The sequence below is a fragment of the Melospiza georgiana genome, chromosome Z (genome assembly GCF_028018845.1).
Source record: "Melospiza georgiana isolate bMelGeo1 chromosome Z, bMelGeo1.pri, whole genome shotgun sequence".
Lineage (NCBI taxonomy): Eukaryota > Metazoa > Chordata > Aves > Passeriformes > Passerellidae > Melospiza > Melospiza georgiana.
Genome location: NC_080465.1, coordinates 80,181,680 through 80,303,575, shown reverse-complemented (window position 1 = coordinate 80,303,575; position 121,896 = coordinate 80,181,680). Strand labels below are relative to the sequence as shown.

General features: G+C 45.6%; 5 protein-coding genes across 9 annotated transcripts in view; 3 read left to right on the top strand and 2 right to left on the bottom strand.

The window, feature by feature from the left end:
• Positions 1-1,641: 1,641 nt before the first annotated feature.
• Positions 1,642-10,762, bottom strand: HAUS1 (HAUS augmin like complex subunit 1). Of its 2 annotated transcripts, XM_058044421.1 has the most exons (9): positions 10,687-10,762; positions 9,459-9,633; positions 8,346-8,481; positions 6,888-7,022; positions 5,818-5,941; positions 5,192-5,257; positions 3,874-3,945; positions 2,772-2,819; positions 1,642-1,874 (listed from the first exon to the last, which is right to left on the bottom strand). In XM_058044421.1, the coding sequence occupies exons 1-9, from the start codon at positions 10,738-10,740 to the stop codon at positions 1,815-1,817; spliced, it is 870 nt and encodes a 289-aa protein (XP_057900404.1). In that variant the 5' UTR covers positions 10,741-10,762; the 3' UTR covers positions 1,642-1,814. The 2 variants fall into 2 exon arrangements, with proteins under 2 accessions (XP_057900404.1, XP_057900403.1); XM_058044420.1 differs by having other exon boundaries at positions 1,642-2,819.
• A 4,459-nt stretch (positions 10,763-15,221) lies between these two features.
• ATP5F1A (ATP synthase F1 subunit alpha) lies at positions 15,222-22,699 on the top strand. The gene is made up of 12 exons (XM_058044003.1): positions 15,222-15,332; positions 16,445-16,523; positions 17,486-17,655; positions 18,447-18,620; positions 18,698-18,864; positions 18,994-19,142; positions 20,067-20,218; positions 20,348-20,572; positions 20,680-20,787; positions 21,305-21,449; positions 21,645-21,795; positions 22,447-22,699. Exons 1-12 carry the CDS (start codon positions 15,273-15,275, stop codon positions 22,526-22,528), a joined length of 1,662 nt encoding a protein of 553 aa, XP_057899986.1. The 5' UTR covers positions 15,222-15,272; the 3' UTR covers positions 22,529-22,699.
• A 2,866-nt stretch (positions 22,700-25,565) lies between these two features.
• On the top strand, positions 25,566-52,862 carry PSTPIP2 (proline-serine-threonine phosphatase interacting protein 2). The gene is made up of 15 exons (XM_058043968.1): positions 25,566-25,605; positions 35,233-35,333; positions 36,928-37,005; positions 37,925-37,959; positions 39,426-39,532; positions 40,218-40,280; positions 41,702-41,800; positions 42,693-42,738; positions 43,132-43,211; positions 44,966-45,064; positions 45,561-45,657; positions 45,958-46,039; positions 46,736-46,770; positions 52,252-52,309; positions 52,798-52,862. The coding sequence occupies exons 1-14, from the start codon at positions 25,573-25,575 to the stop codon at positions 52,299-52,301; spliced, it is 1,005 nt and encodes a 334-aa protein (XP_057899951.1). The 5' UTR covers positions 25,566-25,572; the 3' UTR covers positions 52,302-52,309; positions 52,798-52,862.
• Positions 52,863-58,472: 5,610 nt separating this feature from the next.
• EPG5 (ectopic P-granules 5 autophagy tethering factor) lies at positions 58,473-113,792 on the top strand. Of its 4 annotated transcripts, none has more exons than XM_058043768.1 (44): positions 58,473-58,546; positions 62,103-63,008; positions 65,207-65,450; positions 66,278-66,414; positions 66,977-67,084; positions 68,060-68,133; positions 69,865-69,973; positions 70,282-70,396; positions 70,894-71,044; positions 71,938-72,093; positions 72,441-72,598; positions 76,248-76,402; positions 76,934-77,074; positions 77,268-77,432; positions 78,700-78,819; positions 80,609-80,871; positions 82,736-82,876; positions 83,276-83,420; positions 84,229-84,426; positions 85,153-85,263; positions 86,076-86,195; positions 87,588-87,754; positions 87,948-88,172; positions 90,030-90,153; positions 91,048-91,189; positions 92,239-92,410; positions 93,573-93,735; positions 94,330-94,472; positions 95,711-95,867; positions 96,879-97,073; positions 97,994-98,207; positions 99,008-99,168; positions 99,277-99,484; positions 100,243-100,318; positions 101,150-101,250; positions 101,448-101,623; positions 102,104-102,289; positions 103,767-103,976; positions 104,127-104,271; positions 105,275-105,517; positions 107,562-107,781; positions 109,358-109,573; positions 110,643-110,757; positions 111,832-113,792. In XM_058043768.1, the coding sequence occupies exons 1-44, from the start codon at positions 58,499-58,501 to the stop codon at positions 112,012-112,014; spliced, it is 7,707 nt and encodes a 2,568-aa protein (XP_057899751.1). In that variant the 5' UTR covers positions 58,473-58,498; the 3' UTR covers positions 112,015-113,792. The 4 variants fall into 4 exon arrangements, with proteins under 4 accessions (XP_057899751.1, XP_057899749.1, XP_057899750.1 ...); XM_058043766.1 differs by having other exon boundaries at positions 101,147-101,250; XM_058043767.1 differs by having other exon boundaries at positions 78,697-78,819.
• Positions 113,793-115,801: 2,009 nt separating this feature from the next.
• The window catches only part of SIGLEC15 (sialic acid binding Ig like lectin 15), a 9,554-nt gene continuing 3,459 nt past the window's right edge, over positions 115,802-121,896 (bottom strand). The window contains exons 3-5 of the mRNA XM_058044583.1: positions 118,972-119,331; positions 117,895-117,925; positions 115,802-115,874 (exon numbers count right to left, since the gene is read on the bottom strand). Coding sequence (XP_057900566.1) covers positions 115,802-115,874; positions 117,895-117,925; positions 118,972-119,331 — 464 coding nt within the window. The remainder of the gene's footprint in view (positions 115,875-117,894; positions 117,926-118,971; positions 119,332-121,896) is intronic.

The following is a 121,896-nucleotide window of genomic DNA, read 5'->3' as shown; positions in this document are numbered from 1 at the left end:
TCAGCTGTGACACACGGCTCAGATGCAGCTGCTGGGGATTTTTTGTTATTTTCCTCCTTGAGTTTCCAGTGCTAGGAAGCAACACGTGGCTGTGTTTGGGCAGCTCTCCAGACAGCCTGGCCCTGCTGCTCTCTGGATTCAGGCTCCTCATGTGCTGTGAAGCAGCAGCAGCCGGGGAGAGGTGCAGCTGCTCCTCCGTGGGCGTGGGGAGGGGACAACAGCCCCAGGCTCCACAACTTTTCACAATTTCATGATGAGGTGGAGCTATGGAAGTGCCACAGTCCCCAGGAAATCTTCCCAAGCCTGGAGTCATGGTTACGCGTGTGAGAGAAAAAGTCTTCTCCTAATCTTAGCCAAGTAAGTCTTGAGGCTCTCGTTAAAAAGTAGGGCTGGCATCACCCTCAAGCCCTCATCTATCCCATCTTTGTATCCCAAAGAGTGATTAACACTCCTTCACAATTTAAACACTCAAGCAAATAATTTCTAATTTGCTTTTAAGAGCTTCCAGTGATTAAGATTCCTTAATTGCCAGGCTATGACCTCCAGTGCCTTTCTTGTTAGATCATTCTTTGATGTCTACCCAGCCATGTTCTGATGTCTTCCAAGACTACAACTTCTTTCCCCTACCACAACAGGAAAATCAGATTATATTCTTGTTCTTTCCAGGTTCAAACACCATTCCCCTGGTTTCTTTTGTGTAGGTTTTATTCATAAGCAGTAGCTGTACCTGTAATCATCCCTGCACTATGCTGCCTGCTCCAAATTTCACATCAGTGACCCCTGAGGTAATTTCTCCTCAGCCAGTTTAGCCCACGAATTTTCCACTTGCTTTTGCACTCATTTACTACCCCAGAAGTAGTGAAGATAAATAGCCCTAAAACTAAGGCAACTCACCCTTTCCTCACAGCTTGGAGGAACTAAACAGCAACTCCTTCTGCTCTATGAAAGAGGCTGGAGATTCCCATGGGCAGTGGCTCTCTGGGCATCCCTCCCTTCTCCCCATCACAGCAAAAAAAAAAAAAAAAAAAAAAAAAAGAGAGGACAGAGGTTACACTTGAGCTGTTAATATTGACACCAGTGTAATTTTGAATCTCTTGTCCTGCAGATCAGTGGAAAATCAACTTTTGCAGTGAAGCAACGGCTCTCGTGACCATATTCTCTTGCAACTCCAACTGCAAACAGATTGTCACTGAAATCACCACTATTTGCCTGGTTGCCTCCCACAACAAATAGGCCCATGCTCAATGTCCTCAGCTGCTACCACTCTTTCTAGGTTTTGCTTTTTCCCTACCCACAGGAGATTTTCTGATTTTTGGATTTGGAATCAAACAGTTTCTAAAAGCTGGCATATGTAAAACACTTCTCAAAGTGTAGAAGGCTGGTGTGGTGATGGCATGGAAATAACAGAGCTCAGGGAACCGTCATGGAAGATGACGTTTGAGGTAGAATTGTTAAGGACAATCTGACTTCAAAATCATCATGTCCCACAGGGGTTCTGCAAAAATACTGTTTTCAGACCTAGAAAGGTCTTACTGGTGGATTTTTTTGTTTGTTTTGTTAGAAAACTATGCCTGCCTGCTCTATCTATAGAGCTGTTTTACAGGTGTGTATCAGAGGGAAAAATAACTCATAAAGACAACAGCAAGTTTGGATGCTATTTAATGAAAAATAGGTGAAGCTTATAAACACAAGGCTGACAGAGAGAAGAACACAGCAGGAAGCTGCCAGGGTACAGGTAATAGTTCTGAAGTGCATTGCTAGTGCAAGTAGGTAGGCGACAGAAGGAGGATCATGTTCCAGGCAGGCCTGCTGGGCTATTGCAGCTCGAGAGGCAGAGCTTTAATCTCATTTATGAGCTCTTCATCCAAGGCATTCTACCAGGAGAGAAAACCAAGAAGAATCAGGGACCACGAGACAGCTTCCACGTGCTGCTGACAAACAAACACATCTGCAGTGATCAAACCCTGGGAGCCTGTCAGCAGTGATGGAATAACCCTGGTGTTGAGCTGGATGGACTTGTCCTCCAAATGGAAGGCTGGACAAGCTCAGCTGCCTTCACTCTGAGCCCCAGTGTGATTCTGAACACATCCCAGCTTACTGGTCCTCCCCAGAGGCAAGCATTCTGACCTCAGAACAGCTGCAGGCTGGTAAGGGGACCCTGTACTCCCTGAAACAAAACCCCAGGTATTCTCACCTGAAAATGTGCAAAATGCTCTTACCTAGATGTGATTTTTGATCACAGGTTTAAGGCTTACCACTTGTGCTTTACGAGCAAGCAGGCAGTAGCCCAAAGGGACAAAAACATGTTTTATGGGGCTCAAACGTGGCTCAGCTCACTCAGGAAAGCTACATATGAACTTCCCAAACAGCTTTATGGTGTTTGGCTCAACAGATTACACCTGCATGGAGGACATGGGCACTGTGTTTTACAGGAGAATGTCCCCATTGCAGCATACAAGGCAGATGTTGACTAAAATAAGCCTGGAGCCCTCTGAGAGTTCAGGAGGAGCAAGGAAGATTCTGAGACCTACAGTGAGTGGATAAACATTCCAATAGGCAAAATTCATGGGGCTACAGCTACCTAATCTGCACTGATATCACTATGCCAAACTGACTTTGCAGCTCAGACATCAGTTCACCAGTTCCCCTGATCAGTATCTACAACTTCTGCCTCACCACATCCCCCCATGAGAACATTCTGTGATAAATCTGTAAATAAATCTGTAATCAATTAATACATGTAGCTCCTGGAAAGATAAGAAATCTCTTACAAGTTCTCTTCTCACTTCTTCAACCTTCACCTGCGCCAGGGGAATGCTCTAATGAGAGAAAAATGGCATAAAAATCAGCATTTCATCAAGATAAAAGTCCCTGCACCTTTACAAGAGTCTAATGATGAGCCTCAGGTAAATCAATGGACAATTAATGAAGTTTTGTGTAGGCACTTCACATGCAGAAGGTCCTGCCTTTAAAAGTCATTGCCATTGGTTTGGTTTGGGCAATCACATATTTTTCAAGTCTGGTATGGCCTAAAGTCTAAAAAAAACCCTTCATTTTAAGCAATTTCCCGAATCTACCAACCAAGGGACTTGATTTCAACAGTATTTGTGCAAGACTTTTCCAAAGCACAGTAAGTTTGCAGGGAAAAACCTCCTTCCCTTCCTCCTGCCTGCACCAGGGGCTCTCCCAGTCTCCAGGGACAGCAAGGCTGGAGGTGGGAGTTGGGGAACCTAATCCCATTTGAATGTCCTGTTCCACCTGAGAGAAGGAGAAAGCTGCCTCTTGGAGGAAGATGGATTAAACAGAGCAGCAGTCCCACATTTCTAGCCACAGCCTATTTTTTTTCCCTAGGAGCAAGACATCAGTGTTTGTATGAGGGAGAAAACTGCATTTTCATAGAGCACACTCAAGAGAAACCAAAGAAAATGATGGAGCAGCCAGTTCAGGGGACAAACCCTACATTTGGCTATTTCTTCAGGATCCTTAAAATCCTGTTCAGAGCTCCAAGCTCTGCAACACATGCTGTGTTCACCAATATGGCCTGACGAGCATTACAGCTAAAATACTGGTAAAACTCAAAAAGTTGGTTATACTAGGGGATTCCTTTTCTTCCATATTTCTTTGTCCAATTTCTAGATAATTCACCCGAATACTAATTTACCCAGCAAATCTGTCTACTTTGTTAGAACACAGTTTGGCTGACAAGAAGCTTAATTTCTTGGCTTTGATTAATAAATAGAGATCAAGTCTTTACCAGACCTGTAGGACATCTGCCTGTCCACCAAAGGCATCACAAGGATATCCCTTACATTCTGAAGGCCACTAAAATTAACCTGATGGTAAATACAACATAACAGTGGAGTAAATAGTTACAAGAGGTAAATCAAGATAGTATGCCAGTTCCATCTTCAATGGCTCTATTTCTTTACGCAGTGCAGCCAGCTCCTGCAGAAAGAGAAAGGCAGATGACATTCTAGGGAATTATTTGCAGAACTGATGGAAATGGGTGAGATGGATCCACAGTTACCTACAACATTTCAGAATCTGAGAGATTTCATCCTCTATAAAACACATGGAAAACCAAAGTTTTGCACATGCAGCAGCAAAAAGACTCTCCCATATGCTTATCAAGTGGGAGTAATTTCTTTTTGGGACTGCAAATGGAGTACCTTCCACAGTCCCGAACTCTTTTCAAATAATCAAAGTTAAATAAAAAAGATAAAGCCATTTGTGCTGCCCATTTCACTGATGTCCTGGCAAAGCAGTTCTGTAAATGTCAAGGAGTCAAACTGTACCTTATACTTGGGCTCTAGAAGATGACAAGCCCAGAAAATTTGCCTGTGGCTTTTTGGATGCAAAATTCCAACAAAAATTAGTCCTGGTCAATACCCTCGTGTAACACTGCAATGCGAGCACTGCCACCCAGTGCTGGTTGGTGAGAAGCACAACAGAGAAACCAGGAAATCTGTTTTCACTGCTCCACTCGAAAACATAAAGGAAAAGGCAGCAAAAGTAACCAGGAGAAAGACTGAGTTCCCACTACAATAACAGCAAAAAATATGAAGATGTGTTGAGCGCAGAGGACAAAGATGTAAAATCTGTAGTTACTAACTCAAGAAATGTGCTTTTTCTTTAAGATGTTCCACTAGGCTTACAATAAAGCTGAAAAATGTTATGTTTAAAGACACAGAAAAAAAAAACGAAAAAAAACCAAAACAAAACAAAAAAAACCACACCACAAAACAAAAACAAAAAAAAAACCAAAACACACAGTGATTCTGAATTTGGGTTTCTTTTGACCTTATCTCCTTTTTTTTAAGTGTTTGGAAGAGATTTGCTTCACACAAAGCAAGAATCACATGGGTCATTCTATCAAGAAACTGTAATAATTCTGTGGACATAGTCCACAGAATATCCACTCTGTTTCTAACACAGATCAGAAATAAAGGAGGCAGATCTGTTTTCAGTGCCAGGCAATTTATTCTGTGGAAATTTTCCAGAAGATGCCTCTAGGAGAGACAAAAGAGCCCAGTTCATGGGAACCACCTACAGGATTTTTATTTGTGCCTTCCTTTGGCCATTAAGATTTGTTCAGGCAGCCAAAGAGCAAACTACTATTCCTGAAAGCACCCAACAAGCAAGCCTGGCCTGTCCCACTGTAGCAACATCCCTCCTGTATCCAAAAACCTACCTCAGATAATTCCACCAGTGCCTCGTGTGTCAGGGATTGGTTCAACTCCGTGGTAACAAGCTCAGCCTGCAAACAGGAGAGAGCACAAAATGCAACAAGGAGAAAGATTTCACCACTTCTTTCTGTTTAAACAGGCAGGGAAGAACACAGGCTGTCCATGGCAGAAACATGTGCTATTATTGGAGTCACAGCGATAGCTGGTGTACAAAATGAGGTGCTGCTAAAATTTGTATTAAGAATAACAAGTTTTTCCAGAAAAGCAGTGGGAGAAGGGCACACGGCAAGGCTGAAGAAAGGCTTCTCAGGAAAATGTCAATTGCAACACAACACTTTCCATTCCCGTGCTTGTCAAGGTATCAGGTATGGCTTTACTTTAGCCATAAAGTAACCTGCCAGAGTTTCTCAGGGAATGAGGAGACAGCACTGTACTGATCACAGGATGCACTGAGGAGAGATCAGCAGGGACACCTGAACTATATTCACATGTTGTCCTGTTAGCTCAAGAGTCCCCAGTACTGGAGTTCAGGACGCTTATGGAATGTCTCTGTAACTACAAATTTGGGCTCAACCAACCACGGCTGTGTCATCCTATCACAGTGTCATGTAGGAAAACTCCTTCCACCTACCTCAGCATCACAGATCCTTATTTTCAGATCCTTAGATTTGTCTTCCAGGAACTTCAGGTTCATGGATTGAATATCTTCTTTGGCCTGTTGTATTCCCTGAGATTTCTTCAGTTTTTCAATATCCCTTAAAAAATAACACAGAAAGAAAAAGCTGTTACATTCAAAGATGTATCACTACACAAACACCTATGCTCAAGCTAAACCCTGCAATACAACAAACACATGAAAGAAGAAAACTGAGAAAACCCTGCATTTCCCTGTGAGATTTTCCAATGGAAACCTATACAGTGTTACATCCAGAACGCCACAGACCAGGGAAAATAGAGGCAAAGAAGAAAGCCATATGCCTAAAAGCAAAGGGTAATAATCTCGTGCATAACTCCCTAACTCACTTAGAGACCTGTTACACGAGCTAAACCTCAGATCAAGAGGAGGCAAACCTGCAGAAAGCACATGGGAATATCGTTTACAAGGCCAATTGCCACTTTAAAAGACAAAAAAAAACATTCTAGAAATAATTAGACTGGAAGGGAGCTGTGGAGAGCATCTGGGCCAGCTCCCACCAAGGCTGGGGTTGATTTTGCTGTGCTTTGCAGACCTCTTCAGATTACATCCTCCAGGGAATGACTTGACACTGATTCTTTTTTGAGTTATCACTATTATTATGTCTTCTACACACTGGTTAAGAGAACTTCTTACCTGAGAATGGTTTTTGTTTTGCCTTCCTTAGTCTGACTACAGAGGCTATGCTAAATGTGCTAAGAAAATCAGATTTGTCTTCAACCTCAGACAAAAGTAACTGGTGGAAGATGGAAACTTGTATCTGAAAACAGCTTGTAGATCACTTTTGCTTTAAAATAATTGGTTTGATGCTTTGCCAGATCTCTTTTGACTACTGAAAGTATCCATAACACATGGGTTTTGATAGATACTTCCAAATACTTTGAATTGGAGATGTGTCAAACCCCTAAAAATTCAGTTTTCCTTGTTAGTTACCATAACCAACATTGCCCAAGACAGAAATCACCAGTATTACTTTAATCTTGCCCTCTTCTTCGTCCATTACTCACTTCTCTAACTGCTTTTCCAACATCAGTGCTGACATTAGTTTTTTTGTGAGGGTCCTCAATTTCTGTTCCATTTCTTCGTTTTTTGATTTTGTTTTATACAGTTCCAAGGTCATGTCATGGATGGCACTGTAGAAGCTGGTGAAGAGAGAAACAGTGGGAATGCTTAGGAGTCAGCTTTTCTAAAAGTCAAAGTTGTTGTTATTCTTTTCTCCACACCTTAAATGAATGACTTAGTTTCCTCTTGATGTTATGGCAGGAGTAAATTTAAGTAAGATATACCAAGGGAATTTCCTTTCCATAACTAACACAGATTTCCACGTGGGAGGGAAAACAGCCCAGCTACCTGAGTAAGTGAGCAAGTGAACACAACTGGCACTCTGGTGAATAAAACCACCACGTGCTCCACTCCTGGCTTGCCTCACTGCCTTTGAGAGAAACTGTATTCAGTCCCTGAAAATGCATGGTCACAAGATGTGCCCGGCAGCATCTGAGTACCCTCCTCTTCCCACGTGGCCCAAAGCTCTTCCCCCTCCAGCTCAGCAAGAGAGATGCAAGTGCCAAGATCCTAAATATCGCATAAAAATTGGTTTCAAAGTAGAGTTTACCCCTTCTTTGCTGCAAGTGTTGCAGTGCCACGGGCCAAAGCCATGCTAGGGAGAGAGGCCCAACGAGACCAGACTAACAGATGCCATTTCTCCATGGCAGAGGGAATCTCCTTGCATGAACTGAGGCCAGATGAGACAGACAACGATGAGGAGCTGAGGCTGGAAGAGCAGTCACAGTTCCCCAGTCCTTGCCTAAGCAGTGTGAACGCTGCTGTAGCCTGGGATACCTGGCACAACAGTCCAACTGGCAGCAGCCTGCAGCCACTGACCACAAAAGCAGGAGAAAAAGGAGGGATTTAACTCCATCCCAGGCCCCTCTCAGGCTTCAGAGATTCCTGTGCTGGGATAACCTAGAGCTAGGAAATTCAAATGTAGTCTTCACTTCTTATCCATCCTCACATAGTACACCCAAGACCTTGGAGCACAGGGGCACCTCTGCTTGCCAAAAGAAAAATTCCTCCCTCCCTAAATGACATTATTGCCACCTCCCTCCACTGTGCTGAAAAGGACCACAAGGCTCTCTGTAAGAGGGAGAAATTAATTCCAAGAGCATAAATAAAGCCTAAACAAGACCTATGAAATATATATCTATTACAGATGGGTGGGGTTTTTTCCAAGTACAGTTTTCGATTTTCACCCCTCTCCTCCTCCTATCACGTGTTGCTTGTTTTGGTGGTTGGCAGGAGGGTGCTAGCACTTTGTGCTCAGTTCCCATGCACTCCAAAGCTGCCCAAGGGGTGAAAAATAAACCTGACAAAGAAGATTCCTAGTGCCAAGTTTGGAGCTGCCAATGTGGAAAAGCAGAGGAAAACAGCACAGACCCTCACCACGAATGCAGAGTGTGAAGAATTACCTGGTAAGAGACGTGTCCTCCATGTTGAGTTCTACTGCACTTTGTACCAGGTCAGTGAGGTCATCCTTGGCCTCCTTGGACATATCGTCTTCCAAATATCCCAGGCTTTCTTCAAGAATATTACGACAGGTGTGAGCTGGAAAATATACATGAAACAAAGCAGTGATTTTTTTAACATTACTGCTCTTTTATGGAACTCTTCAAAGCTAGAACCCAATCCCACACTGGGAAGTTAGCTACCTGCCTGTTGTTGGAGGAAAAAGACACTTTTAAAACAGGATTAAACACACAAAACTGCTGCCATATCTCCATTTGTCAAACAAATTCAGTGTATAAAGGGAGAAAGCACTGCTCCACTCCGTCCCTGATCAGTCTGTCTGACATCAGACAAACAAGAGCTCACCCTTGTGCTACAGCAATGAGCACATGCAGGTCACCTCCCCACAAAGCCCACAGCGCTGAGCCTTGTTCATGGCAAATCCAGGAAGTCTGTCTCCATCATTTTTTGTTTGGTGGCAAGGCACTTGATAGAACAAAAACATCTTCATGTGTACCATGCCAGCCTTTGCACAGAAAAGCAAAATTCCTTCCTGAGAAAAGCCTATGAAGTGACAGTCCTTTATTATGTGTTTTAAAAACACACTATGGTCCCCTGAACCACTCACTTGCTCAAAAAAACCCAAACAAATCAAGAAATAGTCACTCTAGGCAGCTTCAGCACAACGTAATCATCTCAATGTTGTTTCAGGCTCCCCCAGGGCTTTCCTTAAGTGGCTTAGCACCAGCTCAGACTCTTGAATGAGCTGCAGGGATACTTCCCTCTCTATCCAGGCAATATTTCCATGCTGTGCTATCCAGCCCAGCAGACTAGGAGGTTTTAGTAATTAACCTGCTTGTCCACATTTATGGCCTGCTCAAGATGGCTTATAAAATTGTCCTTGAGTGATCTTATGTCGCTGTAAATTGTAATAAAAACTGCATTAAAAAAAAAGCTGAGTCTGTTTCAATTACATATATTTATATATATTCCAAAGTTTCCAACAAATACAATCTTCAGGACCACTCAGAACAGCCTGACTCAGGTGGAACTGAGAAATGGAGCTTCAAACTCACCTTCTGCTTTATATTTGTTTGTCCTGTCCTTCATGTCCTCTATCAGCAACATAACATCCTTTACTCTCTCTTCATTGCTCTCCATAATTTCATGCAAAATATCCACTGTCCTTTCATTCACCTCACATTCCAGAATAGGCACATGCCCATTTAATTTCTTTAACCATGAAATAACCTGCCAGAGAAGGGAGACAAAAGAGCAAGCAATCATGTGAAATGACAGAAAATAGCTGATAGACGTGAAGAATATAAAGCACTGCAAACTCTGCATTCCTGAAGAGCAACTCCTACATCAGTCCAGAAGGCATGGGTGAGAAAAGGGGAGACAAATTCCTCTCCCTCTTCTTTAAACACCCTCTGCGGTCTAGAAGACTATATTATATCCTTTTTAATCTCCCTCATTTCTTGGAATACCTGCTTATCTCCATGTGATAAAATTTTACCTTTTTATTCACGTGACCTCTTGGCTACAGACACAGTAACAACCCAATAGACGTTAAACAGGTGTTTGGAAAAATGGTGAACACTATGTTAAAGTGTGTGGGATAAAAGTGCCTGAGCCATCACTAGGAGCAGTCTCTCTGCAGGAGAACAGGAGTCACCATAAAGTGAAGTCACAAGCCCTGCAAAGCAGTTGTACCATCAAAAACAAGGTCAGAAATAAAAGATCAACACAGTGCTCTCAGGTAGGGCTGTGATCGAGGAACCATGGAATTGTTTGGGCTGGAAAAGCCCTCCAGGATCATCCATTCCCCCAGCACTGCCCAGCCCAACAATGACCCACGTCCCCAGGTGACACATCCACACAGCTTTTAAATCCCTACAGGAATGGGGATTTCACCACTGCCCTGGGCAGCTCTGCCAGGCCTGGACAACTCTTTGAGTGAAAAAATTTTCCCTAAGATCCAACCTAATTAGATGGGAAAGCTTAGATTATGACCAGTAATAACTGAGGAACACGGAAGTTCTACAGCATGTAACGAACATAAACTCTTGCATAAGTCTGCCTAATAAACCTGACGGAGAATTGACGCAGCCGTATAATTTTAAGTGTATTTTTTCTCGTCCCCTCATCCTGCTGCTGTACGCGCACACAAGCAGCGATGGAGAAAACCACCGCAGCACAAGGCGCAAAAAGCACGAACTGTGTGTGTGTGTGTGTGTGTGTGTGTGCGCACGGGGAGAACTGTGAAGAAAAGAGAAAGCGAGCCCTGCCGGCCCCAGTTACCCGTGTGAGCTTCTCCTGGAAGGAATCGCCACCCGGCGCTCCCGCCGCCGCCATCCTGCCCGGAGCCTGTCGGGAGTGGGCGGCTGAGGGGCGGCGCCGCCGCGGCTTACCCCGGGGCGGGGGGAAATAGCGATGGAAACGTGTTTTAACCGTTAAGAGGAGCGTTAAACGCCGTCTGTCCGTTAAGGGAAGATGTTAAAAAAAAACGCCAAACGAACCCCAGCAACAGAAAAATTAAACAGAAGAGATGCAGGAGGAAGGCATCGCTAAGTATAGCAGAAAGATGTCTGGGGGTGCGGCTGGACATGAGCCCACGGTGCCCGTGTGGGTAATGGCCCCTGGGCTGTCCCAGCCAGGATGTGACACAGCCCCAGGGTTAAAAATAGGTTAGAAACTGTTGTAAAATAGTTGATAGAGTGTTAAGCATGTACTGTTAGTTTGGTTATTGTAAAAGGGGTTAAGTTATAGTATTGGAATATGAATCCCGATATTACCAGTTAGATTGTGCCTGGGCCAGTCTGACCCTTGCTGCTACAACACACTACAACATTATATGAAATACGGTACTCAGCGTACCATATTACACCTAAGCAAAGTGCACCAGCCCCCAGGCGAAACGAGCCAGCCAGGACAGAACTGTAATGGGTCAATTAAGCCCCTTAAACGTTCATGCAAGTGAAGGATCCAAACAGAAACCAATATAAAGGGGCAAAAAAAAAAAAAAAAAAAAAAAAAAAAAAAAAAAAAAAAAAGGCTAAAAAGGGGCTTCTGACCCAGTGAAACTGTGCCGCCCCATCTGGGACATCAGGGCCATCGCTGCTGACCAGCCCCAGCGTCGGCGCTGCAGCACCCCCGACGGGAACGCTCCCGCTCAGCCCGCGGGCCCCCTGCTTTAGGCCTTTCTTTTTATTATAATGCATGCTAAAATCACTCTAGTACCAGGAGCTTGCTCTCGTTTTTAACACCAGGGCAGTGCCCGTCCCTGTGCTGGCATTGCTGAGGCAGCTCCAGTGCTGGGGACAGCTCTGGGCCCTCAGCACAAGAGAGACACCGAGGGGCTGGAGCGTGTCCAGGGCAGGGAACGGAGCTGGGAAGGGGCTGGAGCCCCAGGAGAGGCTGAGGGAGCTGGGAAGGGGCTGAGCCTGGAGCAAAGGAGGCTCAGGGGGGCCCTTGTGGCTCTGCACAGCTCCTGACAAGAGGGGACAGCCGGGGGGGTCGGGCTGTGCTCCAGGGAACAGGGACAGGAGCAGAGGGAACGGCCTCAGGCCGGGCCAGGGTAGGTTTAGATGGGATAATCAGAAAATTGTCTTCTTAAAAATGGGTGTGAAGCCCTGGGGGTGTTAAGGCCAGGGTGAGTGGTGGTGTTAGTTCTTAACATCCATGTGGGTGTTTTTTGTGTGGTTTTTTTTTTTTTTTTCAGGCAGTTTTACAGAAATTTAAGTGATTTCCAAAATAATCAGCATGGAAAGAATTGGTGAAGAATCACATTTAGTACACCACATGCCAAAGTAGCTGAGGATTTTTCACTCAACTTTTTCAATTCCTAGAAGGGGAATCCACTGGAATCTGTGGCCTTACCAACCTCTCTGGATTACCAGAGGGACCGATCACACTGTGCCTGAGTTTCAGCACTTCCTCACTGCAGACCAAATCCTGTCTCACATGAGACATAAAATCATCTCCAGCTGCAGACTGAGGGGTGTGGGGGAGGATTCTGCCCCTGGGCTCAGGTGAGAGCCCACCTGCAGAGCTGCCCCAGCCCTGGCTCCAGCAGCACAAGGAGCTGGAGCTGCTGCAGCCAGTGCAGAGGAGGCCACGGAGCTGCTGCCAGGGCTGGAGCCCCTCTGCTCTGGAGCCAGCCTGGCACAGCTGGGGCTGCTCAGCTGCACCAGAGAAGCTCCAGGGACACCTCAGAGCCCCTGCCAGGGCCTCCAGGGGCTCCAGGAGAGCTGCACAGCCCCTGGGGACAAGGCAGGGATAGATGGGATATTGGGAAGGAATTCCTGACTGTGTGGGTGGGCAGGCCCTGGCCCAGGGTGCCCAGAGAAGCTGTGGATGCCCCAGCCTTGGAAGTGTTCTGGCCCAAGTTGGACTGGGCTTGGTGTGGTGTCCAACCCTTTAGGGGAATGAAGCATCCAAGATTCAAACGTGTTCATGGTCAAAAGGAACGACAAAATTCAGAGTGTTCACAAAAGTTTTCCAAGTTAAATTACACACTTGGCAAGGAAATTAATGTCGGTCTCTGACCTCTTCATGTAAGCCCAGGGCAGTGGGTTTTGGATAAAGGGGTAGGGTGAAAGGGAAGAAAGGATAAAAGAGGGGCAGAGAGGAAGAAAGAGATCACCAGGCTTGGCTCCAGTATTGATCTGGCCGGTGGAGTGTCTAGGGTCCTGGGGTGCCTGTACATAAGGTCTTGGTGGGGGCACCTTTAACAGATGACTTTCCCTGCCCTGGAGGTTACTTTCTCACTTTCTATGCAAATTTATAATCTGCAGTTCATTCTTCATTTCTTTCTGATAATGAATTGGAGGGCTTCAAGGGTCTCTGGTGGTCTTAATTCCCTGTACAGTCCTAGACTGCTTCTAGGCTTCATTGCTGGGCTGTGCTGTGTTTGTCTCCAGGAACTAGAACAAGGATGTTTGTCCCAGAAAAATGCTGCCCAATTTCTGAATGGCCCATTTTCCAGCCACATTCTGTTGTTCCTCACAGCTGTGTTTTTACCAACAAACCTTGATTCTTGTTACCAACAATCTGTGGTTGGCTCTACAATTATCCAGCTATTGGTGTTTGAGGCACACAACCTCTAATCTTCTGGGCTTCTATACTCAGGCCAACCAGATTTAATCCATGAAACAGATAGCAGCTAACAAGCAAGCTCTGAGTAATGTCCATGTGTTAGAGAAAACAAATTACTTGTTGGTGGAATTGCCTTGTCAAGCTTGATACACTTCAATGATCTCAGACCTAGAGGGAGATTAACAAGAAGAAAGGATGTAACACTGATAGCAGGCACAGAGAATGCAGAGTTTACAGGCCACAAGGACATCTGCTTGAACTTCCAAGATGAGAAAGAAACGAATAAAGTGAACCCAGCACCTGTGCTGAAACCAGCTCTGACTGGGTAAACAGTAATTCTGGCAGGGGGAATCTGTGACAACTGACCCAAGAAACCCACCGACCCAAAAGAAGAGAAAGACTGGGCATGAAAAACAGTAGAATCATTAACCAATACTAATTAATAAGAGAATTATGTAACATAGCCGGTGAACACTAGTTCCTTTGTATGCTAAAATGTATAAATTGTTAAGCATTTTGATTGTTCTAGAATACCACTAAGCACACAGTCTTGCACAACCCTGCAATAAATAATCAATGTCTCTCTGGTGTGTCTAATTACTGGCTTATTGCACAACAGGTATGGAATCAAATTTTTGCAGACAGCATTGTCACTGCCCCATCCCTTTTCCTGCCCGATACTGAGCCCCACCAGCTTTGCACCCCTCAAGATTTAATCAGTAGCTGTATCAGGACAGCTATGATTAAGCAGCTGCATATTGTGAGCTTCGCTTTTTTAAGGAAATCAAGATGATTACAAGAGGAATGGCAGTTTGGATGAGAGCCACGAGGACTGAAGTCAGCAGGACTGAGCAGTCAGTACCTGGGAGAAGAGTAATTCTGGCAGCGGGAGATTGCGGCCATCATCTCATTGACCACCAACTCAAAACAGACTAACTAAATTGAAAAGTGAGAGGTTTAACTAGGAAAGAAGGGTAAGAGTGGTAATTAATTGAAGTGGTAGTTAATAGAATGGTACTAACTAACCGAGAAGTTATGTAACTTGTAAGCAATGAATGCTGACGCCTTTGGTTGTTGAAATGTATAAACAGAGTAACTTTTTGATGATGGATAACCTCGACATCCAACTACCTGCTTTCTGCCAGCTAGAAAAAGACAGAAATACCTCGCCTCGGTGTGTGAAATGGTGCTGCACACCGGGGAACGAGCCCGGGGGGGTAACACTTCTGTCCCTGATTCTGTCACTGTCCCTGCTCCTGTCTTTATCCCCGTTCTCTTCTGTGCCCGTGTCCCTACCCTTGTCTACGTCCCTTTCCGTGCTCCTGTCCTTGTCACTACCCGTGTCCCCGCCTCTGTTCCGGTCCGTTTTCCTTCTCGTGTGCCTGCCCTTGTCCCTATTCCTTCCCGTGTCCCTGCCCTTGTCCCATCTCCGGTCGCCCCTCACTCCCCGCCCCTTCCGCCCGCTCAGGGCCATTTCAAGGACACATCCTGCAGCGGTTTTTTTTCCTAAAAGCCTCATTTGTGTTTTATTTTGTTTTTAAAAATTATTTCTATTATTTTTATTGCCCATTCTACATATTCGTGTATAAACGGACAGACAGGTAGATACACACACACGCATCCAAACCAAGGGCACGGGAAGCAGTTCCCTGGCGCTCCCCGCCCCCTGGGCGCGGCCTCGGCGCCAAAAGGGGCGTGAGGCGCCGCGGCCATTTTGTGTGCAGAGCGCGCGGCCGGCAGCCCTCAGCGTCCGCCAGCCTCAGCCTCCCCCGGGACCCGCCGCCGCCGCGATGCTCTCCGCCCGCGTGGCCGCCGCCCTCGCCCGCTCCCTGCCGCGGCAGGCCGGCCTGGTGAGCGCCATGCCCGCCCCGGAGCCGGCGGGGCCGGGGGGACGCGGCGCCGCCGCCATCTTGGGGGCCGCTGTGACATTGAGGGTGTGAGGGGGTGACTTCGGAGTTTGGGGAGGGAAGCACGGGGTCTGCTGTCAGCGCTGTGGGACAGACCCCGCTGAGGAACAGGGTGTCCCTGCACGGGCTCGGGGTAGTGGTTTAAAGCTGTCAGGGCAAGGTCAGGGTTGTGGGGGTGAGGGGTTTATCTCTCTCTCATGCTCTCAGTGTTTGTGAGGAAACGGAGGGTGGGAAGAGCCGTGGGGAGCCAGTATTTCCAATGAATATGAATGGGGAAGAGGCTTGCTCGGGGTGCAGGTTAATAAATGGCATCACCGTTGCTGCATGCTTTTGCATTGGGAGCATTGCTTAAAATGCAAAAGCATGATATAATGCATTCATTATCACAGATTTTTTTTTTACTTCTTTAGTGTTCAAAGTCGGCCATGAGAAGAGTTGCTTCTCAGGGAGGGTGATTAGGCATTGCAAGGGGCTGCCCAGAGGGTGATGGAGATGCCAGCTCAGTGGTATTTAAGGATATAATGCACTTACTGCCATGTTCTAGTTGGCAAGGTGGTGCTTGGGCATACGTTGACCTCAGAGCTCTTTTCCAAAGTAATTGTGAGGTATTTCTGTTGTAGTGCTTTGTGGGTTTTTTTTTCCATATGTGTTTTAACAAAACCGAAATCACTGCAGTCAGATTTGTGTTAGGAGATACAACCTTCTCTCTCTGCAGAGCACTGACTGCTGCAGTGATTTCTTTATGCCCCAAGGTTCTCGTGTTCAGCACAGAAATGACAAGTATGAGGAGGTTTCTCTTTGAGAGCTGCTGCAGCGATTGATGGTGACATCAGCGCACTGCAGAAAAATGCAGCGAGGGATTTGGAGCAATTTCCTTCATTATTTGTCCTTTCTTAGTGGTGCTGGAATTGGTTCCATAGCTGTGAATGGGGTGCTGTGGAGCTTAGCTCAAAGCTTTAATGCACTTAAGCAGCTCAAGATCAAAGATGTGTTAATCTCTCAGCGGTTTTTTTGCACGATTAAAGGAATCTTACTGAAACAATGGCTTATTTTAGGTTTCCAGAAACACCCTCAGCGCAGCATTTGTTGCTACAAGAAACCTCCATGCCTCCAAAACATGCTTTCAGAAAACTGGTGAGTCTGAGGAAGGTCTTGAGTATGGTTTAAGAATTTGGTCTGTCAGACAAAAAAGGAATTTGAATATGATGAGTATTAGTTGACAACACTTCGGGACATTCAAACGCTGAGCCGTTGCATCCAGCAAACTGCACTTTAATACCTTGAGAATGCCCCCAGAGCAGGGAGCGGTTGTGTGTCAGCTGGCTTACACAGAGTACCTGCTTCACCTGCAGCATTATTTGAAAAAAAAGGTAGCCCCAGATTGGAGTTGCCTGCAACAGAATGAAGGACTGGATGACTTCCCCAGGCCTGCCTGGGTTTGACCTTGTGTCCTTGAGCACAACTTTATTTTGCTGCCAGCAGTCTGGTGTTTAGAGAAGACAGCTGCACTGTGTGGCATGTGCTTGGCAGTGCTTTATGCAAATTTTTTTAAGTGGTTTAAGGTGATTAAGGACATTACTAATAAATAAATTTTACAGCGTTACTTATTGTTTCTTAGCTGAGGAAATAAGCTGTTGGAAGTCAAACTGAAGTATGGAGAATATGTTTTTATATCTTACATCAAACGACTTGCTCCTGAAACATAATGAAATTAATTTACATATGTGTGGATCTTGGATCACAAATCATTTGGCAGGCTGTTCTGATGTATCCAAGGCTAAGTAGCTGCTCTGCCAGAAGGCCTGTTCTGCCTGGGCTTAGGCTGATTAATTAATCAAATTGCTTTCTAGGGAGCAAGAGCATAGGATGTAATCAGGAAAGTGGATAACTACCAGGCCTGTTTTGGTTGAAGCTGGCTGGTGATGATGAGTTGAAGCTGCTTTTATTTGCAATACAGAGACTGGTATTTATCTTAGCCTGGGTAAAGGTGTTGCTAACTAGACGTGGGAGAAAAGGGCACCTTGTGAATTCGAAGCAAGCTTGCTGATTGCTTATTATGCCTTACAATGCTAATCTGATTTCAAACATCTCCCCAGGTACTGCCGAGGTATCCTCCATCCTGGAGGAGCGCATCCTGGGAGCTGACACCTCGGCCGAGCTGGAGGAGACGGGCCGTGTGCTCTCCATCGGTGACGGCATTGCCCGCGTCTACGGCCTGAGGAATGTGCAGGCAGAGGAGATGGTTGAGTTCTCCTCGGGGCTGAAGGTAACCTGCCACTTAGCACAGTGTCTCTTTAGCACAGAGATATTAAAAAGACAGTTTTTTAAGGAGAACCTGAGACTATGCTTGGAGGCACCACTATGAACATTGCATTAGCTTCATTGCAACTTTAATATGTAGTAACTGGTGATTTTTTTTTTTTTTATTTATAACACTGCTTTCAGTATCAGCATCTGATTCTCAGCCAGCATTTGAACATTTGAGCTGTCTTTGTCTTCATTTAGAAAGTAAAAGGACTAGATTGGCACTGGATTATTTCTTTGGTTTCAGGGTGTCTTTTCTGTTTGCTGTTCAGTGTCTTTTCTGTTTGCTGTTCAATAATGTCCTCCCTGCTTCAATACATTATGCAGCTTGCTGGTTTGTTGTAGTCCTATCATTGAGTTAGGGTTAAAACCTGTTTCAAGAGTACTGTAACAGCTCTCTGAACATTTTTAATGGCCCATTTCACCTTGAGCAGAGAAGAAGCCAGTCCTTTTCTCTTGTCTGGCTTCTAGGCAAGGGAGTAACGTACTTGAACCTTGCTTACCCAGTCTGTTCTTTTTAGAGAAACAATTGACTTGAGTGCTAGGCTGCTGCGGTATAACTACCTGGTAGGTTGAAAACTTAGGCAGGTTCTCTAGCCAATGTGGAAGGAAATAGACACTTGTACATAGAAGCAGAACATTGTCACAAGGTTGAGGTAGATCATGTAGGATTTGTGAAATGATCATGTCAATATGAAAGTTTTTATGCATGTCAGTATGGATTTTCTCAGAGTGGTGTGATCTCTGTCCCAGGGCATGTCCTTGAATTTGGAGCCTGACAACGTCGGTGTTGTCGTGTTTGGTAACGACAGACTGATCAAGGAGGGGGATGTTGTGAAGCGGACCGGTGCCATTGTGGATGTTCCCGTGGGGGAGGAGCTGCTGGGCCGTGTTGTGGATGCCCTGGGCAATCCAATTGATGGGAAGGTAAGTGTAGCTGGGTGCTAAGTACCTCTGCTGTTATCTGTGTGATACAGACCTCAGCAGTTTTTTCTCTCTTTTAGGGTGCTATTGCATCTAAGACACGTAGGAGAGTTGGCTTGAAGGCCCCTGGGATCATTCCCAGGATCTCTGTGCGTGAGCCCATGCAGACTGGGATTAAGGCTGTGGACAGCTTGGTGCCCATTGGCCGTGGCCAGCGTGAGCTGATCATTGGTGACAGACAGACTGGGTAAGTGTAGTGCTCAAGCCTAAAATGTTCCTTAAACAGAGACACAGGTACCGCGGAGCTGGACACAGGGTTGGGGAAGGGCTGGGAGAACCGTGGGCAGCTTAACTCACCAGCCTCTCTGTTACATAGGAAAACTTCAATTGCAATTGACACCATAATCAACCAGAAACGATTCAACGATGGCACGGATGAGAAGAAGAAGCTGTACTGTATCTATGTTGCAATTGGCCAGAAGAGATCCACTGTTGCTCAGCTGGTAAAGAGGCTCACTGATGCAGGTATGGATTTTGGGAGATGGTTGAGCCTGGCACCTAATGACAGACATCCTGTTCTCATTGTAATGCTGTGACCTCTCCTGGCTGCAGGTGTACACAGAATTCATATTACATGAGTGAATTACTTAATTTTATGAACAAGAAATCTCTATACCTGTCTAGGGGAAAAAAATCATTTTTGCTGTATCACAGTTAGGAGTACTATTTTGAGGTCACCAAACTGCTGAATTCCTTCAGGAAAAGTCACCCTGTAGATTCAGTTTTTTCAGCAGAGTTGAAAGCTTCATCTTGGCAGTCAGGCAGGCCTGGTGACAAACTGTGGCCTTCAAATTGTCATTGACTTGGCATTTGTCCCATGTGTTCCACGTGGCAGTCAGTGTGAGTGGCAGCTGGAAATGCAGTGAAGAGCTTTTACTGCCCAAACACAAGGCATTAAATAATAGCATCTCTTCAGAATCAGTGATTTCTGTGACCAAGGCTCCACATTTAACAGAGCTGGCAGGAGATCAGGCACTTTGACCTCATTCCTGGTGGTCCTGGCAGCTGTCATGGAAGAACCCACATGTTAAGGACAGTAATTTGTTTGAGATTGTCACAGAGGGTTGTACTGTCTTACAGCAGCCAGGAAACTATGGACTTTCAGTATGAGTTGTTTTTAAGAAGAAAAAATTGTCTTCATCTTAAGCTTTGTTTTAAATGGGAAAGAAGTCTGCAAGTGTTAAAAGTTAGCTGCCACAAAGTTGCTCTTGAGAACTCTTGAGTCAGTTTTGCTAGCAGGTGTGTTTAGCTACATCTGGTGTGCTGGGCTTTCCTGTAGCAACAGTGGCACTGCCTGGCTGTGCTTCGGCACTGGTCCTTCAGGTGCTTGTTGTGTTTGCTGATTTATGATGACGCAGGGCACTCAGAGGTGTCTCCAATCCTTTCCAGATGCCATGAAGTACACTATTGTGGTGTCTGCCACAGCATCCGATGCGGCCCCCCTGCAGTACCTGGCTCCCTATTCGGGTTGCTCCATGGGGGAGTACTTCAGAGACAACGGGAAGCACGCACTCATCATCTATGATGACTTGTCCAAACAGGTCAGAAACTTTGGTTTTGGGCCTTGTGCTGTGGCATTGGTGTTTGTAGCTGTAAGAACACGTCAGGTTTAGAGCTGTGAAATGTTGAGTGGGGTGCAGAGCTCTGAAGGCTGTCTCTGCTCCACGCAGGCCGTCGCCTACCGTCAGATGTCTCTGCTGCTGCGCCGCCCCCCTGGCCGCGAGGCCTACCCGGGCGATGTGTTCTACCTGCACTCCCGGCTGCTGGAGAGGGCAGCCAAAATGAACGACTCCTTCGGGGGCGGCTCCCTGACCGCCTTGCCTGTCATCGAGACTCAGGCTGGGGACGTGTCTGCTTACATTCCAACCAATGTCATCTCCATCACCGATGGACAGGTAGGGCTTCCTCACAGCCCAGCATCTCCGTGGAGCTTAGTGACTGGTCTCTGAGGAGGCCTTCAGGCTTCTGAACAAGATAGTGATACTGCAATTCTGTCCTGCAGATCTTCTTGGAAACTGAGTTGTTCTACAAAGGTATTCGTCCAGCCATCAACGTTGGTCTGTCTGTGTCCCGTGTGGGTTCTGCTGCTCAGACCAGAGCTATGAAGCAGGTAATTGGGAAATGGCTGTTCCTTCTCGTGCTAGAGATGAGTGGTGTGTAGGTGTGAACAGAGAAGGATTAAAGCTTTGCATCTATCAGTGTTGCACAATTATAAAAGAGCAAACTTTAGATAGCTCTTTAATGCTTCCATTGCCTGCTGAGAAATGCATGGGAGAAAGGGAAGCAATATCTGCATAAAGATGCAGGATTCAGTTTTGATGTATTGAACTGGGTATTGATCACTTACAAAACAGAGAATGCTCTCTTAACTGCAGGCTTTTAGTCCAGACTAAATTATCTAGAATTAGAGAGATGTATATCAACAGTTGCTGTTTCCACAGAGAGATGGTGTGCTTATGGTAAAGTGTGGGATTTTTGTAATGTTTATAATCATTTGTCAGTTTGTATATTGACTTTTATGGAGTGCAAGGCAGAGCTGACTTGTAACACCTGTCAGCAGCCAGCTAACGTTCAGACTCGTGGGCGCAGTTAGCGGTGGTGTCAGTGGCTGTGACTGTGCCCTGCAGGTGGCCGGCACCATGAAGCTGGAGCTGGCTCAGTACCGGGAGGTCGCCGCCTTCGCCCAGTTCGGCTCTGACCTGGACGCAGCCACGCAGCAGCTGCTGAACCGCGGTGTGCGCCTGACAGAGCTGCTCAAGCAGGGCCAGTACGGTGAGTGAGTGCCCCGGCCTTGGCAGGGCTGCCTGCACTGGCCTTGGGTAGCATTTGTGTCTGTTCTGTGCTCATGGTGCATGCAGATTTGCTTGCACTGAGCTGTCCGTGTGGACTTGGTTTTCCAAGGACTCTGTAGTCTGTTATGTCCTGGTGGAAGAGTTCCAGTGGTGTGAGTGCTGTCTTTTCCTGCAGTTCCCATGGCTATTGAGGAGCAGGTGGCAGTCATCTATGCTGGTGTAAGAGGTCATTTGGACAAGCTGGAGCCCAGCAAGATCACCAAATTTGAGAGTGCTTTCCTGGCTCATGTACTGAGCCAGCACCAGGACCTCCTCTCCACAATCAGGTATGGTGGTTTACCTTGATTTATCCCAAGGGTATTGATGTCTGTAGTGCAGATAATGGTCACTGACCTGTTAGTGTAATGTGTCCTAGAACACCGGGCATTCAGATGGCTGTATCAAAACTGGGGGTTAAATCAGCCTTCCTACCATCTGCCATCCTCAGCTTCAGCTCCTAGGAAAAGCAGCTGACGCTTAAAGTGAGCCTTCTTGCAATGTGTCTCCTCTAACCTGTTCCTGAAATCTTTATTGATTCATATTGTGGACAGCTTTGAGCTGTTGGAGTGCTGTAGGTTAAGTGCTCCTGAGTGAACTGTTGGGAATTATTTCTGTAGTCCTGTCCTGGAAACTGGTCCTGGCTTTTTTTGTCATGAAGACAATCATATGCCTTCTGTCTCTGGGGACCAGCTCTGTAGGTTGGGCCTTGTTGGAATTCATATGGCTGTTCTGAAAGAATTTGTGAATTAAACAGGACTGGCTCTTTCAGGAGAAGGGATACTCTGTCAGTGGGATGGCTTCATGTACCAAACAAGTGTGTTCATTTATCTACTGAATTTGTTAGGAATGGGAAGGTTTGTTGTAAAGCTTCTGTGTTTGTCTTGGGGTTGACCCTGTTTTGATTGCTGTGTCAGAATTTCACTGAACTCTTCCCACAGGACCGAAGGGAAGATCTCTGACCAGACAGAAGCAAAGTTGAAGGAAATAGTCACAAAATTCCTGTCTACTTTTGAGGCGTAAACTCTAAAGCTAACAGACCAGACCAGGCTGGTTCTAGCAGACCAGCCCAGGCTGTTGTGATCCAGTGTTCCAGCTCCGTCAAAGATGACAAAAGCATGTGCGACTTGAATGTACAGATCTCGGTGAGAATAAAGGTTCCCATGTAAAAAGGCTCTGTTCTGAATGTAAAAATAACTGTGTTCTGTGTGATTTCTTTTTGTCCGTACTTCTGGCTCACTCTTGCACCTGTGGAACCACAGATCTGAACTCCCCTGGACACAGCCCTGCTGGAAGAACTCTGGAAATCAGGGGTGTCCTTAATGCTTGAGTGGGCAAAATCCCCTTACAGGAGCCAGGAGAGTGACAGAGCTGAGGGACCTTCTCAGTGTTCATCATTTGTGCCAGGCAGCTTATCCTGCAGAGGGGCATTGCAGCTGGGGTCACAGGGATAACCCACTGGTCTTCACAGGATTCCCTTAACTGTGACACTGACAGAGCATTTCTTGGAATTGCTGTCTGACCCATCCTGGTGCCTGGCCTTAAGAATACTGGTCTTTTGTCTTGGCACTATTGCAGGTGTAGCTGTCAACAGCAGTAATACCTGATGACTTAAATCTGAGAATCCCAGAATGGTTTTGGAGAAGACCTTGAACATTGTCTCGCTCCACCCTTCTGCCATGGGCAGGGACACCTTCTGCTATCCCAGGTCACTCCAAGCCCTGTCCAGCCTGGCCGTGAGCACTTCCAGGGATGATGCAGCCACAGCTGATCTGAGCAGCCTGTGCCAGGGCCTCAGCAACCTCACAGACAAGAATTTCTTTCCAATATCCCATCTAACCTTGCTCTCTGGAAGGCTGCAGTTGGGTCACCCCAAAACTGCCTCTTCTCAGGCTGAACAGTCCCAATTCTCTCAGCAGAGCTGCTCCATCCCTCTGATCACGTTGGTGCCTCTGGATTCCCTGCAGCAGCTCCAGCTCCTTGTGCTGCTGGAGCCGGGGCTGGGGCAGCTCTGCAGGTGGGCTCTCACCTGAGCCCAGGGGCACAGGGGCAGGATCCCCCTGCCCTGCTGCCCACGCTGGGGATCAGCCCAGGGCAGGGGGTTCAGGCTGGGGCAGGACTGCTCTTGATGTGTGCGCTGTCCCGGGTTAACTTCCTGTACAGCAGTGTCCACCTCCCAGTCCAGGTGTGGAGTTACAGGCAGCTGGAAACATTCTCACACAGTTCGGGCTGACAAGCTTCTCTTGTTAACAGCCTGAGTGCTTTAAGAGAGTGGGATCTGCAGTACTGGGCAAAAATAAACACACACTTGAAATCCAGAGATGGCAAATACCTTTTTGGGAACAGTTAGTGCTGTGCTCCAGGAGGAGGATCTTGTGTTCCTTCATCTTGTTTCTTTAACCCTACAGCCTCAGAGGAGGTGGCTAAGGGGCCTCACAGGTGTGAGGGAATTCTGCTGTGGAACATTTTCACTCTGATCTGCCCAACATCACGTTCCTTCCAGGACAGCTGTAAAAACTTGTGACTTTCTGCCCAGTGACTAAACCCTCGTTACTGCTTGATGTTGCTGTGCCGTGCTTCACGTGCTGCTATAGTTGGAAAGTCCTGAACTCAAAAGTATCTCAGTCCTAAACAGAGATCTATTTTTTTCTAGTAACATAAGATAAATGTTCCTGAGTGGTGCCAAGGGCTGGGGCTGGAAGCTGGGAAATGGTGAGTGGATCACAAAATCACAGTGGTTTGGTTTGAAAAGGACCTTAAAGATCGTCTGTGTCTACCTGCTGCTGTGTGCGGAGCGCTTCTTCCCAGGCTGCTCCAAACCCTCTCCAACCTGGCCTTGGACGCTGCCAGGGGTGGGGAGCCACAGCTGCTCTGGGAAACCTGTGCCCTGGCCTCACCATCCTCTCTGGGTCTCTTCCCAATATCCCATCTATCCCTGCCCTCTCAGTGGAAAGACAGTTCTCCCTTGCTCTGTTACTCTGTGCCCAAAGTCCCTCTCCAGCTCTCTTAGAGCACATTGAGGTGCTCGGTGGAGTGGATTCATGGTAGCGGTTTGTGCTCTCTTTTGTCTAGAGGCTACGCACAGTCTGCATAAATTAGCCTCAGGTTACAATTGAGCAGACTTATTTCACTAAGTTGAAAATGCATTTTTTTACACTACTGGAGTGTTTTAGCTGTCCCTGTGTTCAAGCAAAAGCCTCAATTTGAGTGTGGTGGGTGTGATTGCGGCATTTCAGTACGCAGTGTCCAATCTTTACTTTCATATTTTCCAAGCGTTGCTCAGAGCTCCCTCATGGAGTGCCTTGTGTCAGGCAATGGCCCCTAATAAACTGTGTGACACGGGATGTGTGTGGTGAAGGGGAGTTGTGCGTGTTCAGGAGAGGCTGGGAAGGGGCTGAGCCTGGAGCAAAGGAGGCTCAGGGGGGCCCTTGTGGCTCTGCACAGCTCCTGACAGGAGGGGACAGCCGGGGGGGTCGGGCTGTGCTCCAGGGAACAGGGACAGGAGGAGAGGGAATGGCCTGCAGCTGTGCCAGGATAGGTTTGGATTGGATATTGGGAAAGTTTCTTGACCTGAGAGTTTTCCTGCCCTAGCACAGGCTTCCCAGGGCAGTAGTGACCTCCTCACCCTTGCATTAAAAAGTCCTGTGGATGTGGATGTGTGGGACATGGGCGGGCTTGGTAGCGGCCGGGCGAATGGTTGCACTCGACCTTGGAGGGCTTTTGCAACCTAAGCAATTCTCTGATTCCATAAAACCTTCCCGAAGCATTCCTGAAGCTCCGAGCCGGGCGGGCAGGGTGCTGCAGGTGGCGTGGGCAGGGCTGTGCAGCCACTGGCCGAGCTGCTCCGGCTCCGCTCCCTCTGTCCTTGGGGCACCGCACGGGTGGGTTCGTGCCGCGGTGCCGGGCCTGCCTGCCCCCGGTCCCGCCCGCCCGGCGCTGCACGTCCCGCTCCTCCACCCGCGGGCATCCCGGGGCGGGAGCACCGTGCGTGGGAGGAGACTCGGCGGGGCGGGCCGGGCCGGGCCGGGCAGGGAGCGGCGCAGCGCGGCGGCGGCGGCAGCAGCACGATGCGGGAGGCGCGGTTCAGGGACAACTTCTGGGTGAGTGGGAGCACGGCGGGACCGGGACAGCGGGGACACAGCCAGCCGGGGCCGGGGGGCGCACCTGGAGGTGGAGGGATCACTGCGCTCTGGTTGGAGTTGCTCCTAAGCCAACGATCGTTGTCGTGGGGTGACTTTGCTGAATGCACTCGGTCAGTAGAACACTGGCACAGGGTACCCAGAGAAGCTGTGGCTGCCGCTGGATCCCTGGAAGTGTCCAAGGCCAGGCTGGACGGGGCTTTGCTGGGATAGTGGAAGGTGTCCCTGCCTGTGGCAGGGGATGGAATGAAATGTGCTTTGAGGTCCCTTCCAACCCAAACCATTCTGGGATTCTGTGATCCCCAGCAGGCACTGCCCACCATGCATGTCTTGAGAGTTGTGGCTTTACAGCCTGCTCCATGCAGCGCCAAAAGAATCCCAGCAGTGGCTGCTGCCTTGCTGGAGGAAGTCAGTGCCAGGGTGAAGGGTTTGATACCATTAATTTGCCATTGGTGAACTACTTGAAGACAGCATGGTGAAAAATGTTCTCCTCTTGTGGAGCTAATCCTGGAGAGGAGCAAGTCACTTGGTATGATGCTGCTGCCAGCTGTTGAGCCATGGAGGAAAACACACAGTTCAGGGAAAACCACAATTTATTCTTTTCAGTCGGAATTATGCTTTTATAAAAGGAGAAGTGCAGGAAACCCACATATCTGCTGCAGAGCTAAAACTCTGTGGCTACTCGGTTCCTCTTGTGGTGGATCTTCATTCTAGGTATTGGTGACCAGGAAGCGAATTACAAAATTTGGTCTTTTGGGGCTGAAAATCTTCATCTGTGAATGGTGCTGCTTGGGGTTTCCCAGATGTTGCCTGGAAGCATCTCCCATCTTGTAGGACGTGAGAGTGAAGTACAGGCCCCAGGAAGAGCTGGCACCAGGTCTGGGGCTCCTGAGTGTTGAGGAATCAGTGCAGAGCCTTGCCCAGCATCATTAACAAGTTAACTGGCACAGCGTTGTCAAACACGTAAATCCCACACAGATGTCAAACCTGTTGTGGAGAATAAAGCCAACTCCGCACCTGGCAGCTGCTTCCCAGCTATTTGTTACGCAGAAATTTTCCACAGTGCTCCCTTGGCTTTGAAGACGTGCGGAGGGGAGGTTCTGAGGGTGCTGGAGGAACCACTGTGATGGCCGAAAGGCTGAGCAGGCAGGGTTTGCTGTGCCTCGGTGGCATGTGGGATTGAAGAAGAGCTCCTCACTGCAGGGCTGACTTCGGCCATTTCTGCCCGCTTTGTTCCTCTCCTGCACTGGTGTGGTGCTTTTTGAAGGAGGATCTTGGAGGAGGGGGCTCAGTGGGAGAAATCCTAGGACAGGAGCAGCCTCCAGCTTCCAAGATAAGGAGGATCTGTGGTGTTGTGTGGGACGCTCACTCCTGCTTGACCACTTCTGAATAATCCCTGGTTCTTGCTGAGCCCCAAACCACTGGTGCTGCCAGGGATTTTTCCAGGGGTTTGTCCTTTCTGAAGCCCGTGTGCTCCAAGCCCCCTGACTGAGGCTGGACGGGAGCGTGATGGAGGTGACTCAGTGGAGAGACTGAGGCCCTTCTGCGGTCGTTGGGCCCATGGAAAAGGCAGGTACCACCCCAAAGCAGCTGCCACACCACGTACTGGTGACTGTGCATCAGCTGTGAGGGCTGGAGGAGGGGTGGATAAGGATAGGAAGGGAAGAAAACCAAAGGAAGATTAAGTGTGCAGGGCTGCAGATCCAGCTTCCACCTGCTGCTGAGTGCTGTGAGTGGGCAAGCACTTCCTCTGCAATTTTCCTCTCAGATTGGTTTGCGTAACGCAAAAAATAGAAGGAGAAGTCTTTGCTGAAGCAAGTGATTTCTTAGAATCATAGAAGCATTGAGCAGTTTGGGTTGGGAAAGACCTTACAAACCATCTAGTCCACCACCCTGCTATGGTCAGGGACACCTTCCATGAGACCAGGTTGCTCTATGCCCTGTCCAGCCTGCCCTGGAATGCTTCCAGGGATGGTGTACCCACAGCTTGTGTAGGTAACCTCTGCCAGTGTTTTAATACTCTCACTCATAAACAATCCAAATAATTTCTTCCCTATATTTAATATGAATCTCCCATATTTTTGTTCAAAACTGTAATTCCTTGTCCTATCATTACAAAGAGCTTGGTGAGGCACAATTTTTGTCTTCTATAGGTTCTTTACTTGTCAGACAGGGTGAGACCAAGAGGGCCATTGCTGCATGATCCTGGGCAGGTGGCAGATGCTGTCACACACTGTTCTTTAGTGGTGATGATGGCTCAGCTCAGATCTGCTGGTCCAACAAATTGTACATGTCTTTTTTTTTCCTCCAAATTAACTCATCATCCCATTCTACCTGCAGAATCCCTAAATACTGGGAAAAAATGTATGTTACTCATGTGGGAGCAAATTTCTTGATGGTTAGGACAGCCTGATGAGGAGACTTTGGGAGTGCTCCAGGGGAAGTATGGTCCAACTGATGGGACAAAGTCTAAAAAATGTTCAAGCTCTCAAAACCTAGGCCAGTTTTGGTATTGGATCTCCCAGCTTTGAAATGTGACTGGTTGTGGGTGATGACCTCTAGATTTGTTTGTGGGGATAGGATGGTGAGGGTGAGGGTGGGCAGGCCCTGGCCCAGGGTGCCCAGAGCAGCTGTGGCTGCCCCTGGATCCCTGGCAGTGCCCAAGGCCAGGCTGGATGGGGCTTGGAGCAGCCTGGGACAGTGGAAGGTGTCCCTGCACATGGCAGGGAGTGGAATGGGATGCGATTTAAGGTCCCTGCCAACCCGAACCATTCTGGGATTCTGTGATTGCAGGCTAAGCTGCAGCCCACCATTTGCTCTGTTGGAATAGCAGGGCTGTGCTTCCAGCCTCACCTGGGGACTGATTTAGTTTTAAACCCCAGCAGTTGTGGTTCCTTCGGTGGGTGCTGTGTCTGTTCCTGAACTGGCTCCTGTTCCCTGCTGGAGCTGATGGTGGAATATTCCTGATGTGCTCTGGTGGGAAAACACAGGCCCATTGGCTCTGTGCACTGAAGTTTGCTTGTGCTCCCAGGTCTCAATACAAGATGATGAATTTCCTTGAATAAAGATGTTTGCTCCCTGGCACCCCACTGCAGCTCTTGCTGCTCAGGGACTGAAGTCCAGACATGCCTGAAGCTGAAAACATATTTTGCCCTGCATGCTCTGACTCCCATGTCACTCACTCCCACAGGCCTCTGAGTGAGCTGTGCAAAAACAAAAATACCCCAAAACTCATGTTTGTTTGCCCCTGTCCTGCCTGTAGTGATTGCCACAAGTTGGGCAAGCCTGACATTTTGTTTTCATTTGTTTTTGCAATCTGCTCTTCTTCTTTCACTATGAGGTCTTTTCTTTCACTTTTTTCCACTTTCTTAAGTGAAAACATGCCTTATTTTCCACAAGCCTGTTCTTACACACAGTTCGGGTAACCCCACAACCTTGGATCTCATCGTGCACTTTGGTGCTGTAAAACCATATGGTAAAAATAGAAATTACATTAATGCTAGGAACCACTCTAATTCTGATCTGTGGGCTAAACAGGTTGCAGCTTGGAGAATGAAATTTTAGTCATTTTGCCTTCAACGAGGTAGTGCTCTGCTCCCTGCTGTGTTTTTAGCAATGTTGCTAAAACAACCCATGTCTGGGGGGATGCAGCCCTGGGTTCCTGGGTTTATTCCCTGGCTGCTGTCTGATTATGGCTGTTTCACTTCCCCTTCCCCCTGCCTGTCCTTCTCTAAATGGGCACTGCCTTGGTGGAACTTGGCAGCAGCGTTGTGAAATCCCCAGGTCGTTGTTTCGAAGGAACAAGGTGGGATTTGTGGGAAGAAGAAATTGCATCAAGGCGTGACAGTCCTTTGCTTTTGGTGTCTCTGGGATGAACAGGCTGGTGTAGGGGAAGGAAACTTCAAATGGAAAATTACTAATCAAAAAGCTGCCTTTTGCAGGATGCTGGTCCCAGGTGGGCGGATTTGCAGTGAGGCTTTTTCCTCCCTGCAGTGAGTTTTGTCTGTCCTGTTGTAGCCTCCTGGCTGTGGGGTGGGGAGGAGCTGCGGCCTTGTGCAGCCTCTCCTCGCCCTGCTCCCTGCGGGCACCAGCATGAAAAAGCACTTCTCTCTGTCTCAGTAACTTCTGCAGGCACCGACTGAGCAAGGACAGCACAGCCAGCTACCCTTGCACAGTTTTTGCAACTACTAAAATAGTCACCAGCTTCTGGTGCATTTCTCTAAGCACACAAGGCTGAGGAAACATTCTGGGAGCTTGGAATAAATACAGATCCTTCAGGAGATGGTCTATGAACATGTGCAGTGCCCCAAACCTTTCAGTTTGGGAAGGTTGGGACAGACAGATGGAGGGCAGGAGGGCTCTGCAGAGGGGTCTGGGCGGGCTGGATCCATGGCCTGAGGCCAATGGTGTGAGGGGCACCGAGGAGAAGAGCTGGGTCCTGCTTTGGGTCTCACCATTCCCTGCAGCTCCAGGCTGGGCAGAGGGGCTGGAAAGGCCCTTTAGCAAAGGCCCTGGGGGTGCTGGTGCCAGGGGCTGGACACGAGCCCAGGGTGCCCAGAGGGACAGGAGGCCAATGGCCCCTGGGCTGTCCCAGCCAGGCTGTGACACAGCCCCAGGGCAGGGCCTGTCCCTGTGCCGGCCCTGCTGAGGCACCTCCAGTGCTGGGGACAGCTCTGGGCCCTCAGCACAAGAGAGACACCGAGGGGCTGGAGCGTGTCCAGGGCAGGGAACGGAGCTGGGAAGGGGCTGGAGCCCCAGGAGAGGCTGAGGGAGCTGGGAAGGGGCTGAGCCTGGAGCAAAGGAGGCTCAGGGGGGCCCTTGTGGCTCTGCACAGCTCCTGACAGGAGGGGACAGCCGGGGGGGTCGGGCTGTGCTCCAGGGAACAGGGACAGGAGCAGAGGGAACGGCCTCAGGCTGTGTAAAGTGATGTTTGGATTGGATATTAGGGAAAATTTCTTCATAGCAAGGGTTATTAGTCCTAGAAACAGGCTGCCCGGGGCAGTGGGGGACTCCCTGTCCCCAGAGGGATTTAAAAGCTGTGTGGATGTGGCACTTGGGGAGATGGTTTAATGGTGGGGTGGGCAATACTGGGGAGTGGTTAACTCCCTCTAAGACTTAACGGTCTTAGAGAACTTTTCTGACTGAAACAGCTCTCCACTGTCATTTTCTTCCCAGGGTGTGTGTCTGCAGGGGTTTTCTGGTAAATTGGGGTAGGAGATGGAAGCGTCAGGCTCAGCAGCTTGCTGTGACTCAGACAGGATCATGACGTGCTTTCCCATCCACAGCAGAGCATTTTAGCCCTTGCTTTTGGCTGAAAGTGTAACCAAACTGTTGGAGAATTTTGCTCAGACATGGCTTATACAGTTTTGTTCAGACATGCCATAATCATATACTGATTGAAAAGTAAAAGGCAGCTGTAAGCTGTAAATTCTCAAAGCCTGTTCCTGTAAACAACAAAATTCTCAGGCACATTCCTGTAAACAGCAGAAGTTCTCAGGTTGTTTTTTAATAACAAGTAAATATCTTGTCCTTGGATAAGCATGGGAAAGCAAAGTGACAAACATGGAGACCTTGAGAACCGTTCATAACAGAATAAGAAAAACAAGTCTTAGTCTCAATAACAAACCACAGGTATTGAAAACAAAAGGAGGGGTTGCTGTGTAATCTGTGACCAATGATGAGCTCGGGTTTTGCAATATGTATGAGCTTAATTAACACGGTTATAAAATGTGCATGTTGGATCAATAAATCGGAGTTCGATGCTGATCAGAGGATGGGTCGTCTCCCTTCGCTTCTACACCAAACCCCAAAACGTCACAAGCAGCACACAAATTCCTTCTCGTTATTGATTCCATTGGGTGCAAATCCAGGCAGCAGATCAGGAAGGGAGGGGGTTGCATGTCCTGTGAGCTTGGGAAACATCAGGTGCTGCTTTGTCACCTTGAAATCATCTGTTTGCAGTTTCCATGGGCTGTGCTCTGAATAGCACGTGGGCTCAGACCTGTGCCCAGCAGGGAGGGCCAGGACAGATGTGTGCAGGAGAATGGCAGGAGAGATCCTCATGCTCTGTTTGGGCAGGGCTTGGTGCAGCTCCCCATCTTTCATACTTGCCTTTGGGTTGGTTTATTATGGTTTTAAATAATCTTCTCTGTGCCCATGGCTCTGTGCATGCCATGCTGCACTTCCTCTTCCCTTGCTGTTGCCAGCCCTGCCTTTGCAGTCACAGAAACCCAGAATGGTTTGGGTTGAAAGGGACCCTCAAGACCATCCAATTCCACCCCCTGCCATGGCAGGGACACCTTCCACTATCCCAGGTTGCTCCAAGCCCTGTCCAGCCTGGCCTTGGACACTTCCAGGGATTCAGGGGGCAGCCACAGCTGCTCTGGGCACCCTGGGCCAGGACCTCACCATCTTTATAGCCAGCAATTACTTCCCAATATCCCATCTGTCCCTACCCTCTGGCAGTGGAAGCCATTCCCTGTGTCCCCCCATTCCTTGTCCCCAGTCCCTCTGCAGCTCTCCTGGAGTCTCTGTGGGCACTGGACAGGGCTCTGAGCTCTCCCTGGAGCCTTCTCCAGGCTGAGCACCCCCAGTCATGCTGGTCCTTCTGAGTCTTTCTGTGCCAAACCTGCCCAGAAGGTTTCTGCAAAGGCTGATTTGAGACCATAAAACCCTGCCCAACTCCATCTGGGCTGGGAGTTCCTCCCATGGAAAACTCACCTGGAGGAATTTAAAAGCCATATAAATGTGGCACTCAGGGACGTGGTTAGGTGAATGGTTTGGCAGTGCTGGGGAATGTTTAGACTTGATGATTTCAGAGGGTTTTTCCAACTTAAACAATTGTGTGATTCTGTGTTTCATATAACGCCTTGCACCCCGAGGTCTGGTCCTGCCTTGGGTGCTTAGGAAACACACACGTGCTAGAATTAAATCCCTCTACTGTAGGAGGAAGAGTGGTAAAACAAGGAGCTCAGTGCACATTATTTATAGGTATTCCTTGACCCTTCTGCTTGGCACAGAGAGCCCAAGAATGCCAGAGCAGGATGCAGGAGCCTCTGGGTGCTCCTGAATGTGCAGTGATGGGGCTCTGAGCCTCCCCTGGGTGTGCAGTGATGGGCTCTGAGCCTCCCCTGGGTGTGCAGTGATCACTGATGGGCTCTGAGCCTCCCCTGGGTGTGCAGTGATCACTGATGGGCTCTGAGCCTCCCCTGGATGTGCAGTGATCAGTGATGGGCTCTGAGCCTCCCCTGGATGGGCAGTGGTCACTGATGGGCTCTGAGCCTCCCCTGGACATGCAGAGATCAGTGATGGGCTCTGAGCCTCCCCTGGGTGTGCAGTGATGGGCTCTGAGCCTCCCCTGGGTGTGCAGTGATCAATGATGGGCTCTGAGCCTCCCCTGGATGGGCAGTGATCACTGATGGGCTCTGAGCCTCCCCTGGATGGGCAGTGGTCACTGATGGGCTCTGAGCCTCCCCTGGATAGGCAGTGATCACTGATGGGCTCTGAGCCTCCCCTGGATGGGCAGTGGTCACTGATGGGCTCTGAGCCTCCCCTGGATAGGCAGTGATCACTGATGGGCTCTGAGCCTCCCCTGGATGTGCAGAGATCAGTGATGGGCTCTGAGCCTCCCCTGGATGGGCAGTGGTCACTGATGGGCTCTGAGCCTCCCCTGGATGGGCAGTGATCACTGATGGGCTCTGAGCCTCCCCTGGATGTGCAGAGATCAGTGATGGGCTCTGAGCCTCCCCTGGGTGTGCAGTGATGGGCTCTGAGCCTCCCCTGGGTGTGCAGTGATCAATGATGGGCTCTGAGCCTCCCCTGGATGGGCAGTGGTCACTGATGGGCTCTGAGCCTCCCCTGGATAGGCAGTGATCACTGATGGGCTCTGAGCCTCCCCTGGATGGGCAGTGGTCACTGATGGGCTCTGAGCCTCCCCTGGATAGGCAGTGATCACTGATGGGCTCTGAGCCTCCCCTGGATAGGCAGTGATCACTGATGGGCTCTGAGCCTCCCCTGGGTGTGCAGTGATCAGTGATGGGCTCTGAGCCTCCCCTGGATGGGCAGTGATCAGTGATGAGGCTCTGAGCCTCCCCTGGATGGGCAGTGATCACTGATGGGCTCTGAGCCTCCCCTGGATGGGCAGTGGTCACTGATGGGCTCTGAGCCTCCCCTGGATAGGCAGTGATCACTGATGGGCTCTGAGCCTCCCCTGGGTGTGCAGTGATCAGTGATGGGCTCTGAGCCTCCCCTGGGTGTGCAGTGATCAGTGATGGGCTCTGAGCCTCCCCTGGGTGTGCAGTGATCACTGATGGGCTCTGAGCCTCCCCTGGGTGTGCAGTGATCAGTGATGGGCTCTGAGCCTCCCTCCTGCCTGGGTTGGCAGTGGCCAGCAGCTGTGCTCTGCATCCCTTCTGTTTCCTTTGAAAGTGGGGACAGGAATTCAAGAGGGGCTGATCCTGTGCTTTGCAAATGTGATGAAGCCTGACTCCAGTGCATGGTTTCCTTTTCGCAGACTCGGTTCGTGAAGATGTGAACCTGAGAGCTGGCTGTGGGTTTATCAGTACCAACCTCATTTTGGAGGGGCATTTGTACTTTGTAAAGGAAATTTGGTTTCTGCCTAGGTCCTGCTCCACAGTCCTGTCTTCCCATGCAAAGCTGGTCTGGGATACCTGTGGATTTTCTGCCAGTCCCACTCTGCCACATCTCCCCTTCACTTCTTGCTTTCTGGTCACTGACAGTCAAGTACTTGAAAAAGGAATTACACTTATTTAAACTGTTCCTTTATCACAGATACCAGCCCTGTTCCTTCTCCTTTATTGCACCAGGAACAAATTCTCAAGAAATCCCCTCTTCAGCTGCCCACACTCTTATGCCAGATCTCTGCATGCTCTCGTCCTGGCTTTGAACCATTTCCTGAATCTCTCCATCCTGCCACAATCCTCTTCAGGTTTCTTGATAACCTTTTGTGGCTTTTGTTTCCTGTTGCTGGGTTTCGTACCTGCTCCTACTATTGCTCCCTTTTCTGCAGCCATGCATAGGAATGGGAAAAAATGGGGTAGAGTAAGTCAGCCTACAGCATTGCTGCATCTTCTTTTTCTTTTGGTTTTTCTTTTGGTTTTTCTTTTTCTTCTTTTTTCATTTTTCTTTTCTTTTTTTTCTTTTCCCTTTTTCTTTTCTCTTTTTTCTCTTTCTTTTTCTTTTTCTTTTTCTTTTTCTTTTTCTTTTTCTTTTTCTTTTTCTTTTTCTTTTTCTTTTTCTTTTTCTTTTTCTTTTTCTTTTTCCTTTTCCTTTTTAATTTTTTTTCTACATACATCCATGCAATATATGTTTTTAAGGAATAATTTGGAAGAAAATGACCCTTCACAATCTATGGCAAGTGTGGGTGGCACAGATGTACCTTGTCTCAAATTGCCACCATTGTTCTCATTCTGGAGCCTCTCCCACCCCTAAAAATAACGTATTTTATTTCATAAAGAGGCACTTGCACGCTTTCTCCCCCTGAGCCATGGCCTGTGCAAATGCCTCAGGAGGTGGCAGTGTCCATGGATTGTGCTGGCAGGGACATGACTCCTGCTCCTGTGTTTCCAGAGCACGGACCTGACCAGCACAGTTGGCTACGACAGCATCATCCAGCACCTGAACGATGGCAGGAAGAACTGCAAGGAGTTTGAAGACTTTCTGAAGGAAAGGTAGGGAGCTGCCTCTGGTGCGGGCTGGGTGGAGCCTGGGAGTGCTGCTGTGGCGCTGCTCCTTCTCCTGCTGTTCCCAGCTTGGTTTCTGCCACGTTTAACTGATGATAAAAGGCTGTGCCACGAAGTTCACCTTGCTGTTTGCCTTGCAGAGGATCAGGTTAGAAGATCTTGGCCCAGGAGAGCCATGGCTTTGTCCTGTCTTTGTCTCTGTGCATTATGAACTCCCCACAGATTCAGTGTTAAGAAATGGTAGGGTTAGGTGCTGCCATTATTAATCAGAGGAGATGACATAAGCAGAGGTTCTGTGCCTGGTGATGATCTGACTAAAATCTGATGTATTTTACCTTTATGGCTCACCTGGTTAGCAGTGGCTAAATATGAAGAGCATTGTAGAATACTGTACATTGAATTAATGTCATTTTGGTAATGACAGTTGGAGAAAACCAACCTCTGATTGCACAACTCTGTGTAGAGCATCCTGTTTGCTACTTCTAACAAAATGGGGATGAACAGGAGGAGAACTGCACTTAAAAGTGTCTAATGCACCTACATCTGTTTGGGCTGTAATCCCACGTTCCAGGAAAATTTGACCTTCCACAGGAGGAAGTGGACCCTGAGAACCAAGTCTCACTCATCAGTGACAATGCAGAGTGCCAGAAGCCTCCTCTACACCCTGTGCCCTCTTTGGCTTTGAAGGAGGTGTGGGTTGCCACTGCAGTGTCTGGCCAGGAGGAAATCAGAGGCTGGGCCTGGATTTGCCACTCTCTGGGCTTGGCCCAGTTGTCCAGCACAGTTCCAGATATGGAAAATGTTCCTGCTGGATGTTTTGTCTCAAACAAAGTTCATGGGAATGTTGCTAGGTGTATTAAAAAAAATCAATCTATAGTACATTTTTTTTCAATTTCCCTATTAGCTTCTGGAGTTTTTAGAGTTAAGGTAGGTGAATTTCATTGCCAGACTCCAGAAATCAACCATACAAGGGTCTTCATCTGTGTTCGTAGTTAGGACATTTAAAAAAGTTGTTTATTTTATCCAGTGGATGTTCTAATGGCAGCCTCTAGGAGTACTTGTTCCTTTCTGCTGGGCACATGGAGAGAACTACATTTGATCAAGCAATTCCAGCCCTGGTTTTCTGTAGTGATTTAAAAAACAAAGACCTGGTTATTCTTACACTGCAACACAGGAACTCCCTTTTCCTCCTTCCTTTCTTCCAAGAGGGGGAGATAATATGGTCTCTCAAAGATGTTATTTATGTCACCTCATGACATGGTCTCTTTTTCAGATGCTCTCCCTAAGGATTAGTGCCAGGTGCAGAGAGTACTTATTGCCACACATAGATGGGATGTAGGGAAGGAATTGCTGGCTGTGAGGGTGGTGGGACCCTCTCTGGCCCAGGGTGCCCAGAGCAGCTGTGGCTGCCCCTGGATCCCTGGCAGTGTCCCAGGCTAGGTTGGACAGGGCTTGGAGCACCCTGGGTTAGTGGAAGGTGTCCTTGCCCATGGCAGAGGGCAGAACTGGATGAGCTTTCAGGTCCCTTCCATCCCAAACCAATCGATGATTTCTCTCTGTGGTGACTCTCTTTCCTCAACAGAGCAATTATAGAAGAAAAATACGGCAAGGAGCTCATTAACTTATCGAAGAAGAAGCCCTGTGGGCAGACAGAGCTGAAGTAAGTTCACAGTTGCTTTTATGGGTGTCCCTGAAGGAGGAAGAGAAGGAAGGAAGCTGTGAGACAAAACAGAATTGAAACGTGATTGAGACATTCGGAAGACGAGCTGAAATCGTTCTCATGAATGAGCAGTGCTCAGTTGGGTTCTAATTGGCTTTCAGCTGGAGCCCACCAAGTTCCCCTTGGCCACAGATTAACCAAGGCCCTGTAGATGCTCAGGGGGATGTGGGTTGGTGGGTCGGCGGAAGGCTGGGGATCGTGAGACCTTGGGTCACCTCCAGGCAGGGAAGTACAGGTACTTCCCTGACTCAAACCATGCACATCTTTTGAGCCCAGCATGCTGTGGCCACCACAGCTTGCTCCATTTCCCAAGTGTTCCTCACTGCCTTCTGCTTCCTCCTTTACTTCTGCACTTTATACACACCCTGGTCATTTACTTACAGTTTCATATTGAGGTGTCACTTAAAATGTTTTTACTATCTTTACTGTGCAATATTAATAGGGAGAAAATTTTTCCTGTTTAGGAATAATAGGGAATAATAATCTCCCTAATAGGGAGAAAATTTTTCCCTTATTTTCCAACCTCTGGCAATGGTTGAAACATTTTCAACAATGGTTGGGACCATTTCAAACCATGTTGAAATTGTCCCAAAATTATGGTTTCAGTAGGTTTCCAGAAGCATTTGTTGTGATACTTTGAATTTTTAATAGCATCCAGCATTCAGAAAGATGTCAAACCAAGTGAACTGTGTTGTACCTACTGAGAGGGGAAAAAGCTGGAGGTACTAAAAGGGTAAATAAATGTGCTTTAAGGTTCTTTGGGCATTGTTGAGTGAGTTGTGTTTTGGAAGAGGTGCTCTGCTGTGCCTGTGCCCGACTGCTTTTCCACCTTTTTTAATGCCTTGCCTGTGTTTTTCAGCACGCTGAAGAGATCCCTTGATGTTTTCAAGCAACGTAAGTAGTTATTTGTGTTTGCCAGGACAGTAAAGCCTGAAGGCAACTGCTTGGGAAGAAAACAGCAGAGAAATCTCTAAAGCTGTGCAGTGCTGAGGCCAGGCAAAGGCTGTACAGCTGGCCTGGCTCATCCCAGTGTGTGGGGCTTCGGACAAAGTGAGCCAGGACATGTGTGGGACAGGAGACCCTCAGGGCATCATTTTGGGATCTCTTGGGCTTTCAGGTCTGGCTGCAGCTCAGAGGTCATGTTTGTGTTGTGCATAGGAGGCTGTGCATGGGAAGCTTATCTGGAGTTTGCTGGACAGGCTTGTCCTCTTCACAAACACACTGCAACTCACACCTTGAACCTGGGGACAGCTCTGGGCCCTCAGCACAGGAGAGACACCGAGGGGCTGGAGCGTGTCCAGGGCAGGGAACGGAGCTGGGAAGGGGCTGGAGCCCCAGGAGAGGCTGAGGGAGCTGGGAAGGGGCTGAGCCTGGAGCAAAGGAGGCTCAGGGGGGCCTTTGTGGCTCTGCACAGCTCCTGCCAGGAGGGGACAGCGGGGGGGTCGGGCCTGTGCTCCAGGGAACAGGGACAGGAGCAGAGGGAGCGGCCTCAGGCTGGGCATGGGGGGGTTTGGATTGGATATTAGGGAAATTGTCTCATGGAAAAAGTTGTCCAGGCCTGGCACAGCTGCCCAGGGCAGTGGGAGAGTCCCCATCCGCAGAGGGATTTAAAAACCATATGGATGTGGCACTTGGGGACATGGGTCTGTGGCAGGCCTTGGCAGTGCTGAGGGAATGGTTGAACTTGAGGATCTTAAGAGGGTTTTTCCAGCCTAAATGATGCTGTGATTCTAACTGGAGCATCTACAAGATGGTGCTTTGGCCACTGTACATTGTCATGGTCACATCCTGCCGTGGTCCCATCAGACAGTGCCTGGAGGGTGAGCACTCCGCTGTCCTGTGCCCAGTCCATCCCCTGCCTGATCCAGGTTTCTCTGCTGCCCCTGTGGACCTGCCTAACAGGGCTCTGCCCTCATCACTGCTGACAGTTCACAGCTGCGGGTTTGGAGCAGCTTTGTGGGCTGAATCAGGAGCTGCCGTTTAGCTCTGCTCCCTTGGTGGATCCTGAGGGTGTTTCACAGTGTGGCCACCTCGCCTTCAGCCAGAGGAGCCTGAGGTTGTTTTAGCCTTCATTTTTCTGTGCTCCAAGCTGCTGCCTGCTGGCCTGGGGCAGTGCAGTGTGTTGAAACATGCCCAGATTTACCTGTGTGAGGGGGAGAGTTTTCTCAAACTGGAGAGCAGGTCCCAGCAGGACTGATCCTTACACTGGTGAGTGCTGCTTGGAGGCTGCTTCAAACAAGCTGGAGCTTTTCATATTTCTGAAAGGGGATGTGTGGTGTGCTCTAAGCTGACTTGAGAAACAGTCTCTTTAGGAATTTATATATATATATATTAATAATGAATTTGTTTTCTCTTTGCAGAGATAGACAATGTGGGACAAGGTCACATCCAGCTGGCGCAAACCCTTCGGGAGGAGGCAAAGAAGATGGAGGATTTCAGGGAAAAGCAAAAGCTGCATCGGAAAAAGGTGAGGCACGGTGGGGAGATGTGCCTTCCTGCAGGGTGCTGATCCTGCCCCAGCAAGGGGCTGATCAATGTCTCATGCCATGTCCCAGCCCCTGCCACACCCCCAGTGCCTGTGCTGCTGGGAAGTGCTGAGCTCCTTCCTATGTGTTGTAATTGTGTAGTAACCTCCAACTTCCTTCTTCTCACTTCCACATCTTCTTCGTGTGTGTTTTGGGGCCAGCCACAGCGTTGGAATGTTTTATGTTTTTAAAACATTTGTTTGTAGGGCTGTGTGATCTCCATAGGGGCTGTAAAAGTGGCCAAGCCTTTTAACTTCTTCTGGCTTAGGTTGTTTTGTCTGGAAAACCAGGGAAAACTGCTAGAACCAGGGACTGGTTTGGACCTAGCAGAGGGGAGTGTTTTGCCAGTGTTTTCTGAGTTTTGCCAGTCTGTGGAGATGGTACAGTACTATATATTGCTGGGATTTAGTTTGTAGAGTTCCTTTGCATACACAAAAGGCTACAATTGCCTACAATTCAAGGCTTAGGCAGAAGCACAAAAGATGAGTTTTGTGAAGATGATTTGGATGGATGAAGGTCTTTAAACACATCTCAGTGTGGTCTGTGGCTCTTCTTGTAAGCCACACAGTGTGTCCTGGAGCTTTGATGGTCAGTGACGTGCTGACCCCAGGTCTGTTGTCTTCACAGATAGAGCTGATAATGGAGGCCATTCACAAAAACAGGAATCTTCAGTACAAGAAGACCATGGAGGTAAAGCAAATATGCTGCTGTTTCTTGCCATGTGGGTTAATGGTCCACACACACACACAGAGCACTGGGACAGGCTTAAATGAGAGGAGTTTCCTCCTCTGCTGTGACTCTGCTGTGTCTGTGTGAGTGGTGTGCAGGGTGTGCTCAGAAAAAGTGAAGAGCACAGCAAAGACAAGGCCAGTGGTAGCCTTGCAGGGTTGGATGCAAATAGTTTAGAGTCAGAGAATTATTCAGATTGGAAAAGCCTCTAAGATGCTTGAGTCCACCATTTGCCCAGCACTGCCAAGCCTGCCACTAACCTGTCTCCCCAAGGGCCATATCCACACCTTTTATGAACCCTTCCATGGATGGTGACTACACCACTGCCCTGGGAAGCCTGTTCCAGGGCATAAAAACCCTTTCTGTGAAGAGGTTTCTCTGAATATTTACTCTAAACCTCCTCTGATGCAACTTGAGGCCACTTCCTCTCCTCTTGTCTCTTGTTCCCTGGGAGCACAGCCCGACCCCCCCGGCTGTCCCCTCCTGTCAGGAGCTGTGCAGAGCCACAAGGGCCCCCCTGAGCCTCCTTTGCTCCAGGCTCAGCCCCTTCCCAGCTCCCTCAGCTGCTTCTCATCACCCTTGTGCTCCTGCCTGTTCCCCGGCCCTTCCCTGGACATGCCCTTGATTGCCAGCAGCTTTTCACCCCAATCCTTGCCTCGCAAGGCTTCTCCCAAGCTGCAGGGCACCTTTTTGCCATTCCCTTTTCTGCAGGCAGGCTGTTCCCTTGCAGGCTGAGCTTTTCCCCCTAAGGTGTGCCTGCATCCAACATCTGGTATTGGAATTGAATAGCAATATTGCCGGATGGAACGTGCCTGGGCTTGTCTGGCCTTGCTGCTTGACCAAAGGTGGCAGCTGTGGTGGTTTCACCTTGGCTAAGCTGGATGGTGCAGCTGGGTGCTTGGGACAAGTCCAGGCATGCAGGAGCTCAGGTTTACCTCTGGTGGAAAGGTTTTAGGTGAGGTGAAGGAAAAGGAGTCAGTTCTACTGGGGGGTTTGAATGCAGAGGTTTATTCCTGGCACACAGGCCTCTGAATGCAACAACAGCTCCAAAAGAATTGAGGGAACCGTGTGGTCCTCGTGTCTTTTAAGCCCGGGGAGAGGGGGAGGGAAGTGGTAGGGATCCCACCAACCAGGTATGGGGGGAGAAGTCTCAAGGGACAAATGATACCTGGATGGCCCAATGTCCCCAGGGCTGAGAGGCATCTCTTGAACTTTGCCAATCACACAACGCCCTTGCTGGAATGCCAAGATTGACAGACAGCACTCAGCAAGAGGCAAGGGGAGGGGAAGGGAGAGGTTATTGGCACACCTGGGGAAAGAACCGGCGTGGACAGGCTATTCCATCACACCACAACAATCTGTGTGTGTGGGGTCTGTCCCAGGCCAAGCGTCTGTACGAGCAGCGCTGCCGCGACAAGGACGAGGCGGAGCAGGCCGTGCACCGCAATGCCAACCTGGTCACACAGAAGCAGCAGGAGAAGGTAAGGGCAGGCATTCAATTCAGCCCTGCAAGAGCCTGAAGGAGATATGCAGGACTCCAGGGGGCTCTCCAGAATGCAGTTTATTACATCCAAGGCATTAGAGCAGGGCAGGGTTCTGGGTGACAGAGCCTGTGCCTACAGCTGTCAGCTCCAGCTGCAGACAGGCCTGGAGACCCTTTGGTTTAGGTTACATTGCATTATATATTTTTCTTTTGGTTACAATGCATTATATACTTTTCTTTGCTGAGCATCTTAACACAGAAGAACCAATCTATACCTTAACTATTATTTTTAGCCTATCATAACTACTATAATTACCATATTCATGTTACTGTTCTCCAATCACTAAAAGTCAGTACATTACAGTTTACGCTAGAAGTTGTTTTTCAGTTTTCTTGTGGTGGAAAATTCTGAGAACTTTTTTCTACTTGCAACTTTGCTGCCTTGTTTGCTGTGCTATCTTCCTGCTTGGTAAAAACATCTTCTTGTTTGAAGTAGGTTTATTCTTTGCTGTAAGTCATAAAAACCCCTTCTAACTAACACACCCTTTGCCTCCTTGGTTATCCAGTAAGACTGGCTCAGCAATTCTTTTCTTCTTTATCAAAACTTGCTTCCATCTCTACTCCTTCTTCAGATTCTACATTTAAAAATCTTTCAGCTAAACATACATATCTGTGAGACTTTCTTGTCAAACTTTCATCCTTCCCAAGAGGCTATGGTGTGGGGGGGAAAGGGATGTCTTTTCTTGCAGCTCTCATGCCCCAGCTCTTGTTCCAGCTCTGGGTTTGGGGTGAGATGGGGAGGCTGGTGATGCTCCCCAGTGGGGATGCAGTGCCACTGGTGATGCACACAGCCTCTTCTTCAGCTTCCTTGTCTCTCCTGGTTTTGGCAGCTGTTCCTGAAGCTGGCTCAGACGAAATCAGCACTGGAGGACACTGGTGAGTGTGGAAATGCCGCGTTGAGAGGGCGAGGGGCAGGGGCTTTTGAAGCCGTGGCACAACTTGTGGATGAGCTCCTGCTCTTGGGTCAGGCATGACTCCTTGGAAACACATTCCTAAGATAGCAACAGTGGGCAATGTCCCTGGAGAAACTTGCATGATCCCACTACAACTATGTCCTTCTGTTTTATCCCTTGATCTCCCACCCTTTTCAGCCTTTTTTCCAGCCCTAGAATTACCTTCTAGTGAAGGGATTTTTTAAAATGAATGTTAATCATGGAATCACAGAATCATAAAATGATTTGGGTTGTAAGGGACCTTAAAGGTCATCTCATTCCAGCCCCATTGCCATGGGCAGAGGCACCTTCAGCCAAAATGTGATTTGTCTCACAGACAGGAGTTACCAGCAGAGTGTGACCACAATGGAGAAGATCCGGGAGGAATGGCAGAACGAGCACATCAAAGCTTGTGAGGTAAATGCCCCTAAACACCTCCACATGCCAGCCTGTTCCTCTGGGTTTGCAGTCCTGGCTGCAGGGCTCAGGGACAGTGAGATTTGCTGGTTTTGTATTCCCCTGGCAGTGAAGCACCAGGATGTCTTGCAGCTAACCCTGGTGTGTGTGTCTTAAGCATGGCTTCTGGATTCAAGGCCCCATTGCTTCAAGGTTTCTGCTCTCATTTTATTATTTTCTCCACCAGCTTCTAAAATTGACAGAGTCAAGGTGGTGACATTTTTGCCCACTACCTGCTTGCAAGTGAAGCATGGCTGTCATCTTGGACAGCTGTGGTCACCTCTGCACACTCAGTAACCCCAGGCCAGTATGTCCTGGAGCCTCAACAACATCTTTTTTGCTCAGAAGATTGTCTGAAACTCTGGAAGACTTTGCATGACTTTCCAGCAGGGGCTGGTGGTGGCTGAGGATGCAGGTGAAGCCACCTCCACATGCACGCTGTGCCAAGAGCTCTTCACCTGGTGTCTCACAAACCATGCAGTAGTGTGGGAACCCCTCTGAGAGGGTGTATCAGCCTGAAGCAGACAGCCACACAGGGAAGTGGCCCAGCAGGGATTTCCAGCACATGCCCTGGGGAATTCCAGACTGGTAGCAAGAGGGCTGAGCAGCTGCTCTGCTGCTGGCCTGTGATCTGTGACCGAGGGGTGGACAGAGACTGCAAAGATGGATTTTATCCCAGATCTGCTTCAGGCTTGCAGCCAGCTTTCCCATTCCCAGCAGTGCTGATCCCTTCCAAGTTACCTCTCTTGTTGCCTTTTCCACACCTCTCTTCAGGCTGCTATCCCAATTTTCCCTTTTGAACTGAATTTTCTGTCTGTTTTGTGTGGTGTGCGTGGGTGTCTCTGTGCTGGTGTGCTTTTGGTGTCTTCTCTGGAAGCCTCTAGGATGGGGACACAGTTTAGTGGTGGCTTGGCAGTGCTGGGTTAGTGGCTGGACTCAATGCTCTTAGACAGTGTTTCCAACCCTAATGGTTCTGTGGTGGGGAGTGGAAAGCAGCAGATTCACTTTTGCAGATGGATGATGTGGCAGTTTTCCTCTCCATGTGTTGCAAAGGTCATAAGTGGTAGCAAGTGTGGATGTTCGTGGGAATGTGTAAAAACATGTGAAATTGAAGTGTACCAGACAGCAGATTTCAAAAGGCTTTAAACCTGCTTGGAAAAGGGCTAGGCAGGAAGGAAACAGAAACACCTCTGTTTTCATACATCCCCCTTTGTTTTTATTGCTCCATATCTGGAACATGAAAATGTTACAAAAAACCCATGTGCATGTGGCACCTGGGGAAATGTGTTAGTGGTGGCCTTGGCAGTGCAGGTGGGATTTGATGGTCTTAGAGGGCTTTTCCAACCTAAATGATTCTGGGATTTAAGGGTACCTTGGTAAGGGAAAATGGCTGGGGCCACAGGAGCACAAGATACTTTGGGAACCTGTACTGCCTTTAGGAAGCTGGCTTGGTCTCCCCAGAGGTAGAAATGTGCTGGGTGGTCCCCTCCACATTAGTCTTGCAGATTTTCCAAGCCTGGTACATCACCTGGATGCATAGAGGGATTATTCTCCTCTGCACAAGCTGGAGGACTCAGCTTCCTGCAGAAGATCGACACCAACTGCTCCTGGCAGTTAGCTTTGTTGTGGCACGTGGGGGTGGGAAGCAATCAGGACAAAAGAGATTTGCCCTCATTTTGAAGATGTTATGGACAGTTTTGTCTGTGTTGTTTCAGTTCTTTGAGACTCAGGAGTGCGAGCGGATCAACTATTTCCGTAATGCCCTCTGGCTCCACGTCAACCAGCTCTCCCTGGGCTGTGTTCAGAATGATGAGGTACCTCAACTCAAAACCTTCATTTTTCTGTGTAGAAAGCAAAGCCCAGTCTGTTTCCCTGTGCACTAAGCTTGGCCTTTGATTGACCAAAGACACCAGTATGAGTGGGCGAGCAGAAGGATTGGCCAAAACTCCTGCAAATGAGGTTTCCTCTGGGAATTCCACATTTTTGAGGGTGGTGAGGCCCTGGAACAGGTTGCCCAGAGAAACTGTGCTTGCCTCTGGATCCCTGGAAATGTCCAAGGCCAGGTTGGACAGGGCTTGGAGCAATCTTATCTAGTGGAAGGTGTCCCTGCCTATGGCAGGGAGTGGAATGGGATGGGCTTCTAATTTCCTTTCCAATCCAAACCATTCTGGGATTCTGTGATTCCCCTGATGCTGGAGCTCATGTGAGCACTGGGCTTTCACCCTATCTGTGGTAAGCAAAGGGGAAAAGCCTTGTTTTTTTTGATCTGATGCCTGATGTATACAAATGCATTTTATTTCCCTTTTGCAGAAATACGAGGAAATCCGCAAGAGTTTAGAAATGTGCAGCATTGAGAAGGATGTTGATTTTTTCGTAAATTTACGCAAAACTGGAAGTTTGGCTCCAGGTAAGAGCTTAGTAGAATCTCAGAAAGTAGTGCTGATTGCTCTGTACTCCTCATGGAGCTGGCTGCTCTGGTCAGCATCATTTTGTGTGCAGGAAACACTCATTTTGCATTTCATTCACTGCCTTGCAACACTAGTCTGTGCCACTTTTGACAGCCCCTGGAGATCATAGTCTCAAATTTTTTTAGTTTCCTATCAGACATTTTCTCAGAGAAGGGAAAGACTTGGCAGCTGAATGCTGGTATAGGAAGTATTTTATGTCTGTAAGAGGCTTGTATTTTACTACTGTCAACTTTTCCTAGCTCCTGTTGTTTATGAAAACTACTATAATGCCCAGAGAAATGTGACTCCTGCGAGAAGTCCAGCTCCTGTGCCTATATCAAGGTAAGGTACACCTGCAATTGTTATTGCAGATCATTCTCACTCCCCCAAAACAGGCATAATTTTTTCCTTTCAGTCTATTGGAAACTGGACTTAAAGGTATTACAGGACAATATTTGCTTGCATGGCTCATGATGTGGTATGTCACCATGACAGATCACAGGAGGAGATCTGAGGAGAGTTAAAAGCATTTGTGGGTGGAGGGAGGAACTGGAGAGCTGGATTCACTCTCGTGGGACAGAAGCTAGGCAGGGAGGACACAGTGAAGGGTTTTTCTGTCGGGAGCAAGATGATGGCTGGGGCCAAGACTCATGCTAAGGATGAATTGCCACTTTGGCTGCCACACTGAGAGAGGAGTCATGTTCAATTACAGCTTCCTGATGTCTCACTCTGGACAAAGGCATGTTGGAAGACATGCCCTGAGGCTCACTTGTCAGTTTTTCCCTGAGTCAGTGCTGTCTGGTTATTTTTTCCTCTTCCCCACTCACTGTGTCAGGTTCAATTCCCGTGTTTTCCAAGTGGGCTGTGGGTGGTGAGCCCACCGTGACTTGCCTTGTCAGGTCTCCATAAAGCCCAGGATGGCCAAACCTCCTTCCCTCCCACTAGCTCTGGGGGGGAGCTGGGGGGTGCAGAACCAGGGCAAAGGGAGTCCCTGAGCCATGCAGATCCTCAACTCTGTGTTTGTTTCCTTCTGTGCAGGAGGGGACCTCTGCCCACCCCGACCAGTGCACCAGGTGAGTTACTGCTTCATGGGCTTTCTTGCCATGCATGCTATCACTTCAGCCCTTGCCCAAAGTCCCTTTCCGGATCCCTAAAAAGCCCTTTAGGCACTGGAAGGAACTCTAAGGTCTCCTTGGGGCCTTCTCTTCTCCAAGTGAACACCCCCAGCTCTCCCAGCCTTGCTTGAACCTCATTCACTCACTCACTTTAACATGGACGGCCAGTGTGTGGTGCTTCTGCTCTGTTTGAAGTCACATAATGAGCACTTCTCATGGGAAACCTTGTTGAAGTGAGGGGAGAACGACCATCCTGTGATGCATCGAACTCGATTTATTGATCGATCAGTCAGCTTAAATAATAGTGTTAACGAACTTCATGCATATTCCAAAATACAGGTTTATGATAGGCTAACAGAGAAAACTCTAACCACACCTTTTGTTTTACTACACCGTTGATTGTTTACACAAAACAAAACCAGTGTTCTCACTGTGATATGAACGGTTCCCAAAACTTCCACATCTGTTCTCAGGGTGCCATCTTTTCCCAGAGAGAGTGTTACACTTGTTATGAGAAGACTGCCTGAGAACTTTATTGTTTATACAGTGATGCCCGAAAGAGTCTAATTGTTTATAGAAGTCAGGCTGGGAACTGCTTCACAGCTACCTGTTACTTTTCTCTCAATTGTATGGCTTCATGGCCTTTTTCTTTTAAGCCATGTTCATGGCCTTTTTCTTTAAGCCATGCTTGAACTAAACTCCCGACATTTCCCCCGCTTTTTTCTTTTTGAGAAAGGAGGTTAGCCTGCCAGGTTTTCTCTATCATCCTATTAACCATCTTTTGGATACAGCTACAGAAACATGGTAATATAAGTAAAAGCAATAAGAGTACTCCTAATATCCCTATAGCATATGTTATAAGGTTTCTTAGCCAGGGTCCCAATCTGAAACTTTTCAGTTACTCATCAATACTTAATCTTTCTTCTTCTTTAAGTTTGTTAAATCTTAGTCGTAGCTCTTTTAACTTAGCATGAATAGATACAGAATGATCAGATAAGTTCATGCAACACATCTTTTCAAACTCTTCACACTCATGGCCTTGTGCTAATAGTAAGAAATCTATAGCAGCTCTATTTTGTAGAACAGCGTGATTAACACTCTGTACATCTGAAGTTAACATATCTAATATTTGTGAAGTTTTATTCAGTTCACCCTTAGCCCAACACCCTATTTGTTTTGCTAGAGTCAATGCTTTGCTGGCAGCACCCCATGGTAGGAAAGCTGAAACCATCACTTGCTTAAATTTACTCCAGAACCACGGATCTCCTATTTGACTACAGTCTAAATTATGTAAGCTACGCTTTTGCCTGCTTATCTTATGGCTTAATTGCATTAGCACAGATATATTAGGGTGGAATAGAGATAACTTGCCTAAATAACAAGGTCCACACTGAGGCTGGGCAGGTATACCATTCCAGGCTCTATCTCCGCAAATTAGAAATATACCCATAGGTAATTTCTTAGGTGTTATGATGCTAGAGCCTTTACAATGGTTGTAGAGTTGTTTGACACTATGTTTGGCTTTAGAGCTGAATCCAGAGTAGCCCATGTTTGTTTATGTTGATTCATCTTTTGAGGATTAGAGTAATCAAAGCTGAACCACTCACCGTTGGAAGTGCTGGTCATGCTAGCATTTGCACTTCCAAAAAGAACTAACTCCTCAGGTGGAGAATGCAAAGGAGTATTAAGTGATTGCATTAACAGGCATTGGCGGTAGCCGTCACTCTGACTGGCAGTATACCCTTTTTGTGCAGGCAATTTGATATTTACCATACTGCGCATACATAAGGCACGGTTGTTAATAAAACTGCAGAATTCTTGAGGAGACCACACTGGAAGTCCTACCAAACATGTTCGAAAAGGGTTAGTAACTCCTCCAATGCTGAGACAAAGCGATGTCTGATTAATCTGCCTAGCAAGTGTTAGCCATACATTATCTCTAGGTTGACTAAAATGTGTTACCTTTAATTCTTCAGCTACCACTACACCAAGTAATATAATAAAAGGAAACCTCATTTTTCTGGTTTTACTTTGACCTTCTTCTTCTTATCAGTTTTTAACCTTACTGTTCCCGAGACCTGAAGACCACACCTTTGTAACCTTCTAATGCAATTGTCTAATGCCTGATTGGGATCTCCTTTTATAGGCCCTACAACGGAATGTTGTGTTAAAGGCACCAGTTTTTTACACCTTACAGAGGTAATATATGATGCACTTTGAGCTTTAATCCTTTTCAAAATACACTGTACCTCCCACCAATAATAAGCTAAGATTTTCTGCTCATGCGATTCATAAAGATCTAAAGCTGAGGCAGTGTTTAGTCCTGTTTCATTCCGTAGTGCCCACTCCCAATTATGTTCCCAGTTATGTTCATAATTACAGGTATTACACCATAAATGAAAAAGTGACAACTGATCCATCCAAAAGGTCCTGTCACAACCCCCACAACACAGTGCAACCCAAGCGGCACAATTTGGGCTGTGACATTCAAGACAATTCTCTCTTGCCGGTCCTTTTATATGGAAAGATGATAATGATTCAATAATGTCAATCAGTTCTCTGGTCCTCCGACAACGGCGTTTTATCCCAAAGGGTTAAAACCACCCCCAGCTGAGCCACAATGTCCGGCCTTATCAGGCATTGCAAGATAGGTGGTAATTGGACTAAGAAAAGACAGCTGTTAGCTGTTTTCATTCATGCGAACCTGGAGAGGAGGTGAACGGCAAGTCTGAAAACAATCCTTTTTGTCCTTGAGATTTTCACATCCACCCCTTCCCTGGGCCTCTCAGAAAAGTTCAAAATCAGTTTTACAGTCTGTAATCCTTTAGTCATTTGGCTGAAATGGCATCAGCTGGGCGATTCTCAGTCCTTTGTTGATTTGGAGTGGTGAGAAAATAGTATACACTTAAAGCACTTAAAATATTTAACTTAGCAGACTTATTTGTAAATTAACAGAACTTAACTGGCTTCAAAATTCTATGGGCTAGCTGTATTACACTCTTTGCAACATAAGAATAGGCAATTCTAATAGTTAAATAGTATTTTCAGCTAGCAAGGTTTCTCTGAAGTTCACAACAACACTTTGCACACAAGCCATAAAATAAACGCCTATCGTAAAAGCATAAATCTATCTAACATCACTTAAACTTAATAGCACTTATACTTAAAATACTTAAACTTAAAATATTTAAACTTAATAGATCTTAACATTACTTAAACTTATCTTTACTTAAACTTAACAGATTTTTAAATCAACAGAACTTACATGTAAAATCTCTTAATTCTAATAAAACTTAACTATAACAAAACTTAACTGACTTTAAATAACAGACTTATTTGTAAATAATGTAAGATCAAACTTAACAGAATCTAACTTAACCTAAACCTAATATAATTTAAACAGAATCTAGCTTTATTTAAACTTAATAACACTTAAACTTAACAGGAGATCAACTTAACAAAACTAAACCTTAACAGTATTTAACATTTAACGGCACTTAATAGATAATTCAACTTAAACTACTTAGCAACGGATAAAACTTACTATAGAAATAAAATATAGCATTTACTATAACTTACTTACAGGCCTGATTCTAAAATATTAAGCTAAAATAACTTTTTTCATGTGTTTGCTATAGCATTTCTATACCAAAAAGCACACTCACAACATCTCACTCATACAATCAATCCAACACATCTTAACATTTTTAAACTTTTCAAAATATAATTTTAGAGTCTGATGTTCCACTGACTGAACCATCCGGGCTTCTGATGTTAAAGTCTACGTTAATGCAGGTGATTTCAAAACAGCATAACCAATGCCGAGCCAAATCGGCCGAAATTTGACCCATGCATACAGTACGCTGATTCCTGTTTCATAGTCTCTGCCAGGAAGAACAAAAGTGCCTTTAACTTTCCTTGTTTACCATCACTTGTTTTTTAATTTCAACAGGGATCTTTTCCTTTTGTTGACAAAAGTTACATCCATTAGGCTGTTAGGTCCTAGACCGAGGCATCCATTAGGCTGTTAGGTCTTAAACTGAAGTTTTTGCCGGCTGTGGGGGGAGGGAGAAACGCTCCCGCTGCAAAAAGCGCTCCAGTCCCGCGGCACGTGTGTCGGAGCGGGCGAAACCCCCCCGCTGCGCTGGGCTCTTTGCTTACTCACCGGCAGGCTGACTCTGCTGCAGCCACCGCTGCACCCGTGGCTCCCCCCGCGGCGGCTTCGCTCTCTCCCGGGGCGGCGCACCTCGGCTCCCGCGGCGGCGGCTCCGCTCTCCCCGCCGCTGCCTCCGCTCCCGCGTCGCTCGCCGCGGCTGCTCGCCATGGCGGAGCGCCCGTGCCGAGTTCGGAGTAGCACAGACTCGCAAGCTCCACGGGCTGCGGCCGCTGTCTTGCACTCAGAGAGATAGTAAAACAGTGCACCATATATCACTCGCCATGGCTTGCCTAGCTTCTTGGCAGTTTTACCACTCTCTAAAGCAGCCTCTGACAATAAATCACCGAATTCACGCAATTCCGTTAACTCGTAAACTGTGTGGGGATTCACGAAGACTCCCCATTCCAGACCATAAGCCAAAAGACCTTGCAATTCCTTCCGTAAGTCCATTCCCTTAATTTGCCTTTTTTGCAAAAACATAATAAAAAGTTCATATGTGGCTTGCCTTTCCATACCTCTTTTAAGTGCGCACTTTTACCTAGCAGCGATTTCCAGGCATCGGCCACACGTATCAGCTGGACCCATCTAATATGGTCGCCAGGGCACGGCGCGTATCGGCGGCTTTTTTTTTCTCCGCTTTGGTTTCGCGCTTATTTGCCGCTCCCGCTGCTTCGGAGCCTGAACCAGTCCTCACTTCTCGTGGTGTTCGCAATCCCCGTGGTGGTCGCGATCGTCGTGTCCGCTATCACGTCCGGGTGGTCACCATTTGTTGAAGTGAGGGGAGAACGACCATCCTGTGATGCATCGAACTCGATTTATTGATCGATCAGTCAGCTTAAATAATAGTGTTAACGAACTTCATGCATATTCCAAAATACAGGTTTATGATAGGCTAACAGAGAAAACTCTAACCACACCTTTTGTTTTACTACACCGTTGATTGTTTACACAAAACAAAACCAGTGTTCTCACTGTGATATGAACGGTTCCCAAAACTTCCACATCTGTTCTCAGGGTGCCATCTTTTCCCAGAGAGAGTGTTACACTTGTTATGAGAAGACTGCCTGAGAACTTTATTGTTTATACAGTGATGCCCGAAAGAGTCTAATTGTTTATAGAAGTCAGGCTGGGAACTGCTTCACAGCTACCTGTTACTTTTCTCTCAATTGTATGGCTTCATGGCCTTTTTCTTTTAAGCCATGTTCATGGCCTTTTTCTTTAAGCCATGCTTGAACTAAACTCCCGACAAAACCTGAGGGGATTTTTTGTGCTCTGTGTTTCAGGGGAGCCTGATTATGCCACAGTTGATGGCTACAGCTTGGTACATTTCTAACAGTGACAGTGAGTACCCACTTTTGATTAAATGAGGCTTTAAAGAAAGGGAGGAATTTTTTACCTGGGCATATAGTAATATGATAAAGAGGAATGATTTATACTAAAAGAGGGTAGATTTAGATCAGCCAGAGGGGAGAAATTCTTCCCTGAGAGGGTGGTGAGGCCCTGGCACAGGGTGCCCAGAGCAGCTGTGGCTGCCCCTGTATCCCTGGAAGTGTTCCAGGCCAGTTTGGATGGGGCTTGGAGCAATCTGGGATAGTAGAAGGAATTAGATGGTCCTGATGGTCCATTCCAACCCAAACCATTCTGGCATTCTGTAAGAAAGGATTTAGTATGAGATGAAGCTACACAGAGGAGGGACAGTGGGGAAAAAAGGCCATTGGTTAAGGAATGACATTTTGAGGTGACTAATTGGAAGTGATGCTTCTGTCACCCCTCCCATTATTTGTCTGAGCTGTAGCTGTGGTTTAGACACTGCTGATCCTGTTCTCTAGGTTTTCCAGAAGGCAGAAGACACTGTTGGTCTGACCAGCATGGCAGAGATGGTGTTTTCAGTTATTCCCAGACACCCAGAGCTGAAGTGATTCTGCTTTTCAAGAGAATATTTGAGGACTATGATAATTATTTGTACATTCAGAAAGCGCTTACTAAAAACCTGTGCCTTTGATCAGCAAACTCCTTGGATGGATCTTCACACTCAGAGGAGGAAAAGGACCAGACACAGGGGTGATCTGTGTCAGAAGAAGGTTTTGATTTGAAATTATTCTGAAGTGTAGCCATCTAGAAAGTCTGGGGCCTCCCACTCTCTGTACAACTAAGAAGTTGTATGTGCAGGGAGGAGTGCTGCACGATGCTTTGGGCACTCTGGCTTGTGTCCAGGGTATGTGCATCCCTCCCAGATCTCAGGTTTTGCCTGTTCCTAAAGGCTCTTGCCTCTACCTAAAGTCTTTCATAAGTGGGGATTAAACTTTAGGTGAAATTTTAGGTCATTTAGATGAAATTTTACTCATATCTCTCAGAAATCTTACTTAGAGGGGCACCAGCATTTGCACCACGTGTCTGTCTTAGCTGTAGCTGTGCTCCAGGGTTAAGTGGAAGCTGCTTTGCATCTACCCAGGGAGGGGCTGTGTCACATCCAACCTGCTGGGAGGTCCCAGGAAGGTCCTAAGGAATTTATTCAACTCTTCCAGCCACCTCTCTGATGAGGGTCTTGTGGGCTCTTAGGTTTATCAGGTTGCCCCTGGTAAGCTCTGGAGACCAGGCTGGATGGGGCTTGGAGCCACCTAATCTAGTGGAAGGTGTCCCTGCCCGTAGCAGGGAGTTGGAACTGATGCCTTTTTGGGACTACCTAAAAACAGAGTCCAGACGAAACTAAAGGAATAAAAAGTTATATTTATTGAAGGGCCTTCAGGTACATTTTGGGCAGACAAAGCCCCCCAATGTATGGACTATGGGTCATGGGTTTTCACATTTTTGTAAGTTCGGTCCATTTGCATCTTGGGGGTTAATCTTCCAATTGCAGCTTCAGGTAATGAAGTCATTTATCCCAAGTTTGCTGCCCTTCAACTCACTTTTGTTTATGTTTCTCAGGGCCTGAGACAGTAAGGAGTCCTTGATTCCCAGGCCTAGAGAGGAATTGTTTTGTCTGACCAAAATAGGAAAGCAGTAGCTAACACTCCATATGGAGTTTAGGGTTATACACTAAAGAATTGCAGGATTACAAATATTTGAAAAATATAAAAGGTAGAATCCTAAGGGATCAGAACTAGGTGGTCTTTAAGGTCCCTTCCAACCCAAACCATCCTGGGATTCTCTGACTGTATGATTTAATTAACTTCTGTGATTCTCTAACCTCGTGTTCTGACTATGCACCACTGGAAACAAACCTATCTATTGCTGGAGCCATGAAACCTGTTTTTCTGACCACTTCTCCTGAAAGTTCCTGCCCTTGTTGTTGCCACAGATACAGATATGATTATGGCTTTGATCCAGAAGCTTTCGTGCCTTGGGGCTGCTGGTCTCTCTGATGTCCCTGTGTGCAGTGCTGCTCCACTGCTCCTTGCTGCCTTATTTCACTGGACACAGGGACACAGGACATGGGGATAAACACACAGTTTACCTATCTAAACCTGGTGCCAGGCCACTAACCTGGAGCAACGTGATTTGCTGTTTTTATGATGTTTTTCAAGTTTAATCTGCATGGCTTCAGCATGTGCCTCAGCCCACCAGTCCTTGGGGTTTTCACTGGATTTATTTGTGTGGGGAAGATGACAGTGAGCTCCAACATCTGCCCTGCTGCCTCACTGTGAGCTGTGGAGAGTGCACATGGCAAGGAATCAGCTATCCTATTTATTTCTGAAAGACCAAGGATACAAATACTCTTCTGAAGGAGCCTGCTGTAGTCTTAGTTCTATAAATACATATTTTAAAAAATAAGTTCTGAGTCTCGTGTTCTGGATATGTGTTCTTTTTTAAAGTTGTCGTGTTCACTTTCTGTTGGGGACGGGTTTGGGATCCATGCAAAGCATCCTAGTCTATCCTGTATGGAAACCTGCAAGATCCTTTATTTCAGTTCTTGCTCAATAGCAACACAGCAATGGGAGAAAAAACCCCAAAAGAGAATGGCATGAGAAGTGCATATCATTAGCCATGAGCTGCAGACCATGCAGGGCTGCTTGCCCTGGAGGAGTGTCTGCTCTGCAAAAACTTGCATGATTTCTCTTCTGGGATTTTTCCACTGATTGAACACAACAGATGCTGTTTGGGTTTTCTGGGTGTAGAGGTGCCCAGTGGGGCTAAAACTTGGCTCGCACGTTTACTGAAAACACAGAAGTAATCCCAGAATTGGGGCGCTGGAGAAGGTTTCCCCCTACAGCCACGTCCAGTTTACCTTTCCCATAGATAACTACAAATTCCAGGTTACACTAGTAACACAAAGACTTCTCAAGCTCTAAGTACAAGGTTCCAGGGAGAGAACAGTGCCTGCTCAAGGCCAGTAACGGGACTGTGATGTGCCCCTGAGCTCTGGGGGGGCTCATCCTCCTGGGCACTGAGGGAAGTCCCTCCTGCTCCGGCTGTGGCTCCCTGGGGATGGCTGGGTGCCAGGACAGGGCTCTGGGGACAGCGGCTGCTGCTCTGGGGCTGGGCCAGCATTCCTGCTGTGCTGGATGGAGGGTGTCTCACGCCCTGGGGCACACAGAAGTGAGCTCACACTCCCCATCCTGCTGCTGGGGGCTTGGCTTCTCATTCCACATTCCCTGTGGCAGAAGCTTGGGCTGGCTCTATAGATGTCTTTGAGTCCCTATAGCAATCTCTGGGTCACTGTGGACTCTCTGTGAGTCCCTCTGGGCAGTGTGTATGTCCCTGTTTGTCCCTATGGATGCACTGGATGTCAACATGCACACTTAGTGTCACCCCATGGGCGCTCTGTGTGTCCCCATGGATGGCCTGTGTGACCCCATGGACATTCCCAATGTCCCCATGGATGGCCTGTGTGTTCCCATGGACACGCTGTGTGTCCCCATGGATGGCCTGTGTGACCCCATGGGCAGTCTAAATGTCCCCATGGATGATCTAAGTGTCCCCATGAGTGTCTGTGTGTCCCCAAGGAGTGTCTGTCCATCCCCACAGAGTGTCTTTGTGTCCCTGTGAGTGCCTGTCTGCCCCCATAGAGTATCTGTCTGTCCCCCCGAGTGTCTGTGTGTCCCCACGGAGCATCTGTCTGTCCCCATGAAGTGTCTGTATGTCCCTATGAAGTATCTTTGTGTCCCTATGAGTGTCTGTCTGCCCCCACAGAGTGTGTGTCTGTCCCGATGAGGGTCTGTGTGTCCCCACGCAGTGCCTGTGTGTCCCTAGAGTGTCTGTGTGTGCCCACGGAGTGCTGTGTGTGCCCACGGAGTGTCTGTGTGTCCCTAGAGTGTCTGTGTGTCCCCACGCAGTGCCTGTGTGTCCCCACGGAGTGTCTGTGTGTCCCCACGGAGTGCCTGTGTGTCCCCACGGAGTGCCTGTGTGTGCCCACGGAGTGTCTGTGTGTCCCCACGCAGTGCCTGTGTGTCCCCACGGAGTGTCTGTATGTCCCCACGGAGTGTCTGTGTGTCCCCACGGAGTGCCTGTGTGCCCCCACGGAGTGCCTGTGTGTCCCCACGGAGTGTCTGTGTGCGCCCACGGAGTGTCTGTGTGTCCCCACGCAGTGTCTGTGTGCCCCCACGGAGTGTCTGTGTGTTCCCACGGAGTGTCTGTGTGTCCCCACGGAGTGCCGATGTGTCCCCACAGAGTGCCTGTGTGTCCCCACGGAGTGTCTGTGTGCACCCACGGAGTGTCTGTGTGTACCCACAGAGTGTCTGTGTGTCCCCACGCAGTGCCTGTGTGTCCCCACGGAGTGTCTGTGTGTCCCCACGGAGTGCCTGTGTGTGCCCACGGAGTGTCTGTGTGTGCCCACGGAGTGCCTGTGTGTGCCCACGGAGTGTCTGTGTGTCCCCACGGAGTGCCTGTGTGTGCCCACGGAGTGTCTGTGTGTCCCCACGGAGTGTCTGTGTGTCCCCACGGAGTGCCTGTGTGTCCCCACGGAGTGTCTGTGTGTCCCCACGGAGTGTCTGTGTGCGCCCACGGAGTGTCTGTGTGCGCCCACGGAGTGTCTGTGTGTCCCCACGCAGTGTCTGTGTGCACCCACGGAGTGCCTGTGTGTCCCCACGCAGTGTCTGTGTGTCCCCACGGAGTGCCGATGTGTCCCCACGGAGTGCCTGTGTGTCCCCACGGAGTGCCTGTGTGTTCCCACGGAGTGTCTGTGTGTCCCCACGCAGTGCCTGTGTGTCCCCACGCAGTGTCTGTGTGTCCCCACGCAGTGTCTGTGTGTGCCCACGGAGTGTCTGTGTGTCCCCACGCAGTGTCTGTATGTCCCCACGGAGTGCCGATGTGTCCCCACGGAGTGCCTGTGTGTCCCCACGGAGTGCCTGTGTGTTCCCACGGAGTGTCTGTGTGTCCCCACGCAGTGCCTGTGTGTCCCCACGCAGTGTCTGTGTGTCCCCACGCAGTGTCTGTATGTCCCCAAGGAGTGTCTGTGTGTCCCCACGGAGTGTCTGTGTGTGCCCACGGAGTGTCTGTGTGTCCCCACGGAGTGTCTGTGTGTCCCCATGGAGTGTCTGTGTGTCCCTAGAGTGTCTGTGTGTCCCCACGGAGTGTCTGTGTGTCCCTAGAGTGTCTGTGTGTCCCCACGGAGTGCCTGTGTGTGCCCCTAGAGTGTCTGTGTGCACCCACGGAGTGTCTGTGTGTCTCCACAGAGTGTCTGTGTGTCCCCATGGAGTGTCTGTGTGTCCCTAGAGTGTCTGTGTGTGCCCACGGAGTGTCTGTGTGTCCCCACGGAGTGTCTGTGTGTCCCTAGAGTGTCTGTGTGTCCCCACGGAGTGTCTGTGTGCGCCCACGGAGTGTCTGTGTGTCCCCATGCAGTGTCTGTGTGTCCCCACGGAGTGCCTGTGTGTCCCCACGGAGTGTCTGTGTGTCCCCATGCAGTGTCTGTGTGTCCCCACGCAGTGCCTGTGTGTCCCCACGGAGTGCCTGTGTGTCCCCACGGAGTGTCTGTGCGTCCCCACGCAGTGTCTGTGTGTCCCCACGGAGTGTCTGTATGTCCCCACGGAGTGCCGATGTGTCCCCACAGAGTGCCTGTGTGTCCCCACGGAGTGTCTGTGTGTTCCCACGGAGTGTCTGTGTGTCCCCACGGAGTGCCTGTGTGTCCCCACGGAGTGTCTGTGTGCGCCCACGGAGTGTCTGTGTGTCCCCACGGAGTGTCTGTGTGTCCTCACGGAGTGTCTGTGTGTCCCCACGGAGTGTCTGTGCGCACCCACGGAGTGTCTGTGTGTCCCCACGGAGTGCCTGTGTGTCCCTAGAGTGTCTGTGTGTCCCCACGCAGTGCCTGTGTGTGCCCACGGAGTGTCTGTGTGTCCCCACAGACTGTCTGTCTCCCCTCACCGACGCTCTCTGGGCCCGGACCCCCCCGCTCCCTCAGCCCCTGGCCCCGCCCCGCCCCGTCCCTCCCTCACGGCCGCGGCCCCGCCCCACCCCAGCCGCGCCCTGTGATTGGCCGGCGCGGCGGGGGCGTGTCCCGCCGCCCATGGCTGTGTGTGATTGGGCGGCGCGGCGGGGGCGTGTCCCGCCGCCCGTCCCTGCGCGGCCCGGTGCCGCCTGAGCGCGGGGAGCGGGGCCATGGCCGAGGCCGTGCGACCCCCGCGCCGCGCCCGCTCCCGCCCCAAGGTAACGGCACCGGCACCGGCACCGGCACCGGGGGGGAGGGGGCTCGGGGCGTGCTCCGCCGCCGCTAGGCCGAGGGAGCGACCCGCGTGTGGGGGTGGCCGCGCCAGGCCGTGTTTACATCCGTGTTTGTGCGGCCTCTAATGGTGGAGGGTGGAGAGTGGGGGAGCCTGTCTGGGTGATGTTGTTGTGTTTTTTTGGGTTTTTTTTTTTTTGTTCCGTAAAAAGATTCCTGCTGTTCTGCACTCCGTATCCGTGGGTTTCGTAGTGTTTGCCAGGCGTGTGAGGGTGGTGACGGGCCTTGTGCTGTAGCAGGATGTAAACAAGGTTTTTATTACCTTGTCCTGCGGCCTCCTCCGGGGTCCCGTGTCCTGTGGGAGAGCTGAGGGAATGTGCAGCGCTGGAGCTCCCCCGCATTTACAGTGTTTCACTCTGCAGACAGAGCTGGGGAGTGTTCAGCTGCACCAGAGAAGGCTCCAGGGACACCTCAGAGCCCCTGCCAGGGCCTCCAGGGGCTCCAGGAGAGCTGCACAGCCCCTGGGGACAAGGCAGGCAGGGACAGCACCCAGGCAATGGCTCCCACTGCCAGAGGGCAGGCACAGATTCTGGCACATTGGGAATTAGGAATTGCTGGCTGGGAGGGTGGGCAGGCCCTGGCCCAGGGTGCCCAGAGCAGCTGTGGCTGCCCCTGGATCCCTGGGAATATTCAAGATCAGGCGGGACAGGGCTTGGAGAAATCTGGGATAGTGGAAGGTGTCCCTGCCCATGGCAGGGGATGGAATGAGATGATCTTTAAATTCCCTTCCAACCCAAATAGTTCAGTGATTCTGTGATACTCCATCTTGTCAACATTTGGCTTTGAAATGCTGAGAACATGATGCTGTGTGTAACACATGATAGTGCTGCTTCTTCATAAGTTGGTGCTGCAGTTTTTAAGTATCACTCTTCCTAGGTTTTTATTCTGTTTTGAGTGAGTTCCTTGTTCATGGTATTAGTACTGACAGCTTTCTGAAGGCTTTATTTTCTTTATCCAGAATGTTTGTGGGAATGATTTGAACTACCTGACAAAGTGGAAATGTTTTCCTTGGTTCCTTGACCTCTTTCTTTTTGTCCCTATGGACAACCATATAGAGCAAGGACATTGAAGTCATGACTGTCAAGGCACTTTGAAAACACTGAATTAATCAACCAGTGTTCTGTGAAACCAGTTAAATCTAAGTGTCGAGTGTGGGTGTGCTTCCTGAAGGGAAGGCAAGTAAAGATTGCAGGGAAAAGCAATCCCAGAAGAATTACTGTGCTGTTGTTTTGGTTTTGGTTCAGCCCCCTGTCGAGTGCAAGGCAGTCAGAGCTTCAGACTGCTGCCTAAGAGAATGGGTTCCCTGCAGGAAGGTGGTGAGTCATGGATGACACTGCTGTTTCATTAAGGACGTGTGTGTGTGTGGTGACTGCAGTCTTCAGCCATCCCTTGCAGGTGAAATTCACTGAGAAACAATTCACTGGAGGTGTCACATGTGAGAACCCTGAATTCTCCAGTGCTGCGCACGACCCATTTCTGGTATTTCTGTTGCTATTACTGTGCTCACCTCTCTTAATAGCCGGGTGTGCCTGAGGATGCAGTTTGCAGGTCAGTCACATTGAGGACTTTTCCATTTCCATGCCACGGGAAAAGCTGTAATGCAATCCCTTTGAAAAGCTGGAGTTCTTGTGAGCTGAGAGAAAGGCTGGCTCAGCTGCAGGGCTGCCAAGTGGTGGAGTGGAGCCCAGGGCCTTCTGACAACGGTAGCCCCAAAGTTAAACTTGTGCAGCATCAGGCACGGGGCAAGGCTGAGGAGCAGCTGCCATTTTCCCATCCCTGGGAGTGTTCCAGGCCAGGTTGGACAGGGCTTGGAGTGACCTGGTCCAGTGGAAGCGTCCCTGCCTATGGGAAGGTTGGAATGAGATGGTGTTTAAGGTCCCTTAAAGCCAAACCATTCTGGGGTTCTTTCATATGTGGCTTAAGCAGAATTTTCCTCTCTGTTAGTTCAGAACTTGATTTCTGTCATTCTTTGTCAGATGAAATCTCTTTCAACAATTGTGCCATTTATTTTGCCTAGGAGAGTGAGAACTGAAAGGCACATCATAGATTTTAAAAAAGAGCTGTGTCTGGCAGGGATGCAGGGCGATACTGAGAGATAAAGGGAGTTTATTCTGTATGAGGAGTGCAAGAGGAAACGTTGAGATTGTAGAGGGGAGAGGACCAGCATGTGTTTGTGTGAAATATGTGGATCAATACTCTGAGCAAGTATGATTTAGTGATACAGTATCCTGTGGACATTATTGACTTTGAGGTAATTGTCAGGAGATGCTTATTATGACAAGTCCTGGCTTACAGAATTGCACTGATGTATTTTTAGCCTCTCACCTGCAGTGAGTCAGAGCTGTTTTATGATCAGGTGTTTACAGCTTTTAATACACCAGAAAACAGTGTGAAGCCCAGGCCAGAGTAATTCCTTTTTTTTTTTTTAAAGGACCTATGACCATATGTTCAGAGTAAAATTAGCCTTGAGATCAAGGTGTTCTTGATCAATAGTGCCTTGGTTTGGGCTGTTTTCATTTATGCTTTCTCTTAAGGCAAAAACATACAGATGTTTAGTAAAATTATATGTGATACTGCAAGCAAGTTTCCAGAACTGTAGACTTTTTCCTATTATTATTTCCCCAAAATTAAAAGCTTGTACTCATTTCACCTGTGTTCTTTGTCACATTATCTGGGTCATCCAAAACTGGAGCACTGTGACCTAACTCCTCAGTTTTGCTCCTAATAAAGTGCTAGATCTACACAATTTACAGATTGGCTAATCACTGTGCCAGTGAATTGGCAAGTGATTTACAGATTATCAAAATCTTAGTTAATTTCCTGTGCTGTGTTTTTGGAAAGGAAGCTAATCTACAGTTTATATTAGATTTGTGGGAATTATTGAGCCTCAAACTAATTGTGATTTTAAATTGATTAACAGTTTTAATGACACTGTTAAGTTTTTCTGTGTATTGCTTGCTGAAAGTAGGTATTTCAGTAATTACCATGGTTTTAGAATGTAGCTAAGGGTTACATTCCAGACTTGCTTTGTTCTGAAATTACTATTTTGAAAATATTTTTCGTCACTAAAATATTCTGTAACCGTAAGATGGATCTGGATCACAGAGTAACTTTGTTGTTTTGGGTTTTTTTTCCTGTCAATAGGTGAGATTGAGTAACTCTTCTTAGGTGTGTTGTGTTGATTGTTTTCTGTGTTGATTGAACAGTCTGTCCTGTGATATTTATAGATTTTTGCTTAGAAATGTTGAAGCCTTGTGCAAGAGCACAAAACCACAGTGGTAGACAGTCTTCATAGGGCAGCTAAAGAACAGGGATTTGTTTGGTATATTTATTTTTATCTTTAATATTATGAAAATTAATATATTTAAAAGGGCTTTTGGAGTCATAATGCTGACAAATACTACTTTTGGCGTTGGTGGGATTTGGGATGCAAGATGAAGGGATTCACTTGGTAGTGACACTGTTAATTTTTTGTTTTCTTAGGAAAAAAAGAAAAGAAGTAATGAGGAGCCCCAGGTACAAGAGCCTGATGATGTTTTCCTGCCTCCTGTGGCAGAAGGGTCTTCTCAAGCCGTGAGAGTGCAAGTGGAACATACTGCAGAATTCACAGAAATTCAGCTCAGAGATGAAGTAGAAAATAGAAGAACTGTAACTGATGTGTCTGACACCCCCCAAAATCATTTATCCTCAGCAAATGAAGGGGCTCTGGCAGTGGCTCTGGAGCCTCCCAAAGATGCAGAAGAGGTCAAAGCTGATCCTTCCCAGGAGGAATGTGTGGGGGGCGTTGAGAAGAGCGAGTTGGACAAACCCCAGAGCCCTGTGGAGGCAGGTGCTAGTGGATCTAGAAATCCTGACTTACTGAGCAGTACCTTTCAGTCCAGTACTGCTCCCCCTCTGTCAGTGATGGGCTTTGTGCAGGGCAGAAGAGCTGAAAACCGACCAGACTTCAGAGATCCTCTCTCCTGCTCTTCAGAGAAGCTTCCCCCCAGCGCCGAGAAGTGCAAGGCGCGCGTTCCGCGGCCCGTGTACCCAGACCTGTCCCTGGAGCTGTCCTACGAGAGGCCCACCATCGTGGCAGTGAAGCCCCTGCTGCACCACGAGAGGCTGTACCCAGAGCTGCCCTCCGAGCCAGAGCTGGTGCCTTTCACCAGGGAGCAGCTGAAGATCTTTGAGCCCTGCTCCTGGCTGGAGAACGTCGACTCCTACGCCGAGGAGTTCGAGAGCGTGGCTCACCAGGACAGGCACGAGTTCTACGAGCTGCTCCTGAACTACATGCGCTGCAGGAAGCAGCTGCTCTTGGCCGAGGCAGAGCTGCAGGCCATGGCAACGGACTGCCAAAATGTGAAGGGGAGATTATGGACTTTCAAGGAGCAGCAGAAAACTGTGCAGGTGCTGTTGCTGAAGCTGCTTTTGAGCCCAGACTATTTGGAAGTTAACTTTACTTGCCAGGTTTATCATAGTTGAGGTGTTTTGTTGTAAAAGAATCACAGAATGTTAAGAGTTGGCGGGGGGGGGGACTTAAAAATCATCTAATCCCAACCCTGCTTTCTATGGGCAGGAACACCTCACACTAGAGCAGGTTGTTCAAGGCCTTACCCAACCTGGCTTTGAGCACTGCCAGGACTGGGGCAGCCTTCCTGGGCTGCCTGTGCCAGTGTCTCACCACACTCACAGTAAAGGGTTCTTTTTCTTAACAACTAGCCTAAATTACCCCTTGTTTCAGTGTAATCCCTTTAGTCCTTGGTTCCTTGACCTCTTTCTTGTTGTCCTGTTCTGTAGTAGCAGAACTACAGTTACTGTTGCTACAGTTCCTGGTGAAGAATCCTTGTCCAGCTTCCATTTAAGCCCCTTCCAGATACTGGAAGGTGCTGTGAGGTCTCTACACTCCTCTTTTCCAGGCTAAGCAGCTCCAGCTTTCTCAGCCTGTCTTTATAGGGAAGGTGCTCCAGTCCTCTTACCAACTTCTTTGCTTCCTCTGGACTTCCTCTGGCTCTAAAGTTCCATGTCCAGAGATTATTGCCTTTGCTTTCTGTCTCTCCTCTGAGCCCCAGTACTTCAGAATATCATCCTCTTGAGACTTAAGACATTTTTTTTTGTTTGATTTTTAACCTCTGATGTGTGCAGGGCAGTGGGATGTATGTTGGTGATTTCTTTTTGGGTCAGAAAGGATGAGCTGTGTACACCCAGTTCTGTCCGTGGTGTCAGGTGAAGTTTCCCAGCACTCCAGGCAGACCTGGGGGGCAGTGCTGGAGTGGCTGTAGCACTGATGTCCCATCTGGCCTGCTGCCAAGCGTAGGGACAGTTTCCATTGATGTCATTCCTGCTGCAGGGAGCTCGAGTTGTGCTCAGGAGCAGCCCCAACTCAGAGGGAGCATTAGGGCTCCCTAATCCACTTGCAGTAACTCGTTCCATAAGTGTAGCTGTGGGTTTCTTACCTCCAGAATGGGCTTGGTACTCTGTAACATTTTTGCCTGCAAACCAGAGAGGTTTATGGAGCTCTTTGGGGCACACATCAGAAAAGTTTTCCTCCAGACTCCTTCTGTGGCACTTGCCTTTGGAGCTCAGCATTAATATGGGAGTGAATGAAATTGTTCTGATGATGTTTAAAGCCCACACACAATCAAAATTGTCCCGAGGTGCTCTACACCAATGCATAGGGTAGATTTTACTCTTTCTGTGAGTGCAGTTCACCAGAGTTGAGGAACTGAACATATCTGGATACTTTCCTTTTTCTTGGGGAATAACACTGAACCTCACTGGATTCTAAGGTTTGCAGTGATCGTTTTCTGTTACCAAAAGTAATTTTGGCTTCACTCTTGCATCTTCTAATGCCACAACAGAGTTATGTAAGATTGCTACTTGCTTTATTTCATCTCAATTCACTATATATTTATTGTTTGTACAGAATAATTGTTGTCTTTATACCAATTTAAAATTCTTACTCTACTAATTTGGGAAACCCAGGGATGCTTTCAAGGTAAGCTTTCACAGTGCTGGCTCTTAGGAATGTTTCCTTATTGCATAAAAGATTAACAGGAATGTTATTTATTGTAGGAATAGCAAGAATGTGATTTATTGTATTTTCCTTGTGCTGAAGGAGTAGAGATGAGGCAGAGGAAAGTATTTTAAACATGCAGTAGTGAATTGCTGCAAATTATTTGTCCTGGGTGTTTGGGAAATATTTATCTCATTCCGGTGAATGTTTTAGTTTTAAAATAGCAGGTCCAGATATTATGGAAATCTGTAAACTGAGAAGCAGGTGCACTCACTGGGTGTGAGACACCTGGTTTTGTTCACATCTCTCAGTGCTGCAGGCAAGTAAATTCTGGCTGTTTCCAAACCGAAGTTACCGAGGGTTCATGAAATATTTTTTCTTCAGAAATCAAGGATATGAATCTTCAGTGGTTGGCACCTCTCAAAAGCACATAGGATATTGCCAAATATTTGTCTTTTCCATTTATGAAATGTCCCCTTTTATGAAAGCCTTGAAATCTGTTTAAGAGAGGGTTATATCGTGATTGATTTCAGTTGTGCTGACCCAACAAAATGTCAGAGCTACTGACATAAAATATTTGCTCTCTTTTCAGGGAGTGTGTGCAGATCAGTGCAAGGTGACAGGCCACCACCGCTTCCAGACAGTGGAGCTGAACGAGGGCGTGCTGGGGGAGCTGAAGAAGCTCTTTGAGGCCAAAGCAGAGCACGTGCACCAGACGCTGGCGCTGCACTCGTACACCTCGGTGCTGTCCCGCTTGCAGGTGGAGTCCTATGTTTACAGGCTGCTCAGCAGCTCGTCCCTGCTCAGATCCGTGGCCCTGCAGCAGCAGGAGCAAGGTGTGTTTGCTGTGTTCCCAGTCCTGCTCAGGGTGCCAGCACCTTGTGTGTGGCTGGAGTTTTGGGCTCTTGTCATGGAATTTGTGTGCTGTAGTTGCTCCCCTGTTACGAAAAACTGCTGGTCTTCTGTAGGGATCACTGAAACTTTTTTCTCACAGGAAAATGTCCAATTGTCTTGACTTTAACACCTGGGCAGTGAAAGCTGAATGCAGAAGTTCTGCTGTCTGAGCTGCAGACTGACACTGGTTACTGTACTGAAACACTGTGTGGATGGGACACCTAAATTCTCAATATTTTTTTGTCCAAGGCAATATCTGATACAGTTCTTTTTCCTAATTCTAAAATGAGTTGGATATTTTCCCTACTTTACTTTCTCTTGGAAGGCCATTTGAAATCTTAAGCTCTTAATATTTAGAACTACCCTTTTGGTTTTCATCCCGAGTGTTTTGTTTGAGTTTGTGCCAATATAATCTTTTAGCTAAAGTATTTCTCCTCCTCCTGGCCCAGATATTTTTCTTTCTTATTGCTCCTCCCTTTGCACTCCACCTCTCAGATAGTTTATGTGGATGGTAAATGGTTCTTAAAAAGCTGATGTTGAGGGAAGGCCTTTTGTGAGAATAACCAGAGTATATTCTTATAATTAGTGTCCAGACCTTAATTACAAGATTAAACAAAATGCTCTTAAGTATTCTCTTCTGACAAATTTAGTGTTGAAATGTCTTGCTGTCTGCTCTCATACAGAGAGCAGTCTTATGTCCAGCCCCAAACCCATTTTTCATGCTGCTACTTCTTCTCAAAGCTTCATTAATTCTGTTTTTAATTTGCAGTTTCAAAGCAGTCAGAAAATCTCTCTTCAGACCTGAGCCATCTGAAGGAATGTATCAGTGTCCTTTTCAGCTTCACTCGCAGGGTTATTGAAGATCCTCAGTTTCACAGTGACCTTCTCATGTGGCTGCAGAGACTGGTGAGGGAGTAGACATGGATATATCTGATCCAACATGCAGGATGAATTCAGGAATAATTTCTGGAAGTGTCACTGTTTCGCTTCCTGTCTTGTGGGCAATGTTTTTTTTGATGGGGTTTGTTCTATTTGAGGAACAGAATCTCTTAGCAGATCTTTAGAATTGATTCCCTTGTCTGAAAAAATCAAGTAGCATTAGTGGGGTTTGGCACTTGAGCAGCCAACATTACTCACAGTGAAGTTAATAATACTCATTGTGCTTTTACTTATTTTGAAATTAGAGCTGTTCAGACTTGCCATGTTGGAGAAACCTTTGTTCCTGCCAATTTCTAAATGAAATAGATTTCAATGCAGTTGTAGAAAAAATAGTTACTTAACGCCAAAAAATTGGTTTGTGGCTCATAAGGCAAGCAAACAGATTTTAAATATTGTTCTCCTGTAACATGCTCTGAAAATGCAGGTTTGTTAGAAAGGGTGAGAAATGAACAATATTACTCTAGTTAGCAAGACTGTTAGGAAATGAACTCAAGGGTTATTTAGCTGATTTCAGTACACTTCCCTGTAGGTGTCTGTGCTGCAGAGAATTGGCTGTCCAGGTGACCACCTCTTCCTCTTCAACCACATCCTTCGGTGTCCAGCTGGCATCAGCGAGTGGGCTTGTCCATTCATCCAGGTGTGAATGTTTAATTCTTTACTGCCAGCAGGTTGGAGTGGCACTGGCCTGCGTAGGGGAGGAGAGTGTCTTGTGCCTGCTTAGTCCCTCATGACTGCCTTTCCAGATGTGTGGAATCATGGTGGCAGTGAGGGGTTTGTCAGGGAATACGTTTTTCCATGTTAGGACAGCCATGTGCAGGTTGACGTGGGAACACACTTCACTCTTGACTGGAGAGATTCCATGAAAGGGAGCCTTATGCACCAGGATTTGGGAGTGTTCTCCAAAAAGTGGAAGGCATACTTAGACTTCAGCTGTATATAAAAAGTGAGATTGCAGTCAGCTCTGTGCTGTGTAAGGGATCGGGAGGAACAGATTTTTTTGTATGCTATGCGTTGAAGTGGGACTGGTTTCCCTGGAAAGTTCAGGGACAAAGGAAAGAGTTCACTTTGTCTAGGTCAGATGGATTGTGGATATCCAAAGGCACCAGGGTGTTTTTCAAAGAATATATTTGCCCTTCTATGAGGAGAAAACATTGGAATCTAGTTACAGGAAAATTTAGCTAAAAGGAAAGGCAAACAATGCAGTAGAATTATAGAGTAGAATAAATTAGCTTGGGAAAGACCCTTAATACCATTGAGTCCAATTAACCTAAAGTGGTAGGATTTTATCTTCCCCTGTGCTCAGTGTCTGAATTACCCCTGGTGCCCAGACCTACATGTGGCACAAAGAGAGAGGTTGTCTTTTATTTTGTGCAGCTTTTGATCTGGGTTTTTCCCCTCCCACCCCTCCTTTAATTTTTCTCAGTAATTCTTTTGGACAAGTCACAAGATTTTGCCATGGCAATACTTTGTCCAGGGTGTGGATGCTGTCATTTATGGATTCTTCTAAGTCTTAACAAAAAGCTATGAGAAATGAGAAATGTGAATTTCTCTGCTGAGCATAATTTGCCTTTTGCTTATTTACATTTACTTAGATTTTTGCATTTAATTTCAGATCAAAGTCTTGGGTAACCCATCGGGTGTCTTTCATTTCATGCAATCTCTTGCCTTGCTTATGTCTCCTGTCAAGTAAGTATGAACATGATTTTATAGATATGTTCTGATTATTTTAGAATAGAAAACACAACATACAATCTACCTGTAAAAGTCTGAAAGTTCATTGCAGGCAAAGTCATAAAAGTGGGCATGAATAGATTCACAGTTTAAATCAAGGTCTTTTTACTCATTCATCTTAAAATTCAGCCTTGGCAGTACCTCCTTTTGCTGTACACAGTATGATGCATCTTTCTTTCAGCTGTGAAATAGCTGTGAAGACTGACAAACCCACACATTTTGTTACTGTGGCTTCTGAAATATCTCTTGCTTTGCTGAGAACTGAAAAAACTGTGGCCTGTTTTTTATACTATCTCCTCTTTTTATACTCTCTGCTGCAATAGAATCCCCCGAGTAAAGGTGTTGAGATGTTGTACACACTGATTGGGCATCTTGATATATTTTTCATCCTTTTAAAAAAAATTCTAAAAAATCTAGTAGGAATGTGGTGCTTAGAGAAGGTAGTTAATCAAATCACTCACAAGTGAAAGCGATTATGTTCTCCAGATAAAATACATAACTTGCCTCTCCCTCTGCCCAAATTTTGAGGTCAAAGAATCAAACTGGGTATTTAGGATTGTCACTGTGATCTTGATAGCTTGGGTTTGAGTTAAGTGGGAGTCTTGTTATTGAAAGCTGTTAATTTAAAGGGTTTTATTTTTACATTTGATTTCTAGAACTGCCTGGGAAAACCAGTGTATCCTGAGGGAATGTGTGTTGCCAGTGCCTTTTGATACTTGTGTTTGTAACAAAGGCCAACTTAATGTGCCTGGGGTGCTGCTCTAAATGCTGATACCAGAACTCAGAGCCTCCACAGGGTCTGCTCTTACTGATAAAAGAGCTGAGGCTTATCTGTTACAGCTCCTGCATGTCAGGAACCAGGTTATCCTAGAGTCATTTACAATCACAGCATTGTTTAGGCTCGAAAACACCTTTAAGGTTGTTGAGTCCAGCCCTTAACCCAGAACCACTGTGTCCACTGCTGAGCCATGTGTCCTCTGGTGCCACATCCACAAGCCTTCTGAACACTTACAGAGATGTCGACTCCTCCACTGCCCCAAACAATCTCTTGCAGTGCCTGAACAAGTTTCCATGAAAAATTTTCCCTAATATCTAATCCAAACCTCCTCTAGTGCAACTTGAGGCTGTTTATGGTCCTGTCATTTGTAACTTGGGAGCAGAGTTTGACTCCTCCACAGCTGTCCCCAGGGGAGCCCTGCACTCCTGTCAGGAGCTGTGCAGAGCCACAAGGGCCCCCCTGAGCCTCCTTTGCTCCAGGCTCAGCCCCTTCCCAGCTCCCTCAGCCTCTCCTGGGGCTCCAGCCCCTTCCCAGCTCCGTTCCCTGCCCTGGACACGCTCCAGCCCCTCGGTGTCTCTCTTGTGCTGAGGGCCCAGAGCTGTCCCCAGCACTGGAGCTGCCTCAGCAGGGCCGGCACAGGGACAGGCCCTGCCCTGGGGCTGTGTCACAGCCTGGCTGGGACAGCCCAGGGGCCATTGGCCTCCTGCCCCCCTGGGCACCTTGGGCTCGTGTCCAGCCCCTGGCCCCAGCACCCCCAGGGCCTTCTCTGCCAGGCATTTTTCTGCTTTACTTGCTAAATTCTTCCTCTTGCATCTGGATTTTTAATATCTTCCGTTAACTGAAAGGTTATTAAATTCAGAATTTTTAGTTTTCTAATTTTTTACCCTTGATTTTTCACTTTAAACCAGAAATCGTGTGGACTTCATGTGCCATATGAAACCAAGTGAAAGGAAAAGTTCCTCTTCTTCTGGGAAGGAATCTGGGAACTGGACTCTGGTAGATGAAGGAGGAGAGGAGGTACAGAAGATGACTTCTTTTGTTTCTCTTTGTTTTGTCCTTTATGCTTTTGTTCAAGCTTTATCTTTGTAAAATGAGTGAAGAAAATCTGACTTGTTAAGTTAAAAATCATTATTTGAATTTGCTTCTATTTTAGTCTCATTTATCTCTGTGGTATAACTAAAGTGGAGCTTCCAGTAATGAGTATTAGCAGAGAGAATTCAAATATTTCAGTTGCTCCTATCAAAACTATAAATTAGTACAATACTGAAGCCCTTTACTACTGGTTTTACTGTAGAGATACTGAAAATACCTGTATTTATCTATAGGATGAGGATCCTGAAACAAGCTGGATTCTGCTCTTGGAAGATGACTTGATTGCTCTGTTGTCACAGTTCCCATTTCACGAGCTCTTTCAGCAGTTCCTCGGGTTTACATCTGAAGGTAAATCAGTTGCTAGACAGTCATTCTTCATTTTGTTTATGCTAATTATATTAATGACTGCCACTGCCAAAAGTGCTACTGTACTATGAAGCTCTCTGAAAAAAATAATAATGAACCTGTGCAGCAGCTTGCAGGCTATAGAGATGAGCTGGAAGTATATGCCCTGTGTATGGGATAAATAAAAACCTCATTGCAATATGCAAACCATTAGAGTCTTTTCCCTTAGTTTGGGTTTGGTTGTCAGTTAACTCCCAAAAGTGCTTTCAGAGCTATTTTTCCCCCTCACCTCTTAGTTGTAATTGCTTGCCAGAGGTCTTATTACCTGCATAGTTTATTTGCACTTTCATACTTAGCAGGTATTTATTGTTCATTTCATAAACAAAGCATACATTCCAGTTCACAAGATGGTGAATTGTTGATTTGAGTGCTTGTTAAGTTACTTAAAAATCCAAAATTCACTTATTTTTTTGGCACTTATTTTTGTGTCTCTGTCTTAGGTGCTTATTTTCCTGAAAAAACATCTCCCCAGAAGATGATGAAGATTTTTGCCTTTGCAAACTCCTTAGTGGAACTTCTGTCTGTGGGATTAGAAACGTTTAACAGAGCACGGTACCGGCAGTTTGTGAAGAGAATTGGTCAGCTCATCAAGTAAGAGATTTTTTTTTTTCTCTGTGGAGTGATTTAGTCCATTTTATACATACATTAGATATTCAGAGCTGCTGAAACATCCCCAGAACCAACCATAAAACAAACAAAAACCCCCAAACCCCACCCAAATGGTTCTCAGGTAGGTTTTGCTCTGACATTTGGTCTGTTCAGCATTAGCCAGTCTGGGAATCTGAAATGGGGAATTGCAAAATCTAAATGCTTTTGGTACAGAGGAGCCAGGTAAGCTGTGGGACATGAGGCTGATATATTAGTGATGTTGTTAGGCTTGTATTGTATACTCAATGAAACCCAACAAACAGGAATTCCTTCAATTTCTCCTATCTATAACCAATGTTACTGCTTTATTTCCTTTATTACTCAGAATTGTTTTGGGGTTTTTAATTTGCTTCCTGCAAAATGTCCTATTGTTGCAGTAATGTATTTGAAGCCTAAATCCTGCTCTTTATTTTTAAATCTCTAGCATTTACTCTACATGGCTTCTATGAGTGTATTCTCAAGGGGGAATACAGTCAAATCAGAAACAAAATCCATCTTTTCCTTTGTGTTATGGAGGCAGTAGTTTTCTCAGTGTAATTATTCCCATATGAACTTTCTGCCATTTCATTGTGTACAGTTACCTTAAGGCTCCAAAGGTCACACACAAACTAAATTGCTGTAACAGATTATTGTGCCTTGTGAGCTTGCAAAACCAAGGAAAGAGAACACAGAAATTTGACCGATACAATTTATATAGAAAGCTCCGGAACCCAGAAGGCAAAATGTTGGACATGTCTCTTGTGGCTAGACTCTAATCTGGTTGCCCTTGTCTGTGTTTTCCTGTGATGGTGACATACTTAATGATCTTTCTTTGTCTTGTTTGCTCTGCTGTGTAGGATGACGCTGTGTCATGTGAGTGACCACTGGGCCCAGTATGTTAGTGGCAATAAACAATATGGATCAGTAGAACACCCCTACTCTGTGGAAAAATTGCAGCTGGAGTTTGATGAGCTGTTTTTTAGAGCTGTTCTACATGTTCTGAAGGCAAAAAGGTGGGTAATGTCTTCACTGGCTTAGTTTTGGAGGAGTTGAATACTTGAAACTGGGATTTGGAGTAACTTTAAATACTTAATGGTTTAAACAAGACTGAAATAAGTAGGATTTTTCAGTGCATTGGTAGCATCAAGGTGGGGAGGAAGTAGGCCATGAATTGTAGCACCTGACAGAAGCTCTGAAGTCTTGGTCAGTTCACAGTGTGGTTGGCTCAGAGGTGCTGATACACATCTTCATATTCCTTATTCTGCTACATAGCAGAGGTGTGGGCCAGAGATGTCTCCTTTGCAAATGCTGGGATTTATCAGGGTGGAGCTGTTCCTAAGTGCCTCTTCAAATCCAACAGGTTGGGAGTCTGGCTGTTCATGTCTGAGATGCCTTATGGAACCTTGTCCAGCAGCATGCTTTGGAGGCTCTTCTTTGTCATGCACTGTGCTGAGAACGAGCACCTGGAGCAGCTCTGCTCTACTCTTCAACCTGCTGACTACAAGCAGAGACTCAAAGGTAAAATTCCCCCACACAGAACCAATTCTAATCCATTCAGCTGCTGCTGCATCAGCTGTGGGTTTAACTCTTTGCAGCTGCATTGTTAAATGCACCCTTGGCAGCATGACTGGTCCAGTGGCTGCTGAAATGTCTTGGGCAGTTCATGGTTTTCCAGTACCTGTTTGCCCAAATTGTCATTTAACAGCAACTGATAGATTTACTGTCCTGGTTTTCTCTGTGGCTGCCTCAGAGCTGCAGGAGTGACATGCAGGAGGTACCTCTTGTGTATTCTTGTATGACTTCCCATCTTGACCTTCAACAGTATTTGGAGAGTGAGGCTTAAATCCTAAAGTACAGACTTCTGTGTCACTTAGGGTTGGTGTGGCAATTTTTTAAATTTGTTGGGGTTTTTTTGTTTTTTTTTTTTTTTTTTTGGTGACTGACTGTTGAGCTGCTGATAGTTTTAGAGTCCTCCTTTTTTGCTAATTTTGGCTTTAGTAACTCACATTGTGGGAGAGTGAGGCTTAAATCCTAAAGTACAGACTTCTGTGTCACTTAGGGTTGGTGTGGCAATTTTTTAAATTTGTTGGGGTTTTTTTGTTTTTTTTTTTTTTCTTGGTGACTGACTGTTGAGCTGCTGATAGTTTTAGAGTCCTCCTTTTTTGCTAATTTTGGCTTTAGTAACTCACATTGTGGGAGACTGTTTATCATCCTCACCTATATTTCCTTTATCTCAAGCCTTCTTTTCATGCATTTCTTGTCCTCATCGCACACTTTATTTTTATTTCCTCTTGACTTTTGTCCCATGTTGATCTGCGCAGTGAACGTGGTGTCTTCAGCCATAGCAGAACTATTTAGAGGCCAGCTGGAATGCTAGTTTCCCTCTGCTGCTGCATTAATGGATAATATTTCAGGACTTGATTGACAAGGGGCCAGGTAAACAAACAGTTTACTGCTCCCTGCTTTACAGCTTCTTTGCTGTCTTCAGGGAGAGCAGATCTCATTTTTGTCAGTTTTACTTCTCAGCTGGCTGGTATCCCAGGTACCCAGTCTTGGTGGAGAAGCAGGAGAAAATGGTGATTCTGAGAGGTTACTGAGTATTTTGACTCTGTGCAATCTCGGTAACATTTAAGGTGATTTGCACAGAAAGGGAGAGAGATACCAAGACTGGAGCTGTGTGCACTGGATGAGGTGCTCATCTGATAAGCACTTGCCAGCCAAAACAGTGACTGTTACACTGTGTCAGTAGAACATCTTTATTTTTGGTTTTGCTAGAAAATTTTTACTGTGTCTGTTAAGGGTTGCAATAACAAAACTTTTTTTTTAATATAATTATCAGAGTTTTTAAAATATAATTATCTTTTTCACGCATTGTTTTGCTTCTAGCTAACTTCTATGTTTCAAAGTCCCTGGTATGCTGATTCAGGATTTCTTTATCCTCTTCATTCTGCTCAGTGAGTTCTGTCAGCATAATGCTATTTTCCACCAGTGTCTAGACCTAGACAGGGAATATCAACAGTTCTTCCAGTGAAATTCATCTAATCTTCTGAAAAGTTTTCTTTCAATGGACACTAACCAATTAATGCCTAATTTCCTGTAATTTTTACCCTGGAAGACCATGACATTAACATTCTCTTGGTTTTTTAGTGATTTCCTCTCCCAAATTAAGCTTGAGAAAAGGGTGGTGAATCTGCAGGTGGAAGCAAACCTTTGTAATTGATGGAAGCTTTAGGCATCAAGTCCATAGGGGTTGGGAGTAATGCATTTTTGGCATTAGCTAAAAACAGAGGCCAGACAAAATTAAGGGAATAAAAAGCAGTTATATTTATTGAAGGGCCTTCAGGTACATTTTGGGCAGGCAAAGACCCCAGAGGCTGCACCCAAAATATGGTGTTTTTGTACAAAAAAACCATGGCAAGGAGTCATGGGTTTTCATTATAAGTTTGGTCCATTTGCTTATTGGGGGTTAATGCTCCAATTGCAGCTTCAGGTAATGAAGGCATTTACCACAAGTTTGCTCTCCCCCAACTCATTTTTGTTTACTTTTCTCAGGGTCTGAGGCAGTAAGGTTGATTCCCATAATCCCTTGATTCCCAGGCCTAGTGAGGAATTGTTTTGTCTGATGGAAATGGGAAAGCAGTAGCTAACTTCATATGGAGTTTAGGGTTATAAACTAAATAATTGCAGGATTACAAATATATGAAAAATATAAAAGCTAAAATCCTAAGGCATCAGGAGCATGGTTGCTATTCTATAGTGAGTGGCATCCCTGCCCATGGCAGGGATTTTAATCTAGGTAATATTTAATATCCCTTTAATCCAAGGATACTATGATTTTATTTGTTGTCACAGTTTCCTTGCTGCCAGTAACAAGGTTTGAGAAGTTTGATTTTTAGGGCATCATGAACTTGAGTTGTAGTGTGATTCGACAAAAGGAATAGGGTCAAGTACGAAGCTGATGGTGAAGATGTTACTTCTCCACTATGAGAGGACAGGATTTGGGGGGAGTCTCTCTGCTTCCCTTATTCCTTGTCCCCATCTTCAGTCCCTTGCTATGGCTTGGTGTGGGTTTGAGGTCAGCTCACCCCTTCTCCTTCCTCACCGTCATCCTGCTGTGCCTTTAGACGCAGTGATGATGTGGTCGTTTTTAATGTCCTTCTGCATCACATTAAAAAAACACAAAAACCAAACCCTAAAGTACAAGGGGAAACAGAGTTGTCTGTAACTTGTGCATTAAGGATAAAAAATAGCATTAGGAAATGGAGGTGAGTGGATGAGGCACCCCCTGTTTGCCTGCTGTATCTATCAGCAGTGTGGTTTCTCCTACTGTTTGGAAGAAGCTGTTTTCTGAAATTGCACAATCCTCTAGCATGCTGTTCCATGAGCTGTTTTGCTGTACAGGCCTGACCTTCTCAGGTTGGAGTACAGTTGCAAAATTCTTGAAAGCCCTTAAAATAGAACGTAACCTAAGTGCAAGTGTTTGATCACAAGCACTCTGAGCACATGCATGTCCAGGTTAGGTAGCTGTGTGCACAATGGATGTTTTTTTTTTTTATGTTCAGCTGCTATGACAAAATCACTCTAAGCAGGGTCTGTTGGCATGTTGTGGGTCAGAGAAGGCATTTCACTCTGCAAAACTTTTTACAGTTGAAATGCTGCTTCTAGTGCTTGTTTTGCTGCACAGACTCTATTTCAAGTTGTTTGGAAGAAACAAAAAAACCCCAAAACATTTCAAAGCCCTGTACAGGTTCCTTTGTATCATTACCTTCCTGTTGTCCCACACCCTGAGGAATGGAATGTTTATTTGCTTTTATTAATATCTCTTCTGGGTTTGAAGAGGAAACTTGCTTTGAATTTGAGTGACAATATATCTTAGCCTTTCTGCTTGTGCAGGTTCAGTTCTCTGTTTTCAGAGATGGATTCCAAACATCCAGTGTTTTTTCTTGTATTGTATTTGGGAAGCTTGGACTGGCCTTTCTTTATAGCTCTTGGGTGTAATCAAGACCTGGGGCTACATACTTGCAGAATTTTTATTTGTAATTGGCATGGAATGGTCTCCACAGATCACTTCTCTGGGATTTTGAGTGAGTAACTATATAAATGCTGCTGATGTGTGTCCTACTGCACTTTAAACATGTTTTTTTCATTTGACTTTTTTTTTTTCTAGATCCAGAGCACCTTGCACAGTTTGAAAAGTATCTCCAGTCAATGAACTGCTCAGAAGAAATTTGTCTGCTCACCACATTTGCTCAGATGGCACAAACCAAACGGGCTGATGTTGATGAGGATTTTATCAAAATTGTTGTTTTGGAGATATATGAGGTGGGTAACATTACTGGTCCATTCAGGAAAAGAATGAAAATGCTCTTTTAATTTGTAGCAGTGGAAGGTGTGAAACTTTCATGGCTTCTGTAGTTTGTTCTTCCATGGAATTAAAAAAGTGCTGCTTTTTAAAAAAGCCGTGAATTAAAATTACCTGAAGTACTTGTTTTTTCCGGGAAAAAGAACAGCTTTTCTGTAAGCGAAGCCAGAATGAAACAAATAAATAAAAATACATTTATTTTGTTTCATTTTTCTGATGCAGGCCTAACTTGCAGCTCTGGAATTCCTTATGTGGTGTTTTTTCTGTAGTTTTTGGTGGGATTCTTTTCTTTTCTGTAATGCCTGTGGCTGTGTAGTTCCTGTGTTTAGTTTTGGACATTATTTTGGCAGTGTGACACAGAACTTTCCTGGTCTTCTAGGGCAATCAGTTTCACTTTCCATATGGGCATTTATCAACTTTGTCTGCCATTTTATTTCCATGTTAGTGGAGGTCAGCCAGAAGCAATAACTTCTCCCTGCTCATCTTCTCAGGTGTCCTATGTTAGTCTTTCCACAAGGGAGACGTTCTCCAAGGTTGGTCGGGAACTCTTGGGAGCCATTGCCAGCATCCACACACAGATCATTTCTGTGCTGCTGGATCGGATTAGAGAGACCATTGAGAAGGTGGGGATGGTAAGTGCTGATGTCTATAATGTAAATAATTTAAATCAGACACCCTGTTAAACCTAGAGGCCATACCAGGTTGTTATGAACGGATGTGTTAAAGAGCTCTCTGTGGGGTTTTTGGTCATACCTCCCTTTGAAATAGCTGATTACTGTTGTGTGCTGAGTACTGATGTGCACTTTTTGCTCTCTTTCCTCAAAGGTTTCTTTATATCTGTTTAAAGAACTGCCCCTGTACCTGTGGAAGCCTTCTTCATCCGAGATAGCCCTGATCCGTGACTGGTTGTTGAACTACAGCCTGACAGCAGTGGAGAATAAACTGGCTTGCATTATCTTGGAAGGGCTGAACTGGGGACTCGGTGAGCATGTAGGTATTGAGAACAAGAGCCTTGAGCCTTCTCACCTTTTCAGAGCAAAAGTTTAACTCAACTTGGGAGTAGAGCAGAATTTGAAAACAGTTAATTGCATGCTTTTTATATTATGTGTGTACACCTAATGGCACAAAATGGGAATGTCATAATAATTTTATAACACTGAAGCCTGAAGATTTGCTTGTGCTGCTTCTTATAGTGCTTCAGCTGAGTTTAAAAGAGAAATTTAAGCAGGGATTTTTCCCTCTCCAAAGGAGGAAATAGCTGACAGACAATTTTTTATGAATCACATGATTAAAATGCTTTTAGCATTTTAAAAAGCAATGCTTTTTAAAAGCAAATGCTTTTAGCAGAAATAGAGGACTCTTCCAAAAATGTTGAGGAAACTGGTGTGACTGTAGTTTGCATCTAGTTGGTATCTAGGTGTGTTTTTCACTGTGCAAGAAAAATAATGATTGAAATGAGACATTTCAAAACTCTGAGCATCATTTAAATGATGGGGAAATATTCCATAATATTGGGTTGCTCCAAGAGCTTTGTGAGTTCAGGATATAATTGAGAGTGAATGCTATTTCAGAGAAAAACAGAAATAGATTGGGGGAATAATGTTGCCTGTGTTCAGTGATTTAGTTCAGCATTGCATTCTGTGCATTTGGTCATGCTGAACTCTTCTCTTTGCCTTGTTGATGGTTGTACATGACTATGGACTCACTTTTTTCTCCCTCTTTCTTGTAGACATGTGAATAAAAATGAATGTTAGGGAAAATGAACAGAATTCTTTGCTGTGCAATACTAATGCCATGTCTGTACCCTCTGATGTGGGGGAAAATGGTTCTTTACTATGGCAATTGATAGAGGAACTGCTGTGTTTTCATACCAAAACCACGGTGAATGGGATTTGGTTTTGTTTTTAAAGGCGAGAGTTCAAGTGTCTGTGTTATCTAATTTAAAATGGCATCTCTGGATTTTTGGATTAATTATCATATGTTCATAAAATGCATATGGAAGGTGAATGTTATGATGCCTTTTAAAAAAATAATCTAGTTGTTGGGCTGTGTATTGCCCAGTGTGAGCCTGGTACTCTTTAACATTGAGCTGAATTTTTTCCACTGGGCAATATTTATGCCTAGATATTGCAATAATAAATTTGAACAGCCAGAAAAAGACTGGGATTTATTTCTCTGTGGTGCAGCTGAGTAGAGACCAGCTGTAGAGACCTCTTAAATGACCCAAGGTTTCGTGTTCTGACACTGTTTTTAGCAGAATACTCTTCACCTGGATCCAGCTGTCCATTCTGAAGTTGCATTGATGGTCCTGGAAGCATATCAGAAATATCTCTCCCAAAAACCATATGCTGGGCTGCTTTCTGAAAGCATAAAACAGGTATCCTTTCTTCTTAATTACAAGGAGTAACTTATAGATGGCTGTAAATGGGAAAAGCTGCAGGGCAAGACCTTGTTTTCACTTTTTTTTTTTCTTCTTTTAAGAGTTGTTCTTTATCCAACTACAATTTTGTAACATACCAACACTCAGTGTTGTCTGCACCCACAGAACTATTAGAAAAATTCAGTTAGGCTTCTGTTGAGCAACTGTGTGAGATTCAGAGAATTATAGAATGGTTTGGGTAGAAGGGACCTTAAAGAACATCCAGTCCCACCACCTGTGATGGGCAGGGACACCTTCCATTGTCCCAGGTTGCTCCAAACTCCTTCCAGCCTGGCCTTGGACACTGCCAGGGATCCAGGGGCAGCCACAGCTGCTCTGGGCACCCTGGGCCAGGGCCTCACCACCCTCCCAGGAAAGAATTTCTTCCTAGTATCAGATCTGAATCTACTCTCTCAGTGTGAAGCCATTCCCCCTTGTCCTGTCACTCCATGCTCTTGTCTCTCTCCATCTTTCTTGAAATGGACATTTTAATTTTGACCCACTTGCAGGTTTGTGAATAGTCACAAACTGCTCCTGCTTTACTCACGCAGAGGTAGACAGTGCTTACTATAAAATAGAAAGGCTATTTCTCATTACTGGTGAGCATAAGAGAACTCACTCCAGCTCTTATTTGATGACTCAAGTGTTAATCCCTTTTGAAGCTTTTCAGCAGTGGGCAATGTTATGCGACCTGAACACACCACAGACATTTATTAAATTGATTTTACAGCACACTGGATTCAGGAGGGGATAGCTCCAAGTTACAGAGTGCAAATGGAAGCATAAAAAGATCAAAGTTAAAAAATCCCTGTGTTGGATATTCAGTCCAAGAGGTTTTGATGGGCTTTGTCTTCTCAGTATTTTTTGTACAGTGTTTTCTCCTCCTCTGTGTTTTTCTCCCCAGCCTTTTCTTCCCACACTCCAAATGTTCTTTATTGTCTCTGCTCTGTTCTGACTTGCTCCTTTGCAATTACCCATGGTTTGTTGTCTTGTGCCAGCCAGATGAGTTCTCTTTTTTAAGCCAGTGTCAGCCCTAGTTGCCACTTGTGCTGGTGAATCTGTCCTGACTTGCATGAGCCCATAACTAGAATTTGAGAGAAAATAGTGCTTTCTTGTACCCTACTCAGAGAGGATGAAATATCTGCATTGCCTTCCAGCTCTGCTGTTTACACTGCTCTGTCAGAACATGTACATATTTTTTTCTCCAGAAATTTATAATTCCTTGTGATCTAGACATGGTCTTTGTGACAGTGGGCTCATACACATGTGACTCTGCCTGTCCACATACAGGCTTTTTTCTAAGGAAAGCCTGCCAGGTTTTAGGCTTTTCATTGACAGATAATATTTTTGCATGGATTTTTCGGTTTCCTTTCACCAGCAGTCTTAAATGTTTTAAACATTATTGAAGCTTGTGTTTGTTTTTCTTTTTTTCCAGTGTTAGAATTAAAATTTAATTCAAGGTCAGTATATAGCTTGGAAAAATTTAAGCAGACAGTGTAAGTTGATAGCCTTTAATTAAAGGGATGGGGGAAGGAGAGGGAGGTAGAAATTGAGGCTATAGGAGGGGACTGTTTAGATAAACTACATGGTATGTCTAGTAATTGCTGTTGGTCTACTGCTAGGAGGTTTGGGTTGGAAGGGACCCCAAAGATCATCCAGTTCCCCTTCCAAGGACCAAATCCCAGTCCAGTGCCACATGTGCTGTGTCATGGCTGCGCTTCCTCTCATTGCTGCTGCTCTGTTCCAGGTCTCCTACCTGGCCAGCATCGTTCGCTACGGGGAAACCCCAGAGACCTCCTTCAATCAGTGGGCCTGGAGTTTGGTTCTGAGGCTGAAGCTGCACAGGAACGACCGTGGGGTGCAGCAGAGCGGGCTGGCCGCTGTCCCCGCGTGCGACACCGCGCTGGACGCGGCCGAGGCGGTCACGCTGCACCCCCTGCTCAAGGCTGTCAAGGCAAACGTCCCCATCGGCTGCTACCTGGCACTGGCAATGACCACCCTGGGACACAGGTGAGGCTTTTGGGGTGTTTGCCTCGGGTGGGTGCTCCCAGGGACTGAGCAGCTTCCCTTGTTAACAGCTTTGTGCCTGCTTAAAGAGTACAGGGCTTGCGATGCAAGGCATCGAGCAGCTTGTCGTCTCTCTTAGGAGGAGCTGAGCCTGGGCAGTCTGGAGAAGACCAAAAGGGGATCTCATTAATGCAGACAAACATCTCAAAGGCAGGTGTCCAGAGGATGGTGCTGGACTCTTTTCAGCAAGCAATAGCCACAACTAGAACACAGGCAGTTTCATTCAACATGGGGAGGAACTTATATATGCTGAGGATAGCAGAGCCCTGGAACAGCTGCCCACCAAAACAATTACAAATACTAAAAATATTTAGCAGCTGCCCATGGAACTTGGATTCTTCCTTTCTGGAGACATTCCAAACCCACCTGGACTCATTCCTTTGTCTTCTGCTCTGGGTGACCCTGCCTTGGAGGGGTTTGAACTGGATGATCTCAAGGTCTTTTCCAGCCCCAGCTTCCTGTGATTCTGTGATAGCAGTTTCACAGAATCCCAGAATGTTTAGGTTGGGAAAGACCTCCAAGGTCATCAAGTCCAACCTGTGACCAATCCCCACCTTGTCACCCAACCCAGAGCACTGAGTGCCACGTCATTCCTTGGATACCTCCAGGGTTCCCTGGACAGCCTGTTCCAGTGCTTAATAATCCTTTTTTTGTGAAGAAATTATTCTTGAATTCTTTCAAACAACCTACTATTTCCTTTATTTTGCTAATAGAACTTTTTTTGCCTTCTGCACTTTAGGATTCAATCATAAGAAATAATACTTAAACTGAGGCTTAATAGTAATTTCTCTGGACAGGAGTAAGATTGAACCACACTTACTGAAAGGGTTGTTGTAGAGGTAATTTCTTTCATCAGGGCAGCACTGCATTCAGAAAGCAGTGAGGAGAAAAAGCCCACTCACTCTGGGAATGGTGAATAAAAGGCATTATAAGAGCAGTGAACCTCTTAGCCCTGACTGTGTTCCAACAGAGTCCTTTCCAGTGCTTCTAGCTGGTTTGTAAGCTGGTAAGGCTTTTGGATGTAATCAAATGTTCCTGTCTGACATACTGAGTCACACAGAATTTGATCAGTTCTCACCAGAACTCTTTTCCCTGAGTCTCTGATCCCTTTGGTTTTGTGCTGTATTATTCAAGATTTCCACTAACTTGTTTTTAATGTATAATACTGTGTTAGTCTTTTAAGGAAAAATTATCTGGCCTTTCTTCTCCTTCCCCAAGGAAGGAGAAGAATCATTGCTTCATAATCTTATCATTGCTTCACATTAAGATTATGCCACAGATACTTTAAAGCGCTGGAATAGTCTGAGATTGATATTAAGGTATTTTGGGTTGAGAGTGGAAATTTTACCAGAACTTTGACCATGAAATAAAAAACCAAAGAACCTCTTTAGTCTGTCTCCGTGCACCTTCTCTGTTTGGCCTTTGGCTCTTTTCCCTGGAGAAGGAGGTGAATTGTCCAAGTTAGGCAAAAATAGTGAGTTTAAAGTGATAGAAACTTGATGAAGACTTGCATCTCTAGTGATTTTTGGAAGATGGGACACTGATCCCCAGAAAGGGATTTGTGAAGGAAGGAGATACTTAGTAAATATTTGAGAAGGAAATACTCAGCAAATCTGTCAGCTATTGAATGATTCCTGCACTGAAGAAAAATCCTCTGTATTTAGCTATTTAGATTTTCAAAGATAAAGTGTAAAGTTCTGAATATATTTACATCTCAGTTAATAAAAATTAAATCAACACCTTGTCTTCCTTTCTGCTGATAGTGAATATGTTTTTCTTAATTTTTTTTTGGTTTGTTTTCTGACAGCATCGAGAAATTCTGTGCTGAAGGGATCCCTCTTTTGGGTGTACTAGTCCAGTCTCAACATCTGAGAACAGTAGTCCATGTGCTGGATAAAATTTTACCCTTGTTTTACTCTTGCCAGTATTACCTCCTGAAGAATGAACAGTAAGCATTATATGTTCATAATATGTTAATTTTTAAATTTTATACATTCGTTTGCCTAATTTATTCATAGTTGCAGTAAAAGTCAATAATGATCTTCTGGTTTGGACACTTGATAGTCTCCCAGGCAAATCCTGAGTAAGGTTTGTGTGTTGATGTAGTTCAAGAACTGGTATTTATTTCTGATGAGCTGCCTTGAATTACAGGCTGGTGTGAAATGTTCATACTGTGCCCAGTGTATGGCTGAACTGGGGCAATTAAATCTGCCTTGTGGTTGTGAATCAAAGCCTTTCTGTATGTGTCTCACTGATGATGTTGAACTGATTTTAAATTCTCTAGTTGTAGGCTTTCTGTTTAATATGGAGTAAGAGGCATTTTAATTTCATTTGTTGACATCCCTAGGTTTTTATCTTATGTGGAACTGTTCCTTCATCTGGACAGTGGAGTCCCTCAAGGGGTGACCCAGCAGGTTACCCACAAAGTGACACAGCACTTGACAGGAGTGAACTATGGAGAAAATGTTAAGCTGCTCAGTAGTATGATACAGGTAAGAAGATTATTTAAAAAAGAAAGGGGGGAGAGAGTGTTTAAAACCAAGCTTATTTGACTGAGTTAGTGTTAAAGGTTAGAAAACATACTGAACCTAGCAGTTCAGTCACAGAGTACCCTGTATTGGTTGTTGGGTTTGGTTTCTTGAAATGCTCCTGCTTAAACTTGCCTAAATCTGGCAATGCATGTGACACTAACAACAATATTTACCTTTCAGACTTCTTGGAAAATTCATTTTCCCATACCAGGTCAAAACTGTTTAAAAAAAGAAATGTAAAATGCAGCACTCCTTTCTTGTCTGTGTTATTTGAGGAATGCAGCAGAGATATTAATGTTTGCAAGTTCTGCTTTTTACCATTAATTTAGGGCTCTGGAATGGAAAAATGTTCTTGAGTTAGTGAGCAGTGGTGTTTTTTTTTAATGCAGAGAGGTCAAAACCCAAGGCCCTTTAACATTAGAGAGGGATAGTGGAAACAGACCTACTCTGGGAAGGCCTTCTGCAGGAACAGCAGCCTGGACTTTGGAAATAGGTGCTGTTTATGCCTGCAGGTGTCCTACTTAAGGCTTCCGTGTCTGTTTTTGCTGAACGCACAAGATCCTCTGCTCTCCAGGCTTCAGGATCTGCAGAAGTTTGGAGACTGAAGATGACAAAGCTGTCCTTACTTGGGTGTAGAGAGTGTTGTTGTAAATTATTTTAATTTAAGGATAGCTTTACAGCCTCAAGCAAATCAAACAGTCCTCAGTGAATTCTAAAGCTTTACTCAAAGCTGCGATGTGCTGACCAGTTTTCCCCTCTGATTTGTCAGACTCACATTTTCCTGAGCGACCGTCCGAATGGAGTGGGGCCAGCTGCAGTCCTGGAGTTCTGGGTGCAGGTGCTCACCAGCCAGCAGCTGTGGCACAGGGACAGGGCCACGCTCTGCCTGCTGGATGACTTGTGCAAAGCTGCCTTCCAGTACAGCCAGGAGGACTGTGTGCAAAAGCTGCTTTACCAGCAGCACAAGGTAAATAGAGAGCTCTGGTGTTTTGCTGTGGCTCTCGGGTAAATGGTCAGCTCGTGTGTTGCACGGTGGGATTTTGATGGGGATGAATTTTGCTGAAGTGCAGCAAGAATGACTGTGAAGTCCTGGGGTGGTTTGGGTTGGGAGGGACCCTTACAGCCCATCCGGTTCCACTCTCCAGGGACACCTTCCACTATCCCAGGTTGCTCCAAGCTCTGTCCAAACTGTTTTTCAGCACCTCCAGGGATGTGAGAAGCCACAGCTTCTCTGAGCAGCCAGTCATGATGATGAGTGATGAATGGAGTCATCTGATTTTTTTTCTGAGTTGCTCAAGAAATTTTTTTTCTTGAGTGGGTCAAGATTAATGAAATGTCTGATACTTTAATAATAATGATAATAATTACTACTAAAACCAGTTTGGAACACAGTTTTAATTTCATATGACTTGTATTGTTTTTTGTCTTCCTTGCATTTCAAATCTTTGATGGAGTGTTTAGGACAAAAATGGAGCTCCCTCTCCTGAAAAAGCCAGACACAGTTACTGCAACAGGATTTTTTCACTGAAATAGGAAGTCCAAGCAGGCATTTCAGTTGGTGCCTGACTGAGCTGAGGTTGGAAAGTAGCAACAGGAGGTGGAAAGGAACCTGGATAAAAATTGAGTGATCCACTTGTAGCTTCTAAATCACCTGGTCATGAAAAAAACCCAAATGTTTTCTGTTTCTGTGCAGAATGCTTTGGGCTATCACTGTGACAAGGGAATGCTGTCTTCACTGGTCAGCTGGATCGTGGCAGGCAATGTCACACCATCCTTTGTGGAGAGCAGTGCCAACTCCTCTCAGGTGAGTGCCATGATGGTGTTTTGTGATGGGAAAAGCAGCATACTGGTCTAGGGTTTGTTCTGGGCTGTTGTGTTGCTGTTTTGTTTTGGTTTTTTTGGGTGGGTTTTTTTGCTTAGTTTTGTTTGGGGTTTTTTGTGTGTGTGTGTGCTTTTTTTCCTTTTTGAGTGTGGGGTTTTTTTTTTTGGGTGTGGTTTTTTTTGTTTTTGTTTTTGGGTTTTTTGGGTTTTTTTTTCAGTTTTCTCTCTTGGTCACTTTTTCTTCCTGTCCCAGAGCTTGTCTAATCAGCATCCAAGAATTCATATAATAGGATTTATTAGTTACATTTTCTTCTAATCTACTATTGTTCTTGATCTGTTTAACAAGACAAAATCTGTAAAGCCTGACTTTGCTTTCTGGTCAGTCTTTATCTGATAAATATTTTGAATTTGAGTTACTTTCTCTCTGTTTATGTGAGTTCCTTATTCAAGCACAAAGGGAAAAAAAACCCTTGCAGTACCCCAGACAGAGATGTGTAGTGCAGGTGGAAGAGGAGAGATCTTATTTTACTGAGTTTGAGAAGGTTGTTTCCTCCAGAGTTCCCTGGGTGATTCTGTCAGATTTGTCTACTTTTCCCCTTCTTTCCCAAAATTGTACAAAGGGGAAGTTTGAATTTAAGGATGAAGGAGTTTTGTTGTTGAGATGTGATAGTGCCTTTTGCAACTCTGCAATGAGAATCCATCAAACACTTACTCCTCTTAAGAAATCATCAAGCTTCCTGATCCTGCCCCCTACCATTTTGTTATCAATGTTTTTGTCATTTCTGTGTTGTCCAGGTCTGGTTTGCGTGGACAGTGTTAAATATGGAATCAATATTTGAAGAAGATTCACAGCTTCGCAGAGTTGTGGAGGGGGAGCTGGTTATCAATGCTTTAACTCCTGATCAGGCTTTGAAGGTGAGAGAGCTGGTCATCTCTTTTCATTAAAATCAGAGAGAACTGCTGGAGAAAAGTGTTCTCTTGTATAATTTAATTTTTTTCTTATGTACTGCTTCCTTACCAGGATAAATTTATAAATAATGCTTTACTTGGCTGTGCAGGAAAAAATATACTGCAGGGAAATTTTCATTGACATTTTGAGTGTATTTGAGTTCTTTTACATTTAAAAGCTACAATGGAAATACCTGATTTTACTATATCAATATTTACAGAAAACTAATTTGTGCTTTTGCATAATTGTCTGAATCACCTAATGCCTCACAAACTTCAGTGCATTTATTCTATACCCCTGATATGGGGAGTGCTTATTTTTCAGGTGGGAAAATGTGTCTGTGTTTCAAGCAGATGATTTCTCAGATGACCTGAATTGTGCAGAAGACTGGCCTTTGCTTTTCTCTGCTTTCTGAATTATTTTCCAAGGCTTTCAATACTATTTAGGTCTCTCCTTTAATAAGGCACCTAATCAGCTGTACTTCAGGCTACATTGCAGCCTTTTCCAGCTTCTTTGCCCAAATTCAGTTAGAAATTCTGGAGAGAAGCAAGTGGAAACCAAAGCTGTCCATTCGCAAAGTAACTTTTGGCACATCCTTCATCTCAGCTGTTTCAGTGTGTTTCAATAAAGCAGGTGGCTCTGTGTTTGTTTGGCCATGTCAAGTACATGCCTTGCATCCTTGGATATGGTCTGGAGAGCATTTGTTCTTTGGCTTGCATGTCTTGATTTAGCTGGAAAACAAAAAGAGTGTGGGCAGTGTGTGGAAAAGAGGTTTGGTGTAGGTGATGAGGAAGTGCCAGGGAACTCAGAAAAGCCTCCCATTCCCCTGCTTCAGGCACAGTCCAGGGGAGCTTGGAGTGAGACTGTTTAATGGTTTAGTGGGTCTGTGGTATTGCTAAGATGGGATACTGCTACGCATAGTTTGCTTTGATTTTGTTCTGCTTTTGCTTCTGTGTTCCTTCTTCACATTAGTTACACTGTGCATTTTGAATTTTCACTAGAGCTGTATTAAATGTAATCTGGAAAAAGCTAAAAGTAGCGTGCTGGAGATCTAAACCAGGGACATCTACTTCTGCGAGGAAGAACAGTAATTAACTGTAATTAACACCAGGGCCCATATGTTTGCCTTGTGCCAGAGCCATCGCGCTGGGGGTTTGTAAGCACCAGAGATGTAGTTCTGCTCTCCAGCATGACTGTGGGATGGGCAGCTCATCCTTCAAGGCCTGTAACAGATGTGTGACTGCTTCCAGAGCTTTCTCCTCTGTAATTACCAAGTGTTCACACTGTGTTGGTCTGCTCAGTTAACCCGTGACAGCCTGTTACAGCACCACGCTTGTGTGGAAATGTTGTTTCTGCAGAAAGCCCAGGCCCAGCTGAAGCTGCCCGTCGTCCCTTCCCTCCAGAGGCTCATGATTTACCGCTGGGCTCACCAGGCCCTTGCTACCCCTGCAGATCACCCTCTCATGCCACTGGTCTGGCAGAAATTCTTCCTCCTGTACCTTCACCGACCAGGACCACAGTATGGGTGAGTCTGACCTGCTCCAGAAGATTATCAAGCACTAATTAAGTGCACAGCAAGCGAGAGTCAGTGTATTACACTGACCGCTCCTGAAAGCAGTGGGTACCAGCGGCTTTTCTGGTGTGCCAGTTTGTCTGCAGAGATGCTGATTTGACATTTGCAACAAGACTTTGCAATGCTTTTTTTTGTTCATTTTTAGATTACCTGTAGATGGCTGTATTGGAAGACGCTTTTTTCAGAGTGCAGCTCATGTTAGCTTGCTCAATGAGATGAAGCAGCGGCTGACAGAGGTGGCAGACTTCCACCATGCTGCCAGTAAAGCCCTGAGAGTGGAGAGTGCTGAGGGCACTGACAGGTCACCAGAGAAGGCCAGCTGCTCACCTGATTACCTGACTTCACCTGAGCTGCATAAGGAACTTGTCAGGTAAAAAAAAAACCACAAATCTGCCCTGTTTTGTGTTAATCAGTGCAACTGCCTGAGTAACTGGTACAGCACAGTCATGGCTGTGTGAGGAATGGAGGGATGTGACCTCAGTTGTGCTGCAGGCACTTACTAAAAGCATAAAATCATAGAACATTCAGATTCAAAAAAGTCTTTCAAGATCCTCAAGTCCAGCGCTTAACCCAGCCCTGTCAAGGCCACCACTAACCCATGTCCCCAAGTGCATAGTTGGGCTCAAATCCATTCCTCTGTTTGCATAACTTGTTTAGTTTGAGAGGGGAGTGAGAGGTTTTACTGCTTAAAATAAAACATTGTTGATAGGTTTCCTTTTAGGGGAATAGCTTTGCTTTTTAATGAATGGTAGCCCCATGCTGGCAAAATATTTATTATTTAGGCATATCTGTCACTCATGTACATCACTAGCTATAAATGTAAAAGGCTAGTTGGTGTGTATATATGTTTGTCACAGACCAGAGCCTGAATTTATGTCTGAGTAATAGACAGATAATCAGATAATTTACTGTTGTCTTAAGCACATAGTTCAAGCAGTTTGCTTGGTTAGTGACCTAAAGGTTAGCTCTGCCAAGTGTGTTCTGTGCCACCTGAAAAATGGTAAATCTGCTTACCAAAACCTCGCCACAGGACTCACTTTTTGTCTTGGCGTAGGCTAAGAAGGGAGACACTTGTCACTTGTCACTGCTACTCAGCTGGTGAATGCCCACTTTTGTGAGGGACAGTAGCTCCTAAGAGGTATCTATACCTCATGTACTCTAAACCTGAGAAAGTATATGAGTATTGCTAGGAAATGGTTGAAAGGATTATTTGAAGTCTTTGAAAAGAGTCCCTTGTTCAGGGGCCCTGGATGTGTGGAATTGGAGCTCCTGCTCTGTGCTCCCCTCAGCAGTCAGTAGGTACTGTACAAACAAACGAAGGAGATCATAAATCCCACTTGATTGTCTGTGAAAAATAATCCAGAGATGGTCACAGGGTGAACTTGATTAATATTTTCAGTCTTTGATTTCAAATAAGTTTCCCGCTCCAGCAGAAGACCAGAGTACTCTACGCCCAAATAAATCTTACACTCAGGAAGTTTAATGACCTGTCTGGTTTCCTAGACAGGAGGGAAGTTATTGGTAGGGTTTATAGGGGCTGATTCTTGGAGTTGGTCTGCTTCCATTTTTTCACCAGTGACACTGATGAAGGAAGCAGAAGTTTGCTGCTGATATTTAATCTCCACAGTGTGAAGATTTAATGGCATTCTAGTGCTTCCTTGTCAAGATGGCTTGGGTGGTGTGACTGTGAAAATGGTACCAGTTGGTGGAACAATGTCAGCTGAAAAAAAGGTGTATTTGTGTTAAAGTTTTAACAAAGGAGGGAATGAGAATGAACTAGTCATGAATGAAACTCTGAACAGAAATTAAAAGATGTGGCTTAACTCAGGCATGACTTTTTGAGCAGGCACTGCAGAGAGATTCTGGGGTGAGGAGCCAAACTTGCTTATGTGAACTCTGTTTTTTCTGTTGGTCTTCTGAGTGGGATTGTGATGATACTTTCTGACATAAGACACTATTTCAGTCCTGGGTCTTATGCTAGTTTGCATAAATGTTTTCCTTTTCAGAATTTGTCTTCTTGCTCTTTGTTGCTGTCCTTTGTATTTTTCTAGGTACCTTCTTTGCACTGTGGGTCTTTAACTTAGCAGTAAACAAGTGAAAATGCACCCGAAATATCTTTTTTTAACCATGCCACCTTGTAGCATTAGTTGTTGCCCTAATTCTAACTTCAAAACAATCAACTTCACACGGATTTTTTTTTCCTTTTTTTCCCCCCCTCTCCCCTCAGGCTTTGTAATGTTTTAATTTTGTGGTTGGAAGAAGAGAGTTTCCAGAAAGGAGATACATACATTCCCTCTTTACCAAAGCAGTATGATGCACATAGACTTGCTAAAGTCATGCAGAATCAACAGGTGGGTTGCTGATAACGCTGAAAATCTGAAATCTAAAGTCCACTTGCTAAAATAAGTCTTTGAAATCAGTGAGAATTGTGTTACTGGTCTTTAATACACATACAGCATGTATGATAACTTCATAGTTCTAACCTTTTTTTCAAAAATCCTGTGCTATCCGAAACTGCCTTCCTTTATGTTTGAAAGAGGACTCAGATGTAGATTCTTTGCATATCTGTCATTTCTTGCAACACAATCCTTTTTCTGTACTGCTCTGTAATTCTTTTTATGTTCTATGTTAGTGTTAGACAATTATTTTAAGTTGCAGCTTTAAATAACAAAAGACTGGAAGCCAAAACCTGCTTGTGTTGGTAGTCTGTAAAATGTCAGGTTCAACTATAAGTTAGTGAGTGTGTATTATTCTAGTCTTCAACTATTCTTCTATTATTCTATTCTTCAAGCCTAAAGACTTATTTTGGAAGGGCATTTCCTTATACTTGCTTTGTTTTCACTCCTCCAGTGTCTATGACTACTGGAAATGCAGCCTCCTTTAGGCTGGCTGCAGTTAATCATGCCATGATGTTTTAGACTATCTTGGTCTCTTGCATTCCTTTTTTTGGAGCAGATTTTTAATAATCTATCTTTGTCTCTTATGTATTAGAAATTATACCATGTGTCAAGTTTAATCTCTAAGTCTCAAAAATGCTTTTCAGTAGATCTCTATATATGTTATAAAAATAGTTCAGTGTTTTTCTTCAGTTTAATTTTTTGCCCTTAATAATAAATTTCCCATGACTTAAAACTGCAGGGTATATATTTTATGTAGTTACTTTAGTTTCACAGCTACTAGAATGGGTGGACAGCACATGGTGCTGACCAAAACTGAGATGATAATTTAATTCTTTTGTGCTCCAGGATCTGTGGATGGAATATGTCAATGTGGAACTCATTCACCATGAGTTTCAGGAAGCTCTGAACCTTTGGCTGCAGATTCAGCTTGAATCACATCCAACCTGTACTTCTGCAGGGGAAACAGATTTCACCAACCCTTTGTCAGGTAAGAGATAAAAATACTGCTAAGGAAACTGTGCCTTAAAGAATTACTGGGATGTCAAAGCCCTGGTTTCTTTAGGAGCTTGATGATGCCTGTCAGTAAAGATATTAATATGGTTTGTTTTCTGTGGGTACAATATTTTCCATGAAGTTGTCATGGTTTTCTCACTCAGATTTTCATGATGACATGAAAATTATGACATTGATGCTTTTTGGCTTCAAGTTTGCCATGTCACAGAGCAGAGCTAGGGCATCATGGGTGAGCTCCCCAAGAGTTCCTCTGCACAGAGTGTGCTCCAGACATTTTCCCAAAATTAGAGAGAGACAGGTGAAAGCAAAAGTAAAACCAACTGTACTTGAAAACATATTGTCTCTGTTTTTTTTTTTAGTTTAGTTTAGTTAGTTTGTTTTTTGTGTTGTTTTTTCCCTGTGTGTTTCCCCTGGAATTTTGGCATAGTGAAAGGGTTGTTCTAGGACAGAAGGGGTGATAGTCACAGCTGATACATTAGGGATGTGGAGAGGTTGGATTTGGAGCTGATCCAAAGAAGAGGAAGGAGTGAGGGAATAGAAGGGAACTGGAATAGTTTCATAACTGAAACTGAATGGAAATCAGCAGGAGGAGAGGGCTGACCCAGAGAGAGGCTGTGCTCTGAGAAGGAATTGACACTGATAAGAATACTGGTGAGGATCAGTTTAGGGAAAGGAAGATGAATTTTTGCTTAGAATTTTGTCTGGGTGCGTGTGTCAGATGTAAAATAAATGGAGTGACAGGAAAACTGTTGGGGGAAAACAAGGAAACCAGCAGGTCTTTTGATCCTAATCTTTGTCTGATGCAAGAGCTGGTCATGAAAATTAGCTGTGTGAAATAAAGTTTGACAAAAATAAGAATATTAGTTGAGTGTTTTTTTTTTTTTTTCAGAGGGGGAAACCTGAGAAATATTTGCCTGCAGTTAAAAATGCTTCATGCAAGAAAACTAATGTTTCTGTTCACTTTCTCATAACTTTTCTTATTGACCAAACTTGCTTCTGCTTTTTTAAAAATCTTTTTTGTAGCCAAAGTGAGGATCATGAATAATTTGAAGAAGCTTGACACTCCCAAGCCCCCTCTACCTCTGCAGACGATGAAAGCTCCCGTGCCAGTGATTTCCTCGGCCACCCTGGTGAGCCAGAGGGACGCGATCCAGCTCCTGCGCCGGGACCTGAACACCTTGCAGCAGCACGCCAAGTGAGTCCTGTCTGTGCTCCTTGTGCCTCTCCAGTGGGTCCAGCACTGCCTTACAATTATTGTGGAGTCACAGAATTGGGTGGGGAGGCACCTTAGAGCTCATCCCATTCCACCCCTGCCATGTGCAGGAACAGCTCCCACTGTCCCAGGCTGCCCCAAGCCCCATCCAGCCTGGCCTGGGGCACTGCCAGGGATCCAGGGGCAGCCACAGCTGCTCTGGGCACCCTGGGCCAGGGCCTGCCCACCCTCCCAGGGAACAATTGCTTCCTAAAGATGGCCTTCACAGCAGCCTCATTTATGGTGTCAGCACAAGACTGTCAGTACTTGACTCTGCTTCTTGTCCCATTTGTTTCTTCTTTCTTCTGATCTATCAGGTCATTATTCCACTTCTTCAACTGACATAAGAGTGCACAAGTCTTACCTAATGACTGAGATTGCATCAGATATCATCTAACTTATTTTCTGATTTGGCATATTTCCTGTCTAAATTCTCCTTTTAGGCTAGATTTGTTGACAGTGAGTTACTTAAACCTTTTGCACTAAGGTAGTAGTTGCAATGTGAAGCACCCAGGAGAGAAATCTGATTTCTGGTTTTGGTAGCTTTGTTAATGAGAGAGACTTTCTGTTTTTAATATTCCAACTCAGATAATCCAGCTGAATTGGTTTCAGTCATAACTGGTCAATCTATAGCTGTTCTTACCTAATTTAGTAATTTAATAACAGTATTTTGAACCAGACCAAAAGCTACTAAGCCCATGAGAGGCTGTGTCTAAACAATTCCACTATCAATTTTAGGTGGGCTCTCTTTTTACTGTTTTCTGGTTTGTTTTGTTTTTGTTTTGGTCTGGTGGAAAATTGCATTTCCTGTAGAGATTATTCTGTTCAGTTTCCTTCCAGGTTGTCATATCAAGTAATTCAAAAGAACTCACACGTACTTGAGTAGTTTTGTTCTTATGAACCTGGTTTTTTTTATTTTTTACTTTGAAGTGCTATTACTTTGAAGTTTTAGCTCAATTTTATTTAATAACCTTTTATGTTTTCCAGGAATGTGTCATGAGTCTTTGTACAGCACATTAAATTGAAGTCTCCTCTCTCTTAAAAATTCTCAGCATTGCTGTTTTCAGGAAAGATTTTGGTAATTTTATTAATAAATGCCTTTCAGAACTGCAGCTCTCTGGGAGTCTCAGCATGTTGCTCTGAACAGTGAGATCCTGGACACAGTGCCCAAGCTGTATGTCAACAGGGAGGAGCAGATCACTCTCCACTTGGAGTGCCGGGGAACTTCAAATAAAGGCTGCCAGGGAGCAGCCCAGCTCACCATCCAGGTCAGAGGCATGGCACCACCTCTGTTTTGGGGCTGGTGAACACAGGGGATGACTGTGAAATGGCCGAATTATTGTGAAAGGGGTAGCATTTGAGTGAATAATCCACACACATATTAGTGATCTGAAATACCTTGTGTAATGCTCGAAAGGACAAGCAGATCAACAGCTGAAGAATAAGTTGTTGCATAATTTGTTTTGCTCGTGGCATCCATTCTGAACTGCTTCCCAGTGTATGGATGTGGGAATTTGCTTGCTGATAGGAATAGAAGCATGAAAATGTTTATGGAAATACTCCTATGTTGCTTAGTAAATTAATTTTTTGATCCCCTCTAAGTTTCAGTCCCTGTGGATTAAAAGCCTTAGATAAAAGACATGAATTCTATTAGTGCGTGTGATAATTAATTAGGAACATGACCAAGGATGTGTGCTTGGGCACTGTGTACTAAATCTGATGAAAGCTCTCAGGGGGAAAGCCATCCAAAATCAGAGTTCTCTGACTGGACTCTGCTTACTTTTTGGAAATAGCTGCAACATGGAAGTCTTCTAGCAAAACCATGTTAATTCTGCAATTAATGTGTGTTTTTTGTCGTTTAGTTTGAAGGGAAGCACAAGAATGAAGCAGTGAGCCAGCAGCTTCATGCTTTGCGTAAGGAAGTGAGGCAGCTGCAGGCAGAAGCCATGAAGCCACCTTCCCTGGGTGTTGTGGAAGCAGCTGTGCACGTGGAGAATTTCATAACGTAGGTTGCTCAGTGCTGCTCTGGGCAGTGGTGTTTGTGCTTCCATTTTGGTGTGTTAAGAGTTAAAATGTGGAACTTGTTTGTGTGTTTTCCCTGAGCTCATCAGCTCAGGCCAGCAACAGAGCTGGAATCTTGAGACCTGTGTGTTTGTAACACAGTAATTCTTATTATCAGAGGGTCACTCAGGCTCAGCAGGACACACAGTTTATTGTTTTCTGCTTCTTTTTATTGTTCTATGCCTTATAATAGCCCTCCTAATGCTGTAAAAGGACACTGAGTGATGACAAGGAGGCTGTGCTAAACTTTAGGAAGTGGCAAACTTGTACCACAGCTGTCTCAGCCATAGGCTAAATTACATGGTGTGAATATGACTCTATGGGTTTTTCTTAATTATAGTTCAGGACATAAATCTTCATTAGAGTGCTAAAATTTGAAATAGTTTTTCAATACGTGAAAAAAAATGGTGCTGTGAAATAATACCTAGATAATACCACTTTTTTTTGGGGGGGGTATGAATAAAGTGGGATCATCCTAGGCCCTCTTCCTCACTTTTACAGTTTATCCCAGAGGTCTACTTTAGCAACTTTATCCTCAATCTTCCAGATTTCTGCTGGAATTCTCTTAGTGCAGCTGGTTTACTATAGAGTGTAATGATTGTACAAGTAAAAGTGTTTATGTACTACTTCATGTTCATTCTTCATCACTAATCTGAAAAATTCTGTGGATGAACTAATTCTTGGAATTTGCGTCTGTGGAATTGCATATTCTTCACCTGTTTTAATTCAGATTTAATGAAGACAGGGGTTTGGTCTCAATGAAACATTTATTTGGCAATGCACAAGAAAAGATTGATTCTATTTTAATTCTTTTATTGTGGAGCCTGTGAAATAAAATGGGCTAGGTTTTCTTACAATACAAAGTCAGTTGAGATACTGTCAGAATATGAGGAGTACATGATTAAAGGGAGAAATAATCCATTGGAATTATGCTTTGGATATCTTTCACTTTCTGACTCTGATTGTGGAGACTTTGTAAGGTTTGGAAGTATCCATTTCAGGCAGCAAAATTACATGAGCTAAATCTGTGACTTTTCAGTCTGGATATGAGAAGGAGGGATACTCAGGGAGTATCACAAATACTTATCTCTAGGCTATATATTGACAAGAAACCTTTCTTTGTTGTCACAGGTTATTTTCCATACATAACTTTAATTTGCCTTTTTAACTTAATTTTTTTAGGGCTCTGATAAATATCTACAAGGTGCAGCCTATGCCTGCAATCAAGAAAGTTGGAATTGGTTTGTTTTTTACGCTGGTAGAATATGTGTGTGATGAAACTCAACGTAATCCTCCCACAAGGCAGTTCTTCACATCCTGCATTGAGATTCTGGGCCAAGTGAGTTTATTTCTTGAATCTGAAAATATTTTCTAAATTTTTAAAATTTGATTTTTGGTGCTTATTCTTTCCAATTTCACTGCTGTTAGTGGGGGGGAGTGGTCCTAAATGTGTTCAGAAGTTTTAAAGTTAATTTCTGAGCTTGTATCCCATTTTGTTTTCAGCTAATTGTATAATGTGCACAGTCTTTAGGACAGGTGAAGTTTATATTTAAGCAAAATAAAAACTTGCTCTGTGGTGTCTCTGCTTAGTGTTTATAAATTGTCATTGTGTGAGTTAATTTAAATGCTGGAGTTTTGGGCAGGTAACTAAGGTTTGGATACTTTCAGTTCTTAGAAGTGTTTCAGCATAGACTTTGCTTTTACCTGTTGCTTTCTGGTTGATGCACATCTTGTCAACCTCTGTATTTAGACTAAACATTTCTTCTACAGCCTCGCAGTGTTCTCTGTCTAGTGAGTTATATCAGAAGTTTGCTGGTAGAGAAGACAAGTGCTTGGTGGTGTGGTAATGTTTGCTGTGTTTGTGCTCTGAGAAAATCATTAGCCTCTGCTTTGGGTCCAGATACTTATCTTAAATATAGCTTATTTCAGTGTGCTGCTGTCCTTGAGCACCTCTAAAAGCTGAAGTAGTGAGAAGTTCTTCAGAGCTGTAATTCTGTTAAATTTTTCCTGTTATTAAGCAGGGCTGGTGAAATCAGGATTCATTTTCTTATGCTATTCCATCAGAAAAAAATAGTATTTCTGGGTATTTTAGACAACATACGTTATCACAAATACTGGTATAAATTGAGCTAGGAGGACATATTTTGTGTTAAATCTTGTGGAATAGCAGCATTTAGATGATGTTAATCTTATAATCTCAGTCTCTTGTTTTTGAGGAAAACTTCTTATAAAGTTTTCCTTTTTATAAAAGGACCAAAACTGTGGGTATCTCACCACAAGCTTAAGAGGTGTGTTTTCCAGTTGACTGATATTTGGCTGTTATTTTTTCCACCATTCCCACTTCTCTCAGGTGTTCATCAGTGGGACCAAATCAGAGTGCAAGCGTCTGCTCCAGACCATCCTGCACAACCGGAGGCTCTGTACTCTCCTCTCTCCTTACTTCACTCCTGTAGCCTCTCCCAGTGAATTTGTGACTTTGTACGAAAAAGTTGTGGCCTTTCTGAGTGAGGATAACAGCGACGTTGTCTTCATGCTGCTGACAAAGGTGGGAGTTCTTTTCCTAAAGACCATGTTCTTAAGCTACAGAGGAAGGAGATGCAAATCTGGTATTTTAAAATAGCATTGACAGGTTCTGTAGAGCTGTGTTGGTCATACTGGGTGTGTTACATTTAAGCTCAAGAGGGGCTGGAGTGAAAAGCAAATAGCTTAAGTAGCCTTTTCTAGCCCACATAGTATCAGTTTGTGCTTCCCAGGGCTTACTGCTGAAATTAAAACCATCTCTTGATGACTTCTTCTGCCTGGTATCTCTGCAAAGACATTCATTACAATAGCCAGTGCATGCCAGGTATCTAACAATCAAAACAAAATTTGGGACAGTGTCTGCATTTTCCAGCTCTGCTTGGCACCCGTGTCCTTCCTGCCTGTCTTAAAACAGAGTAAGGTAATAGCAAGATGTGATTTGCATATCTCATGACACTGCCAGTGGAGAAATTAGTGTAGCACTTGGCCTTTGATAGTGCTCTGATTTTCCTCTTCAGTTACAGGGCGGCAGCAGGCAGTCTGTCCTGGGCAGGACTCTGAGCTGTCCATGGTGGCAGTATTGACCCTGCTGACCAAGGTCTTGAGCAAAGCTACAAAAGCTTTGCTCCTCGTCCTGAAAATGTATGGACTGTGGGCATCAGTCCAGTTTAATGCTTGTGTGGAAACTCTTGACACATCTTTTATGAATCTGAGCCCCTTGGGAAAGGGCTGTTCCATAGATTTGGAGCACTTCTGCAGTATGCTAAATCATAGCCTTTGAGAGTGAGGTTGGGAGTTCAGGCTAACAACATGCAAATTCATGATGTTTTTCTTAGATACATAGAAATATCATTATTTAATTTCCCCGGTGACTTCTCCCTCCTCCCAAAGGTGTTGTGTGTGCTGAATCTCCTGCTCACAGCTGCTCCCTGTGCTCTGTTGCAGTTTGACCTGACGCAGTGGTTGAGTGTGGCCAAGCCGCCTCTCGCGGAGCGCACCCAGCTCCTGGAGTCCATTCACCTGGCCCTCAATGCATGTGGCCTGGAACCTGAAGAAGATATTTTGATGCCATTTAATATCTTCTGCAAGCATTGGACTAACCTTCTCCAGTATCAGTTCCCTGACCACTACAGTGATTTCTTAAGGTTGTTCGTGCAAAGTGAGTATCCGAGGTGATGCGTCCTAAGCCTTTGTCCAGAACCCTTCTGGCTTAAAAACATGAACCCTGTGCGGTAGAGTTAAACTGCAGAATGTTTTACACTTCCTTAGGTTTCTGCCTTGGGTGTTTTTATGTGCCTTGCTATGTAATGTGGTTTTTTAGGACATATTGTAGTTCTTCTGTGGGTCGAGGCATACACATCAGTGACAATGGATTTTCATCCCATATAACAGGAAAAGGATGGAGGAGAGTCGTCTGTTAATGGACTATTAGTCCATATTTAGCACCAATTAGGCCAATATTAGCACCTATTTATGATGGTTATGCCATGGTCTGTAATGCAGAACCCTTGTTTTTGATTACCCTTCAATGTCAGGTGGAGAGCTGGAATTGTGAAGATGTGTAACTGATGCTGAAATCTGCCGAAAATGTCCTGGTTGACATTTGATGCCACACATATTCAGATGTGCCCCTCAAATGAGAACAAAAGTGCTTCTCCTTGTCAAACCATACCTGCTGAGGGAGCAGCTGTCTCTTAGTGGGTATTTGCAGCCAGGGATATACAAAGTGGGAAGCTGTCTAAGAAGAGAAACATGTAGATGCCAAAAGGAAATGTTATGTTGATTACATTTGCAAGCTAGAGATGATCTCTCACCCTTAAACTTGGGGCTTTCAAACTCCCACTTCACCTAATTTTTCATGAAGCAGGGAGCTCTAATTTCAACCCTGTTTGATTTGTTTGGAGAAAGGGACTAATATCTTTCTGGTTTTCACAAATGCATTCCCTTCCTTCTCCTAAGGCTCCTCAGAGCAGCTTCTAAGCCCTGACTGTTGGAAGGCATCACTTCAGGCTTTGGGGTGTGATTCTGCAGTGGCTGAGCAGGGCAGTTTCAAGAAAAGTGATGCTGCTGAGGGTCCTGTGGTGAGGGATGCTGCAAAAACTCTGCTCTCCACAGAACAGGTGGGTGCCCCTTGGGTTGATTTGGGCTTTTCAGGGGATACAGATGCCCTCCAGTGACAGATAACACTGCCTTTCTGCAGCTGATTCATAGCTTCCTTCTTTTTACAGGTGAGAGAGACAATAGAATGGCTTTCTACATCCTTCTGCAAGCTCCGGCTGGCCTCGGTGGACTTCAGGACTTTTGGCCTGTTTTCAAAATGGACTCCTTATGTGGCTGCAGTGAACACGTTCCTGGAGTACCTCATTAAACGACTGATTGACACTGAAGTTGCTAGTGTAGCCCAAGAGCCTGTTGGCAGTAGCAGAATTTTAGCAGGTAATGTGTCTTAAAAGCAAAATACTTAAGAACAGACACCTGATTTCTCCAATTCCCTCTGTTAAGGGCCATTTAAATATACAGCAAAATCTTACTTTGCATTTGTGCAGTAATGATAATATTAAAATACGGATGGGAAATGTTGCTGCTACTTCATGGCCATGTAGGACTTAATGCTTTATAATCTGAGAAGAAGCTTTTTCAATATTTGAGCTTCCTTCGAGATTATTTTATGAGGCAATTGTACTTTCTTAAGAAAAATAGAGTCTTTTGCACTGAGCAGAGGTTTGTAGGGCAACACTACTGAATTTCATCGTGCATTATTTAAATCTGGAAAAAGTCGGCTTTTACTTTTTTTGTTTTAAACTAATTTTAATTTAAATATTAATTAACACATTTTAATATGTGCAGGTTTAAAGCATGGATCGTTTTTGCCCCCACAATCTCTGGTGTCTTATAAAAAGTGTATTAATAAAACATCTTAACAATGCAAAATGCCTACGATGGTTGTTAAAACAGCCCTATTGTTAAATTAAGCTATTATTAAGCATATTGTATTTTAAATTTTTATTTGACCAGAAAGAACTGATTGAATGGTTGGACTCAATGATCTTAGAGGCATTTCCAGTCTTGATTATTCTATAATTCTGTGAATGTTAGAATGAGAAATGGACATTATATCCACACTTAGAAAATTGTAATATGTTCACTGATTTTGATTTGAAGGAAAAAAGCAACTTTGTTTTGTTTCCTTATAGCATTGCAGTCCTTGTACTCAGTCATTGCTGGACTCTTTAAACCATGGATACTGGTCCTGGAGAAAGAAGATGCAAGGTACATATTGCATTTTAAAATTAAATTAATTTTTGCTAAAGTAGAGGCTTTAGTCTTGTAAGAATGGCTTTCATTATTACCTGTTTTTAATAATTTGTGACTGTCTTGCCTTCCATTTAAATAGCTCTCATTTTGTCATTTCCTTAATAATTACAGAACTATTTCATGACCTACATCAATTTTTCCAAGGTTTAGATAGAAATATTATTTTAGATATGAGAAAGATCTTGTAATACATAATACGAGCAAGACTTGATTATTTGAAGGGTTTCACTCAGTTTAAAAAACACTGAAACTTGAATTTTGGATTCCTGTTTTTTAACTTCCATAATATCTATAATACCTGTTTAAAAGAAAACAGAAAAGCCAAACAAATACAACCCCAAATGCCAGTGGTATGTACAAAGAAATTTAGGCTAAATGAATGCTGTGATGATTTATTGCCCTGTGTACCTCTGTCTTTGCATGAAAAGTTACTTATGCTACTATGCATTTAAATTCTGTTTTCTTTGAAAGTTTAAAGCTTTTGGAGTTGTTAGTGCAGCCTTCAGCACTGAAGGTAGAAGGTTGATAGCAGTTGGTGAATAATGTTATTGAGAAACTGTTATTTAAACTCTATTATGAAATATCAAACAAGTAATTTATGCTCACTCGGTGGATCTTCAGTGAGATAGTGAACTATGCAGCTCTTCTAAGGAAGAAGAGTCCCAAAAAGCTGAAATTGGGAGGACTGCTGATACCTATCCTTCACTGCTTTAGAGTATCTAAAGTGCAAATATTTATGCTCAGGTAACTGAACACTGCAATTTGTGTTGTGCTTCTTTTCAGTAGCCAGCCCTGCTACCCTTGGCTGGAGAGTGACACTCCTGTAGCCTCCACCGTCGTCAGTCTCTTTGCAGATTGCATCAAGCTTTTGCATGAGAGCTTCAAAGGTGAGCATGAAATCCTAAGCCTCCCCACTTGTTGATTTGGAGGAAAAAAATACTAAAGTTTGGTATGCATTTTTTTCTTTGGGTGTATTTTAGTGTAACTTACAAGTTTTTAATCTGCAAAAATAGACTTTCTTCTGCAATCAGGTTTTATCTGAATTCTTTTCTGCTGTTAATTCAGCCATTTTCTTTGATTCTAGAAAAGCTGCTGCCAAGCCACCATGGGGCTCTCTGGTTACACCTAATGCATTACTGTGAGTGTTGCACAGCCCCCAAAATGCCAGAGTTTATTCTCTATGCTTTCCACACTGAGTTCAGAAGGCTTCCATGGAAGGAAATGCATCCAGACCAGATGCTTATGGAGGAGTTCTTTAAAGTGAGTTTATGGCATCTGTTGAATTAAGTTCATATTCAATGCTACCCTTGAAAATAGCTGGAGAACAGTTCTGTTAGCAAGCAGGCTTTTAAAGTTTGTTTTTAGCATTCACAGCTGCTCAATTTGTGATGGATTTTTATGAAGGAGTGCTTTTGAGTCTTAGACAAAGTTGTGGGGAGCTGTACAGCTCCCTCTTTGTTGATCTGCTGGAGTGTCTCATTTATTGCATATGTATTTAATGGTTTTAGTTAGATTTAATATATTTTGCTATTGCCATGTTGTTCTCACTTCCAAGTTGTCTGAGACAAGGTAAAGCTGCAAGAGGGAGAATGAAATGATGGAGAAAAGACATTTGTGTACTCCTCTGCTGACCTAAAGTGCTGCTGTAGATTTACAGCTGGCTAACGAACTGAAAAGCATAAAAGTACTTATGTCCTACATCATTTTATGCACCTGTCTTTTTCCCTTTCTCCTTCCTAGATCGAAAGAGGCAGCCCCAAGAGTTGTTTCTTGTTCTTGGGTTATGTTTTATGTGAAGTAAACTGGGTCAGTGTCCTCTCTGATGCCTGGAATCCCAACCCTCACCCTCAGACCCACAGCATGATTGTCTGCTTGCTGTACATGATGGTCCTGCTGGCAAAGGAGGAGCAGCTCATAGGCGAAGAGGTAATTTTTGTGATGGTTCATACCCATCTCTTAAATGAAAATAATCCTTTACTAGAAATGACACAAGATCTTGTGACTAAATCCACTTCATTGCTTCTGGAGGACTCTTCAGAGGGTCTTGATCATCTTAAAAAGCCCCATTTCACATCTGTCAGCTTTCTTCCACTTGCAGAATCTTCTGCTCCCCATTTCCTCTAAGGCATTACAAGATGCTGCACCAAGATGTCACTGGCAGCCTTTGACCATCGTTGTATTTCAGTTTAGGAAAATTACCAGCATGATGTGCTTTGACCTGAATGTGTTTGCTTATCAGAAGCTTCTCAAGCTTCAGAAGACAGCTGTTTGCACATGGTGTGAGTCAGCCTCAGGAATTCCCTCCTTCCCTCCAGCAGTGTGTTAAACTGACCCCCTGTCAGGAGGATTTTTGCCTCCCAGAGCACTCCTGTGACACCTTGATCTAAATCTCAGACTTTCTCAACCCTGTGTTCCAGGGCATGGGCAACCTGAGTTGTACTTGTTGTACCAGTGTCACATTCCTGTAGAAGTAGTGTAATTTGGGTTGGTTCTGGATTGTCCCCACAATTCCAGCATTTGTTCATTCTAAAACCTGTAGAAACATGGAAAAGGATACAGAATATCCTTAGTTGGAAGTAATCATCCAGTCCAACCCCTGGCCCTGCACAGACCCCCAACAATCCCACCCTGTGCATCCCTGGCAGCGCTGTCCAAAGGCTCCTGGAGCTCTGGCAGCCTCGGGGCTGTGCCCATCCCTGGGGAGCCTGGGCAGGGCCAGCACCCTCTGGGGAAGAGCCTTTCCCTGATATTCAGTCTAAACTTCTAACAAAGCTCCATATCAGTTGGTGTTTCTCTGTGTCCAGGGGGCTCTTTATCACTGCAGATGTTTAAGAGCAGATGGGAGCTGCTCATAGACAGAGAGGCTTTTACATCTGCTGACTGGCACTACCCGTGTGAGCTGTGGGGCTGCTCAGGGTGGTATTTATGAGAATAACAATATGAGGAGTCCCCAGGTTGATGGATGACTCGCTAAATGGAAAATGTGGGACACAGTTTCTCCTGTGAACTTGCATTGATGTATTTTCAAAAATAATATTTTAATGCCTCTTTAAAGCATGTGCTGAAGTGACTTTAACTTGAAGGGTCTCCATATATTTCCAGCTGTCTTTACATGTTTACATGTCAAATCTTAACATTTTTCACAGACTTTTGTTAGAGCTGCTGCAACAGACTGAATGCAGTTCTGCAAGTGCTGGAGATGAAGTACATGTGTTAGCTTACTGCTTGAATAAGGAATTGCTTTTCAGACACACTCCCTAAGTTCATCTATTTCTGTGGGTTTTCAGCTCCATCTCCTTCAAATTCTCTGAAGCTAGAGCTTCCTTCCAATATTGAGTACTGTGAGTATGAATTGAAAACTGCAAAGAAGGTGCAGCTTAAACTGATGTCTTTAAATCTGCAGGAATCTCCACTCATAAAGCTTCTTGGACAGACCAGCTCCCTTCCTTGGCAGCTTGTGGGCATTTCATCCTATGAAAGCATCATCAGCTACTGCAACAGTCACTACCCTCCCTCTGTTATCCTTGCTAAGGATGCTGGAGCTGAACTGATCATGAAGCTCCTGAAAATCTCAGCTGGCTTTGGGGCATCTTCAGATAGTCACATCCACCTTGTGAGTTGAACTACTTTTGAAGCATCTCCTTGCTGTTCTTGGCTTTTGTGAAGTTATGTTTGTGTATATTATAGAATATGGAAAGAGTTCTAGCTGTCATTTTTTTTTTAAATCTTTTTGTCCCAAATTGTTTTTAATTTTGTTTGACAGGATGCAACTCTGAAGTGCCGAGTGTACATTCGTCAGGTGGTTCAGTTCCTCAGCACCTTAGAACAAAGTGGAAAGATAACCCTTGCAGTTTTGGAGCAAGAAATGGCCAAGTTGCTAGATGATGTAGTCATCTTTAATCCCCCAGGTTTGTGTTGGGGAAATGGCAAATTGCTTCAAAGCTGTCAAAATCCTTTATTCCGTGGAGTGGATTGATGAACTTGTTTGATAGTTTAATTATTTGCATTACTGTCAAGTCTCCCTTATGGGCAGCAGGGCATGGTGTTTTGGGGATGTGTACATAGGTGGTATATTAGCACAAAGCAAAAATATGAATCTTGCCCTACAGAGATGTCAAGAATGACAGAACCAACATTAAAAATGGGTTAAGTTTGTGAGTAAAACTGGCTGACATAGAGAAGCTTGGGTGATTAATTTCTTTGTCATCTGGTGGTTTGGGTTTTTTCCTAATTTTTACTTTACTTGTCATTTACCTCTCTTTTAAAGGGAAAAAGGGCATGAATCCATTCTCCTGGTCCTGAGGGATTAGGAGCAATGGGTACAAACTGAAATTGGGAAGATTATGTTAGGTATTAGGAAGAAATTCTTACTGTGAGGGTGATGATACACTGGCACAGGTTGCCCAGGGAAGCTGGGGGTGCCCCAACCCTGGCAGTGCTTCAGGCACTTACATTGGGTAAGGCCTTGAGCAGCCTGATCTAGTGGGAGTGTCCCTGCCTGTGGCAGAGGGGTTGGAATCTAGATGGCATTAAAGGTCCCTTCCAACCCTTAATATTCTACGATTCTGTGACTCAGAAATGGTTCCAAATTGTAAAATCAGGAAAACTTGACAGTGTTGAAGTAGAAGAGGTATACTGGTGTACTGTAGTGGGAATAACACGTCCAGACGTCCAGGATTGTGTGGTGAGATCCTCTAGGTCTCATTTTTAGTACTAGTACCATCTTGAGGTTCCTCTGACAGTCTTTGAGTTCAGGTGAAATGGTGTCTCACTGTACTCCACAGAAATGGAGTAAATGAGGGGTTGTGTCTCTTCCTGCCCATGGGTGTGTAACGAGGAGGAGGCTTTTCCCAGTGGTAATCTGGGTTCCAGTGTGTGTCCCTGAGGGGGTTCTGTGGTTTCTCCCGGCAGACATGGACCTGCAGACGCGCCACCTGGCCCTCAGCAGCCTGTTCACGGAGACGCTGATGATGCTCAACAACTCGAGCATCACCACGGCCGAGTCGCTGCGGGGCAGCCTGCGGCGCTGGATCGAGGGCCGGGTGCAGGGGCTGCTGGCCATGCCCCTCCTCACAGCCGCCTGCCACAGCCTGGCCTCCGTGCGCCACATGGCCGAGACCACCGAGGCCTGCATCACCTCCTACTTCAGCCACGGTACGGGCCTGCCTCTGGGACTGGGGGAAACAGAGTTGGGGAGAGTTCTCAGGGCCTGGCTTCTCGCTGTGAGGGTGGTGATGTGTCGCAGATATCTTTTGTGAAAAATCTTTCCTTAGGATTTTTCCTTTAGGATTTTGCTGTGGAATGCAACAGGTGCATCTGTGATTGGCCCATGTTGGTTGTTTGTAATTAATGGCCAATCACAGCCCAGCTGGCTCAGACAGAGAGCTGAGCCACAAACCTTTGTTATCATTCCTTATTGTTCTATTCTTAGCTGGCCTTCTGAGGAAATCTTTTCTTCTATTCTTTTAGTATAGTTTTAATGTAATATATATCATAAAATAATAAATCAAGGCTTCTGAAACATGGAGTCAGATCCTCGTCTCTTCCCTCAGCCTGAGACCCCTGTGAACACGGTCACAGTGATACACTGGCACAGGTTGCCCAGAGAAGCTGGGGGTGCCTCAGCCCTGGCAGTGCTCCAGGCCACATTGGGTAAGGTCTTGAGCAACCTGATTTAATGGAAGTATCCCTGCCTATGGCAGGGGGGTTGGAGCCTAGATGGCATTTAAGGTCCCTTCCAACCCTTAATATTCTATGATTCTGTGACTCAGAAATGGTTCCAAATTGTAAAACCAGGAAAACTTGACAGTGTTGAACTCATGTACCATAGATGGCCCACACAGTGTGCATCTGTATGCAAACCTTGAGATAAGAAATGCTGACTTAGAAATGCCATGGAATAGGACAGACATTGTTAAGAGAGAAACAGAACCAGAAAAAGTTTCAAAGGATTAGCCTTGCAAATAAGACTGGCTACTTTGGAGAAATAGAACTATGAAAGATGCATTGTAGTAGGACCCACAAAGGGTAGTTTTAGGTGATTTGCTTTAAGGCATTTACAGCATGATATGGCATAAGCTGATAGACCAAGAAACACTTATTAGTGTATTGTAATTAGGAAATAGTTGGCTTCTGATGGTGATGGCATGAATTATAATATCTGTATTGTCTCACCCTTCTCATGAGACTGAAAATAGAATAAAAGTTTTTAAAATGCCTCTCAGTTGCCCCATCTCTGCGTCAGAAAAGCGTTAATCTGACATGGGATGCCACCGAGTACAAATTGTCTGGAATTATGGACTGGTTTGGCTTGGAAGGGTCATTAAAGATCACCTTGTTCCAGCTTCTCTGCTGTGGGGAAATGCTTCACACTGTCACAAGGGTAGATGGGGTATCAGAGAGAAATTCTTCCCTTTCAGGGTGGGGAGGCTCTGGAACAGGTGTCCCAGAGCAGCTGTGGCTTCTCCATCCCTGGAAGTGCCCAAGGCCAGGTTGGATAGGTCTTGTACCAACCTGGGATAGTGGAAAGTGTCCCTGCCCATGGCAGGGGGTGGTGTAAGATGGTCTCCTATGTCCCTTCCAACCCAGACCATTCTGGGATTCTGTGACTGTAGTTTGGGTCTTACAGCTGCCCTAATTGTGTGTGTTATTAATATCCATACCCATCTCTGTGAAAACTGATTTGCTCTGTGTAGTGTTGCCATTTTTCCAGATAAAGTGGTTTTATAAAAAAAAAATCACCCCAGGAGAACTGAAGACATTTTCCCCCTTCTCTAGTGTTCTGTAAGCTAATTTAACAAAACCACTCTGGTCTGGTAAAACTCTCAAAGTGTGCATGATTTTTTTTTCTTTTCTTTTTCTTTCTGTTTACATAATCCTTGTAGAACTACATTTTTATTTCTTTCAGTGTGTGGAAGATTTCAGTGCACCTGAGGGAAATACTTCTAATTCCATTGCTACAATGTTCAAATTTTAGTCCTGGCTGAATGCTGGGAAAATATCTCACCTTGACCTCAAGGAGGTGCCCTGTGATAGTGGAATTTTCTGTTCTCTCCATCAGAGTTGCATGGCATGCTGATTACCTGAAAAACAGCTTAACCAGCCCAGATTCTCTTAACTAGGAGTTCTGGTTTTTTAGGTTTTATCAAGTGCTGCTTTCTCACATGCTTTCTGTTCTTTCCTTCTTCTTTCTTCAAAGATTCCCCTCACCACCAGGAGTTGGGCTGGGGCCCAATACTTGCTTCCCTCCAAGTTCCTGAGCTAACCATGGAAGAATTCCTGCAGGAGTGCCTGTCCTTAGGGAGTTACCTGACCCTCTATGTGTACCTGCTGCAATGCCTGAACACTGACCAAACCCTTACCAACGAAATGAAGATCCTGCTGACCATCAGCAAATGGCTGGAGCAGGTGTACCCCAGGTGTGAAACTTGGAGCTTCTGAATGGGCCTGGACTTCTGGATTATTACTATTGTTATTTAGATTAAAGTTCATTTAGGGTTTATTAGGTTATATAGCTGGTATAATTAGATAGTATAGCTGGTACAGTTAGCTAGCCCTGGTTAAATAATTAGAAGATACAGCAGGACAGGCAATTTCATCCAGAGTGCTGAATGAAATTGCCTGTCCTGCTATATCTCCTAATACAGGGTCTGTCCATCTGCAGTGCCAACTGAAGGTAGTTGTGGTGGTTAAATGGAAGAAGGAATTTAATCTGCTAGAAAATTAGTGAGTTTCAGTCATTTATCAGTCAGACAAGCTTGGTTTCAATGGCAGCCTGGATTTGTGTTTTGTTAAAATGACTCAAACCCCGAATGATTGTGGGTTACACTTCCCAGTGTGTCCACAAGGTGGGATGGGTTATGTGCTGGGTATTCAGTCTGGCGCTCTGAGAGACCTGGTGTTGAAAGCTGCTGGGATGGAGACTGTGCAGCAGCTCTGAACCAAACCTGGAGCCAGTGCATCTGATGGGATGCCCAGGGTTAGCAGCCTTTGCTGCTGTAAAACATCCTAGATAACTGTTATTTAGATTGTTATTGTTACTGAGTTCTGAGGGGAAAGGATGCATGGCTTTGGGGTTAAAATAAAAATATTTAATGCATGTAGCAACGGTAGTTAGAATTGTTCCCGGTATTGCCAGGATTTAGTAAACCTGATTATTATTTTTCCATGTTAATGTTGATAATGTTCATATTTTCTGTAAAAGAACAATTTGGAAAAAGGTATGTTCCCACTGTTCTCTTCAAATTCAAAAAATACTTTCACTGTGGTGGGTGCTGTAGTAATTTCATTGCCAGGGTATGATGGAGACAGCAAAGCCACCATATAAAGCAGATTAAACCTTGCTCTAAGCATCAAATGTGAGATTGCCTGTGGTGGGAAACAACTGGGAGGAGGAATGTGAGGACAGTCTGATGCAGGAAACTCGTGATGGTGCTTTATGTGGAAAATCTGAGTTTGTTAACTTAAACTGCCAACTGTTTGGGGAAAGATTAAAAATAGCGTAGGGGGAACTTCACTTTGGGCTTTACTCAACAAAAAGCTTCAATGTTTCCTTTTCTCAAGGATCATATTAAACATCTAAGTTGTTGTGGTAACAACATCCAGTGCTTCCTAAAGTGTTTTATTGGTAAGTAAAGGAAAGAACAAATGAGTAGAGATACAGCTTCATTCCTTTTGTGCCAAGTCTTAGGCAAGTTTAAATCCACTTATGACTGCAGTATCATTTATTTCCAGTTGTAAAGCTTAAAAGGAAGCACTGTTCTTTGTCCAGTTACAGGCCCTTGAAACCTGCTAGCTGGTAGATCAAATCCATAACAGTAGCAGTATAAAAACTGGTGGGGTAGTATAGTTATGCTATCCTCATGTGATAAAATTAGCTGCTATTAATTAACAAGCTTCACAGACCTAATGGGGAGGGAAATAAACTTCTTAACCTATGCTCTGACTCTTAAATTTTTATTTTCTCTTACGTTTTTCCTTAAATTTTACCTAAAGCTCAGCAAAGGAAGAGGCAAAGCTGTTTCTGTGGTGGCACAAAGCCATGCAGCTGTCCTTGGTGCAGCTGGAGCAGGATGACCCCGTGCTGATTGAATCTGTCATCCGGACCCTGCTGTCCATCCAGGCCCGGCAGAGCCAGCTGGCTGAGGAGAGACTCACTTCTGGAATACTTGGTGCTATTGGGCTGGGCAGGAGGTCTCCTCTGTCACCCAGGTGAGGGCTGGAGCTCTGGGGAATTCATTGGTTTGAGTCATGGTGTTTAAAAACCTGGGTGCAGCGCAGTGTTAAAAGGGGATCAGAATCCACATTGCCCCCAGATCTATAATGTTCTCTGGGCCTGTCACAGAAACAGCGCAGTGAGTGTGTTAATCAGCTTAAGAAGCAAGTATGAACCTCTGCAAAGGTTGTGGTGGAAAAGGAAAGAAAATGCAGTTCTAAATCTGGCCTAATGTCCCCCTCAAGCAAAGTTTGTAGGCAGAGTGCTGGTTAGAGGAAGGTACTTCCACCTGGTCTATAGAAAACTATTTCACTTCCCAAAATTTTGTATAAAAACAGACACATTGGAATTTCTGTCCTTTGAGATATTGGAAATGTTAAGTGATGCACAAAGGACCATTGTGATTCACTCTACCTTCTAAACAGAGACAACAAGTTTGATTGTTAGCAGTCAAAATCAAGTTCACTCTGGAAAGAATACTGAGGAGAAACCTCATAAATGCTTGTGGAACAGCAATTCAACCCCAAATATAACTTCATGTTTTTAAAGACCTTCGGGGATGCATTGCTGTTCAAATTGCCATGAATTCTTGGTGTCATTCAACTCATCCCTTGATTTGGGTAATAGTAATGTTTTACATTCTGTCACCTGAGGAGTATTTCAGCTACGCTTGAAACAGATGGAAGATTTCCTATAAGGGTATTACATTATCTTCTAGTATGTGTTGGGTCCTATTGTATGTATACCCAGAGAATTCGTAGGATCCCCTTCCACCCCTGGAAGTGTCCCAGGCCAGGCTGGATGGGGCTTGGAGCAGCCTGGTCTTGTGGAAGGTGTCCTTGCCATGGCAGGGGGTGGAACAAGATGAGCTTTAAGGTCCCTCCCAACCCAAACCATTCTGGGGTTCTGTGATACTGAAGTGGTTTCTGATGCATTGGAATAGATCCTCTCAAGCCTTTACTTTGTTCCTCATGCAAGAGATGCCTCGTTGGTAGCTTTTACAATTTTCCTGCTGTTGAGAGCTGCAGATGTGGTGTGACGCTGTCCCTCGGTGTCCCCGTGCAGGTTCCGCGTGGTTGCGCGCAGTTTGTCCGCCTTCCTGCTGGTGCAGATCCCTGCCGAGAGCCAGGTGCGCCTCAGGGCCGGCTCGGAGCCCAGGCTCTCTCAGAAGGCTCAGCAGGTGAGGTGTGCCCATCTCTGCCTGCTTGATATGCCCTCTCTGCCTGCTCCTTTAGCTTTTGGGGGGAGCTTTGTAGGAGTCACAAGTATTTGTGAGAGAGTCGCAAGTATTTCTTCAAGGTAAATCCTGCTCTCACTTTGTTGCTAAACTTTGGCAGCAGGACTGTGTGTTTAACTCTGTCCTAAAGGTGATCTTTATACAGTGTTCTGTGTTAATATGAAGAATTAATTCTTTTTCAAAAATTAGTTTTTGAATCTTACACATTTAAAAGGGGCAGATGAACTTATGTCTGTAAAGCCGGACTCAGAAAGTTTGGAGAGTAGCAGGTAGAGGGAATTTAAAACAAACAGGAAAAAACAGTGCTGCTGTGATTTGCACTGCTTTTCAGTGATAAAGCAGGGCTACACTCATGCTGACATTTGTTTATGTGAGGTCAGGGCTTAAAAGGCCTGTGACAAATAAACATTCCCCCTTTAACATGTGCACTGACCATGGTGTTCTTTCAGTAAGTTCTTGAGAAGAGGAAGGAGGAGTTGGTTAGAAACCAAAGTAAAGTAGCTTGGTACAGCTTGTTTCTCTAAGAAAAGAACAAAACTTGTTCAGAAATATTTTCTACATTTGCCCTTGCTAGTCCTGCCAACATATGATTTTTAACTTGACAGTTAAATATTAACTTTAATACTATTAATAGGAGCAAAACAATACTTCCATTAAAGTCAATATATTCATAGGAACAACATAAAGTGAAGATTTAAGTGTGTTGCAGCCTGTAGTTTGACATAATTTCTGTGAAACCGTGTCTTGAGTTCATGAAGTAGATATTTGACAATATTTGGTTTACAGAATATTAGGAAGCAATAATAGGACAGTTTTTGTGTTGAACTTGGGGAGAGAACAGCTTGAAAAATACAAGTTGACTTGAAACACTATTAGGAGATGACAGTTTGCAACTGTTTTGTTCTGAGTACTCTGTGTTCTGCAGTAGGTGAGGATCCTTCAGGGGAACTGTGCATATGATGTTGTGTTATGGACCAAAATACACAAAACTAACAGAATTTTCCCTTTTCCCCGTAGGCACTGAGTGCTCTCGAAGCCATGTCATCCAACAAACAATACATGGATTACCAGGAGCAGCTCTCCCAGGCCTGTGTGTTCATCAAGCACCCTGAGCACTGCCTTCAGGATGGCAATAACCTCCTGTCCCTGCTGGTGAACACGCTGTACCCAGAAGTGCATTTTTTGGACAGCATTCGGTAGCGGCGCCGGGTGGGCAGTGGCTCTGGTTTACAAACAGTGTCCTTATTGCACAAATGATTTTTACCTTCAGAGTTCCACTTTAATTAAGTCAGACCTGCGAATAAGAACAACTACACAGTGTCAGTTTTCTCCACTTCAAGATTTTCTTGCTTTCCATTTGAGTTTTAGGCCTGTGGAATTGCTTAATGGTTTGCAGTTTGGTGGGGGGGGGGTTGTTGTTTTGTTTTTTGTTTTGTTTTTTTTTTTTGACTGAAAGCACTTGAATATCTTCTGTGTGTGGTGCCCTTTGGAGAGAAGGGTGCCTGGGGATAGGTGTACAAATCACTAGTCAGCACAGCTCACTGTAGTGTCTGAAGTTTTTGCTTGGTGCCTTTTTTTATTTTCCAGTGTGTCATCATTCAGGCCAGTTCAAAAATGAGTGGAGGATTGTGTGTACAAGAGGTTTGACTTTCTTAACCAGGATCCCTCTGAGTCTTACCTGATGAGTGTGTGTCTAGCGATTTTTGTGAAATCCCTGTATTTGAAAGGATGGTATTTTAAATCTTGACTTTTTTGCTATCCCACAGAAATCCATAGTTTAGAGGCATGCCTACAATCTTTACCCACTTCTGTAAATATCAGCACAAATGGGAACTAAGAACATTGTTTTTTCCTGTTTTCCAAACATAGTGTGTCTGCATCTATATTGCTTGATTAAATACAAGTAACTTCTAGCCAAGTTCAAGGGGATTTAAATCCAGAGACATATTTTCTGGATCTCCAGTGTCTGAGAGGGGAGCAGTCTGTTAGGATCATGTTAAAGAGGATTTCTTAATTCCTTAGTCTGATTGTTTAGGAAATGTTTAACCACCACCACCACCACTTAAGCTTATTTTCTTCTGCCTGGCTGGACATGACATAACAGAATTTTAGATGACACTGTGAAGAGGTATTTTTGTTGTATTAAATTTGGTGATCACTTGTTAAAATTCTGTTGCCAAAGCATGAACCATGAGCCTGTAAATCTGTTGTTTCAGCTGAATGATCACTGGTTTTGTTGCCTTGTCTGATCATAAGATGCAGTTTTGTTCAGGAAAAGCAGAAGGCGAATTTTTCCTGGTGCTTGTTTTGATGTCCCTTTAATCACTGGTGTGTTTGAGCTGGCCCAAGGTCCTGCAGTCCCAGTCCCTACGGCTCTGTGAAGGAACTGATCACTTTTTCTCTTCCTCCATTAATTGTGCCTTTGTGTTTTTGACATGGTTGCACGTTAAAACATGAGTTCTGGTCAATAGGGGATAGAAATGTGCTACCTACTGGTCAATGATGCTTTGAGCTGTTGCTCTTAAACCATGGTTCTGGTGCTAGAGGACAGATCACCTTTTCCTTCTCAGCAGATTCTGCTAATTAAGCCAGCTGGGTCATTAGATCACCATCATTTCAATGTGGTCTTAGAGTTCTTTGCTCTATCTGCGAGCCTATAAATAAATATATATATGTACATCCCTCTGTATAGTAACCAGATACCAATGCAGCATGGTTTTTAACAGACTCTTTTGGAAAATTCATGTCTGGAGGAATACATTCTGCTGCTTTTCCCCCCAAAGACTTAAAAAGCACTGGGTTTATTAGGTTAAATGTTATTGATCAGTTGCATATAAATGTGAAGAAGTCACAAGTACGTGTTTGACATGCACTTTCGAAATGAGGAATTGTTTCAGCTGTTGAGTTTTTACAAATGTTGTATTTATAACATGCTCTGTCTGCAAAGACCCTGCAAAATAAAAACGGAAAATCAAGCAGTTGGTGACAGACACTGTGATGTTTTCACCTTGGTAGAGGGATCCACATCAGACACCACATCATTGCTGGATGTGCCCCTGCAGACCAATCTTCTGGCAGTGGCTGAAGCCCGAACCTGTGTTGCACTTCACTGTGCACACATCAACTCCAGAGCTTGGGGCCTTATTTTCCAAGTGGTGCCCAACAGATTGACTTTTTATTCCTTCTAGTTTTACTGGAAGGGCTTTGGCATTCCCTGCATTTCCCAGATGAGTTCAATACCAGAAGCATCCTGGTGGGTGCACTGCTGTGTTTTGTGCCTCCAGTTTATACTGGTTTGAGTGATTCTCCCATGAATACCGGGGGGAACCAGTTGGTTTTGGGACACAAGGTCTGATGCTTCTATTTGGACCCAAACTGCTTGAGTTAAAGAAGTAATATTTAGAGAAAAAAATCAGAAAGCCAAGCCTAAATCCCATGCACAAGGAGAAGTGAGTTCTCATTACTATATATCTGTAAATCATAAGGGCTCAGAAATCCAATTCAGTTTGTCGAACAGATATCTCTGGGGTATCTTTCCTCTGTGACACCTGTGAAACTGAGCTTACAGGTCTGTGACTACACTGTCTGCTCTAACTTCCCTTTTCTCTTTGCATCTCTTTATATTTTATTAAATCTGGTTTTGTCATTGCTGGAATTTTAAGCAGGGATTTAAAAGATCAGGTTCAAATATATCCTCCCGTTTATTTTTTCTTTCCCCCTTATCATTCTGGCCAAGTCATTTAAAATTCTGCTTTGCTCTCCCAGTGCAGATCTTATGAAGAGGTGAACTTTAAAATAATGATTCCCAGCCTGGGGTTGAGTTTGCAAGCTTGATGGTATTTCAGTAGCAGTTTGGTGGTTGTTACCTGGAGCAGGATTGTTTGGGGAACAGTTTTGGAGCTGCTGCACTGGGGTGGTTGCACAGAGCATCAAATCCAGCAGTATAAATGTGAAAGTAAGTTCAAGCCACCTGCTCTTTCTTAATTCTTTCTCCTGCTTCTCATCTAAGCCAGCCTGGTGCTGTCTCCAGCCCTGCCCTGGGCCTCTGCCTGCCTCTCCAGATTGACCCACTTTGCCCTATACCATAAGCTGGATCTGTTCACCTGATTTTGGAGGATGCTCACAGTTGGGTGAGAGATTTCTCTGTGGTTGGCCTTTGTGACTTCATGGCCTTTGTGATTTTGCAGTAGTGACTTCATCTCAGAAGAGAGAGATTTAAGAAAGGAGTAGTCAGACCTTAAAGAAACTCCTTTGTGCAACACAGGGATGGAAATTGTTTTGAAACATTTTTTTAGCTGTTAAGAAAAAAAAACAACAACACAACAATTTTGTGTATTGGAACATTTATCACAAAGCTCTGAGTTTCAGGAGCTGAAGCAGAGTTAGAACACAGACTAGTTTAGACTTCTCAAGTCCTGCTTTCAGCTCTACCAGTTTTTGGAAAATGTCTTTTTGCTTGGAGTCCTCTTTAAAGTTAAGGTTTCCTTTAAAATAAACTCTCCTGGGTGTTTAGAAATAATAGTTTTAAAAAAGGAACAAGCCCCTTCAGAAATTCCAGTAGCGTTTTGCCACAGCAAGGATTTCCATCATGTCAGTAGCCGCACTTGGATGCGGTTGGAGAAGCACAGTGGTAAAAATGCTTTTCAGAGCAATGTTTGAAAAATGCCAAAGCAAAAAGCTCTGAGGCAATTTTATACTATTGTATATTGTTGCCTGCTTGCCTAAACATTTGATAGGGGCTAAAAACACAGATAAGTGAATATTGACCACATTTTGCCCTTCCAGCTCCATCACTCTTCTCTTTTCCTGACAAAGGCTGCCGCCACTTGTGAGGAGAAGCAGGGCTGGAGCTCACAGCAGCTGGAGCTCACAGCCTGGTGGAAGGGACCCTGGAGGAGCTCCATCCTGGCCGAGGCTGGTGTGTGAGACCCCGGTGCCTCGGGCAAGGCTGGCTCTGTGCTCCCTGGGCGGGAGACGCGCGGGTGCCTCAGCTGCGCCGGGGCCGGCTCTGGCCGTGCCTGTGCTCGCAGTTCTCGTAGGTGCACTCCGGCTGCTGGGCCCTGCTGGGGACAGGTGGGAAAGGTGAGGGTATTCCAGGGAACAGCGTTCAGCCTGCTCTGGGGTTTGCCAGTGTCTGTGACACTCCGAGGTAGAGCCTCTTCTACTTCACAGTAGTCTCAGCTGCAGCTGCTGTTTCACACCGTAAAGCTTTCACATCTTAACGCATGCAGAGCAATCTCCTGCACCTTTAGCATCCACTGTGTTACTGTTCTGCCCAGAACCTCGTGAGGTTGTGGCAAGCCAAGCTGCACCAAGGGAAATGTAGGTTGGATATTGGGGAAAAGTTTTTTACAGAAAGGGTGATAAAGTTCTGAAATGGCTGCCTGGGGAGGTGGTGGAGTCACCATCCCTGGATGTGTTTAAATAAAGCCTGGATGTGGCACTCAGTGCCATGGTTTAGTTGAGGTGTTAGGGCGTGGGTTGGACTGGATGATCTTTAAGGTCTCTTCCAACCCAGCCATTCTGTGAAACCCCTCCTGAGCAGGATCTTCTCATGTAAGTGTTGGCTTTAAGCCTTCCTATCTGTGTAGATTTCTATGCAAATATAATCAAGGGTACAATGTAGTTTAGACCCTGATAAATCAGCAAAACTGTGGGTTTTTTGTAAGAAATTACAGATTTGAATGTAGGATTAAATTCCTTGTTTCTTTAGCTGTGGCACTTGATTGGAATGGCTGTTCTTGGGAATGGTCAGGGAAGGACACATGTGGGAAACTCAGGAAGCAGGTATCACAAAAAATGGCTCAGACTGAAAGGGAGTTGACCCTTGCAGATGTAATTACCCTTGACCTCAGATAAATCTTTACCATTAGGTCAAGGATTGGTTTTGGTGGGATTTGGATTTTTTTTTGTTTTGTTTTTAATTTTTTTGTTTGCTTTGGTTTTGTTTTTGGTTTTTTTGTGGTGGTTATTTTGTTTGTTTGTTCATTATGTTTTAGTTTTTAATTTTTTTTTGCAATCCCAGAGGTTTGGCCACCCCAGCTGTCAGGAGCGTCCAAGATCAGTGTTATGTTGGGAAACACCAGGGGTTTGTGGGAGCATGGTGTGAATGCCAGCCCAAGAATCAGGCCCTGTCACACCTGAGCTGGGATATTTGCTGTCTCTCCATACCTTCCCTGCACACTTGGCTGAGCTCATCAGCTTTGGTGTGGCAACTTTTTCTACTCCTTTACAAACTGGGCAAAGAAGGAGGGGAAGATTTCTGTTTCACAGTGTCAGCACAGACCCCATCCCTTTCCCTTGAGTGGGTGATCCATTGTTGGTTTAATGTGGCACCACAGAACCATGGAATGGTTTGGGTTGGGAGGAACCTTAAAGATCATCCAGTGCCACCCCCTGCCATGGGCAGGGACAGCTCCCACTGTCCCAGGCTGCTCCAAGCCCCATCCAGCCTGGCCTGGGGCACTGCCAGGGATCCAGGGGCAGCCCCAGCTGCTCTGGGCACCCTGGGCCAGGGCCTGCCCACCCTCCCAGCCAGCAATTCCTAATTCCCAATGTGCCAGAATCTGTGCCTGCCCTCTGGCAGTGGGAGCCATTGCCTGGGTGCTGTCCCTGCCTGCCCTGTCCCCAGGGGCTGTGCAGCTCTCCTGGAGCCCCTGGAGGCCCTGGCAGGGGCTCTGAGGTGTCCCTGGAGCTTCTCTGGTGCAGCTGAACAGCCCCCGCTCTGCTGTCTGCACATTTCCAGCCATGCTCTGGGTCTGTGGCACACCTAAACCTGTCAGCCCTTTGCTGGTGCAGCAGCCATGTGCTCTGGTCTCTCCAAATTGCTGCCCAGTCCCCTCTCCTCACTCCACTGGGGTCTCCTCTCAGCCGTGCCCAAGCCAGAACTCCTCCCAGCAGTGTCCAGCCCTTGTTCCCTCACACTGGCTCACCTGGCAACCAGCTCAACCCTCTCCTTGCCCCAGCAGCCTGCCCTGAGGCCAGGAAATTACTACCAAGAGAGGGACACGCTGCATTTCTCACCTGGGCCATCATCACTTTCCTGAAGGATAACACAGGTAGAAGGCAAGACATCCTTACCTGGCCAGGCTGGGTGGAGCAGAGTGGGGACCTGTGGAGTGGAAATGATGATGTGGGTTAGCCATGAGGTCAGAGTGGGCTGGGGAGCCAGGATTGACCTAGAGCTGCTGGGAAGCTGCACTAGAGGGTGGTTGTGACACTGCAATGAATGGGAAGAAGCTCTGATGTCTGGCATGTGGCCCTCTCCGTGTGCTTGGGAATTTGGCACTGGAATGTAAGGAGCAAAGCATTTTTGGTTGGACTGACAATTTCTGCTGTTCAAGACAAGTGGTGGCTTCCATGAGTGTGACATCAGACTGTCCCTACCATGAGTCACAGTGATGTGACATCTCACTCTTCTCAGTCCCCTCCTGCCCGTGCCACCACTCAGCAGCACTGGAGGGCTGGGGATCAGCTGGGGACCTCCTGGCTGCTTGGGATGTGGTATCCCTGATGGGATCCATGGGCTGATTCCCATCTCCTGTGAGCTGGGCACTCCCTGCTCTCACAGCCTGGAAGGTGGGATTTCACAACTGCTGGTGAAGTACTGGCTGCTGAGGCCCTGGGGGACTGACAGGGGAGGTCTGTAAAATGAGGATCTCCATCCCAGGAGATTAAACTTGTGTGGGATGCAGCAAAGGTAAATCCTGGCTGTGGGCTACAAGGGAAGAGAACCTGCTAATTAGCCTGCTTCAAGGGAAAAAAAAAAATCAGGTTATGTAGGCAGTAGTCTCTCCACTGATTTCCCCTCAGTTGCTTTATAAACATTTCTCCTTGGGCACAGGGAAACTCCTGCTCCCTCTGAACTTCCAAAGGAAATTTCCAAATTTCCTCTCTCAGCAGGCTGTGACCAGCCAGCCAAGAGCTCTTGGCTCTTCTTGGGTTTCCTGCTAGAACTGTCCTCCTAGGGCAGAAAATCATGAAATCATTAACACTCCCTCCCCGCAAACAAACCCAGAACCTGTTTATCAACAGTTCTGCTGTCTCTAAAGCCTGCCTTTGCAGCTTTCCCAAAACCCTCTAATTTTACAAATTCCCTGGTTTATCTGCGCATCCCTCCTGGCCGCCAGCCGGATGGAGGCACGCTGGGACACCGACCTTCTCTGGAGAAAGCAGCGAAGCTCAGGATCACCAGCAGGATGACCACCTTGATGGCCAGCGGGACGAAGATGAGGATGAGGATGGTGGAGCTGTCGGGGGCCCTGAAGGTGTAGAAGTAGACGGCCCCCTCCGCGCGGCCGTGGCTGTTGACGGCGGTGCAGGTGTATTTCCCGTCGTGGGTCAGCGAGCGCAGCTCCTTGGTGACGCGGTGGCTGGAGCTGCTGCTGGAGCTCAGGTTGCTGTAGGGGGGCCCCGTCCAGGTCAGGGCAGGCGCTGGCTCCCCCTCGGCCGTGCAGCGGGCCTGGAAGGTGTGATCCCTGCTGGAGCTGACCGTGATGTTAATGATCCTGGGGGCGGCTGTGGAAATGGCAACGGGAGAGGGAAAGCGGGTCAGGCTGCACAGGCAGAGCTGGTGTAAAACAGCTGCAATGAAGATTTGGTTTTGCTGAACCCTCGGTGTTGTTCTGTCAGGGTGAAGTTGGGTAATGGTGGGTGAGAGCTGGGCCTGCCCCAGCCTGGACCCCCTGCCCTGGGCTGATCCCCAGCGTGGGCAGCAGGGCAGGGGGATCCTGCCCCTGTGCCCCTGGGCTCAGGTGAGAGCCCACCTGCAGAGCTGCCCCAGCCCTGGCTCCAGCAGCACAAGGAGCTGGAGCTGCTGCAGCCAGTGCAGAGGAGGCCACGGAGCTGCTGCCAGGGCTGGAGCCCCTCTGCTCTGCAGCCAGCCTGGCACAGCTGGGGCTGCTCAGCTGCACCAGAGAAGCTCCAGGGACACCTCAGAGCCCCTGCCAGGGCCTCCAGGGGCTCCAAGCAAAATGAGGACAAATTTTTTAACAGGACTTTTTTGTGACAGGGCAAGGGGTTGATGTTTTGAAGCCAAAAGTGTAGAGATTTTGATTTGATGTAAGGAGGAAATTTTTTGCCCAGAGAAGCTGTGGCTGCCCCTGGATCCCTGGAAGTCTCCAAGGCCAGGTTGGACAGGCTTTGGAGCAACATCATCTAGTGGAAGCTGTTCCTGCCCATGGCAGGGGAGTTGGACAAGATGAGCTTTAAAGGTTCTCTTCAACAGAAACTATGTAATGACTCTGTGGATGCTGGGCACATCCAAGCCCTCTCCTTCCTCGTTTTTCTTGGCACTTCCTTCTAGATTTCCCCACGCAGCCTGTGTTGGATAGAGGGGCAAAAGGGTTCACTCAGCAATGCCTGGATGCAAAGATGTGGACTCTGTTTGTTCTATCCCAGCAATGGCTCACACATTTTCCTGAACTTTGCCCAACTTCAGCTGTTGTGCCCTTCCTCATTGGCAGAAGGCAGAGAAGTGCCACCAACCATTGTAAGCACAGGTGCAGCTGGTGACATTTCTGCACTTGGCTGCATCTCCACGAGGTCCAGGACATGTCACCCACAGTGTTCTGCAGAAGCATTTTGTGGCTGTTCCTTTGATCTCTAACCTCCAGAGTGCACCTGGATGGACTTGTTTGTGTGAGCCCTTAGCTCAGAGCCTGAGACTTGCCAGATCTGGCAGGTTAGTTATAGAGGAAATATCTGCTTCTGGCCACAACCTATTTTTAATTACTTTTTATTTCAGCCCCAGAGTTACCAGATCACTTTCAGGCTGGACATTAGGAGGAATTTCTTCACAGAAAGGATGATTGGATATTGGAAGGGGCTGCCCAGGGAAATGGTGGAGCCCTCACCCCTGGAAGTGTTCAGAAAGGTGTTATGGAAAGTGAAGGGCACTAAATGAGTGTCCTCACAGAGAAAGAGCAGAATTTATTATTTTTTCAGACTAGACAACAAAAACAGAGTTTGCAACCACCTACTACAAGTTGTCCTCTTTGTGCACATAAGTGCAAGAGTAATCTGAGGCTGTGTGTCATGGGTCTGTGTGTTTTGGTGTTTAAATTAACCTTTCAAGCACCAATTAACCCCTCCCAATCAGAGTGTCAGGGCCCATTCCCAAGCAGGGTACTGTATCTGTGTGTGTTGTCATTCCTCTGGTGTTAAAATCCAGGCAGCCCCTGAGAGACAGGTCCTGCTGCCCTCCTACCCTGGTCCTGCTGTGTGTGGGTGTCAGGAGCTGGTGCAACTCAAGGAGACCCTCAGCTGTGCAGAAGTTCTCAGGAAACCAACCAAGTTCATCCTCAGGTGCCATCTGGACACCCACACCACACAGCAGGCATAAGGAGCTTCCCTCTCAAAACCAAAACCATCCAACCTCATGGCCTGGGTAAGATCTGAGTCTGCTTCTGAGGCCGCCTGTGTCTCCTAGCTCCCCCTTGATCTATGACCTTGCCCTGGAAAGTGTGATTAGCATTTGACATTTGTTGCTCTGAGTTGGTTTTCCAGGAAAAAAAAAAGGTTTCCAGGTTTGTGTTTCATGCTCCAGAGGATTCTGGATTTATGGGCACCTGGGTACCAGGTATCTTGTCTTTCCAATCCCCTGTTACCACCCGGGCCCTGTAGTGCTAACACCAGTGAACTCGTGCTCAGCACTGGGCTGCCCACTTCAGGGTCTGATGGAGTTTTAACAGATGTCTTTAACCCCAGCTTAGCTAACCCCAGCTTGCCTCTGCTGTCTGCCCTGATCCTGTGCTGCAAGGATAAAGTAGGATGCACTTTATCCCTGAGGTGGGATCTCACCTCAGCTGCCAGAGCCTCAACATTTCCTTATCAGTTTTGTTCCTATTCCCTTCCCTTCCTTGTGCTCATGTTGGAAATGTCTCGTGTTGGAAGACTGAGGAGGACAATGAATTTTCCCTGTTGTAATGGAGAAAGAAAACCCAACCCTTTGGAAAACCAAAACTGAAGAGGACAAGGAATTTTCCCTGTTGTAATGGGGAAAGAAACCCAGCCCTTTAGAAAATCAAGACTGAGGAAGACAATGAATTTTCTGTTATAACAGAAAAAGAGAACACAGCCCTT

Coding starts and splice junctions, on each gene's coding strand:
- HAUS1 (XM_058044420.1), bottom strand. CDS start 10,740: ATGGCGGCGGCGGGAGCGCCGGGTGGCGATTCCTTCCAGGAGAAGCTC. Junction 7,023..8,345: donor GAGGACACGTCTCTTACCAG/GTAATTCTTCAC, acceptor TCTCTTCACCAG/CTTCTACAGTGCCATCCATG. Junction 5,942..6,887: donor TTGGAAAAGCAGTTAGAGAA/GTGAGTAATGGA, acceptor TTATTTTTTAAG/GGATATTGAAAAACTGAAGA.
- ATP5F1A (XM_058044003.1), top strand. CDS start 15,273: ATGCTCTCCGCCCGCGTGGCCGCCGCCCTCGCCCGCTCCCTGCCGCGG. Junction 16,524..17,485: donor AACATGCTTTCAGAAAACTG/GTGAGTCTGAGG, acceptor ACATCTCCCCAG/GTACTGCCGAGGTATCCTCC. Junction 21,796..22,446: donor GACCTCCTCTCCACAATCAG/GTATGGTGGTTT, acceptor CTCTTCCCACAG/GACCGAAGGGAAGATCTCTG.
- PSTPIP2 (XM_058043968.1), top strand. CDS start 25,573: ATGCGGGAGGCGCGGTTCAGGGACAACTTCTGG. Junction 41,801..42,692: donor CACAGAAGCAGCAGGAGAAG/GTAAGGGCAGGC, acceptor TGGTTTTGGCAG/CTGTTCCTGAAGCTGGCTCA. Junction 46,040..46,735: donor GCTCCTGTGCCTATATCAAG/GTAAGGTACACC, acceptor CCTTCTGTGCAG/GAGGGGACCTCTGCCCACCC.
- EPG5 (XM_058043765.1), top strand. CDS start 58,499: ATGGCCGAGGCCGTGCGACCCCCGCGCCGCGCCCGCTCCCGCCCCAAG. Junction 78,820..80,608: donor TTTCTGAAAGCATAAAACAG/GTATCCTTTCTT, acceptor GCTCTGTTCCAG/GTCTCCTACCTGGCCAGCAT. Junction 101,624..102,103: donor TTATGGAGGAGTTCTTTAAA/GTGAGTTTATGG, acceptor TCTCCTTCCTAG/ATCGAAAGAGGCAGCCCCAA.